This window comes from Cherax quadricarinatus, chromosome 32 (genome assembly GCF_038502225.1).
Source record: "Cherax quadricarinatus isolate ZL_2023a chromosome 32, ASM3850222v1, whole genome shotgun sequence".
Classification (NCBI taxonomy): Eukaryota; Metazoa; Arthropoda; class Malacostraca; order Decapoda; family Parastacidae; genus Cherax; species Cherax quadricarinatus.
Window position 1 is genome coordinate 31,277,740 of NC_091323.1, and position 144,179 is coordinate 31,421,918.

The following is a 144,179-nucleotide window of genomic DNA, read 5'->3' on the forward strand; positions in this document are numbered from 1 at the left end:
CCTTAACTGGTAGTGAAGAGGTGACATGCAACCTTAACTGGTAGTGAAGAGGTGACATGCAACCTTAACTGGTAGTGAAGAGGTGACATACAACCTTAACTGGTAGTGAAGAGGTGACATGCAACCTTAACTGGTAGTGAAGAGGTGACATGCAACCTTAACTGTTAGTGAAGAGGTGACATGCAACCTTAACTGATGGTGAAGAGGTGACATGCAACCTTAACTGGTAGTGAAGAGGTGACATGCAACCTTAACTGATGGTGAAGAGGTGACATGCAACCTTAACTGGTAGTGAAGAGGTGACATGCAACCTTAACTGATGGTGAAGAGGTGACATACAACCTTAACTGATGGTGAAGAGGTGACATGTTTGGCATGCAAAGAGTACGTAACCTTTATTCGGCACATGTACACACCCTCAGCGAACCAGCGAACCAGGGGACTGAGGGTTGATGATGGGGCCCCGTCGTTCAATCAGTACCCAGGTTCCAGCCAATGAGAAGATGGTTTTGACAATCGCAGAGGTTATGTGGGTACCACTCTCCTGTCTGCCCTTGTCATTCCCATTCTAGAGCTAGTTGAAGCACAGTCTGCTCTCTAGTGGCTTGTATTCTGCCTTGCTTACCGTGGAGTGCACTAATACCTATTGTTGTACATAATGTATTGTGTACATACTTCTGTTCTAAATTGGTAAAGGATAATATAAGTCAAAAGTTTTCTGCTGTGTTTATTTTGCTCCCTTTACACCCAGGATAACAGGCCATTTGGACTCCTGGGTTGTAATAACATGCAACCTTAACAGATGGTGAAGAGGTGACATATAACCTTAACTGATGGTGAAGAGGTGACATGCAACCTTAACTGGTAGTGAAGAGGTGACATACAACCTTAACTGATGGTGAAGAGGTGACATGCAACCTTAACTGATGGTGAAGAGGTGACATGCAACCTTAACTGATGGTGAAGAGGTGACATACAACCTTAACTGGTAGTGAAGAGGTGACATGCAACCTTAACTGATGGTGAAGAGGTGACATGCAACCTTAATTGATGGTGAAGAGGTGACATACAACCTTAACTGGTAGTGAAGAGGTGACATGCAACCTTAACTGGTAGTGAAGAGGTGACATACAACCTTAACTGATGGTGAAGAGGTGACATACAACCTTAACTGATGGTGAAGAGGTGACATGCAACCTTAACTGGTAGTGAAGAGGTGACATACAACCTTAACTGATGGTGAAGAGGTGACATACAACCTTAACTGATGGTGAAGAGGTGACATGCAACCTTAACTGATGGTGAAGAGGTGACAGACAACCTTAACTGGTAGTGAAGAGGTGACATGCAACCTTAACTGATGGTGAAGAGGTGACATACAACCTTAACTGGTAGTGAAGAGGTGACATGCAACCTTAACTGGTAGTGAAGAGGTGACATACAACCTTAACTGATGGTGAAGAGGTGACATACAACCTTAACTGGTAGTGAAGAGGTGACATACAACCTTAACTGGTAGTGAAGAGGTGACATACAACGTTAATGGTCCTTTGGTTATTTAGTAACCAATAAAGTCAGTTAATCAAGTAATTTAACATGAGAGGTAAATAAATATTTAGATAAGTTCTGTGTTGTAGTTAACTTAAAGTTAATAGTTCCGCCTTACCAAACTACCTGGAGGGTATTCCGGGGGTCAACGCCCCCGCGGCCCGGGCCATGACCAAGCCTCGTGGTGGATTAGGGCCTGATCAACCAGGCTGCTACTGCCGGCCGCACGCAGATCGATGAACGAAGCACAGCCCGAATAGTCATGTACTGACTTAAGGTGTCTGTCCAGCTCCTTGAAGACAGCCAGGGATATATTGATAATCCCTTTATGTATGCTGGGAGGTACTTCAACAGTCTTAGGCCCCGGACTTATTATGTTGTCTCTTAACGTACTCATGGCACCCTTGCTTCTCATTGTGGAGAAGTTGCATCGCCTGCCGAGTCTTTTGCTTTCACATGGAGTAATTTCAGTGTGTAGATTTGGGACTACTTCCTCTAAGATTTTCCATGTGTATATTATCATGTATCCCTCTCGCCTACGTTCCAATGAGTACTAGTCAAGGGATTTCAACCGTACCCAGTAATTTAGATGCTTTATGGTACTTATGTTTGCAGTGAAAGTTCTCTGCATATTCTCCAGGTCTGGAAGTTCTCCTGCCTTAAAAGAGGCCGTTAGTGTACAGCAATATTCCAGTCTAGAGAGAACAAGAGATTTGAAGAGAAGCATCATGGGCTTGGCATCCCTAATTTTGAAGGTTCTCATCCTATCATTTTTCTAGCAGATGTGGTAGAGACATTGTTGTAGTCTTTGAAAGTGAGATTCTCTGACATTGTCACTCCCAGGTCTATCACATTAGTTTTCCGCTCTATTGTGTGGTTAGAATTTGTTTTATACTCCAATCCAGTTTCTGTTTCCTCGAGTTTTCCACATATTGCTTTCTGACGCCCATTTAAAGACTTGGTTAAAGTCCGCTTGAAGATTTGCAATGTCCTTAATGGATGACACTGTCAGGCAAATTCTGGTATCATCAGCAAAGGAGGACACGGTGCTGTCTATCTCATATATATATATACATATACATATATATATATGTATATATATATATGTATATATATATATATATACATATATATATATATACATATATATAGGGAGGTACCACCTCTAGAACTGTTATGGGGACCCTCATCCTCAGAGAAAAGAAATATATATATATATATATATATATATATATATATATATATATATATATATAGGGCCCGGTGGCCTATATATATATTATCATTATTATTAATATTATTATTATTATTATTATTATTATTATTATTATTATTATTATTATTATTATTATTATTATTATTATTATTATTATTATTATTTCCGAACAGCGGGAAGCTGAGCTTAATACGGCGTCAGGTTACAGCGGCCCTATAAACCATCAACATGAAGGTCACGACTCACTCACTGGTGGCCCTTAACAACCCCAACAACAACAACAACAAGGAAGAAGTTTTGCTCTTCAAGAATGAAGATGTTTACTAACACATTTCTTAGGCATGGTTGTAGGTAGAATATATTTAATTTGTTCATAATGTAGGTAATTGTAGAGAGCCTCGATGAGCCTGACGTTACTCTGTAAAAGAGCTTAAATAAGACATATGTTGGAATCCTCTAGGAAACCGAAGTTTTCCTTGAAGTTTAAGTCCAACTTATTTGCCACATAAACGTTATAAGTCATTAATTTTACATAATTCATTATAATACATATACATTAAATATACATATATATATATATATATATATATATATATATATATATATATATATATATATATATATATATATATATATATATATATATATATATATATATATATATATATATATATATATATATATATATATATACTTATTTATTTATTTATTAGTGTTTGTGTGTATGTATGTACGAAAGAAATCACAATAAATGCATAATTGTAAATATATAAAAATGCCCCAGTGAAAATAGGTAAAAACACCTGAGTTATTACATGTGCTGACACACACATCTTCAGCACATGTTTTAAGATGACAAAGAGTGAAAGTTACATGAACAGTTATGTATTATCAGAAAGAAAATACAGTAATTATATAAGATATTTACATGAGAATTCCTGGAAACTGTGCTTAAGACAGGTCATTAAGGATACAAATCTCATAATAGTAAAGTAATGCCATTTAGAAATATTAATTAACTATGTAGGTTTAAGGTAGACATAAGTACAACGATGGACTGCGTTGTGCAAGGCGGTATTGTAAATAGATACACAGACCTGAGTTAATGAGATACGGCCTCGTTTTACATTGTGGGTCAGTTCCAAAAAGTTAGCTTAACATCTTTATTATGTACCCAGTACCCATCCTGATTACAGAGGTACATAATGGGTCCAGGAACTATTCCATAACATTTTGATAACCGAACAAGTTACAGTGGTAATGAACTATTGACTTGATTATAACTGGTTACAGTTGTGATGAATTATTTATGTAGACATGAATTATGTCACTTTTAAATCGACATTGGCCTTATTAAAAGAGGTTTTTGTATATGAGGTATATGGAGATGTAAATAATATTGCAATGTCATTTTTTTTTTACTTATGTGCTGTACATTTTCTTTTCCAGGTGGCATATTGCAATCAAGTTTATGTCGACCATCCAGTGTCTCTAATTACCTGGACATAGGGGCTTCACGGGTTTTCATGAATTTCAGCACAAGAAATTCACCCAAAACTGGCATACTTATGCTCAACATGGGCGGTCCAAAGACTCGAGATGAAGTTCATGATTTTCTATTACGGCTTTTTAAAGATCGTGATATAATACAACTTCCATTCCAAGAGTAAGGGGGAAAATCTTGCTTGTCTTTCATTGCATATTTTGATCTATATAGAATAAATATCTGTATTATAGACTTTTTTATTTTTTTTATTTATTATCACACTGGCCGATTCCCACCAAGGCAGGGTGGCCCGAAAAAGAAAAACTTTCACCATCATTCACTCCATCACTGTCTTGCCAGAAGGGTGCTTTACACTACAGTTTTTAAACTCCAACATTAACACCCCTCCTTCAGAGTGCAGGCACTGTACTTCCCATCTCCAGGACTCAAGTCCGGCCTGCCGGTTTCCCTGAACCCCTTCATAAATGTTACTTTGCTCACACTCCAACAGCACGTCAAATATTAAAAACCATTTGTCTCCATTCACTCCTATCAAGCATGCTCACGCATGCCTGCTGGAAGTCCAAGCCCCTCACACACAAAACCTCCTTTACCCCCTCCCTCCAACCTTTCCTAGGCCGACCCCTACCCCGCCTTCCTTCCACTACAGACTGATACACTCTTGAAGTCATTCTGTTTCGCTCCATTCTCTCTACATGTCCGAACCACCTCAACAACCCTTCCTCAGCCCTCTGGACAACAGTTTTGGTAATTCCGCACCTCCTCCTAACTTCCAAACTATGAATTCTCTGCATTATATTCACACCACACATTGCCCTCAGACATGACATCTCCACTGCCTCCAGCCTTCTCCTCACTGCAACATTCATCACCCATGCTTCACACCCATATAAGAGCATTGGTAAAACTATACTCTCATACATTCCCCTCTTTGCCTCCAAGGACAAAGTTCTTTGTCTCCACAGACTCCTAAGTGCACCACTCACCCTTTTCCCCTCATCAATTCTATGATTCACCTCATCTTTCATAGACCCATTCGCTGACACGTCCACTCCCAAATATCTGAATACATTCACCTCCTCCATACTCTCTCCCTCCAATCTGATACCCAATCTTTCATCACCTAATCTTTTTGTTATCCTCATAACCTTACTCTTTCCTGTATTCACTTTTAATTTTCTTCTTCTGCATACCCTACCAAATTCATCCACCAATCTCTGCAACTTCTCTTCAGAATCTCCCAAGAGCACAGTGTCATCAGCAAAGAGCAACTGTGACAACTCCCGCTTTGTGTGTGATTCTTTATCTTTTAACTCCACTCCTCTTGCCAAGACCCTCGCATTTACTTCTCTTACAACCTCATCTATAAATATATTAAACAACCACGGTGACATCACACATCCTTGTCTAAGGCCTACTTTTACTGGGAAATAATTTCCCTCTTTCCTACATACTCTAACTTGAGCCTCACTATCCTCGTAAAAACTCTTCACTGCTTTCAGTAACCTACCTCCTACACCATACACCTGCAACATCTGCCACATTGCCCCCCTATCCACCCTGTCATACGCCTTTTCCAAATCCATAAATGCCACAAAAACCTCTTTAGCCTTATCTAAATACTGTTCACTTATATGTTTCACTGTAAACACCTGGTCTACACACCCTCTACCTTTCCTAAAGCCTCCTTGTTCATCTGCAATCCTCTCTCCGTCTTACTTTTAATTCTTTCAATAATAACTCTACCATACACTTTACCAGGTATACTCAACAGATAATTTTTGCACTCTCTTTTGTCCCCTTTGCCTTTATACAAGGCAAAGGGGTCTGTAAATCACTCTAGATCATTGAATCCCACATACTCAAGAAATCTTCTTACAGTTTTTTTTTTATTTTGTAGCTATAGAATGCCATCTTCTCATGTTCTAACTGATACAATTATAGATTGTCATTAGAAAATAAGTTTGAGATATTTTGTAATTTTATTGTACATTTTGTCATTTGTAAGGACATTTTTAGGCTTTTATTAAGTACTATCTAAAGATTTTAGTAAGAATACTACTTTGTTGTGCTTACAGTAAGTAATGTCAAGCCAGTTAAATTTATAATGATATGCTGAACATGAGATTTTACATCATACAGCTATATGGGACCATGGATTGCCAAGCGAAGAACGCCAAGCATCCAACAAAAATATGATGAAATTGGTGGGGGATCTCCAATTTTTCGATGGACTGATATACAAGTAAGCAGAGGGAGGGACAATATATGCTTGGTTATTTAATATATTGTATTAAATATATTGTATTTAGTATATTGTATTAAAGGCAAAATATAGTTGACCCACCTTGTGGGTCGACTATGCTACATGAAGTACAGCTTGTCCTAGATGTAGATGTCTGCTGTCTATCAGCTGCATGTGCCCTGGGTATAGATATCTGTTATCTGTCAGCTGCATGTCTTGAATCTAGATGGCTGTTCTCTATCAGCTACGTGTGTCTGGGGTATAGATATCTGCTGTCTGTCAACTTCATGTATACTGGATGTATATGGCTACTGTCTATCAACTGCATGTGTCCTGGATGTCTATGGGTGTTGTTTATCAATTGGATGTGAACTTTTGACATGAGACTACTATTCTACAAACACTGTCCTGTAACACTCAGAGATTGGTGGCTCTAACATCCAAGACCACACTGCACTCTTGCACTCTTTCCTTGGGCCAATGCACTTTCTGTTGTTTCTTTAACATGTTGTATCCCTTCAGAAATATTTGTCATATTACACTAAGTGATTTCCTGAGTGTCTTCCTCTTATTTCTTTTTTAAATTTGCAAGTTTATGAAGCTGCATCTCCTCTCCCATTAATGAAGGGATTAAGATCCTCTGTACAGCCTCTCCTCACTTAACGACAGGGTTGTCTGCCCAAAATGCCCCGGCATGATAGTGGCTATCTTTGTACTTAGCAGATCAAAATTGTAATTACACATTGTAACCTTTACAAAGAAAAACTTGATCTTATCTTATCTAAGAGTAGGTCAGTAAGCAAATTGGTCATTAGGTGAAGAACATACTATAGTGGTAGTGGGTTTATGTCAACCATCTTTAGATATTTTTTTTAATGTCACCCTTGCACCATTTATAACATTTCTGGTATATTTTTAAATCTTTATACAGTAGTGTACTGTATACTGTAATAAACAGAATAGAGAAAATCAGCTCTTATATACATTATTTATGTTTCCATACTGGTTGGAGAGCTGGTCGTGAGTCCGAGTGGAGAGAGACTGTACTCACTTTTATAAACTGAGACATGGAATATTTCTTTCTTATAGGGGTTATTTGGCCACTTATAACACTAACAACAGCAATAATAATAATAATAATAATAATAATAATAATAGTAATAATAATAGTAATTAAATAATAATAATAAAATAATAATAATATGTTCAAAGGAGGTGCCTTGATTCTGGTGAAGGGCTCTTGATCCAAAAAATTATATCTACTCTCTTCTTCCTCGGATCAAACCTGATTACATCCAGTCCCCAGGCACTATATGGCCTCTACATTTTTAATGCTCACTATGCCATCAAGATGAGTGCCTTGATGATGGTCAAGGGTTTTTGATTCAGTGAATTGGAGCTGTTCTACCCTTCCTTGAATCAGATCTGACTAACCCCTTATTACCCCAGTGTTGTTTGACCCATTCAGGTTTAGCACTTCCCCACAAATGTAAAGTGATAATAATTAACTCTGCTACATCAGATTTTACATCAAGAATAGTGTTCTAATATTTCTTTTTCAAGTTCTAAATTACATTTTTCAAGAATGGGCACAAGAAAAACTTAAAGAATTTTGTACTGGTGCATATCATGGGTGGGCAACCCATTTTTAAATACAGTGGACCCCCGCATAACGATTACCTCCGAATGCGACCAATTATGTAAGTGTATTTATGTAAGTGCGTTTGTACGTGTATGTTTGGGGGTCTGAAATGGACTAATCTACTTCACAATATTTCTTATGGGAACAAATTCGGTCAGTACTGGCACCTGAACATACTTCTGGAGTGAAAAAAATATCGTTAACCGGGGGTCCACTGTATAGCCACAGATGTGGCAAGTAAGAAGTGACATTCACCTCACTGTGGAGAAATTGAGAAATTGGGTTGCTCAGTTGAATGTTAAAAAGCAGAATAAACTCAGATTCACCACACTTTAGTTGCCAGTTTGCCACTTGTGGCAATTGGTCGCAGGGTTGCTCTGGGTGTATATAATGTCTTCAGTGTAATAATTTTATTCTAGATATCTTGTAATGGCTTCACTCTTGACCAAAAAAAAAATTGTCAGATGTTTATAACTCATTTTTTTTATTTCAGGGTGAGCAGCTGTGTAGTCGTCTAGACACTGTCTGCCCTCACTCGGCACCACATAAGCACTACATTGGTTTTCGTTATGCTAATCCTCTTACCGAAGATACATTAGAACAGATGGAAAAGTATGTACCTGATGAAATATATTGTGTATAGCAGTAGGTGAACAGGGGAGTTATAAAGAAAGAAATCGCTTTTTTAACACACCGGCCGTCTCCCACCGAGGCAAGGTGACCCAAACAAGAAGAAACACTTTCGTCATCACTCAGTTCAACACTGTCTTGCCAGAGGCATTCTGATACTACAGTTCAGATGCTCCTTCAAACTGCAACATTTCCAACCCTCCTTCAGAGTACAGGCACTTCACTTCCCACCCCTCCTTCAGAGTACAGGCACTGCACTTCCCACCCCTCCTTCAGAGTACAGGCACTTTTCACTTCCCACCCCTCCTTCAGAGTACAGGCACTTCACTTCCCACCCCTCCTTCAGAGTACAGGCACTTCACTTCTCACCCCTCCTTCAGAGTACAGGCACTTCACTTCCCACCCCTCCTTCAGAGTACAGGCACTGCACTTCCCACCCCTCCTTCAGAGTACAGGCACTTCACTTCCCACCCCTCCTTCAGAGTACAGGCACTTCACTTCCCACCCCTCCTTCAGAGTACAGGCACTTCACTTCTCACCCCTCCTTCAGAGTACAGGCACTTCACTTCCCACCCCTCCTTCAGAGTACAGGCACTTCACTTCCCACCCCTCCTTCAGAGTACAGGCACTTCACTTCCCACCCCTCCTTCAGAGTACAGGCACTTCACTTCCCACCCCTCCTTCAGAGTACAGGCACTTCACTTCCCACCCCTCCTTCAGAGTACAGGCACTTCACTTCCCACCCCTCCTTCAGAGTACAGGCACTTCACTTCCCCCCCCCCCTTCAGAGGACAGGCACTTCACTTCCCACCCCTCTTTCAGAGTACAGGCACTTCACTTCCCACCCCTCTTTCAGAGTACAGGCACTTCACTTCCCACCCCTCTTTCAGAGTACAGGCACTTCACTTCCCACCTCCAGAACTCAAGTCCAAGAAACTGACTTCCCAGAATTACTTCATAAACATTATCTTCCTTACTCTCCAAATAAGTAAATAAACAAATAAAATAATTTAAAAAATTATTTCTTATAAGCCATACCAGTAGTTATACATTTCTAATCATTGTGTATAAGATTTGATCTTAATATAATATGATTTTATACAGTTGTAGGCTCAGAAAAAAGCCACTAATTATGCAGTGTATTTCAGAGAAACTAATCAAAAGGCTTAAATACTACATAAATCTAGACCTCTATATAATTAGTGTCATTAAATATTGGTCAATATAGCTAGCTAAATAAGAGTTATACTGGTATAGTATAGTTATACAAGTATAGTATATCAATTTAGGAATTGGAAGAGTTGTAAAAGTTTATCAATATATGAGCAGGAAGAGGGTTATATCTTCTTTTAAAAGTATGTTTATACATAGGTAGAAGTGTTAGAGTTATAATGTATGCTAATACTGAAGCTAGAGAAGTTATGCACTTGGAAGAATGTTTTGTGTTAGAATGTAGGAACTTTGTGTGTGGATGTTGTACAATGTATCCAAGACAAGTTCCATGAAGTGTCAGAATGTACAGCTGAGTGTATATTCAATTTAAATATTTTTTAACATGTAATTTTGTAATTAAAGTGTTTACACTCCACAGGGATGGTGTAGAGAACTGTATTGCATTCTCACAGTATCCACAGTACAGTTGTAGCACCACCGGCTCCAGCATGAATGCCATCCAACAATTTTATGCTAACAGGTGAGAAATTTCCACTTGCTACTCATCTGCTAGTTTTTCAGCATCTAGGCTCATTCTCTTTCAAATTTGACTAATGAGTGAGGCAAGCACATCTTCTATTTAGGTGGAGTAAAGGTATATACAGAGATGAAACGAAATTTTGTTTATGACTATTAATTGTCAGTCACAATATCTGTTTCATTTTTCTTCTATGCTATTTTAGATTTATGTGGCAAAGGCAGAATCCTTTTTCAGCATTTAATCTATAAATCTTGTATGCACCTTTAAATGTCAGAAGCTCAGCTACTGTGAGTGAATTTTTTTTTTTAATCTTATTTATTTGATTTAATAAATAATATATTTTCGATTTTTTTTTTTCAACAAACCAGCCATATCCCACCAAGGCAGGGTGACCTAAACAGAAAGAAAGAGTCTCTTTTTTAAAATTAGTAATGTGTACGGGAGAAAGGGTTACTAGCCGCTTCCTCTTGGCATTTTAGTCACCTCTTACAACACACATGGATTTTCCAAATGTACTAAAATATTTAATATAAAGTACTTGAAATGTACTCTCTGGCACATGCTGGCTGTCTCCCACTGAGGCAAGGTGACCTAAAAAAAGAAACACTTTCACCATCATTCACACTATCACTGTCTTGCCAGAGGCACAGATACAGTACAGGAAGCCCTCCACATTCACGAGGGTTAGGGGATCAAGAGCCTCGCGAATCTTGAAAATTCATGAATGTTTGTTGCTCAAATATGATGTAGGGAAATATAATAACTGTACTGTAGTGTTAGTGAATGTTTTGATGCACAAATATATTGTAGGGAAATATAATAATTGCATTTACTTAGTCTAACAGTACCACTTCCTAAACCTATTGAACCACGAACAATCATAAAACACATGAAAACATCGTAAAATATTGTATATACATGTTATGCTGGACATTCGCGAATGTTCGAAGCTCACAAAAGTGGAACTTGCAAAAGTGCAGGGCTAGCTGTATATGATTATTTTTACACTACTATAACAAGACTGAAGTGAGAGATATTGAAGTGCAAACTAAAACTAATAAAAAGGAGAGGCAGTGTAGGCAGTACAATAAAAGAGCATCATGTCAATACCTGTGGCCCAAGATTCCTCAACTTGCTACTAACAGATTCTCATATGCAAAATCAGGGGTAAAAACCACATCCAGTATTGGTTCCTTGCTTAAGAAAATAGAACTTACACTGATGACCATGAAGAATTTAGCAAAATACTTAAAAGATAAGATTTTATCTGGATTTTTAGCCCCAGAGGGTTAGCCACCCAGGATAACCCAAGAAAAGCAGTCCATCATTGAGGGACTGTCTGTCTGATTTTCATTGGTGTCCTCAATCTTGTCCCCCAGGATGTGACCCACACCAGTCAACTGATACCCAGGTACCTACTTACTTGCTAAGTGAATGGGGACAGTAGGTGTAAGGAAACACACCCAGTGTTTCCACCCTTGCCAGGGATCAAATCACGAACACACTGTGTGTGAGGTGAGAGCGTTGCCTACCAGGCCACAGGACACCTTAGTCACAATATGACCTAGTGTTCGGTGAGGCACTAATCGGACTTAAGATTGACAATCAAAATAAATTTTTGATGAATGAGACCCAAAACACTGCCAACATCTCCAGAATTTCTGACATAACTCAACTTTGAAGAAGCACTGATAGAAGCCATTGACAGTGTGCCCGTATACTCTCTCACGACTCTTGGAACTCCACATTCATCCAAAACTGTAACAAAAAAAATCACATGCCTTAAATATCCTCAGAAAACTGAATTTAAACATTTAAGTCTTCTCACAGTCATTAAAACCACAGATATAGCCCCACTTCACAAAGGTGTAAGTGTACATCTTATGTAATAAGAACCATTAAGTTATACTTAAGCAAGCTACAAGAAAACATAAAAATAATTTTACAATAGCACTGTACCAGAAGAAAAGATAAGCAAATAGAAAAAATGCTGATTCTTACAACAGTCATTAACATCAGTCAGTCTTTCTTACAGCATCGTTGATTTCGGGAACATTAATTATCCCTCTAAAGTTGATGAAGTCTCAAAGGTTTGAGATTCCAGGAGTCTTCAGTCCAAGGATAAAAAGTAAGCAGCTATATATACGTATGCTACATACAACAAACAGAGCAAACTTCAACTCATCTGTCACCATTGCAAGTTCAAACTACCAACCCTCATTTCTTAGACTGGTAGAGGCAAGATTCTGACTGACAAGCACCATGTCCAAAGTACATACAAGCAACATGACCCCATGCCCTCTGATATTAAAAGTTGTTGACAGAAGATAATTTCACCCCAGGAATACAGTGTGCATGTAGAGAAGCCAACACACAAAGTATAGAACCATATAGCCATACATAATATGGTTACTAATTATTGTTGGTGGCAGTGCTAGTCTTGCACATGCAATTATCATCATCATAGATATGGTTAGGAGAGCAGGTGTTGAGGAAATGAGATGTGAACCTGATTGTCAGGTCAGGAGGGTTGTGTGTCCTCAGGACCATGTGAACCAAGGATCATGCCAACTAGTCTGAATGAGTGCCAATTCAAGATATTTGTTTTTTTTCTGTTTTTTAAGGATAACAATACTCACTCCAGGCCAGTTTGTGTAGTGTGAAGCTATATTATAATATAAAACATAGGGTTTATTGCTGTTATTGGTGCTGCAAACGTGTTCGTTGTTACCACTTCATTGTGGGGGGTTTTCTTAGAGGTAGCAGTCTTGTAGACTAAACTGAGATATATTTGACACAGTTCACTCAGGTAGATCAACAGTATAGATGCACTAAGGACCAGGGTCCAGAAGGACGGGGGTCTTGCCGTCAGGTCAACTAACTAGTCTCTCTTTGCCCTACATTATCACTCAAGGCTTTGGCTGACACCTTGTGCAGGCCCTCAAGTGAGGATAATGTGAGACAGGCCCAAGCTGGCATTATGAAATTACGGGACAAGAATAACATTATAGTGTTCATATACGTGTATGGAAAAATCCCAAGCTGTCTTGGCCCACTTGCACCAGGGATGGTATAGATGCCTGCATATGATTAACATTAGCTCTACAGAGAATGCAAGCATCAACACTATCCTTGCAAAAAAAAAAATTAATGAGTGAGATGGATAGGGATTTGTCCACACGTGTATACAAACTCAGATGTGGTTGCTGCACCAATAACACAATAACCTGTGTTTTTTTTTTTTGTGTTAGGTCTGCCTCTTGATTCTTCTTCCTTTCTGAACTGGTAGTTGTATTGGTTTCAGCTGTTACAGTAATGTTGGTTTCCTTTTCCTTCTCACATCACTTTGCACCTTCCAAGATTGGTCTCGACCATTTTTATTGTGACAAAAAGAATTCACCTCATCAAACTGGCATTTACTGGACCAGTTGTGCAGTCTGTAATCTCATTTTGCTACTTTCCTTTGTCTCTATTCTTTTCATGAAGCTTAACTTATCATCCCAAAATATACTGACATGTAAGAATTTATCTCCTTTTATATACACACACACACACACACACACGTACAGTAAGATCACAGTAAACAGGTTATATCACAATATGTAAAACAACCACTGTGAAAAAATATTGAAATTCCAAGCACTTTTATGATAATTTGGGAAATCACGAAAGTGCTTGGAATTTTACTATTTTTTCGGTGGTTGTTTTGCAAGCACACACATGTATACATACATATACATACACAGAATGTAATTTTCACTTTCTCTGATATTTTACTTTCATTTTGACAGATTTCTTTTCTTTGATAAATTGGATTAAATATAACATGAAACTTGATATATTGTTAAGCCAACTAATAGAATAGACAGTGTTTTCAGTATTTTAATGGTAGATGCTTATGATACATTTGCACAATTGATTTACAGATCTGTAGAGACAAACATGCGCTGGAGTGTAATTGACAGATGGTGTACAAACTCTTTCCTGGTAAAATGCTTTGCTGACAACATCAGGAATGAGCTAAACCAGTTTCCCAAGGAGAAACAAAAGGATGTTTTTATTCTCTTTTCTGCTCATTCTTTGCCTTTAAGGGTAGGTAATTTATTTTTCTTTATATTTGTTTTTTAATTGAAGATGCTCTACTTTCATTTGTGTCAGACATGGTGGATTTGATGAAACATGTCAAACACTTTTTTGCAGCCTCTCCTCACTTAGCAACGTACTTATTTACCAACTGGCTCTCTGATCAGTATGCATGCCTAAATAATGTATATTAGAACTGATTTCCTCTATTCTGTTTAATAAAATATACAGTACACTACTGTATAAACATTTAAAAATATACTAGAAATGTTATAAATGGTGTGAAGGTGACAGTAAAACAATATCAAAGATGGTTGACACAAACCCACTACCATTATAGTATGCTCCTCACTTAACAACGAATTCTTTTACCGACGAGGTCTTAGGAACAGAACTCCATCATTAAGTGAGGAGAGACTGTATTTCCTTTTGATTAACCCTTTCAGGGTTTCCGACGTACTAGTACGGCTTATGCGCCAGAGTTTTTGACGTACTAGTACGCCTAAATTCTAGCGCCCTCAAATCTAGCAAGAGAAAGCTTGTAGGCCTACATATGAAAGAATGGGACAATGTGGTCGATGTGCGCAGTATAAAAAAAATCGTGCAGCACACAGTGCGTAATGAGAAAAAAAAAACTTTGACCGTGTTTTTGGTTTAAAACAGCAACTTTGCACTGTATTTTCGTATGGTATTTATGGTTGTATTCTAGTTTTCTTGGTCTCATTTTATAGAATGGAAGACATATTACAGAAATTGAGATGATTTTGACTGGTTTTACAATGAAAAGTACCTTGAAATTGAGCTCAAAGTAGCAGAAATGTTAAATTTTTTGCCAAAGTTCAAAAGTAAACAAATCATGCCACGCGTCCAATACACGTCAACTGGTGAGTCTGATGTTCTTTCACAAGTGCACTGATATTATTTATACCATTTCTACACTAATACAGTAGTCTTCATAACAGTAAATCTTCTATTTTTTATGAGAATAAAAATTCAGAGTGGAAAGCAAAAGAAATATAACAGAGGCCTGAGGACGCGACTAATGAACAGAGGAAATGTTATTTTAGTGCCAGGAATGTCTTTCTTGTTTATTCTGGACCCTATTTGGAAATTGGCATCTTTTGAAATTTGTGTGAAATTGGCAAAATTGCTTATTTCTGACCACTTTATAGGATAGTTGAAATCGATAAATGGGTAGTTTCTTGTACTCATTCGATAGAAAAAATGGAGTTCTAGTGAAATAGTTATGATTTTTGTCGACTAGTAAACTGGAATTGGCCAAAAATAGGGCTCAAAGTGGACAAAATTGCCAGTGCGTAAACATCGTCGAGACCGCTAACGTCACGAGAGCATAATTCCGTAAGTTTTCCATCAAATTTCATAATTTTGGTGTCATTATGATCAGGAAAAGATTCTCTATCTTTTCATAAGAAAAAAAAATTAACCCTAAAAGGGTTAATGCATAAGATCAGCATAAGGTGGAATGCTCAGTGTTGCCAGTAGTAAATGTCATCAGACATGTATTGTTTCATTGTCATCTTTAAAACCTAGCCAAGAAAATTTACTACAATTTAGTGTGATTATTATTAGAGATGCTATCCAGGTCTTGTTAGCAAATCTATCTTGGTACTATTTTGTAATTTTTATAAATAAATTTTTCAGGTTGATATAAATTGACATGTGTATTTATTTTGCACATGTTGATTTCTTGACTAAGTCATGTTCAGATGTCATATCAGATTTTGTGTGGTATGAATATTATGCACAGAATCCATAGCTTGAAGATTAGAAAGAGGTGCGGGGTTTCTAAAAGTATCATCCAAAGGGCTAAGGAAAGGTTATTGAGGTGGTTTGGATATTTAGAGAGGATGGAACCAAATAGAATGACTTAGAGAATGTATAAACTTGTAGTGGAAGGAAGGTGGAGTAGGGATCATCCTATGAAAGGTTGGAGAGAGGGAGTAAAGCAGGTTTTGTGTGCGAGGGGCTTAGACTTCCAGCAATGCATGCGTGAGTGTTAGATAAGAGCGAGTGAAGGGAAATGGTTTTTTATGACTTGATGTGCTTTTGGGGTGTGAGCAAAGTAACATTTAATAAAGAAGGGATTCAGGGAAACCGGCAGGCCGGACTTGAGGTGGGAAGGACAGTGCCTGCACTCTGAAGGAGGGGTAGAGATATGCTGCAGTTTTTGAACTGTAGTGTAAACATGCGTTTGGCAAGATGTTGATAGAGTGAATGATGATAAAAGTTTTTCTTCTTTTTCTGGTCCCCCTGCCTTGGTGGGAAACTACCCGTACATTATACATGAATGGCATCTCATTTTGTATTATAACCAAAATGTAGCACCCTATTTTTGACATCCTCCAACTTACTGGTCTTATTAAATTTGGACAATGTATGTACATAGAAGGGAGGTTGTTTGAACAACATATAGCTTAGACAGAAGGTTTAATAATGATTGTTTTTTTTCTTTTTTTATTCGCCGGTATTCTCCCGGCCCGGGTCTTTTCCAAGTAGTGGTGACCCGGCCTTGGCTCCCTATCTGGGGAGTGTCTCGAGACTTAAGTCTCCCATGGGAGGAGGTACAAGTACCTCCTCATCTTTGGGACCAAGTGTCCCCAGGCCTAGCCACATTCCCTGCCCTCACGGGGCTCGTAGGGAGAAGCTAGGCCTCTGGTCTACCATCTGCCCCTCCCCAAAGGGGCTCGTGGGGATGGGAGTCTTATGAGCTGCAGATGGTAGCAAGCTCAGGCCGTCACTAATAATAATGATTGCTAATTACCTTGACAGAGCAGCTGTTAGTATAGAAATGATATCCAAAGCAACCCAGGATCAAATTTAGTTTAAAAAATATGTCTTACCAAGCCCCTAAATGGGAATTGACTCTATATAAAACATCTGTACTTATGCCAGATTTATTCAAACCTGCAGAATAGATACCAGCAAATGCTTGAGACACATGAACAAACACTAGAACATATTTAGAAAAAGTTTGGGTCTTGGGACGTCGATCACTTCTAACGTACACAGTTTTGCAATTTTTTTTTTTTTTTTTTTTTAACAAGTTGGCCGTCTCCCACCGAGGCAGGGTGACTCAAAAAGAAAGAAAATCCCCAAAAAGAAAATACTTTCATCATCATTCAACACTTTCACCTCACTCGCACATAATCACTGGTTTTGCAGAGGTGCTCAGAATACAACAGCTTAGAAGTATATACATATAAAAATACACAATATATCCCTCCAAACTGCCAGTATTTCAAACCCCTCCTTTAGAGTGCAGGTATTGTACTTCCCATTTCCAGGACTCAAGTCTGGCGCTATAAAATAACCAGTTTCCCTGAATCCCTTCACCAAACATTGCCCTGTTCACACTCCAACAGCTTATCAGGTCCCAAATACCATTCGTCTCCATTCACTCCTATCTAACACGCTCATGCACGCTTGCTGGAAATCCAAGTCCCTCGCCCACAAAACCTCCTTTACCCCTTCCCTCCAACCTTATCGAGGACGACCCCTACCCCGCCTTCCTTTCCCTACAGATTTATACGCTCTCCATGTCATTCTACTTTGATCCATTCTCTCTAAATGACTAAACCACCTCAACAACCCCTCTTCAGCCCTCTGACTAATACTTTTATTAACTCCACACCTCCTAATTTCCACACTCCGAATTTTCTGCATGATATTTACACCACACAATGCCCTTAGACAGGATATCTCCACTGCCTCTAACTGCCTCCTCACTGCAGCATTTACAACCCAAGCTTCACACCCATATAAGAGTGTTGGTACTACTATACTTTCATACATTCCCTTCTTTGCCTCCATAGATAACATTTTTTGTCTTCACATATACCTCAATGCACCACTCACCATTTTTCCTTCATCAATTCTATGATTAACCTCATCCTTTACAAATCCATCCGCTGACACATCAACTCCCAAATATCTGAAAACATTCACTTCTTCCATACTCCTCTTCCCAAATTTGATATCCAATTTTTCCTTATCTAAATCATTTGATACCCTCATCACCTTTCTCTTTTCTATGTTCACTTTCAACTTTCTGCCTTTACACACATTCCCAAATTCGTCCACTAACCTTTGCAATTTTTCTTTAGAATCTCCCATAAGCACAGTATCATCAGCAAAAAGTAACTGTGTCTGAATTTGATTCATAATTTAATCCCACCCCTAACACCCTAGCATTTACTTCTTTTACAACCCCATCTATAAATATATTAAACAACCATGGTGACATTACACATACCTGTCTAAGACCTACTTTTACTGGGAAGTAGTCTCCCTCTCTTCTACACACCCTAACCTGAGCCTCACTATCCTCATAAAAACTCTTTACAGCATTTAGTAACTTACCACCTATTCCATATACTTGCAACATCTGCCACATTGCTCCTCTATCCACTCTATCATAAGCCTTTTCTAAATCCATTAATGCAATAAAAACTTCCCTACCTTTATCTAAATACTGTTCACATATACTTCAATGTAAACACTTGATCTACACATCCCCTACCCACTCTAAAACCTCCTTGCTCATCCACAATTCTACATTCTGTCTTACCTCTAATTCTTTCAATAATAACTCTACTGTACACTTTTCCTGGTATACTCAGTAAACTTATTCCTGTATAATTTTTACAATCTCTTTTGTCCCCCTTCCCTTTATATAAAGGGACTATACACTCTCTCTGCCAATCCCTAGGTACCTTCCCCTCTTTCATACATTTATTAACCCTTTGACTGTCGTGGCTGTATATATACGTCTTACAAGGTACCGTGTTTGACGTATATATACTCATAAATTCTAGCGGCTTCAAATCAAGCAGGAGAAAGCTGGTAGGCCCACATGTGAGAGAATGGGTCTGTGTGGTCAGTGTGCACCATATAAAAAAAAATCCTGGAACACGCAGTGCATAATGAGAAAAAAAAACTCCGACCGTTTTTTTAATTAAAATGCCGACTTTGTGGTCTATTTTTGTATAGTATTTATGGTTGTATTCTCGTTTTCTTGGTCTCATTTGATAGAATGGAAAACATATTATAGAAATAGAGGTGAATTTGATTGATTTTCCTATAAAAAGAACCTAGAAATGGAGCTCAAAGTAGGGGAAATGTTTGATTTTTGCCAATGTTCAAAAGTAAACAAATGATGCCATTGTCCAATAAATGTCCAACTAGCCATTCTAATATGCAGTCATGAATGGGTTGATGTTATTTATACAATTATTACAGTATTGCAGTAGTCTGCATAATAGTAAGTCTTCTGTTTTTTTGTTTGAATAAAAATTCAAAATAGAAAGCAAGAGTAATATCAGAGGGGACTGGAGACATGACTGATGAACAAAGAAAATGTTATTTTAGAGTCAGGAATGTCTGCATTGTTCATTCTGGACCTTATTTTGAAATTGTCATATTTTTTAGTTTTCGTGAAATTGGCCAAATTGGTAAATGGGCAGTTTCTTGTACTCAATCGATAGAAAAAATGGAGTTCTAAAGAAATAGCTATGAGTTTGGGCGACTGGAACAATGGAATTAGCCGAAAATAGGGCTCAAAGTGGGCGAAATCGCCGATTTGTAAAGAGCGCCGAGGTCGCTAACTTCGCGAGAGCATAATTCCGTCAGTTTTCCATCAAATTTCGTTTTTTTGGTGTCATTACAATCGGGAAAAGATTCTCTATCATTTCATAAAAAAATACTTCTTTTTTTTTTTTTTTAATTTTGCGACACCAGGAGACACCTCAGGATTGGGGGTTGCGACAGTCAAAGGGTTAAACAAAAATACCAACCACCCCAACACTATCCACCCCTGCTTTTAACATTTCTGTCAGGATCCCGTCAGTTCCAGCTGCTTTACCCCCTTTCATTCTACGTAATGCCTCACGCACCTCCCCCACACTCGCATCCCGCTCTTCTTCACTCCTAAAAGATGGTATACCTCCCTGGCCAGTGCATGAAATTACCGCCTCCCTTTTTTCGTCGACATTTAAAATTATTATTATTATTATAATCAAAAAGAAGCGCTAAGCCACAAGGACTATACAGATTCGACATTTAAAAGTTCCTCAAAATATTCTCGCCATCTCCCCATCTACTAACTCCCCTACACTGTTTTTAACTGACAAATCCATTTGTTCCCTAGGCTTTCTTAACTTGTTTAACTCCAAATTTTTTTTCTTATTTTCATTAAAATTTCTTGACAGTGCCTCTCCCACTCTATCATCTGTTCTTCTTTTGCACTCTCTTCACCTTTCTTTTATTCTCCATATATTCTACTCTTCTTATAACACTTCTGCTTTGTAAAAACCTCTCATAAGTTAACTTTTTCTCTTTTATCACACCCTTTACTTCATCATTCCACCAATCACTCCTCTTTCCTCCTACACCCACCCTCCTATAACCACAAACTTCTGCCCCACATTCTAATACTGCATTTTTAAAACTATTCCAACCCTCTTCAACCCCCTCACTACTCATACTTGCACCAACCCACCTTTCTGCAAATAGTTGCATGTAAAAAAAAATTTCTATGAAATAATTCAAGAATGTTTTTTTCTGATCAGCTTCAAACCTTAAACACAAGTGTCATTTTTAATTGGAGAATTTTTTGCTTTGCTTTAGTTACTTGTTTAAGTTTACAGGAAGGAGGGTTGAGCTATAGCTCTTGGTTCTGCTTCTTTTAAGCAACTTACATGACTGAGCCTTGTCATATCTTATTTTTAAACCCCTGTATGGAGTCACATTCCACTGTTATTATTCTGCTCATTACACTTCTGTACAACTTATAAATTGAAGAAATGTTTCCTGATATTCCTGTGGGTAGGCACTTAACAGTTATTTCACTTATTATGGTTGCATCCTTTGTAAATGGTATGTTTCCCCAACTGATTTCAGGTGAAGATGATTATGACTGGGTGAAAAACTGTGCATTTGATCCTCCCTATTAAATTGAGTATAGCCATGATTTTTTAAAAAACAAACTAATCTCAACAGCAAGTTAACCGTGGAGATCCCTACCCAGCTGAAGTGGGGGCCACAGTACAGTTGGTGATGAATGAATTGAGCTTCTCTAATCCCTATCGTTTGGTTTGGCAAAGTAAAGTGGGTCCACAGCCGTGGCTGGCACCTGCGACTAATGATTCAATTAAAGGTAAGTGAGCTTCCACTCTGTGTGAAAATAAAGACACAATTTTGCAACAGACTAATTGAGCTGCATTTGAATATCCCATTAATGTTTTGTTTATTTGTATTTTAAGAATTATAAGTAAATGAAGTCATGAATAAACATTGTTGCTGCTGCTGCTTCTGTACTGTGTGCTTTTCCATGCTTTTTTGGTTCTGGTTCTAGCTTTTATATGTTGCTAATGGACCTGGCCTTTCTTATCTATCCCCTTGTTGGAAGGTAAATATCTTGTGTTGCTTATTTACACTTCTGATAATATCTTGGGTGAACTGTCACTTGCACACTGCCACTGCTGATGAAGCTACTACTGTACTATTTCTGCTGGCTTTTATATATTTCTGTATAGAGTAAAGTAGAGGTTTTAATTATAATTAGACCCATCTAGGGAGGTGCCTTGATACTGGTGAAAGGCTCTTCATCCAAGGAAATGAGCTTATCCTCCCCTCCTTCGAAAAAAGTTTAAATGTTAATTGGGTTTAAAGCCTATTGACTATACAAGGGTCGTTAATGTTGCATGTTACCTGTTCGCCACCAGTCAAGAATACTTTAGTACCTAAAATGATAAACTCTTTCACTGTTTCTCACGTACATCTATGTCATTGATGCCAGGGTCACATAGATCTACGTTTTAAGCACAGCACCCTTAAATATACTGAGCAGTAAATTTTGGCCTAAGCGTGAGAGAATGGGTCTCGGCAGTGAGTATGCACAGTATCAAAAAACTCCTGTCCAGGCGGTGCATGATGGGAAAAGCAAACCGCCGACTGTGTTTGGTTTAAAAGAGCGACTCTGATGTCTTTTCTAGATGGTTTTTATGGTTTTATTGGCTGTTTCTTGGTATCATTTAATAGTATGAAAGACAAGTGAAATAGATAATTTTGGTTGACTTAGAACAGGAACTAATTAGTAGTAAGATGACTAATGCTTCATATTTGATACTTTTACCATGGAGTCCAGTTTACTGAATTACATGTTGTTAATTTCTGAGAGACAGATTTAGAAAAAGTTATTTTATTTCCCCTGATTATTATTATAATCAAAACTAAACACTAAACCCACCAGTCATACAGCACTGCTGTTTCCCTTTGAGAGCATCGTATGTCATCATTACATTCTTGGTAGGGAGGAGGGAGTGCTAAACCCATAAGCATCATAAGCACCTGGGGAAATGGTAGGCAATCAAGTTTGATCCAGGGAAAGAAAGAACCTGTCTAATTCCTTGAATCAAGAGACTCTCTGGCCTCAAGGTATCTCACTGAATACAGTGTAACTGTTACTGGTTTAACTCCTTCAAGAGGTATGGGGTGGTGGGGGTGCCTTGATGCTGGTGCAGGGCTCTTGATACAAGGTGTTGTAGCTAGTCTCTCCTCACTTGAACCAAGTTTGATTACTCTCCCTCCTTCTCAATGTATTTTCTTAATCAGCATAAAACATTCCCTCCCTCTCTACCCCCAGAGGGATTCTGAGTAGGTACAGAAGTCTGCTCACTCTTTGTTAAAATAACTTTTTCTCTAAAAATGAAAAACTGGTGTGATGGAACTATTTTTTTGTTCAGTTACCTCCTACAAACCTGAGGAAAAAAACTAACGTGCTCTCACACATGGGTTTAGTTCTTTCCAGGAATTAAGATAATTATCAGTTTAATGCTTGTTCAACTGCAGGTTTGGTGCAGCGAGGAAGAAAAAACATCATCTTGGTTCCCATAGCCTTTACCAGTGACCACATTGAGACACTTCACGAGCTTGATATCGAGTATGCGAAGGATATCGGGAAAGAGGTATGTTTTGCTCTTTGGTAATATTTGAACTTTGTATTGAATTGTAATAATTATTGAATGAACTATTATATTAAAATAACATGTACTAAACCCAAATGGGTCATATAGTACTGCATGGGGGATGTGCAAGTGTAAGGTTTAGTACAGGTTGGAGTTGGGTTTAAATTCAAGTAAAAGTTGGTGCAATAGGTTAGCATCTTTCAAAAATCTGAGTTATCTGCATTGAAGGTGGAAGCCCTGGCTCAGAGTGAATAAGGGAACTGTATTATTATTATTATTATAATCAAGGGGGAAGCGCTAAACCCGGAGGGTTATACAGCGCCTGGGGGGGGGGGATGTGGAAGGCATTCAGGCTTAATTCGGGGAACTGGAGCACAGATCCAATTCCCTAAATCAAGAGCCCCTCACCAACATCAAGGAACCTTCCTTGAGGGGAAGGGAACTGTAGATGTCAGAAATAAATCTTTCATGCTCAAAGGTGCATACGACATTTTATTATTACATGTATATGATAAACTTTTTAAGCTATACTGCAGTCCACACAGAGGTGCACCAGGCATCTTTCCATGTGGTATGTGTGCGAGTCATGTGTGGCCAGTTCATCAACATATGAGAGCAGTTTATCACTGATAGGAAGATGCCATAAGCTTAATTGCAGTTTGGTGGACCACATTTGTTGTCCTCTAACTCAGATTAATACTATTACCATTAGTTTCAGTCTCTGTAACAGTACTGTAAAATAGTTGGGAAAAGGGAGATTAGCAACAAATGTTGGATAACAATGAATATAGCATATAACTGAAAAAGTGCTAGCAGAGTATTAGCCCTTTCCCTGTCTCTTACAGAGATGATCTATTGATGCCAACATCTCTTGTAGATCTATTGTTTAAGCACAGCTCCTTCAAATATGGTGTGACTGGTAAATTTTGGCCTAGACGTGAGAGAATAGGTCTGTCCTGAGTGTGTGCACATTATAAAAAGAAAATCCTGCCCCATGCCATGCATGATAGAAAAAGCAAACCTCTGACCTTGTGATTGGTTTAACATAGTGACTTTGAGGTCCTTTCTAGAATGGTTTTATTGGCTTTCTTCATATCAATTGATAATATGGAAGACCTACAACTGAAATATACATGATTTTTGGTCAGTTTCAGGACTGCAAGTAGATTGAAATAGAGCTCAAAGTAGGAGTAATATTCAATTTTTATGATTTTCCTGAAAAAGGATAAGGACCCCCTACCTCTCCCTGGTCTACTTATGGGTTTTTATTAGGTCTGTTTTAATTTTGTGGATGTCCTAAAATCATGGCCAACCATTTCTGGCTATATTTTACCATCTGAGAAATAGAGTAAAACTTAGATTTTTTGTGATGATGGATTCAAAATGGAGGACAAGTGTAATAAAGAAGAGGCCTGGGAATATGATTAATGAACAGAGGACAAGCTGCTTTAGTGGCTGGAATGCATACAGTGTTTATTTTGGACTATTTTTAAATTGGAATTTATTGAATTTTGAGTAAAATTGGCCATATTACTGACTTCTCTGCACTTTATAGGGTAGTTCTGATAGTTGAATAGGTGGTTTCCTGTGCTCCATCAGTAGAACAGAAGGCATACTAGTGAAACAGCTAAGAATTTAATTTGGTTGAATCGAGCAGAGGAATCGAGTTAAAATAGGACTCAAATTGGGTGAAATCACTGATGTGTAAATTGTGCACAGTGACTCAAGAAATCGTAATGACACGATTGCAAACAAACCATAACCCCCGGCCGGGGGTATGGTTTGTTTGCAATCGTGTCATTACGATTTCTTGAGTCATGTTGACGGCAGTGAAGGGACTTGAGCTAGAGTTCGTCACGGCCACGCTAGCTGGAGATTCGTCTGTAAAAACTTGCATTTGTGGTCACAGTGGTGCCTGTGCTAACCTTCCTATGGTGTAGAAATATACCTAGTTGGATGAATCTTATTGTGGCTAGCTGGTCTAGTGGCTAACGCGACGGGCTGGAGTTTTGAGACTATGACCGCGGGTTCAATCCCGGCCGGGGGTATGGTTTGTGCACAGTCCACTAACTTTGTGCCTACATAATTCCACAAGTTTTCATTCAAATTTCATATTTTTTGGTATCATTACCTTCAGAAAGATTCTCTACCCTTTCAGAAAAAAAAAAATACATCCCAAAACTGTCAGCACTTAATTTCAGAGATCCCAACAGTGAAGAAGTTAAATATCCACATTGTACTATATTCTGAAAGACAGCTGCCTTCCCTACTTCTTATGAGGATTTGGAACCATTATTGTATGCCACCATAGCATGAGTACACAGCATGTTGGCCTTTGGTCATGGAAAGGAGGGAGAGCCAATCTGAATTGCTGGAACCTCCCAAAGACAGAGGGAAGAGTAAGAGATGAACATAAAAGAGGGCAAATTCAGGTATTGCCAGAGATTGGACTCAGTTGTAACATTGGGGTCAACGATTAAATGAATTTAACTTGCAGTTAAAGACAAGGGTTATGAAGGGAGATACAAAGAGCATACTGTGTACTATTCGCCCAATAGGGAAGTGGAGTAGGAACATATTTGGCAATGCAGTACATCGCCACACACATGAAGTGGAATTTCATTGTAAGATTTGCCAGGAAGAGGATCTGGTGAATGTAAAAGAACAGAACCAGTTGTATCACAGAGTCTAGGTTCTTAAAAGACAAATACATGCAGCAAGAAATTGAGTCACCAACATTTGGAGCTCAGTTTGTTTTTCCCTCTATCTTCAGTTGGTGTGGAGATGAATTAGGCTATTGGCTTACTCTGCAGTGTCGACTCTGACAATGTGCAGTCAATTTTGTAAAGGATGGAAGCAGATGACCTAGTCAACATGGTTCACTAGTTCTTGTGCAGTATGTGGTCATTCAGATATGCATTGGTATTTGCTGGTTTCGTTGAAAAAATTGTGTCAATTGGAATGTTTGGAATAGTTCAGTTAATGCGTTAGGTTTCCAGGTTGTTTTTATGAGATAAGGGTTTGTATGCTACATCAGATTTGTCACTTATCTGTCATGATTGTTTGTCAGATGGATTTCAGCTACTCTACTCATTGGTATGTGGATGATTCATGAATTGTTGTGGGTGAGGCTGGTTTCATTGTCAAGGTCATGTGGAGGGTCAGAGGAAACCAGAGGGGGCATGTAGTATACCAGTACCAGGTTTGGATAACAGCTAATTCCTGGTTCTAAGAAGGGTCCATAAGGTTAGACACTTGGGATCCAGGAGTGAGGCTATTTCATTTATAAGATGGAAAACATTGTCGGTTACAAAAACAAAAGAAACCAAGTACCCACCCCATTACCATGACAGGTAATGCTGTTGTTCCTTGGACAGCACCTCCAGAGTTGACTGAGCTTGATTTTGAAAAACAGCCTTATTAAACCACTGCACTAACTGTGCAATTGTCTTTCAGCCAATAATAGCAATGGACAAACTGGACCAAAAGCCAGGAGTGATGCACCATCAAATGCATCTTCTACAGTTGTATGCAATGTCTGACAATGCTTCAATCATAAGAAGCCCTGGCAAATGTCCTTTCCTCCCTCTCACCAGAAGGTCCAATTTCCACCAGGTGGAGGGACATGACCACCACAGCACTACCTCTACGAGCTATGATGGAACATGGATGATAGTGGTCCTGTTTACCCTGTCTAGGAGTTGGATTTCATAAGAGATTATTATTATTATTAATATGGGGAGTGTTAAACCCATAGGATTATACAGTGCATATGGGGGGGAATAGAAGGTATTCATGCTCAATTCAGGGAAACTGAGCACAGATCCAATTCCCTAGATCAAGAGCCCCTCACCAGCCTGTGTTCTGAGGTAAAATTCCTCAGAACACAGGCTTCCTTGAAGGAGATATTAATGGGGAAAGCACTAAACATATAAGGTCATAGTGCCTGGGAAAAGGGGAAGTAATTATATTACATTAAATAAATTTTTGTGTATTGACATTGTAATTTTTCTGACATCATTAGCACTCACACACTTTGTAAGAATGTAATCTTTGTGTCACTGCTTTGGTAGAAAATAGCTAGCTTGTAATTTTATATTTTCAACAGGTTGGAGCAGAGTGTATTCGTCGCTGCGCATCTCCTAATGATCATCCACTGTTTATCGATGCTTTGGTAGATGTTGTCAGCAATCACTTGAAAATGGGGCATCGTTGCTCAGAACAGTTTCTCACTAATTGTCCCATGTGTGTTAATAAATCATGTTTTGCCTCAAAGAAATGGTTCAGATATGCTACTAAGAAGTTTTAGATGCAATATTTTGGGAAGGTTCAGCTATTATATATTTTCTTTGTTTTTATTATTTTTTTTATTACAGGTAGAGACCTAAATGCAAGTAGGTATTTGGTTAATCGTTTTCTTAAATACTGTATAGTTCAGACATAAGTGGTTTCTCTTCACTCATTTTTCAGCTTTATTGGTGCATTATAGGAAGTGTTCAACCTGTAAGGGTTATAATCATGCCTGGGGAACAGGTGATATTGTTAGATCAAACCACGCTAACTAGTTCCTTTAATCAAAAAATTTTTGTGAGCACCTGGGTACCTTCCCCAGAAGCAAATAAATGGAACCGACTTTGCTTAGAATCTGTTCTATCATATCTAACACCATCACTCAGAAAGTAGGGTCATTCCTAATTTCTGACATACTACCCAAACTTATTCTCACCATAAACAACACTTCTATGCACAAACTACATGGAAAAGTAATCAAGCCTAGCTACTGACTCGCCAGATTTTCAACTTGGCTGAACACATTATTGCAGGTACTGTCACTTGCCCAACTACACTACACAAATGCCTCTTCAGTTCTCACAGATGGGTAAAATCTCTTACTGTGTCTTATTAATGTAATGTCATTGATATACATTGTATCTGGTATGTTATAGATGCAATCTACTAATTTTGCTACACAGCACAATTCAGTGATAGCATCATCAATACAATGGACTTAGTCCACATTGCATTGCCATGGATTTTTGTTTAAGCAGACACCCCCTTCCTTCCCTATAAGTTAGTTACACCAAGGTTTCACTAATTATTTTTATCATCTCATATTTGTATCTTATGAGGGGGGAGCAGTAAACCTGTAGGGATTATACAGTGCCTGTGGAGGGATGGAAGGTATTCAGGCTTAATTCAGGGAAGTGAAGAACAGATCCAATTCCCTACATCAAGAGCCCATCACCAGCATCAAGGAACCTCCCTGGAAGGGCTATATTTGCACAAATAATAAATTCAATCATTTGAATAATTAAACCTGAAACTAAGGCATCTAAAGCTATGAAAAAATCATAGTATATGTAAAAATTTATTTCCTTATATATAAATCATACAACTTGACAAGTAACATTATTCAACAAAATAAATCTGACTACACAGTATTTTGTTTCATTAATTGAAACATAGCTCTGTTCATATACAAAATTTCAATTTCATTACCAGCTAATAATAATAATAATAAAGCCAGCAAGATATTTTAACACAAGGAACAAGTATACATGGTTCCCTTTCATTGAGAAATATTTGGCCTATAATATTTTGACCTTGAAAATATATATATATATATATCTATACATATAAAGATTTCACATTAAGTTAATAATAATACAGGTCCACATCCCTTTATTCAAAATTCTGAAACTAAAAGTTCTGAACATATAAGTTTTTTCTTGGAGTGTGGAACGTCAGTCACCTCTACCTAACTCCAACGCCGCCACGTGGCGGCGTGACTCAGCACTGACTGCTAGGTGTCATTTGTGTCTCAGCGCTTGTGGTGTTCACACATGTATCTGCTGTTCACTGATATTTTGTTTTTGCTTCTTATTTTATGCAGTTGTTAATGCTTGGAAAGATGTTGATAAATCAACATTAACAAATGAAGGCACAGACTTTGGCCTAAAACAATGTTTGATGTAAATGAACCTACAGATGAAGACTGAGGGATTTCGTGCCATTGATGAGATTATGATATCAAACCTCGTAACTTATGTTAAAAGTTTATTGGATGAAAGTATAAACAAGTTACAGGAAGCTGACATCGAAGAAATGCTGAACATTGACAATGTTGCACCTGTTGTGCATTCCTTGAGTGATGGTGAAATTGGTGAAATGATGTTAAATACAAATAAGGATGAGAATAGTAGTGATGATGATGACAGTGTCAACACAGGTGAAAGTCCCCATAGACGACATGGTGAAAATGTGTGATCAGTTAATTGCTGGCCTTGAACATTTTTTTTTTATTATCACACTGGCCGATTCCCACCAAGGCAGGGTGGCCCGAAAAAGAAAAACTTTCACCATAATTCACTCCATCACTGTCTTGCCAGAAGGGTGCTTTGCACTACAGTTTTTAAACTGCAACATTAACACCCCTCCTTCAGAGTGCAGGCACTGTACTTCCCATCTCCAGGACTCAAGTCAGGCCTGCCGGTTTCCCTGAACCCCTTCATAAATGTTACTTTGCTCACACTCCAACAGCACGTCAAGTATTAGAAACCATTTGTCTCCATTCACTCCTATCAAACACGCTCACGCACGCCTGCTGGAAGTCCAAGCCTTGAACAATGTGCATTTATCATTGAGCAAGAGATTATGGCAATTTACTCAGAGATTGCTTAAACAGAAACCAATGTTAATAAGACAGATGACACTTGAAGTCTTTAAAAACGCCATCTGTCAATCGTCTTGAGAATCATGTTCCTGGTCTATAATTTTTTTTTTTTTTTTTTTTTTCAACAAGTCGGCCGTCTCCCACCGAGGCAGGGTGACCCAAAAAAGAAAGAAAACAATTTTCTTCTTATTCTTTTTAGTAATCTTTACAGGAAAAGGGGTTACTAGCCCATTGTTCCCGGCATTTTAGTTGACTTTTACAACACGCATGGCTTACGGAGGAAAGATTCTTATTCCACTTCCCCATGGATATAAAAGGAAAAGTAATAAGACCAAGAACTATTAAGATAAAATCAAAGAAAACTGAGATGAGTGTGTATAAATAAATGTGTACATGTATGTGTAGTGTGACCTAAGTGTAAGTAGAAGTAGCAAGACATGCCTGTAATCTTGCATATTTATGAGACAGACAAAAGACATCAGCAATCCTACCATCATGTAAAACAATCACAGGCTTTCGTTTTACACTCACTTGGCAGGACGGTAGTACCTCCCTGGATGGTTGCTGTCTACCAACCTACTACCTACCTGGTCTATAATTATCCTATTATTTCATTTATCAATATTTTTTTTTTTTTTTTTTTCAACAAGTCGGTCGTCTCCCACCGAGGCACGGTGACCCAAAAAAAGAAAGAAAATCCCCAAAAAGAAAATACTTTCATCATCATTCAACACTTTCACCACACTCACACATTATCACTGCTTTTGCAGAGGTGCTCAGAATATAACAGTTTAGAAGCATATACGTATAGAGATACACAACATATCCCTCCAAACTGCCAATATCCCAAACCCCTCCTTTAAAGTGCAGGCATTGTACTTCCCATTTCCAGGACTCAAGTCCGACTATATGAAAATAACCGGTTTCCCTGAATCCCTTCACTAAATATTACCCTGCTCACACTCCAACAGATCGTCAGGTCCCAAGTATCATTCGTCTCCATTCACTCCTATCTAACACGCTCATGCACACTTGCTGGAAGTCCAAGCCCCTCACCCACAAAACCTCCTTTACCCCCTCTTTCCAACCCTTTCAAGGACGACCCCTACCCCTCTTTCCTTCCCCTATAGATTTATATGCTTTCCATGTCATTCTACTTTGATCCATTCTCTCTAAATGACCAAACCACCTCAACAACCCCTCTTCTGCCCTCTGACTAATGCTTTTATTAACTCCACACCTTCTCCTAATTTCCACACTCCGAATTTTCTGCATAATATTTACACCACACATTGCCCTTAGACAGGACATCTCCACTGCCTCCAACCGTCTCCTCGCTGCTGCATTTACCACCCAAGCTTCACATCCATATAAGAGTGTTGGTACTACTATACTTTCATACATTCCCTTCTTTGCCTCCATAGATAACGTTTTTTGACTCCACATATACCTCAACGCACCACTCACCTTTTTTCCCTCATCAATTCTATGATTAACCTCATCCTTCATAAATCCATCCGCCGACACATCAACTCCCAAGTATCTGAAAACATTCACTTCTTCCATACTCCTCCTCCCCAATTTGATATCCAATTTTTCTTTATCTAAATCATTTGATACCCTCATCACCTTACTCTTTTCTATGTTCACTTTCAACTTTCTACCTTTACACACATTCTCAAACTCATCCACTAACCTTTGCAATTTTTCTTTAGAATATCCCATAAGCACAGTATCATCAGCAAAAAGTAACTGTGTCAATTCCCATTTTGAATTTGATTCCCCATAATTTAATCCCACCCCTCTCCCGAACACCCTAGCATTTACTTCTTTTACAACCCCATCTATAAATATATTAAACAACCATGGTGACATTACACATCCCTGTCTAAGACCTACTTTTACCGGGAAGTATTCTCCCTCTCTTCTACACACCCTAACCTGAGCCTCACTATCCTCATAAAAGCTCTTTACAGCATTTAGTAACTTACCACCTATTCCATATACTTGCAACATCTGCCACATTGCTCCTCTATCCACTCTATCATATGCCTTTTCTAAATCCATAAATGCAATAAAAACTTCCCTACCTTTATCTAAATACTGTTCACATATATGCTTCAATGTAAACACTTGATCTACACATCCCCTACCCACTCTGAAACCTCCTTGCTCGTCCGCAATTCTACATTCTGTCTTACCTCTAATTCTTTCAATTATAACCCTACCGTATACTTTTCCTGGTATACTCAGTAAACTTATTCCTCTATAATTTTTACAATCTCTTTTGTCCCCTTTCCCTTTTATATAAAGGGACTATACATGCTCTCCGCCAATCCCTAGGTACCTTCCCCTCTTTCATACATTTATTAAACAAAAGTACTAACCACTCCAACACTATATCCCCCCCTGCTTTTAACATTTCTGTCATGATCCCATCAGTTCCAGCTGCTTTACCCCCTTTCATTCTACGTAATGCCTCACGTACCTCCACCACACTTACATTCTGCTCTTCTTCACTCCTAAAAGATGGTATACCTCCCTGGCCAGTGCATGAAATTACCGCCTCCCTTTCTTCCTTAACATTTAAAAGTTCCTCAAAATATTCTCGCCATCTACCTAATACCTCCCTCTCCCCATCTACTAACTCCCCTACTCTGTTTTTAACTGACAAATCCATACTTTCCCTATTCTTTCTTAACTTGTTTAACTCACTCCAAAATTTTTTCTTATTTTCATTAAAATTTCTTGACAGTGCCTCTCCCACTCTTTCATCTGCTCTCCTTTTGCACTCTCTCACCACTCTCTTCACCTTTCTTTTACTCTCCATATACTCTGCTCTTCTTATAACACTTCTGCTTTGTAAAAACCTCTCGTAAGCTACCTTTTTCTCTTTTATCACACCCTTTACTTCATCATTCCACCAATCACTCCTCTTTCCTCCTGCCCCCACCCTCCTATGACCACAAACTTCTGCCCCACCTTCTAATACTGCATTTTTAAAACTATTCCAACCCTCTTCAACCCCCCCACTACTCATCTTTGCACTAGCCCACCTTTCTGCCAATAGTCGCTTATATCTCGCCCGAACTTCCTCCTCCCTTAGTTTATACACTTTCACCTCCCTCTTACTTGTTGTTGCCACCTTCCTCTTTTCCCATCTACCTCTTACTCTAACTGTAGCTACAACTAAATAATGATCCGATATATCAGTTGCCCCTCTATAAACATGTACATCCTGGAGCCTACCCATCAACCTTTTATCCACCAATACATAATCTAACAAACTACTTTCATTACGTGCTACATCATACCTTGTATATTTATTTATCCTCTTTTTCATAAAATATGTATTACTTATTACCAAATTTCTTTCTACACATAACTCAATTAAAGGCTCCCCATTTACATTTACCCCTGGCACCCCAAAATTACCTACTACTCCCTCCATAACATTTTTACCCACTTTAGCATTGAAATCCCCAACCACCATTACTCTCACACTTGATTCAAAACTCCCCACGCATTCACTCAACATTTCCCAGAATCTCTCTCTCTCCTCTACACTTCTCTCTTCTCCAGGTGCATACACGCTTACTATAACCCACTTTTCACATCCAATCTTTATTTTACTCCACATAATCCTTGAATTTATACATTTGTAGTCCCTCTTTTCCTGCCATAGCTTATCCTTCAACATTATTGCTACTCCTTCTTTAGCTCTAACTCTATTTGAAACCCCGGACCTAATCCCATTTATTCCTCTCCATTGAAACTCTCCCACCCCCTTCAGCTTTGTTTCACTTAAAGCCAGAACATCCAGTTTCTTCTCATTCATAACATATATTATTCTATAAATAAACCACAGTACTATTTGTAGTCTATTTATCCCACTTAGTTTGAGTATTCATACGTTTTTGCTGCAGTGTTAATATTTGATTATGGGGTGCTGCCCTAGACCCCACCTTCATTCTGAAATTCAAAAATTTCTGAAATTTGATAAAGGAATGTGGACCTGTACATACAAGGATTAGCACTCAAACTTACAACACACCCAATGAACTCTTCAAGTCTTGAATAAGTTCTTTTGTAGTCTTTGTGTATTCCCTGAAATTAAAATAGAATACATCACACTGATTAAGTATTTTAAATATACCTATACATTTAAATGGGAATAAAAGCATCAGACGTTGGGTACAATGGGTGAGAAATATTTTATGTCTATACTGTACTGTAGTATCTATAATTGAATTATCAATACACTGTCTAGTTCCCTCAACTTCTATCTTAAATGATGCTTAAATGGTCTACACCTGCATTTAAATAAGAAGAAAATCTATAATAAATTTGTTTAAATATACTTAAAAGATTCCTATGCTGTATTTTATATTTTGCTCTATGTATTCTGCATTAGTCAAACGAAAATTTCTTACCCAAAGAATCCACCCTCCTCATCATCTATGCTTGCAGGTAAGATAATTCTAGACATGATGCTGTCAGCAGCAACCACTGCTTGCTTCAGGCTATACCGAGAAATTTTTCCACTATCTTTTGCTAGGATCATTAGCAAATATGATGTAGCAAGCAGTGATGTGATATCCTGTAGATAAACAATATATTTTATTAACTTTTTTTTTCAACACATCAGCCATTTCCCACTAAGGCAGGGTGACCCAAGAAATAAAAAACACTTTTCACCAAAATTCAATACTTTCACCACCATTCACACGTAATCATGTCTTTGCATAGGCGCTGAAATACGACAGTTTAGATGTCACTCCAAACAGCCAATTTCCCAAACCCCTCCTTTAACATGCAGGCATTGTACTTCCCACCTCCAGGACTCAAGTCTGGCTAACCGGTTTCCCTGAATCCCTTCACAAAATATTACCCTGCTCACACTCCAATAGCTTGTCAGGTCCCCAAAACTATTTGTCTTCACTCACTCCTAACACACACACACACACATGCCTGCTGCATGTGCAAGCCCCTTACACACAAAACCTCTTTTACCCCCCCCCCCACACACACAAAAAAATATGGTATATTTTATTTTATTTTATTATCACACTGGCCGATTCCCACCAAGGCAGGGTGGCCCGAAAAAGAAAAACTTTCACCATCATTCACTCCATCACTGTCTTGCCAGAAGGGTGCTTTACACTACAGTTTTTAAACTGCAACATTAACACCCCTCCTTCAGAGTGCAGGCACTGTACTTCCCATCTCCAGGACTCAAGTCCGGCCTGCCGGTTTCCCTGAATCCCTTCATATAGTACTTAAGTAATTTTTATCGATTGCTATACTTCGAAGACTTTTTTTTATCATGTAAAATTGAATGCTGCTGACAAATTAAATTTTTTAACTGGGCAAATCTAAGCTGAGACACTAATAAACTACATTATCTGATTGGCAAAAATCCTTCCCTTCAAATTACACATGAATAGCTAGTTACGAAATATGTGCAAGCAACCCCTCATTACTGAATCTAAAGCATACTAAAGAATTAAGCAATTGACATCAAATAAAGATTAAGAGCCAGACTATACTATCTTAATACTGTATACAAAATTCAAGCCCTACACTTGACAACTTACATGGATGGCAGTTTTTACAAGATGAGTAAGCGAGTCCAACAGTGCAGTGGCAAGTTTTGTTCGACTTTGACAAACACCAACCAGCAGAGCTACACATCCATTAGCATCTTGAATCTTTGTCACTTCTAAGTCTATACCTTTGGTCTAGCAGATAAAAGATTATTATTTTCAACACAATAATACAAATTATATTTGTAGCCTATTACTGTACCATTTATAAACATTACTAAATATTTTGTTACCTGTTACTGTTTGAAAAGCTCAAAGAAAATATAATCTCTTCTTGTTTTAGATGTAAATATTTTTATTTAAAAGAATATTAAAAAATAAGAAACCTTAATTAAATCCCACAATATCTAGTTTAAAAAAAATTGCTACCATTATTAGGAAACTTTTTTTTATCTCAATTTTCACAGTGATGAAATATTACCTTACCTTATCCACACTCCAACAAATATGCTGCACAACAGTATCAGCCATATGAACCATCACCTCAGATTGATCCTGTCTAGAATTCTGGCCCAGGGTGGTAAGCACGAGAATTAGTGTATCGTGCAGACCATCAGCATCCTACACGGGAAAAACACTACACTAATAAATACATGAATATATAAGCAGTGAGACAAGCTATAAAATAGTGGTAATTTTTTTTTAAGCTTATATGCAAGATACTAAAGTTCACTGCAAATGGTGATAAGTTCTTTTATTTCATAAAGAGCTACATTGTTGTTAGCTTGAAGGGAGAAGAAACTTTCAGCTATAGTATTTTGGGAACCTTAGAACTAACACTGGGGCCCTCCAGCCTATAGCTATTCTGTTTTGACCCAAATGTTATTTTAATATTTCAAGTAGCTATTATGAAGGAATATTAAATACAAATTCATTTTGTAATATGTCCACAACTTTCAAAAAATTATTTTGATATAACAATGACAGTCAAAAATGAAATACAAGTGAAAAAATAGGAAAACAGAGGATATAGGGTGTTCTGACTTGAATAATGGAATGATCAAGTATGTATGTGCAAAGAGTTCCAATCTACAGTTACAAGTGTTGTTACCTCAATGCAAAATAGAGTAAAACTTAAATCACTTGGGAAGTATTATTAACACAAGGTGAAAGCTATATGGAGTCAAAGAAACCTCTGAGAAGACAATTAGAAGAGCAAAGCTAATACTGCTATGAAAAAATGTCAGAGAATGGTGAAGATACCTTACAGTTCTCCAGTGGTAACAAGGTGGAGGGGCACATACACAACAGGCAAATGAGCTAGTGGAAAGGATGTTACATAAGACATTGCTAAGAGAATAACTGCTAATTATATAGTGGAAGAATTTTTGCAGGACATAACAGTAAACCCCTCCATGGGGAAGGGGAACAGAATTCTTCTGTAAGCCGTGTGTCGTAAGACTAAAATGCCAGGAGCAAGGAACTAGTAACCCCTTCTCCTGTATACATTACTAAAGTTAAAGAGAAACTTTTGTTTTTCTTTTTGGGCCACCTTGCCTCGGTGGGATACTGCCGGTTTGTTGAAAGAAAGAACAGTAAACCCATTAATGGTAAGTTTCACCTAAAATATCAGATTAGTTCTTGGTTGGTAGTACATTAATTCATAGCAAACTGCTATGAATGCAAACTATGATAGCAAACTGCCTTATATAGTTTTTTCTTTTTGCAACTAGCCTCATAAAATAAGCCACTTATATTTACCTAACCAAATCTGACATCCATTAAATTGCCTTGACACAATGAAAATGCTAAGAACATGCAAAAATTCCTAATCATACAATGTTCCCCAATGTACAAGATGCTCTTAACAATGGTTTAACACACACCTTAGGAAAAGTCTCATGCTCTTTAAAGTAATCTGATATTGATGATATACATGTATTTATTACATGGACAGGAGTGGAATCATTTTCGTAATTCTCATTGGAGCAGACGTAAGATTCCAGATACTGGTGTGCTTCCGATGCCAAAACTAAACTCTTCTCCCAGAAGCTTCCTGAGGCATCTGAAAAACAGTAATAGTTTAGCATTCCAGCTTTGTTGTAACTTTTAAGTAAAACAGAAAATTAGGAAATAACAAAAACTGTAATGATTATTCACATAAGGAGTGAGTGCATTCAGACATTTGATGTAAAAAACAAGGGGTAATTTTATCAACAAATACTCTTAATAAAAAATGTGCTAACAAAGTCCACATGCAAGATTCATTCTCTTTGGAAAGTAAAACAAGGCAGACATTATCTTCTGTTACTATTAGTCATGAGAGAGTTGTATTTGGAAATAGGCTGTGCAATTTGTGTACTTGGTTCATTTTCTCATATCTGAAAGAGTTAGGAAGATAACTTAAAAGATACAAAAATCCAAGAGATCAAAATCTAACTTTGTATAGCAGTGAGTCACACCCTGCACAACCATAACGTAGAGTAACATTAAGCTGAGATACAAAAGTCTTCCAAATTATGTCTGAAGCCACAATACTGGAAAAAAGGTCAAAAACAGCCCTTCTGAAAGATTTTAAACATTCTTTGATGGTGTAAGATTATGATGCAATACAAATTTACCTCAAATATTTCAAATCAGTCATTTATGTATACACTCAAAAGTTATTAACATTGAGCATGTAATTATGAAATAAGGTGATGCAATGATACAAAAACAGGTATAAGGTGTATGTATTTGAAATCTGTAGGTTCTGTAAAACACGCACACACTTTTTATTATAACAGGTGTTTTCTTTAAAGATAATAAAAAGCAGATTTTAAATAATTTCATGTTTTGGCTTTTCCTTATGAGAATATCAACCACAATCTATGAACCAAATTTAACAGTAACCTTTAATACTTTCAATGCAAACTTGGTATCCAAGTGAAATGTCTCAATAAAGGTTTCCATTCTGCCATGGTGTCTTTATCAACCTTAACGTGTGTTAACTTGATTTACTGAAGACAATGAATTATTCCACACTTTTAAAAAGCAAGTTTTTTTTTTTTTTTAACAAGTCGGCCGTCTCCCACCGAGGCAGGGTGACCCAAAAAGAAAGAAAATCCCCAAAAAGAAAATACTTTCATCATCATTCAACACTTTCACCTCACTCACACAGAGGTGCTCAGAATACAGCAGTTAATATAGAAGCATATACTTATAAAGATACATAATATGTCCTTCCAAACTGCCAATATCCCAAACTCCTCCTTTGAAGTGCAGGCATTGTACTTCCCATTTCCAGGACTCAAGTCCGGCTATATAAAAATAACCGGTTTCCCTGAATTCCTTCACTAAATATTACCCTGTTCACACTCCAACAGCTCGTCATGTCCCAAATACTCTGTCTCCATTCACTCCTATCTAACACACTCACGCACGCTTGCTGGAAGTCTACGCCCCCCCCCCCCCTTATATCCTTCCAAAATTTAAAAAGCAATACAGGTTAGCCAGCTTTACATCATACATGTTTTTTGTGTCCATACTGCATTTTCTTTGCACTGGGGTGCACAAAACATGATCATAGGTAATCGAGCAGCATTACATTTTGCTATTGGTGATGACGACATCCAACATAGATGAAACTGGCATGTTTTCAATTAGCCTTGCAAGAGAAAATGAGCTGTCCTTGCCCTTTATACTCTTCTCATTCGGTACAACACAACTTTCTCCTCTTTTAACCCTTTGGGGGTTTTGGCCGTACTAGTATGGCTTACGCACCAGGGTTTTTGACGTACTAGTACGCATAAATTCTAGCGCCCTCAAATCTAGCAAGAGAAAGCTGGTAGGCCTACATATGAAAGAATGGGTCTATGTGGTCAGTGTGTGCAGTATAAAAAAATTATTGCAGAACACAGTGCGTAATGAGAAAAAAAAAAACTTTGACCGTGTTTTTGGATTAAAACAGCGACTTTGCACTGTATTTTCGTATGGTATTTATGGTTGTATTCTAGTTTTCTTGGTCTCATTTTATAGAATGGAAGACATATTACAGAAATTGAGATGATTTTGACTGGTTTTACAATGAAAAGTACCTTGAAATTGAGCTCAAAGTAGCAGAAATGTTCGATATTTACCAAAGTTCAAAAGTAAATAAATCATGCTAAGCGTCCAATACACGTCAACTGGCGAGTCTAATATTCTTTCACAAGTGCGCCGATATTATTTATACCATTTCTACACTGATGCAGTAGTCTACATAACAGTAAATCTTTATTTTTTGTGAGAATAAAAAATCAAAGTGGAAAGCAGAAGAAATGTAAGAGGGGCCTGGGGACATGATTAATGAACAGAGGAAATGTTGTTTTAGTGCCAGGAATGTCTTTCTTGTTTATTCTGGACCCTATTTGGAAATTGGCATCTTCTGAAATTTGTGTGAAATTGGCAAAATTGCTAAATTCTGATCGCTTTATTGGATATTTGAAATTGGTAAATGGGTGGTTGCTTGTACTCATTCGAAAGAAAAAACAGAGTTCTAGTGAAATAGTTATGATTTTTGTCGACTAGTACACTGGAATTGGCCAAAAATAGGGCTCAAAGTGGGCAAAATCACCGATGCGTAAACATTATTGAGACCGCTAACTTCGCAAGAGCATAATTTTTTTGGTGTCATTATGATCGGGAAAAGATTCTCTTTTCATGAGAAAATTTTTTTTATTTTTTTTTTTTAAATTTTGGCGACCCTGAGAAAAAGTCTCCGAGAGGGCCTGGCGACCCCCAAAGGGTTAACCTTTCCTCTCGTTTTCCTTTCCTTGTTAAACTTCCAATTTATAGAAATACTTTTTTCTCCACTTTTGCTACCATATATCTTTTAATAAATACAATTAGAAAAATAATAATGAGCACATGGAGCCTTACCAGACTTCAGCAAGCCATCCACAAATACACAGAGTTTGGAAGCAAAAGCAGTACTAGCAGCTCCAATCATCAGCAAATGGGTGCTAGTTGTTAAAAGTCTGTTAAGTACAGACACTGCTATGTTTAGAGCATCATCTCCAGCCCTTAGCTTCCTCTTTCCACCTCTAGTCTCTTCTAAGGCTGGCACCAAGATGCTGCAAATATAGGAAAAAAAATTAGAAGCTATACCTTTCAAGAAAGAATTTTTAAGCATTAAGATTTCAATTAAAATTGATATGTTAAAAGGTAATGAAAAGAAAGAGATTCAGAAACTGGCAAAAAATAAAGTTTCTAAATATACTACATATCCCATGAAGGATTAACCTCATCAAACCACAGGTGAGCCAACTGAATTACAGTGCTTAATATATCAAGAAACAAGTCAATTTAAAAAAACACTGTCACTAAGAGTTTGTAGTGGTTTAATTACCTCCAAACTATACATACCACACACAAATAAAATTTGACAAACTAAAATTAAATGGTGAAAACTGTCGAGATGCAATCAAAATTAGATTATTAAAGCATATTAGATCATGGCTTTCTGTTGAAATGTAATTAAGTTGCCCAAAATGCTCTGCATAACTAGAGTTTTCCACATTTTTTTTTTAACACACTGACCATCTCCCATTGAGGCAGGGTGACCCAAAAAGAGACTTTCACCATCATTCACACTATCACTGTCTTATCAAAGGTGAGCAGATATGACAATTTAAATGTCCCTCTAAACAGCAAATATCCTAACCCCACTTGCAGGACTCAAGTCTAGCTAACCAGTTCCCCTGAATCCCTTCACAAAATATTACCCTGCTCACACTCCAACAGCTTGTCAAGTCCCAAAAAACGTTTGCCTTCACTACTTGTATATGGAGGCTGGCTCCATATATAGTTTTAAGAGCAAGAACAATAGGCCCATGAGGCTAAGTGACCAGGTACAACAGGCCCATGAGGCAAAGTGAGCAGGCCCCACAAGGCTAAATGGGAGTGAATCTGAAGATTGGCAAGTTAAGAGGCAGGGCCAGATTCTGATAATCAACACCTGAAGCCACAAACAGGCAAGCACAAATAGGTGAATAATTATCTTCACCACTATCTTCCCTCACACATAAGCACTTACCATAACATGAATGAGTTTTCAGCTTATATTGTCTCAATGTGATGGAAGACAAGACTGAGAAAAAGGGAGTCTAACTACTGCCCACCCCTGTATGTCTGCCACCCCATTCCAACCACACCACACTCAACCACAGCAGTGGTTGATAATGTTCAATCCTGAGGAAAATGCCATGTAAAATAAAGGCTTTGCTCTACATCATTATTAAACCATCTGTCAGCTTAATTTCCAAGTCATTACGTAATACTGGCGAGTAGCATTGTAAAACTATATAAAAACTATTTCAATTACTATATAGTGAAAAACTGCTACAAAACATTTCTTACTTGTTTGCCCAATCTAAGCTGAGTGATACATTCTCTGAACTATCAAACAGAAGATCCTCTGGATTTTCCCCATCATCGTCTTGTTCTTCAGAGTTGTTGCATTCTTGTACTTCTACAGAAGGATTGTGGAGCACAGCTACCAAGCTCAGGTACTGGGCCCAACACTCACACAAGAAAGCATCTGAGCACAGTGGTGACAGCTCTTCTGTGCGATCCAATCGCTCACTAATTCTATCCTAAAATCAATTTTGATAGCTTAGGGACAATACTTTGGTGGGAAAAAACTTAGTGAAGTTCAAGAAAATGTAAAACGAACTTGCAAATTTTCATCTGTATATTAAGCAATAACTAGTGTTAATTTTATGCAAACATGCTTACTGCAGAAAGAATTAGAAATAATCACTACCATCAACCTATCCCCTGAAGCAGACTCTCCACATATGCAAAAACCAACTGAAAAATGTTTAGCATCAAAGTATAACCCTTACCTAGCCATCTACAAACAAAACTCTTAAAAAGTTCAAAACACAAAATTGCATTCCAACTTGTGCAGGACTGATGGGAATGAGATCCCACCAACAATAAAAAAAAAAGTTTACAAAAACCAAAGCCAACAGTATGGTAGAACTTTGTAATAAAAAAAAATGCATTTTAAAAAAAGTATTACTTTAACTTTCTCCATATTTTTGGTTATCTCCAAAAGTGAACTTCTATTCCGTTCCATTGCTGAAAGCTTGTTGAAGGGATGCTGCAGGATGTTCCGTAACAAACGCAATGCAATAACAGGCTGTGGTGTACTGGTCTCGCAAAAACGCACTTTGCGACCACTACGACGACGCTCCTATAAAAGAAAATAATCCTTAAGCAGAATGATTATACATGTATTATCCATAATGCACAATATTTTGAAACTCTGGTGACAAAATGAAATGTTCTCAAAATTTTCAAGATACCTACATATAGTCTTTCTATATAAAGAGTATTTCATGTCTTATCTCTGGTATTCTCTACTTCAGAAAGGCTGCTCATATGAAGAATTTTTCCAAAACATTTAGAAAATCTTTGTGTATTCCAAGGAATGTTCAGGAAATGCCTGAAATATTTATCAAACAATTCTAAATTTTATGTTGTACATTTCAATATAATTAAACAGTACAATTCTATAATACAGCCTCTCCTCACTTAGCAACATACTCATTTACCGATGCCTCGGACTTATGACAAGCTCTCTGGCCCGTATTTATACCTCAATAATGTATACAGTGGACCCTCATTTTTCATAATTAATCCGTTCCAGAGTGTGACTATTATCGAAACTGACGATTTGCGAATCTATTTTCCCCATAAGAAATAATGTAAATCCAATTAATTCATTTCAGACACCCAGAAGTATCAACAAAAAAATTTTTTTTTACCTTAAAGATAGATTTGCATGCATAAAAGAATGAACATTCAACATGACAGTTACCTTTATTGAAGGCTGTTGTTGATGAATGGAAGACAGGGAGGAGGAGAGAGGGAAGAGAGGCTAGTGTTTGGAAGGTGAATCCCCCTCCATAAAGACTCGAGGGCACTTCAGGGGGTCATTTCACTAGCCACTTCCCTAGATTAAATATAGATTTACATGCAGAAAAGAATGCCAAATAAATGTAAAGCATCTTATATGGAAGTGAAGCTTGGGTGGTAAATGCAGCAGCGAGGAGACGGTTGGAGGCAGTGGAGATGTCCTGTCTAAGGACAATGTGTGGTGTAAATATTATGCAGAAAATTAGGAGAAGGTGTGGAGTTAATAAAAGCATTAGTCAGAGAGCAGAAGAGGGGTTGTTGAGGTGGTTTGGTCATTCAGAGAGAATGGATCAAAGTAGAATGACATGGAAAGCATATAAATCTATAGGGTAAGGAAGGAGGGGTAGGGGTCGTCCTCGAAAGGGTTGGAGAGAGGGGGTAAAGGAGGTTTTGTGGGCGAGGGGCTTGGACTTCCAGCAAGCGTGCGTGAGCGTGTTAGATAGGAGTGAATGGAGACGAATGATACTTGGGACCTGACGATCTGTTGGAGTGTGAGCAGGGTAATATTTAGTGAAGGGATTCAGGGAAATCGGTTATTTTCATATAGTCGGACTTGAGTCCTGGAAATGGGAAGTACAATGCCTGCACTTTAAAGGAGGGGTTTGGGATATTGGCAGTTTGGAGGGATATGTTGTGTATCTTTATACGTATATGCTTCTAAACTGTTGTATTCTGAGCACCTCTGCAAAAACAGTGATAATGTGTGAGTGTGGTGAAAGTGTTGAATGATGATGACAGTATTTTCTTTTTGGGGATTTTCTTTCTTTTTTGGGTCACCCTGCCTCGGTGGGAGACGGCCGATTTGTTGAAAAAAAAAATAAAAAAATAAATAAATGAACATTTAACATCACACTTACCTTTATTGAAGACTCTTGTTGGTGTATGGCAGACGGGGCAGAGGGAGGGGAGGCAAGTTTATTGTTGGAGAATATGACACTAATATCAACTCTACAGCTTATTTATCTATCACAATTCAACTAATACAACATAATAAACAATATTAATAACATAGAAACATGGAATATACTCTAGAATGAATAAAACAAATCATTATGAATGTCACAAGAGGTGTTGTGTTGGTGTTGTTGGGTGTATAAGGGCCACTGAGAGCATAAGCCGTCCATAATGTTGGTGAAGCAGCAGCTGAGGCGACGGTGTTTTCTGTAGCCCTATATAACTCAAACAACATTGGAGGAGTGAATAGAATTGCTGAATCACTGAAGGCGGCACCCTCTACCACCATCACAACCACTACCACCCTCTACCACCATCACTACCACCATTTTCGTATTTTTCTACAAACTTTTTCTTAAATGATATGCGTTTCTCACATTCTTTACCAAAGGGCTGGCACTAGAAGCTTTCTTTGGAGCCAAGGTGACTTATTGAGCAGTTGCAAGCACTAAAATGAATGGAATATTATGAAATGTATCGTATGAACTCGTGGGATCATCCTCACTCACTGATAAACAATGGCACATTGGCTGGGAATGGAGTGTGAGGCGGCTCGGGGCTGTGTGTACGCGTCCCAGACGAACGACTATTTGCGAGTCAAACAACGATTTGCGAGTCAATGCTTTGATGAAAAAACGTTACGATTTCCAAAAATTACGATTTCAAGCCTTACAAAAAATGAGGTTCCACTGTATATTAGTGCTGATTTCCTCTATTCTGTTTATTTCAATATACAGTACACTACTGTGTAAACATTTAAAAATATACGAGAAATGTTATAAATGCTGCAGAGGTGACATTAAAACAATATCAAAGATGGCTGACACAAACCCACTACCATTACAGTATGCTCCTCACTTAGCGACAAATTCGTTTAACAACATGGTCTTAGGAATGGAACTCCGTCGTTAAGTGAGGAGAGGCTGTACATTTATAATAAAAGCTCGAAACATTTTATAATAGAAAAATAGAAATATGCAGCCTAAGTGTACACCAACTATGGAAAATGTGCATTTGAAAACTAGCAAAATATAGTACCATTAATCACAAATAGTACATGATCTTTACATATGAACTGATTTTGTATTTATATTATGCTTTTTCAAATTAAAAAATTTAACCCTTAAACTATCCGAAAGTAGATCTACATTCGATTTTACATTTTTTATGTAAAAAACGTAGATCTACGTTTGGAGTGCTACACACGCAAATTAGATCTACGTTTGGACAGAGAATATGGATTGAAGGTGTGACTAAGGATACTATTCAGGGATTAGAAAAAAGGAATACTGAGATGATTTGGTCACTTAGAAAGGATGGAACAAAGTGTATAACCTTGAGTTTCATAGAAGGAGGGAGCAAAGGAGGGAGTTTTGAGAGGTGGGGACTTAAGCATATAGCAGGTATGTGTGAGCATTTTAGATGTCAGTAGGTGGAGATAAGTGGCTTTTGAAATCTGACATGATGTTAAGTATGAGCAAGACAATTTTTATGAAAAGATTCAGGAAAAATGGTTAGCCGAACTTGGAGTCTTGAGTTGATAAGTACAGTGCCTGCACTTTAAAGTATGGGTGGAAATGTTGCAGTTTAGTGGATCATTAGAACAGATGTCAATCCTCATCTAGAGAGGCAAGGTAAGGAATGAGTGACTGTGAATGTGTTTTCACTACTTAGGTCATGCAAATTATGAAAAATGGCAACTGTGTTATAAAAATATTACTTTATTTGCTTTGCAAAAATAATGTTCTCTACACTTAAAGCATATTAAAAACTTAAAATGATCAATTTAATGTATGGTATACTGTTGATTATTTACGAACCTTAGGTATGACATTTAATCAACCCATTATATCAGAGGATACCATATTTTTGAGTAAACAAATACAGACTTGGTAATACACATAAAACCCACACATAGGAGAGAGGAGCTTACGACAACGTTTCGGTCCGACTTGGACCATTTACAAAGTCACACTAACAAAAAGGAGAGAAGGAGGGAGTATATAGGCCAGCAGACAGGGATGGGACAAGAGAGGTAGTAGGAAAGGAAGAAAAGCAGTGGTAGAGGTAGTAATAGTAGTAGTAATGGAGTCAGTCAAAGACTAAGAAAGCGGAGCATGTTGTCGTGGTATTGTGCCTTTTTGTTACTTATGGACTTAATAAACTTGCAATGTTATGTATATACCAAGACCAAATTTCATTTGATGTCAAAATCTATAAAAAAAAAAAAAAGTCAATTCCAGATCTAACTGCCAGATTCAAATTAAGTAATTCTTCATTAAAAACTTTAAGATCTCAAGCAATTATTTTTATTTATATCTTACCTTATTACTGCCAACCATTCCAGCTTTAAAACCTTCTTCAAGCCACTCAGATGCCAACTCCAGGATATCATCCGTACGATTCCAGTTACAAAGGGCATTGATGTAAGTCACATGTGAATCATCACTTCCCTGAAAGTATTTGTTCACTTAACAGAAGTAAAAATTCTATTTTTTTTTTTTTTTCAAAAAAAAATGCTGACAAAATAAAACCTAAAATAACTGGCATTTTTTGAAACAACAGTGCTATTCTGCTGACCTGTGAGTGCAATGCTGGTGATCTGTGACTAATGTTAGTGATTTCTGCACTTTTAGCTACACTATTTGAATAAAACAATTATCTATAGATTTTTGTCAGTCAACACCACTAAGTGGAGTCTCCCAGGAGGGCAGAACAAATGTAGATAGCATATAATGAAGTGGTATTACTGTCATGGAGAAGTGCTAAAAACCATAGAAGTCATACACTAACTGGGAAATAGGAGGTAATCAGTTATGATCCAAGAGGAGAGTAACTTAAATTCTCTGGATGAAGAATTCTTCACAGGCATCAAGGAACCTCATGTTCAAGGTAGTAAGGATATTTAGAGTTGAATTTATTTAATACTGACATAACTCAGTAACTCATTTATGCAAAACGACAGGTTTATGTTGAAGTTATCCACAGAAATAACATTACTAATAGCATTGAATTTGCTGTAACTAGGATTTTGAAGGAACCATAAAGCTACAACTGTGTTAGGAACGCAGCTGTTGTATAAGCTAACCAAATTATTAAAATTGTGTAAATTTGAACACGCCTAACCTGATCTGCTTGTAGAGATCGAAGACGAGAGAGGCAGTGACCAACCAAGGTGGGTACTAGGTTTCGAGGCAAAAAGCTTGACAGGTAGAGCAGTGTCTGGGATACATCGTTGTTATCCTGGATAAAATGTAAGAAATTTGCAATAATTATGGGAATAGAGGACTGAAAAAACTTAATATATAAAAAAGATCATCTAGATACAAGATATGGCAAAACTAAGAATCATAACAAGGAAAGCTTTTTATTTAATTATGATTCCTTTATTTGAGAAATCCTTCACTTTAAAAAATCATTGCTAATACAAATTATTTAAGCAATCATTATTCATAGTATTTACTACAAGTTTAAGAATAATAAAAAAATATGTACCTTAAAGAATTTGAAGAAGAGGGGCATGCTTTTTGATAATTTTGTTCTCAATGCCTCAAGATACTTGAGATTTTGTGGTTGTGCCAGTCTATGGGCATTGGTGGTCCAAAGAATGACAACAGTGTCTAAAAGACCACCAATAACAGCAGGATTGTCTAAAGGTGAGCCATCATCATCTTCATCTGTTAATCCAAGATAAGCTATTATTGATTGGTAGGAAAAAAAATCACATGGAAAAATATCTTATAGCCCTAATGAAAAAAAATATAAGATAATGCCACCTGGTCTCAACTTCTTTCAAACTAAACAAAAACTACATAAAATATGCATTAATAGCTAACAAAACCAATTCATTCTCTTAAGATAATGTTGCTTTCCTACTATAATTTAAGACCATAAAAAAAATGCAACACTGTCATGATGTCACAACACTGGCTTTCCAGTGCAAGGATTTCAATGAGTCTTCTCTATGGTTCCCAATTTTCAGATATGTTGGAAGAACATGTTACCTTGTTCAGTATTTTTGTATTCAATTATTCTTTTACGATTGGTTAATTCTGGGTAGAATATGATAACCTAACCTTAAATGGAATAAATACAATAACTGCCTTAAAGCATTATAATAAAAGGCCAATATTCTAAGGACCAGTTGATTTATAATACGTATTCAATCATTAATTTAAATATATATGAAGAATAAAGACTGGGAATTTACACTCATTATTCAGTTACAATTGTTTTTCCTAATTTTATGTCATTAAGAACTTTTCCTCTACCATATGGCAAGTACGGTACTTACAAAGTTTCAATGTCATAATTACAACTACAATTAAAACATTTTTTCATATATAGTCTTACTATTAACCTTAATTATCGAATTAAATCCTTAATGGTAAATGGTTTACAGCAAGAAAATTCATTGCTGAAACAATAACTACCACCACCACATAGACCAGCATTGTATTTCCTAGTCACCGTACACATTTTCCTAGGCTACATGGAGTACTAATATTGCACTTTATTTTATTTTATTTTTTTTTTTTTCAACAAGTCGGCCGTCTCCCACCGAGGCAGGGTGACCCAAAGAGAAAGAAAACCCCCAAAAAGAAAATACTTTCATCATCATTCAACACTTTCACCTCACTCACACATAATCACTGTTTTTGCAGAGGTGCTCAGAATACAACAGTTTAGAAGTATCTTTCTTCTTTCAACACACCGGCCGTATCCCACCGAGGCGGGGTGGCCCAAAAGGAAAAACGAAAGTTTCTCCTTTTACATTTAATAATATATACAGGAGAAGAGGTTACTAGCCCCTTGCTCCCGGCATTTTAGTCGCCTCTTACAACATGCATGGCTTACGGAGGAAGAATTCTGTTCCACTTCCCCATGGAGGTAAGAGGAAATAAACAAGAACTAGAACTAGAAAGAAAATAGAAGAAAACCCAGATGGGTGTGTATATATATGTTTGTACAAGTATGTGTAGTGTGACCTAAGTGTAAGCAGAAGTAGCAAGACGTACCTGAAATCTTGCATGTTCATGAGACAGAAAAAAGGACACCAGCAATCCTACCATCACGTAAAACAAGTACAAGCTTTCGTTTTACACTCACTTGGCAGAATGGTAATACCTCCCTGGGCGGTTGCTGTCTACCAACCTACTACCTAGGATTCAGAAGTATATACGTATAAAAATACACAATATATCTCTCCAAACTGCCAATATCCCAAACCCCTCCTTTAGAGTGCAGGCATTGTACTTCCCATTTCCAGGACTCAAGTCCAGTTATATAAAATAACCAGTTTCCCTGAATCCCTTCACTAAATATTACCCTGCTCACACTCCAACAGATCGTCAGGTCCCAAATACCATTTGTCTCCATTCACTCCTATCTATCACGCTCACGCACGCTTGCTGGAAGTCCAAACCCCTCGCCCACAACACCTCGTTTACCCCCTCCCTCCAACCTTTTCGAGGACGACCCCTACCCCGCCTTCCTTCCCCTACAGATTTATACGCTCTCCATGTCATTCTACTTTGATCCATTCTCTCTAAATGACCAAACCACCTCAACAACCCCTCTTCAGCACTCTGACTTATACTTTTATTAACTCCACACCTTCTCCTAATTTCCACACTCCAAATTTTCTGCATAATATTGACACCACACATTGCCCTTAGACAAGACATCTCCACTGCCTCCAACCGCCTCCTTGCTGCTGCATTTACAACCCAAGCTTCACACCCATATAAGAGTGTTGGTACTACTATACTTTCATACATTCCCTTCTTTGCCTCCATAGATAGCATTTTTTGTCACCACATATACCTCAATGCACCACTCACCTTTTTTTCTTCATCAATTCTATGATTAACCTCATCCTTCATAAATCCATCTGCCGACACGTCAACTCCCAAGTATCTGAAAACATTCACTTCTTCCATACTCCTCCTCCCCAATTTGATATCCAATTTTTCTTTATATAAATCATTTGATACCCTCATCACCTTACTCTTTTCTATGTTCACTTTCAACTTTCTACCTTTACACACATTCCCAAATTCGTCCACTAACCTTAGCAATTTTTTTTTAGAATTTCCCATAAGCACAGTATCATCAGCAAAAAGTAACTGTGTCAATTCCCATTTTGTATTTAATTCCCCATAATTTAATCCCACCCCTCTCCCGAACACCCTAGCATTTACTTCCTTTACAACCCCATCTATAAATATATTAAACAACCATGGTGACATTACACATCCCTGTCTAAGACCTACTTTTACCTTACTATTTTTACTTTTATTTATTCACCAATATTACCCAGTATATTAAAATGGCAATACTCATTCACCCTTCTTCCTATTCACCTACAAACTCTTACCTTTCCCAGGATCATCGTCTTTCAAAGGTGTAGATGATCGAGTCCTCTGTGATCTAGGGGCTGCAACACATGCATGTTAGTAACCATGTATATAGCTTGCTCTCCATTCTCAAGCTAAAAAATCTCCAAGCTAATGCAATTTCAGCCCAGAGCAAATGTATATCCACTCAAAAAGCAGTTCCTAATTAAGCTCAGCCACAGAATTATCTGAGAAGAAACTGTAAAAATAAATGAGCCACAAAAATACTAAAAAAATACTAAGTGGAATGACTTTGACAGAGACTGTACAAGCAAATTCCATAAAGAGGGTTCAAGAGTAAGTATTATACAGGTATTTAGTGTTAGCTGGTTGATAGACAAAATCAAGAGCTGGAATGCTTTCCCTGCAAACTCAAATAGGTTACAAATAGGCCATTACAAATATACGTATAATTAAATAATTGGAAGTGGATATATCAGCAGATGGGTCCCATGAAAGATAAGGTTAACCACAGAATAGACAAAGGAAAAAAGGTAGGTGGTGTGCCGAGACATTTGAGGATGGACTGATCTTTATCTACAGATGCAAAAATAGGAATTTAGCAAAGTGTAGTGTTACCAACGCTTTTATATGGGTGTGAAGCATATGCTTTAAATATTGAAGTGAGGAGGAGGCTGGATTCAGTGGAGATGTCCTGTTTTTGGGAAATATGCAATGTGAATAGTAAGCAGAAAAATCAAAGCATAGAAATTAGAAGACACGTGGGGTACCTAGAAGTACAATTCAAAGGACTGAGGGGTTGTCAAGGTGCTCTGGGCATTAAGAAAGGATGAAACAAATAAGATTAAGAAGGTGCAAAAAATCAGAGGTGGGAGGCAGTAGTGGTTGGGTCATCTCAGGAAAGGTTGGAGGGAGAAGGGTAATGGTGGTTTTGAATGCTCAAGGCTTGCGTGAGAGTTTAATTGGAGTGGAGGCGAGAGGTTTTCATGGCTTCACGTGCTGTTGGAGTACGAGCAAGGTAACAAACACTCATGAAAACATTTGAGGAAATCAATTAGCAGACGAAAGTACAATGCCTGCACACTGGAGAGTAGGGATGTTACATTGTATACTGTACCCCCACAAGACTGGGGCAAAAACCTGGTGCACACAGGAATAATAGGAACATACTCCAGTGGATTGAGTACCTTGGGGAAAGGAAACAGTGTGTTTGTCCAGGACATGATTACCACAGAAGACCAATCCTAAAATTCTCTGACATTTCCCCAACAAAACTGCAATCTTTCCTCGACATTATTTCACTACTCTGCAGCCTGCAATCTTCCCTCACAGCTGCCCATTCCTCCCACAGTACATCTTTACATATCTATATTACATACTGTAGAATAGGGTAGTCAGTATACAAAATGTTCATTTTTTTTTTTTTTTTTCAACAAGTCGGCCGTCTCCCACCGAGGCAGGGTGGCCCAAAAAAGAAAGAAAATCCCCAAAAAGAAAATACTTTCATCATCATTCAACACTTTCACCACACTCACACATTATCACTGCTTTTGCAGAGGTGCTCAGAATACAACAGTTTAGAAGCATATATGTATAAAGATACACAACATACCCCTCCAAACTGCCAATATCATATAATATAATATCATATAATTCATAAACTAAAATTTAAGCAGATATTACAATTTACATTATTATTTAAAAAATGTCACTTCATGACCATTAACATAAGTTTTGTAACAGCATTATAGTGTCAATACTTCTAGGAATTATAGATAATAATCTAAAAATATTATTTGAACAAACACTACATCAACTGCTACCAATTCAAAAGATTAGTGAAAAACTGTGATTATCTCATTGGCAGAACCTATAGCACAGTAAAAAATATTAAGAGAAAAAATACAGTTTCAAAAGAATATAAAAGCCTACCAGTACAAATGCTATGAAATCCGATCAGTTTTAATCTTCTGTAATTTCAGTCTTATTTTGAGGAGGATGAGAGATTTCTCTGCAGGTTTTCTCATCTCTTCAGCTTGGCTCCACAGAGTATTTGCCTCTGTCAATGGGATAATTTGTGCTTTTCTACTTCACTGAATTTAAAAGATTTTTCTAGCAATTGGGCCACTTTATATACTGTTTCTTTGCCTCTCTTCATTGTTCTTTCTTTTCTTTCCATGTTTTTATCCTCTCCTCTTCCTCATAACCAGTCAACCTTATGCCCCAGTAAAATGGGCAGGGACGGAGATTATGTCAAGAAAAATCTTAAGAACCTTAGGTAGTCAAATAACTAACAATACATTCGGTAGTCTATTTCACACAATAATATTGGCATGGATTAGTCAGTTTCCCCAACAAATTCCAAAATTTGAAAATTCCCTATTCCAAACTCCCCAACAATTCCTTGTAAAACAAACCATTCTATCTGATTTTTTCCTCTATGTGTGGCAACCATGCAGGAAGAGTTGTCAGAATGGACAGTAACAAGCTGGGTTCTGCAAGGACTGGTACTGAGACCAATACAGCTTCCAGTTTATGTGAATGACATCCCAGATTGAATTGGATGTATCTGTTTAGTGATGATGTAAAATCAATGAGAATAAAAATAAATAAGAACAGGGAAAGGGGATCTGGTCACTGGTCAGAGAAGTTACTGCTGGAATTCAACTCTAGTAAACGTAAGGTTATGAAGATTGGGAAGGGGTCAGAAGACCAGACATGGAGTATAGACTCAGGAAATAGGCTGCAGACCTCGCTCAAGGAGAAAGACCTAGAGGAACATAGTGCCTTTCACATCACCAGAGGCTCATATCAACCAGATAACCTCTGCAGACAATGCTCATCTGGGAAATCTAGGAGAAGCCTTCAGGAACCTCAACAATGAGACATTCCTAACCCCTTTATACAATATCTGTCAGGCCCATATTGGAGGATGCAGCAAAGGCATGGAACCAATGCCTGAAGAGGCATACTGTATTAAGTAACTGAAGATGCTGGGGTATACAACTGAAGATGCTGGGGTATACAACAAGACTAGTTCTAGAACTGAGAAGGCGCTTAACATAATTAATTCTAAAGACATTGGAGGACAAAAGAACCAAAAACATAACAAAATACCTAAAGGAATTGACAAGGATAGGCTGTTTGAGAAGCAGGAAACAGACACTTTGGAGCACAGCTGGAAGTTAAATACACAGACGAGCCATGAGGATATCAAAGTACAGTGGACCCCCGATTAACGATCTTTTTTCATTCCAGAAGTATGTTCAGGTACCAGTACTGACCGAATTTGTTCCCATAAGGAATATTGTGAAGTAGATTAGTCCATTTCAGACCCCCAAACATAAACGTACAAACGCACTTACATAAATACACTTATATAATTGGTCGCATTTGGAGGTGATCGTTAAGCGGGGGTCCACTGTATTTTAGTCTCAAGAGGCAGTGGAGATGTCATGTCTGAGGGCAATGTGTGGTGTGAATATAATGCAGAGAATTCGTAGTTTGGAAGTTAGGAGGAGGTGCGGGATTACCAAAACTGTTGTCCAGAGGGCTGAGGAAGGGTTGTTGAGGTGGTTCGGACATGTAGAGAGAATGGAGAGAAACAGAATGACTTCAAGAGTGTATCAGTCTGTAGTGGAAGGAAGGCGGGGTAGGGGTCGGCCTAGGAAAGGTTGGAGGGAGGGGGTAAAGGAGGTTTTGTGTGCGAGGGGCTTGGACTTCCAGCAGGCATGCGTGAGCGTGTTTGATAGGAGTGAATGGAGACAAATGGTTTTTAATACTTGACGTGCTGTTGGGGTGTGAGCAAAGTAACATTTATGAAGGGGTTCAGGGAAACCGGCAGGCCGGACTTGAGTCCTGGAGATGGGAAGTACAGTGCCTGCACTCTGAAGGAGGGGTGTTAATGTTGCAGTTTAAAAACTGTAGTGTAAAGCACCCTTCTGGCAAGACAGTGATGGAGTGAATGATGGTGAAAGTTTTTCTTTTTCGGGCCACCCTGCCTTGGTGGGAATTGGCCAGTGTGATGATAATAATAATAATAATAATAATGATTGGGATGTGAAATGACTGATGAAAAAGTGGAGGAAGCAGGCTCCATACACACCTTAAGAACTGATATGATAGAGCTCAAGAGACTGGGGGGAAAGTTTATCTGGCAAACAGCAAGTTAAGCAGCTAGAACTCAACCCCTGCAACCACATTGGGTTTCAGGTCACCCTACTTCAATGGGAGATGATCAGCAAGTTAAATACAGTACAGCAATGATAATAACAGTAGTGATCTCTAAGGAAGCTGATAAAGAATTAAGAAAGAATTATTCTTACATTCATATTTAAAAAAAAAAAAATATTCAAGGGCAGAAGCCTCCCTGGCAACCACTCATTCAACATTTGCCTCCATTTTTACAACCATTTTGGTTCTCTAATATGTAGAATATTTTATGAAGAAACATGATAATTGCTACAAATGTTTGTAGTTTTTTTTTAGAAAATAGACCACAACAAGGGAGAACTGTTCTGCTAATTTTTTGGTCAGTATAAAACAAAAATGATTAAATACAGAAAAATATGAATAAGAATAAGCCTTCTTTCTATTATTCAGAATGCACTAACAGTACAAATAAGTGCCAAATGAGATGAAATATAGATAAGTCTATTTAGGACAGTTTTCCTCAGTTTCCCATGAAATAACCTATGAAGTACCATAACACTGCCCATAGCAAACAGGCAACTGCCATTACAAAAACTACAAAACAGCATTACAAAAAGTACGAGTTTCAAAATAATCCTAAGTATAATTATACATGCAATGCACAATCAAATATATTATGCTATTGCGAGCCAATTAAAAATCATTAAACATGCATATTTCTAATGAATAAAAACTGACCCCTTACCTGAATTTTCTTTATCAGCGGAAACAGTGGAGCGATTGCCATCCCTTGAGAGAGACCTATTAGAGGTAACTCCCTTGAGGCGGATGCGGTCACCTCGGTCCAGCTGACCTTCAGAGTTTGTGCTCTCGTCATTCTCTATCTCTGTTTATGTTATAAACAAATGTACATTTATTTTATAACCAAGGCTAAATAAAAAAAAATATTCATTAAAAGTGGAACATTAGGCATTAAACCAATACTATACATATATTACAGAGACAAACAAGTACAACATACAGTAGGGCCCCACTTATACGGCTGGTTAGGTTCCAGGCTACCGCCGTAAAGCGGAAACCGCCGTAAAGTGGAACACCCTTTTTTTTTCCACTTACAAATGCATACAAACACAAGATAACAAGTTTACACTAACATATATTAAGTTAGCAATAGAACCAGTCATCAAAAAAAAAAACAATAAAAAAGTACAATACACACATAGTGCACTCATTACTTACTTTAAAATATTTATAGTCTTAATCTAGGGTGAGACAAGTAGTATTTATTGTAAGAAATCAAGTGTGGTATGTATGGTAGTCAGCCAGGCTACCATACCAGGCCACCCCACCCACACATACAATTCTATGATATTTAAGCATCCCAGAGCGATAAAATGTATATACAGTTCACTCATTACTTACCTTAAAATATTTGTAGTCTTAATGTAGGGTCAGGAGTAAGTAAATGAGATAAAACGAATAAATGAGAGAGAGAAAGAATGAGTGCACGAGAGAGTACAGGCGCAGAGTTATGTAAACAAACCAGGCGAAGGTAAGTTTTGTAAACAAAGTGTACACGTCTGGTTTGTGTACAAGTTACATTGTGTACAGGTTGTCTCTACATTGATACGGTAGAATAAATAAAGAAGAACACTCCCATTCTCATGTAACATCATTTTGAGAAGAAATGATGCTCTGAGTGAACGCAATGGAAATAAGTCACTCTGACTTTTTTGGGTTATCCTAGGTTCTCTACACATATATTGTTATGTATGATAATCTATGTAACTTTATTTGTGTATACCTGAATAAACTTACTTTCATACATACGAAAGGAATAATTTTCTACAGTTACCCCCAGTAACACATTTTCTCTAATGTTAGATTAGAGAAAATGTTATTCTTGGCATCACTTGTACAAGTTATCTGGCTCCCACATCTCATATTTATGTTTATTTATTCTATTGTGGGGTGTATTTATCACCTTTTTATGTTATGTATCGTGTTTATTATATAATTTTGAAAAAAATATCATGGATGGATTAATGAAAATGTGTATATTAACGTAATATACGACATTTAATGAGACTCGGTGATTATTATTATTATCATTTCTAATATGGCGTCACTTGTGCAAGTCGTCTGCTACCACATCTCATATTTATGTTTATTTATTCTATTGTGGGGTGTATTTATCATCTTTTTATGTTATGTATCGTGTTTATTATATAATTTTGAAAAAATATCATAGATGGATTAATGAAAATGTGTATTTAACGTAATATACGACATTTAAATGAGACTCGATGATTATTGTCAATACTAATATGACGTCTGGAGACATAAGACACTCTTACTGATTTTAATGTGTACCTGCATGCCAGCACAGTATGTAAGTTTATTTAAGTACAGGTATACATTATCAGAGTATATATAAAATATGAAATAACTTTTAAAAACATTTGAAATTTTGGAGTTTCCAGACAAAATGGAGAGACTTAGTGCTTACTGAGCTCACGAAGAATGTAAACAAACAGGGTGGGGCGTGGTGACCATATTAGAAAGTCAGGTGGGGGGAGCCGTATAGCGAGTTTTGGTCATAATTTGAAATGACCGTATTAGTGGAACGCCGTAAAGTGAAACGCCATAAAGCGGAGCCCTGCTGTATACAGTGGTACCTTGAGTTTCGAACAGCTCCCAACTGGAACAATTATATAAGTGTATTTTTGGGGGGGTCTGAAATGGACTAATCCAATTTACATTATTCCTTATGGGAACAAATTCATTCGGTATCAGCACTCGAACAGCCTTCTGGAATGAATTAAGTTCGTAACCTGAGGTACCACTACATATACATGGGAAAGCAGTAGCATTAGTAGAGGTGTTAAGTAAAAGCAGTGTCATGTACCAAGATTTGTGCTAGAATCTTAGAGATTAATAACAATAATAACAACAATAACTAATAGAATTTATATTATTGATAATAAAATAAAATATTAACAATAAAATATATATAATAAAGCATTAATATATTAATATTAACATACAGAATTATGTTTCATTATAGTTCACAGTACATGTAAGATAACTATGACAGACTTTCACCCTGTGATATCATGTGCAAACAGAGTATATCAGGACTGGATATACAAAGTTCAAGATCAACCACCAGTGGCAATAACACCACTAATTATAAAAGGAATATTTCTTTTTATACACCAGGGTGATCCATCTGAATCTCAAAGCAACATATTAAAGTGCACTACCATACTTTTTTTTTTTTTGCTCATCTCTCCAACACACTGCTCCTCTACCTGTCCTTTTTGCCTTCTGAATAAAATTTTTACCAAGTCAAAAACAAAATACCAATAAAAATAAAACAGCATTGCATACCATCATTATACGAAGAATCCTGATCCTTCCGAGACAATACATAGTTACGGAGACAGCGCCACATTAACAACATGAAATGAACTGTGCTATTGAGATCTAACTTGCGGCTAGCATACCGGTAGAAGCGGCGAGCTGCAGCACGGTTTTCCTCCAATAATGCCAAAGATCTCTGTACAAGTTCCTGCAACCATATTTAAAACTGCGATAAAATACAGTAGTATATAATTTATCAACATTATTAAGGTCATGCTTCTTCTGGGAAATTTGCTTCCTTGAGGGAGTGATCTTTATGTAGGGCCTATTCTAAAGATTTTAAACTGTAAACCCAACCAGCTGACACATGACATACAATGAAACTTTGTATTCAATATAACTAAGCCTAAAGAACACAAAGGCACAATACTGTGACCAGAACACACAAACAACCCACACATAGGAGAAAGAAACATTACAGCAACAATTTAGCCCGACTTGGACCATTAATGGTCCAAGCTGGACTGAAACATCGTCACAAGGCTTCTTTCTCCTATGTGTGGGTTGTCTGTATATAACTAAGCCTACTGCAAATGTGAGCAATCTCAATCAAATGTGCAAACAAGGTTTGTATCTGGCAGGAAAATGTCATATTCATTCCAAATATATTACAATTTCATTATACTAACTTTGGAATTCAGCAAAAAATCACACTATGTAGATTTAACCTAGGATAACCCAATATAGTTAATGTGACTTATTTTTTCCATGTTTTGATGAATATTGAGCTTTGAAACAATTGTAATATCAGATTTCTTTCATACTTGCGACGTGTTTGATATGCTGCTAGGTGAACAGGTGTCACACATTAGTTAAATCTCTATTAATGATTTTTTAGTAATTATGTAGCACAGGTGAATATAATAAAAGTGGGTTTTTATATTCAACTTGAATAGGCTGGGTTTTTAAAATGAAAAAGTTTCTTAACAACCCTGTAATGAAAAGATTAAATTATGGAAAAGTTCATCACAAAAACTAACACAACGGCCATCTCCCACTGATGAAGGTGAAAAAAAAAAAAAAAAAAGTAACATTTATCATCATTAATTGAACCACTGTCCTGCAAGAAGTGTGCTGATATCACAGGTCAGATGACCATCTGCATTACTACATCTTCAACTCTCCTTTAGAGTGTAAGCGCTGTGCTTCTCAAATCTGGCTAACCGGTTTCCCTAAATTCCTTCATTTATGTTACCTTGCTCACACTCCAATAGCAAAAGAAGGCATAAAAACCACATCTCCACTCACTCCGACCAAACATACTCATAAAGTGCCAGTCTTTCTAAACAAGTTCCTCTTATATTAAGAGGAATTAATACAGCCTCTCCTCACTTAGCGACATGCTTGTTTACCAATGACTCAGACTTACGATGGGCTCTCTGACCAGTATGCATACCTAAATAATGTATATTAGAGCTGATTTCCTCTATTTTATTTATTACAATATACAGTACACTACTGAGTAAACATTTAAAAATATACCAGAAATGTTATAAATGGTGCAAAGGTGACAGTAAAACAAAATCAGAAATGACTGACACAAACCCACTACCATTATAGTATGCTCCTCAATGACGAATTCATTTACCAATGTGGTCTTAGGAACGGAACTTCATCGTTAAGCGAGGAGAGGCTGTACAATACTTCCAGTCTAGCATGTGGGGGAAAGGGGGGTGAGTAATGGGTTGTCTGTATAAGTCAACCTCCTACTGAGATCTCCAGCAGAAGACGACCTCAGCTGGAAGTCAAATTATACAATCAATGAACTCTTTTAATCATGTTCACATACCCCACATTTTTTTATGCTCATCCTATCTGGCCATCACTGCTACTGTCTACCTTCAAATTCACTCCAGTGCAGCTACTCTGTACCAAAACACAAATTCATAATGCAGCTGTAACCAAGATCTTCCTTTAACTAACCTCATCATCACGATGAACAGGATGGAATGAGCTGAGTAATAGCTGGGTAAGCAGTTTGCACACTACTGGTTTGTCTTCCTCCAGCCGATGCAGAAGGTGATGCACAGGTACTATATCCCAGTACCTTGCAATTATATGAGAGTTAACAGTGATGTAACTGGTCACTTTTCTTGTTTACCCAGTATACAGTTCTGCTAATGTGAAATTTTCTATATTAACCCTTTCAGGGTCCAAGGCCCAAATCTGGAGTCACGCACCAGTGTCCAAGAATTTAAAAAAAAAAAATTTGTTATTTTTTCTTATGAAATCGTAGAGAATCTTTTTGTGAAGGTAATAAAACAAAAAGTACGAAATTTGGTGGAAAATTGACAAAATTATGCTCTCGCGAATTTTGATGTGTCAGCGATATTTACGAATCGGCGATTTTGCCGACTTTGACTCCCATTTTAGGCCAATTACATTATTCCAATCAACCAAATTCTTAGCTATTTCACTAGTATTACTTCTATTCTATCGATTGAGCACAAGAAATCGCCAAGTCAACTGTTTCAACTACAAAATAAAGTGATCAGAAATTGTTAATTTGGCCAATTTAACACAAAGTTCAAAATATTCCAATTTCAAAATAGGGTCCAGAATGAACAATGTAGGCATTCCTGGCACTAAACTAACATTTCCTCTGTTCATTAGTTATGTTTTGAGGCTTTACAAATAAATTCCATTTTGATTTTTTATTCACATAATGAATTTTTATTCACACCAAAAAATAGAAGATTTACTGTTATGCAATACTGTAATAATTGAATAAATATCATCACCATATTTGTGAATGTATATTAGACCCACCAGCTGACGTGTATTAGACGTGTGAGGTCGTTTGTTTACTCTTGAATATCGGCAAAAATTTAACATTTCCGCTACTTTGAGCTCAGTTTCAAGCCATTTCCAGTGCTAAAACCAATCAAAATCATCTCTATTTCTGTAATATGTCTTCCATTCTATCAAATGAGACCAAGAAATCGCAAATACAACTATAAAAAACATACGAAAAAACACTGCAAAGTTGCTATTTTAATCGAAAAATCATGATTGCATTTTTTTTCTCTCATTATACACAGTGTGCTGCAGGATCTGTTTTATGTGGTGCACACATACCACATAGATGTATTCTCTCATATCTAGGCCCAAATGTACCACTCACAGTTTATCAGAGTGAGCTGAGCTCATGGCGTAGATCTACGGTCTGGACCCTGAACGTAAAGCCGTAGATCTACGGGACGGACCCTGAAAGGGTTAAAAACTGGACAGTACAATTAAATTAAAGCCACAAATGAAAATCTTTGGTCCAAGTTGAATAAAACTAATTCTGGTACACCAGGCACCTCAGATATAACCACACCTGGCTCCTTCACAGTGTCTTGCTTTTCAAATGTGAAGCACTTTGGTGAATGCATTCCAATCACTGTCTAGACAATCTTTGACTTCACTTTTTTTTTTTTTTTTTTTAATGATTAATACAGAAGGGGTTACTAAGCCCTTGCTCTCCATATTTTAGTCACCCTTCATGATATGCATGGCAATAAAGATTGAGAAGAAAAGCCAAAAGTCATCACGTCTAAAGTTATTATTTCAGCAAGTCAACTATATCTGACAAGTGCTCCTCTTATTTATGTGGTGATATTGTAATTTATGTCCCACAATTTATTAAGCAATATTGTCCATTTTTTAATGAATGAATCTCTTAGAGAATAAAAAAGGCACCATACTGTGACTGGAACAATGCACAAATAAACTTATGATGATGTTTGGTCCAATTTGGACCATTAACTAGTTAATAAGAACATAAGAAAGAAGGAACACTGCAGCAAGCCTACTGACCCATGTGAAGCAGGTCCATGTCCTGGATCCCCCTCAGATTAGCCCAATGACCCACCCAGTCTGGTCACCTCCACTCAAGGAATGAGCACGGCACCAAACCAAGCAGCACAGGCTAGTCAGGCCCAACTCACACCCACCCACACCCACTCATGTGTTTATCTAACCTATTTTTAAAACTTCACGTTTTAGCCTCAATAACTGTACTCTAAGAGTTTGTTCCACTCATCCACAACTCTATTACCAAACCAGTGCTTTCCTATATCCTTCCTGAATCTGAATTTTTCCAACTTGAAACCATTGCTGCGAGTCCTGTCTTGGATGGAAATTTTCAGCATGCTATTAATATCCCCTTTATTTATTCCTGTTTTCCATTTATACACCTCGATCATATCCCCCCCTAATTCTACGCCTTTCGAGAGAATGCAGATTCAGGGTCCTCAGTCTATCCTCATAGGGAAGATTTCTGATACATGGGATCATCTTTGTCATCCTCCTCTGTACGTTTTCCAGAGCATTTATATCCATTCTGTAATACGGTGAACAGAACTGAGCAGCATAGTCTAAATGAGGCCTAACCAAGGATATATAAAGTTGAAGAACAACCTGAGGACTTCTATTATTTATACTTCTAGATATGAAGCCAAGAATTCTGTTAGCTTTATTGCAAACACTAATGCACTGTTGTCTTGGTTTTAGATTACTGCTAACCAGAACTCCTAAATCCTTTTCGCAATCAGTAGTATTAAGATCTATATTAATTAGTTTATATGTCGCATGGTTATTTTCCTGTCCAACATTTAGAACTTTGCATTTGTCTATATTAAACTGCATCTGCCACTTCTCCGACCATTGCATCAGTCTATTCAAATCATGGTCCAAATTGGTCCAAGTTGGACCAAAACGTCATCATAAGTTTCTTTCTCTTATGTGCGGGTTATTTGTGTGTATGTGCCACTCTTGTATGTGTTGCACTTCCATAAAAAGTTTTGAAGTAATCTGATATGTATAACTACTCAAGATAATGCCTAGAATGCACCTCCAAACATGCAATGCAAATCTACTGAAAAATGAGGCTTAAATAACCTAATTTCACTTAATGATAAAATTTTGTGTATTTTTCCATTAAAAATGGAATGCCAGTATGTCCCTCTTTTTTTATCACTGAAATAAGCACAGTAAAATCTTACCTGATAACTTTTGATGATTTCACCTTCAGCAATAACTTTACGAAAGCAACACGAACGTTAGCACTTATGTCATCAAAAACATCTCCAAGACGAAGTAACACTTCTGTAAGGAATGACACGGCATCTCTGGAGTCCAGAAGTAATGTCAAACCCTGCAGTGACAGTATATTTTGCTGTAATTTTAAGCATCACTGAAGAGTTAACACATTCTATCATAAATCAAACAATCAAATTACATTCTTAAAAACTGTATTGAATTTTGTATATACAAAACCTGGAATGTTTCATATTCAGAGCCAGCCAATTTTAACATGATACACAAAATGCCAGAACAAAACAGGGTGGGTGTGATTTTTAGCAAGCTTCATTACAGGTGCTCCTCCACTTACAATGGCTCCACTTATGATATTTCAACTTTATGATGGTGCAAAACCAATTAGTTACAGCAGTTGGTTTATTTACTTATTCAGTGACACTAGTTATTTATTTATTTATTTAGCATATCATTCAAATCAGACATATGATATTTTTGACTTACAATGGGTTCATCAGAACATAACCCCATAGTAAGTCGAGGAGCACCTGTATACGTATTATACAAAAAACTTATCACACCAATCCAAAAAAATACATGTGAATGGACTTACTTGAACCAAATTTCTTAGGTTACAACAATAAAGAATAAAGAGCACAACGAGCAGTAATTTAGGTCCTAAAATGTGCAATTTAGTTCTATCAATTTAAAAACATCTCATATTGAATTTATTATTAATGAAGGAAATAGCCACAATGTAACCTCTACTCACACTTGTATAATATACTAACAAATTTAAAAAGAACTTACAAACCTTAATAACTTGAGTGCGAACTTCAGCTGATGAAGCATCATAAACTAGATCCGCAAGAAGCTTCTGAAAAATGGTCTTGATAATGTGTGAAGGAATCATAAGCCAGTAGTCTGTCAAGATGATGAACACGCCCTGTAAATAAGATTTGTTATGGTATTCAATACATAATTAACAAATAAATATTAAAACACAGTGAATAATGTCTGGTACGATATTCTCTTTTATGAACTATTTTAACTTTGGTGCATAAATCTTTGGTCCTTCATGCTTACATCTGGCCATCTTCTTCACCTTCATCTCCTACTCTTAAATACACTTCACAATTTCCTACAATCCATTTATTAAAAGTAAGCTTACCAGACTGAGAATCCTTAGTCATATGAGTTGGAGCATTTCTCACAACATATCTTTTCACAACAAGCATATTATTATACACTCTTCTATCCTCGTAACACAACATGTTCATTTCATTGTTAAGGAATAAGGTTACAATACCATGGCTGGAACAATGGACAAATAATCCACACTATGGAGGGAAACTTATGACAGTTTTCATCCAACTTGGACCACTGACAAGTCACACTCACATATTATACGCTTCTTCCCTTCTTGCTTCATGGTGACTTGTCAAAGTTCCAAGTCAGACAGAAATACTGTGATAAGTTCCATCTCCTAAGTGTGGGTTATTTCTGCATTTTTTCACTGTTCATTTATGGAACAATTAGAATTCATTCCCTGTCAATACATTAGGGTTGGAAAAATCACTCCATACAACCCTTCCTCATCTTTCTTCTTAACTAGAACTTTCATTGCACTATCCACTATTCTTCACTATAGCCATAGAATAATGTATAATAATGTACCATAAGAATGTCAGATGATCTATCACTTACAGAAGACAAGATAAATTCCACAGTACATACAGTACAAAAGTACATACAGTACAAAACAAGAAATAATACCATTAGTAATGATGGCCACATTCACTGTAGGTGAGATATCAAAGCTGGAAAAGATAGTCATTTACTGCCAACACAGCCAAAAATGTTTATATTACTGAGAATACCTCAAAATATAAGTATAGTGGAACCTCAAATATCGAACTTTCTTCATTCTGGATGGCTGTTCGAGTGCTGTTACCGAACGAATATATTCCCATCAGGAATAATGTAAATTAGATTAGTTCATTTCAGACCCTCAAAAATACACTTATAAAAGCACTTACAAAAATACACTTACATAATTGGTAGAGTTGGGAGCAGTTCGATATTTGAGGTTCCACTGTACATAATCACAATACTAGCTAACATATGCCCACCGAAGGCCAAGCTTTCCTAGCGACAGCCATTACCTTCACTTCACTTAACTGAATTACCAGCATCAGTGATAAGTATCTAAATTCACCAAAAATGCGAGTACTTATGCATTTACCTAGATTCCACAATTTTCTATCCTCTGTAATTCATTAATTTACTCTCATATACCTGCATATCTTTTCACTATATTGATAAATATTAAATACTGCATTATATTCTGAAAAATCACTTTGCTCTCAGATTTAAAAAAAACTATTTTTCCATATTTTTAAATGCTTCACATCATTACCTATCTAACTTAAATTAGAAGAATACAAATCAATCAATACTTTTTAAATTTCTATAAAAAAATTTAAATTTATAGCTTCAGAAATTTTTAAAACTAAAGAAATTATAGCAGCATAGATTACTATTCTATATAACTCTTACCCTGATAGCAGCAATGCGAACTAGATGGCAGGGATCAACAAGCAGGGTGATTATGGCTTGATACTGTCTCTCATTGAGGTCACTTCTCTCCTCTGAACTGAGGGTGCTATCCACCAATGGGAAAGCATCACACAGCAGCCCAGTGGCATTCATACGTACCAGACCATTGGCAGCCTGCAAATAGGTAAAATACAAAATAAGACATCCTTTTAACTAACCTGTATTTTGATGCAAAAGACTGTATAATGAAGAAAGGTTTAAAAATTGAATAGCTGAGAGGCCCTCTCCTAAACCCGTTCTCAGGGTCAAAAATTTTTCGGAGAAAAAAAAATTATTATTTTTTCTTATGAAAAGATAATCTTTTCCCAATCATAATGACACCAAAAGTATGAAATTTGATAGAAAACTTACAGAATTATGCTCTCGCAAAGTTAGCGGTCTCAACGATATTTACACATTGGCAATTTCGCCAACTTTGAGCCCTATTTTCGGCCAATTCCAGTGTACTAGTTGACAAAAATCATAACTATTTCACTAGAACTCCATTTTTTCTATCGAATGAGTAGAAGAAACCACCCATTTACTGATTTAAACTATCCAATAAAGTGGTCAGATATTAGCAATTTTGCCAATTTCACACAAATTTCAAAAGATGCCAATTTCCAAATAGGGTCCAGAATAAACAAGACAGACATTCCTGGCACTAAAACATTTCTTCTGTTCATTAATCATGTCCCCAGGCCCCTCTTACATTTCTTTTGCTTTCCACTTTGAATTTTTATTCTCACAAAAAATAAAGATTTATTGTTATGCAGACTACTGCATTAGTGTAGAAATGGTATAAATAATATCAGCACACTTGTGAAAGAATATTAGACTCACCAGTTGACGTGTATTGGACGCGTGGCATGATTTGTTTACTTCTGAACTTTGGCAAAAATTGAACATTTCTGCTAATTTGAGCTCAATTTCAAGGTACTTTTCATCGTGAAACCAATCAAAATTGTCTCAATTTCTGTAATGTCTTTCATTCTATAAAACGAAACCAGGAAAACTAGAATACAACCATAAATACCATACGAAAATACAGTGCAAAGTCACCATTTTAAACCAAAAACATGGTCACATTTTTTTTTTCTCATTATGCACTGTGTGCTGCAGGATTTTTTTTATACTGTGCACACTGACCACATAGACCCATTCTTTCATATGTAGGCTGTTATATCTTCGAAATTGGTCATCCTGTGTTATTTAACTATTGTAAGAGAATATGTTCATCACTTAATATTATAGCGCGAAAGTCCCCGTTTATAGCTAAAATAGAGACTTTCGGCGTTATATTATTATCTGTTAATATGAAAAATACCATGGTATTATCACTATGTTATTATTATCACTACAGTATTTTGTTATTATTATCACTATTTTATTATTATTGTTAGGTAGGATTTCTTGTGTATATAGAGTTTAAGTCTCAGAACTATCCGGTGAATTGTTCAATTGTTTATGTCCGGCTGGCTGACGTTTGGGTCAGCTGATCCAACCTGACGACGCGTCAACAGACTGGCAAGTAGTCAGTCTGCTCCCTGCTCTAGCCCTGACAACTGATCATATATTGGCTCTTACAGTGTACAGTTTGAATGGTTTTGAGAATTGGACTCTAGAGCTGACTCAGTTTGTTCCTCATTGCTCTGAAAGATTCTTTTGATATTTATATTCTTGGTCAGTTCAGTAATCCATAGAGATACTTTACGGCCAGATTCAAAGGTCTTGTTAAATCTTGTACCTTTTGTATTTTGAGTTTACAGTCTTGTTAAGACAAAGATGTAAATGTTAATGAAGACTTAATTACAGGAAGAATAATTAAACTTCCTTATTAATGTGACATTTCCATGATTTTGAACTAAATGTATATGGTAAATTTATTGTACAAAGTATTAAGTTACATTAACTACAAGAAGATAAAGTATTGTATTTAAATACTTTAATAAATTTGAATATTATTCTATGGAGTTTCCCAGTTGAAATTATTTCCCCTAGACTCTAAAATACCTTTAAATAACTCGGATCCAAAAATCTTGTTGCATAAGAAATAAATGGTAACAGGCCACATTCTGAAGTTCTTTAAAAAATTTCTTATTCGCAACATAGGCCTACCAGCTTTCTCTCACTAGATTTGAAGGCACTAAGATTTAGGCGTACTAGTACATGAATAACCCTGGTGTGTAAGCTGTACTAGTATACGTCGGAAACCTTGAAAGGGTTAAGTAACTTTTACAAACGTTAGTAATTCTTTATCTACCTGCATGCCACTGGCAAGACAGTGATAGTGCGAATGATGGTGAAAGTCTCTTTCGAGTCACCCTGCCTCAGTGGGAGACGACCAGCATAAAAAAAAAAAAAAAATAACATGCAGGATTCCAAGATATCCAGTTTTCCATGCTGAATGCAAGCATTGCACTGCATTACAAAATGTATTGTACAAGACATGTTCAAACGCTAATGAAACATTTTTTTTTTTTTAAACAAGTCAGCCGTCTCCCACCAAGGCAGGGTGGCCCAAAAAGAACGAAAATCCCCAAAAAGAAAATACTTTCATCATCATTCAACACTTTCACCTCACTCATACAAAAACCACTGTTTTTGCAGAGGTGCTCAGAACACAACATTTTAGAAGCATATGCATATAGAGAGAGACAACATATCCCTCCAAACTGCTAATATTACAAAACCCCTCCTTTAGAGTGCAGGCATTGTACTTCCCATTTCCAGGACTCAAGTCCAGCTATATGAAAATAACCAGTTTCCCTGAATCCCTTCACTAAATATTACCCTGCTCACACTCCAACAGATCGTTAGGTCCCAAATACCATTCATCTCCATTCACTCCTATCGAACACGCTCGTACACACGTGCTGGAAGTCCAAGCCCCTCGCCCACAAAACCTCCCTTACCCCTTCCTTCCAACCTTTTTGAGGATGACCCCTACCCCGCCTTCCTTCCCCTACAGATTTAAATGCTCTCCATGTCATTCTACTTTGATCCATTCTCTCTAAATGACCAAACCACCTCAACAACCTCTCTTCAGCCCTCTGGCTAATACTTTTTATTAACCTACACCTTCACCTAATTTCTACACTCCGAATTTTCTGCATAATATTTACACCACACATTGCCCTTAAACTGGACATCTCCACTGCCTCCAACCGCCTCCTCGCTGCTACATTCACAACCCAAGCTTCACACCCATATACGAGTGTTGGTACTACTATACTTTCATACATTCCATTCTTTGCGTCCGTAGATAACATTTTTTGTCTCCACATATACCTCAACGCACCACTCACCTTTTTTCCCTCATCAATTCTATGATTAACCTCATCCTTCATAAATCCATCCGCCGACACGTCAACTCCCAAGTACAGTGGACCCCCGCATAACGATCACCTCCGAATGCGACCAATTATGTAAGTGTATTTATGTAAGTGCGTTTGTACGTGTATGTTTGGGGGTCTGAAATGGACTAATCTACTTCACAATATTCCTTATGGGAACAAATTCGGTCAGTACTGGCACCTGAACATACTTCTGGATTGAAAAAATATCGTTAACCGGGGGTCCACTGTATCTGAAAACATTCACTTCTTCCATACTACTACTCCCCAATTTGATATCCAATTTTTCTTTATCTAAATCATTTGATACCCTCATCACCTTACTCTTTTCTATGTTCACTTTCAACTTTCTACCTTTACACACACTCCCAAACTCATCCACTAACCTTTGTAATTTTTCTTTAGAATCTCCCATAAGCACAGTATCATCAGCAAAAAGCAACTGTGTCAATTCCCATTTTGTATTTGATTCCCCATAATTTAATCCCACCCCTCTCCCGAACACCCTAGCATTTACTTCTTTTACAACCCCATCTATAAATATATTAAACAACCATGGTGACATTGCACATCCCTGTCTAAGACCTACTTTTACCGGTCTTCTACACACCCTAACTTGAGCCTCACTATCCTCATAAAAACTCTTTACAGCATTTAGAAACTTACCACCTATTCCATATATTTGCAACATCTGCCACACTGCTCCCCTATCTACTCTATCATATGCCTTTTCTAAATCCATAAATGCCATAAAAACTTTCCTACCTTTATCTAAATACTGTTCACATGTATGCTTCAATGTAAACACTATCTACACATCCCCTACCCACTCTGAAACCTCCTTGCTCATCCGCAACCCTACATTCTGTCTTACCTCTAATTCTTTCAATAATAGCCCTACCATACACTTTTCCTGGTATACTCAGTAAACTTATTCCTCTATAATTTTTACAATCTCTTTTGTCCCCCTTTCCCTTTATATAATGGGACTATACATGCTCTCTGCCAATCCCTAGGTTACCTGGTTACCTGGAGGTTACCTGGAGGTTATTCCGGGGATCAACGCCCCCGCGGCCCGGTCCATGACCAGGCCTCCCGATGGATCAGGGCCTGATCAACTAGGCTGTTACTGCTGGCCGCACGCAGTCCGACGTACGAGCCACAGCCCGGCTGATCCGGCACTGACTTTAGGTATCTGTCCAGCTCTCTCTTGAAGGCAGCCAGGGGTTTATTGGCAATTTCCCTAATGCTTGATGGGAGGCTGTTGAACAGTTTTGGGCCCCGGACACTTATGGTGTTTTCTCTTAGTGTACCAATGGCGCCCCTACTTTTTATTGGCGGCATTATGCATCGCCTGCCCAGTCTTTTACTTTCGTAGGGAGTGATTTCTGTTTGCAGATTTGGGACCATTCCTTCCAAGATTTTCCAAGTGTAGATTATGATATATCTCTCCCTCCTGCATTCCAACGAGTACAAGTCAGTGCTTCCAAGCGTTCCCAGTAGTTAAGGTGCTTGACAGAACTTATACGTGCAGTAAAGGATCTCTGTACACTCTCTAGATCTGCGATTTCACCTGCTTTGTATGGAGATGTTAATGTACAGCAGTATTCCAGCCTAGAGAGAACAAGTGATTTGAAAAGGATCATCATGGGCTTGGCATCTCTCGTTTTGAAAGTTCTCATTATCCATCCTATCATTTTCTTTGCACGTGCGATCGTGGCACTGTTGTGATCCTTGAAAGTGAGATCCTCAGGTACCTTCCCCTCTTTCATACATTTATTAAACAAAAATACCAACCACTCCAACACTATATCCCCCCCTGCTTTTAACATTTCTGTCATGATCCTGTCAGTTCCAGCTGCTTTACCCCCTTTCATTCTACGTAATGCCTCACGCACCTCCCCACACTCACATCTTGTTCTTCTTCACTCCTAAAAGATGGTATACCTCCCTGGTCAGCACATGAAATTACTGCTTTCCTTTCTTCGTCGACATTTAAAAGTTCCTCAAAATATTCTCACCATCTACCCAAAACCTTCATCTCCCCATCTACTAACTCCCCTACTCTGTTTTTAACCGACAAATCCATTCGTTCTCAAGGCTCTCTTAACTTGTTTAACTCACTCCAAAATTTTTTCCTATTTTCGTTAAAATTTCTTGACAATGTCTCTCCCACTCTATCATCTGCTCTCCTTTTGCATTCTCTCACCACTCTCTTTACCTTTCTTTTACTCTCCATATATTCTACTCTTCTTATAACACTTCTGCTTTGTAAAAACCTCTCATAAGCTAACTTTTTCTCTTTTATCACACCCTTTACTTCATCATTCCACCAATCACTCCACTTTCCTCCCGCACCCACTCTCCTATAACCACAAACTTCTGCCCCACATTCTAATACTGCAGTTTTAAAACTATCCCAACCCTCTTCAACCCCCCACTACTCATACTTGCACCAGCCCACCTTTCTGCCAATAGTTGCTTATTTCTCACCCGAACTTCGTCCTCCCTTAGTTTATACACTTTCATCTCCCTCTTGCTTGTTGTTGCCATTTTCCTCTTTTCCCATCTACCTCTTACTCTAACTGTAGCTACAACTAAATAATGATCCGATATATCAGTTCCCCCTTTATAAACGTGTACATCCTGGAGCCTACACATCAACCTTTTATCCAATAATACATAATCTATCAAACTACTTTCATTACCAAATATATATGACCCAGTCATATATACAGTGGTCCCTCGATAATCGTCGGGCTTGATAGTCGTCCTTCTCGGAAATCGTCGCATTATTTTCGTCCAAACACGGGCTCGCAAATGGTCGCTTGACTCGCTAATCGTCGTTCGTCCTGGATGCGTACTCACGGCTGAGCCGCCTCGGCCTCCCTTCCCAGCCTGTGTGCCATTGTTTACCAGTGAGCGACGGTCCCCTCACTTGTTCATACGAAATATTTCATAATATTCCATTCATTTTAGTGCTTGCAAGTGCTAAATAAGCTACCATGGCTCCAAAGAAAGCTCCTAGTGCCAAGCCTTTGGTAAAGAAGGTGAGAAATACAATTGAATTTAAGAAAAACATCAATGAACAATATGAAAGTGGCGTACGTGTGGCTGAACTGGCCAGGATGTATAATAAACCCCATACAACCATAACTTCCATCATGGCAAAGAAAAAGGAAATCAAAGAAGCTGTTATTGCTTGGAGAAAATTGTGGCCAGACTGTGTCCACAAGAGGGATTTTGAAGGGTTTGTGGCTGACCCTGATGAGCCTGTCAGTTGTGAAATCTATTGTGGCATTGGGGAGTTCCATGGGATTGGATGTGAGTTTGGAGGATGTGGAAGAGTTGGTGGAGGACCACAACAAAGATCTAACCACTGAGGAGCTGCAAGAGCTTCAGCAGGAACAGCAACAGATCAAAGCTCAGAATCTTGCTGCAGAGGCGGAAGAGAGATGGAAGAAGGTGCCTTCTTCAGAAATTAAGATTTTTGAAATGTGGGGTAGGAGAGAAAGATTTATGGAAAAACATCACCCTGGGAAGGATGTTGCAAGCCATATTGGCAATTTGTACAGTGACAGAGTCTTGGCCCATTTTAGGGAAGTTTTAAAGAGAAGCCAGAAACAGAGCTCTCTGGACACTTTTTTTGCGAGATAGGACTCCAGTGACTCTCAAGCTGGTCCTAGTGGCATTAAGAAACAGAGAAGAGAAGTATGTAACCCCAGAAAAGGACTTGGTACCTGAGGTGTTGATGGAAGGGGATTCCCCTTCCAAACAGTAACTAATCCAATCTCTCTCCTCCTCCAGTCTCCCATACACTAAGAAGAATTGCCAATAAAGTTAAGTGTTATGCTGTTAATGTTTCATTCATCATGTCCCATTGTATTGTTTATGTACTACATCTATATTTCATGCAAGAAAAATTTTTGTTTTAATACTTCTGGGTGTCAGGAACGGATTAATTGTATTTACATTGTTTCTAATGGGGAAAATTGATTCGAAAATCGTCTATTTCGATCATCGTCGCACTTCCAGGAACAGATGAACGACGATAAACGAGGGACCACTGTAGTTTACTTTCTTTCCTCTGCCTTTCATAAACGTCACCTCTAATAGGTTTATGACTGGACAAACCATAAAAAAAATCTATCTGAGAATGCATCTATTTATAAAATACTCCTCTTATATTACAGGAAGATATTACTTGTGTTCTTTGGATGTTTTTACCGATACACATGGCCACAGTTCTGCTTTTCCCAGCATGTTTGGTGTGGGGCAGGATTTTTTTTTTATTCTGTGCACACTCCCCACATACACACATTCATATCTAGGCCAAAATTTGCCACTCACAGCCTATCCAAGTGAGCTGAATTCATGACAAAGAACTACATGAGGGATCCTGAACTCTGATGTAGTTCTACATGACAGCCACTGAAAGGGTTAAACAGTGTATGAAGTATGCCATACCACAGGGAACCAGGCTGTGAATAATGCAAGTCTTATACCCGATTTTTCCTGACTTTGAAGTTGCTGAGCACTGCAATTTTGGGTTTGTTATGCACCTTATATCAAGAAAAAACTCGCTAGCTGCTGGGTCATCACAGGGCATGAGGAGTACAATAACTTCTTCTTTCAACAAACCAGCCGTATCCCACCGAGGCAGGGTGGCCCAAAAAGAAAAACAAGTTTCTCTTTTTAAGTTTAGTAATTTATACAGGAGAAGGGGTTACTAGCCCCTTGCTCCCAGCATTTTAGTCACCTCTTACAACACGCATGACTCACGGAGGAAGAAGAGTAAAATAATCTAGGTAATAAATTCTCACAATGATCAGGTTGTACTTAAATCCTTCCCCCCTCCCCACTCAAATTTGTCCAATTTTTAAAGCTACACTTGACCATTTACCATATACATATACTGAACACTTCATTTCAACTAACAATTGCTGGTACGATGCATGCACTCCACAAGCGGAGATCCCTCCACTTTAGCATACAGGGAAACTGTAAAACTGTTTCAAGAAAAATAGTCAGTAATGACTAGCAACATTGCACAGCACACTAACTCATGGGCACAGTCTAATAGTACTCTAAGATATTTTAGCATTGTATTTATGGAAATAATGAAGATATTTCTTAGTGCTCTCTATTTATGAAAAACAATAGGTTAAAAATTAACAAGTCAAAGAGTACAATATAATTCAACCTCATGGGTGATATACTGGGAACCACAACTGCCATAATTAAGGAAAGCCTCACCTTAAGAGATCGCCAAATGAAAGGATCATAAAGTGTGAAAATGGTTGTAGCAACAGTGTGATGTCTTTTTTGACGATGTATATAATGGAGAAAGTGATGCAGATTAGCTGACAGTCGCCCAGACATCGGGTCCACGTGGACAGCAGCAAACATAAAATCCTGAATGCATTCCTCTTCCAGAACCTAAAATCACATAAAAGAGCAGGTTTTAATATTAAGAACTCCAAATTCCTTTCTAGGTAACTTCATTAGGTAGTTACCCAAGAAAAACATCCAATCCGTAGGACAACAAACACTGAGGCAAAATGGTGGTTCACTGGACCCAAACCTCCCCCACTGAAACATGCAAGTATCAACAAAACTAACTAGATTCATGTTCATACTGTGCATAAAACAATTTTGAATTATATTTAAAGGGTTAGCAAGTACAAAGAATAGGGGGAGACATAGCAAAAGTTTGAGAGCAGTTGTTACCTGGGAAAGAAAATAAGTTAAATTCCAGACAAATAATATAAAGACATCAGTAAAAACAGGGAGATAAAGTAGCCCCTCACTGACTAAGAAATATGAAGACATGAAGAGAAGCATCAGCAAAGAGACTATATCAAGGCATTTTACAGTGGTCTGTGGTACTGGCTACACTTGTTTGATGAAGTCTTGAAAGTAATGGAAGTGTGCAGGAAGAAAATAAAAGCAAGAAAAGGATTATGCTCTTAGCAAGTCACAAGACGAGTGGGTAAGAAAGCCTCCAGAGGAAATAACAAGGCTTAGTGCACCAGATTTATAAATTGTAAGACCATAAAAAATGCAAAGGAAGAATAAAAAACAACAGACAAGACGAAAATCAAAGGGTAGAGTTTAAAGCATATACAGTATGTAGGTTGAGGTTATAACTTCTCTTAAAAGTGATCAAGAGTGACAAGAAACAAGAAGAGTCTAAGTATAAAAGGCAACAGCAATGACAGCCTTTCGAATGTAATCATTGTAATCAAGGACAACTATCCACTGCCACATATCAGAAGGAAAGTAAAATAAAAACTAAACTGGAGTGAATTAGAGGTGGGGTGATAGTAGTGCCAAGCCTCTCAACAACAATAACAATAATAATAATAATAAAAGCATTTTTCTAAATGTGGTTCAACTACGTCAAAGAATACTTGTGAAAAAATCCTTACACTTTACAACAAAATGTAAATCTAGCTAGAATCATGTACAGCATCCTCTCCTAACTAGGACACTGAACCTTTTCTACATAAAGATAAAATACACATACCTTCCTGACATCTCCCTGGCTAGTTTTCCAGGCTCTAAAGTAGATCTCAGCATACTTTTCACTCTGCAGTCTGGTACACCCCGGAAGTACCGATTTTATTTTTCTATGAAGACGAGAGATGAGGGATTGCCATGAGAAAAGTGCTGCAACCCATTTTACCCCCTCATCACTAGTCAGGAAGATTGCAGATGCAGCACAAGCAACCAGTTTTTCAACAAGTGGCTCATATTCAGGAGCAGTAAAATTGATTATTTGAAGAGACTCACGAAGTGCCCACAGTCTTGCCACATCTCTCTTCTGTTGAAAAATGAGAGTTTTCCAGTTGCTTTTTGCTGATGAAGAGAAGTTGCAAAGATTAGCAAGCAAATTTGAGTGTGTATATAAAAGAAGGAAATTAAAAGCAAACATATTTGATCAAAGAGCAAAGGGATGAGTAATAAATTTAGGCTGAGAGACTGAGTATCAGATTGGAAGGAGGAAGTACAGGGGAAGCAAATTTGTTCAGATATTTGGGAGTGGATCTCTTGGCAGACAGGTCCATGAAAGACAGGATGAATCAGAATTGATGAGGTAAAAAGGGTGGGTAATGCAATGAAGCATCTGTGGAGACAAAGAACATAACCATGGAGGCAAAAAAGGGTAATGTCTAAGAATATAATGGTACCAACACTACTAAGTGGGCATGAAACGAGGGTTTTATATTTAGCAGCGAAGAGGTTGAAAGGCAGTGGAAATGAGTTAAGAGGTGTGAATATTATGCAGAGAATTAACAGATTGGAGATTAGAAGGTATTATCCAAAGAGCTAAAGAGTGGTTATTGAGGTGGTTTGGACATTTAGAGATTAGAGGAAAATAGGATGACTTGAAGGCTATATAAATCTGTAGTGGAAAGGTGGGGCAAGTGTCATCCTAGGAAAGGTTGGAGGAAGGGGTAAAGGAAGTTTTATAAGAGAGCGGCTTGGACATCCAACAAGTTTGTGAGAGCGTGTTAAATAGGAGTGGAGGCAAGTAGTTTTTGTGATGATGTGCTGTTGGAATGAGATTAAGATTACATTTATGGGGGGATTTAGAGAAACCAGTTAGCTAGACTCAAGTCCTGGAGGTGTGAAATACAGTATGTGCACTCTGAGGGAGGGGTGGGAATACTACAGTTCAGAGGGGAATCTGAATTGTAGCATAGGTACATCTCTGGCAAGACAGTGGTAAAAGTGTTCCTTCTTTATCGGGTCATCATCCTACCAAGGTTGGAGATTGGCAGCCATGTTACATGTACAGTAAATCAGTATACGTATACAGTTCCTCCTAAAACACAAACGTTTATCTGCTGAACAGTCTCTCGGAGGCCTAAAAACATCTATCTATATTTCAATTTTGTTAAAGTGGTTTCTTACTGTTTATCAATCTTGTTTATGACTTTTAAAGTTACTACATCTTGCTTGTAGTCCTTAACCACATGTAATCCAATATTAATAGTCTAAAAAGGCTTACACTGTTTTTATTATAAGAACATAAGAATGGAGGAACACTGCAGAAGGCCTACTGGCCCATGCGAGGCAGGTCCTTATCAAAACGACCTCTACCTTAAGCTACCCAAGAAATAACTCCCGTACCCAATGACACCAATCAAACCCAGCCCCTCCCACTCATATATTTGTCCAGATTCTTCTTAAAGCTACCCAAGGTCCTAGCCTCTATCACCCCACTGGGAAGACTGTTCCATGCATCTACAACTCTGTTAGAAAACCAGTACTTAACTATGTCCTTTCTAAATCTAAATTTATCCAACTTAAATCCATTATTTCTGGTTATTACCTGGTTCGACACCCTCAGTACTTTATTACTATCTCCCTTGTTTATGCCCATCATCCACTTATACACCTCAATGATATCTCCCCTCATTCTATGCCTCTCCAGAGAGTGGAGATTTAAGGCTTTAAATCTATCTTCATATGGGAGGTTCCTTACACAGTAAATTATTTTAGTCATTCTTCTCTGTATGTTCTCTAATGAGCCTATATCCATCCTGTAGTAAGGGGACCAAAACTGAGCAGCACAATCTAAATGAGGCCTCACTAGTGATGTACAGAGCTGTAAAATAACTTTTGGACTTCTGTTACTTATACTTCTTGAGATAAATCCAAGTAATCTGTTGGCCTTGTTGTGCACACTAAGGCACTGCTGTCTTGGCTTTAGATTTCTGCTTACCATGACTCCCAAGTCTTTTTCACATTCTGTATGATCAAGCTCTACTTAACTTAGATTATAGCTTCGAGGGTTATTTTCATTACCAAGGGCTAGTACCTTACACTTATCCACATTGAACTTCATCTGCCATTTTTCAGACCAAGACATTAATTTGTCCAAATCCTCCTGGAGTTCATTGCTATCCTCCTCAGAGTGAATTATACGGCCTATCTTTGTATCATCAGCAAACTTACTCATTTTTTATTATTATTATCACACTGGCCGATTCCCACCAAGGCAGGGTGGCCCGAAAAAGAAAAACTTTCACCATCATTCACTCCATCACTGTCTTGCCAGAAGGGTGCTTTACACTACAGTTTTTAAACTGCAACATTAACACCCCTCCTTCAGAGTGCAGGCACTGTACTTCCCATCTCCAGGACTCAAGTCCGGCCTGCCGGTTTCCCTGAACCCCTTCATAAATGTTACTTTGCTCACACTCAACAGCACGTCAAGTATTAAAAACCATTTGTCTCCATTCACTCCTATCAAACACGCTCATGCATGCCTGCTGGAAGTCCAAGCCCCTCGCACACAAAACCTCCTTTACCCCCTCCCTCCAACCTTTCCTAGGCCGACCCCTACCCCGCCTTCCTTCCACTACAGACTGATACACTCTTGAAGTCATTCTGTTTCGCTCCATTCTCTCTACATGTCCGAACCACCTCAACAACCCTTCCTCAGCCCTCTGGACAACAGTTTTGGTAATCCCGCACCTCCTCCTAACTTACTCATGTCACTCGTAATCCCTTCATCAAGGTCATTAATGTAAATTATGAACAAGAGAGGGCCTAAAACTGATCCTTGTGGAATGCCACTAGTAACTAATCCCCATTCAGATTTCACTCCATCAATGTTAACTCTCTGCTTTCTATTTATAAGCCATGCCTCTATCCATGCTAGAACTTTACCTCCTATACCATGGGCTGCCACTTTTCTTAAGAGTCTCTTGTGAGGTACTCTATCGAAGGCTTTACTAAAATCCAAATAAACAATATCATATTCCTTATCACTGTCAACTGCCTCAAATGTTCTATTGAAGAACGTCAGTAAGTTTGTCAGGCAGGAACGACCTCTCGTGAATCCATGCTGAGATTCATTTATCAAGTTATGCTCTTCAAGGTGACTTCTAATAATGTCAGCTATAATTGATTCTAATAACTTGCCCACTATAGATGTCAGGCTTATTGGACGGTAATTTGAAGGAACGGACTTATCACCTGATTTGAATATAGGAACCACATTAGCCATCTTCCACAACTCTGGCATAACACCGTTAAGGATGGATGCATTAAACACATTCGTTAATGGCTGACTAATAACAAACTAGTGATATTACTGTATCCAGAAAAACTGTTCTAACAGAGAACTGTTCAGTGATGACATCAGGAGTTTCTAAGTATGTACACATCATTACTTTGTGCCCCCCCACTTCCCCCCCCCCTTTTTTTTTGTTTTACTAAGTTCCATACAGTACATATGCATAAAATACATTAACCTCAGCCACTTGTCATTTAAGACTAGGAGAAAGAGAATGGGAGGAAGAGGAGGAATGGTTCAATACAGGAAATCCATAAGTTTATATTGCCTAAAAAAAAAAAAAAAAAATTAGCTTTGTAGAGCTATACTCTTGTGGTATGATCGAACTTACTCGAGCAGTTTTACTTGTGGCAACATCTAGAATAAGAGGCAAGACATTCACGATGAGATGATCCTGCTCTTCGAGTCCCTTGAGCCACCAGAACTCACACAAGGTCACAACTCCAGTTTGCACTCGGCCTTCAAGCACACTCACCATCCCATGCAGCAACACTAGAAAAAAATGACCTGTGACAAATACCAATATTGCATCCTTAATTTTAACACACTGATAGCTATATACACTACATGACAGTTATATGCCTTACTGCTTGCTCATAGCACACAACTTATTACTACTGTTCCTGCATTTTTTGTACCATATAGTGTATGAGCAAGGTAACTTATGAAGGGATTCAGGGAAAACTGGTTTGCTAGACTAGAGTTCTCGAAGTGGGAGAGGCAGTGCCTGCACCCTGAATGGATAGGGATGTTGCAGTCAAGGTGACCTGAACTGCAATGTCAGCACACTTCTGGAAAAACAGTGAGTGAATGACTGAACGTGTTTTCTGTGTCGGGTCACCTGCCTTGGCGTGAGACAGCCATTAAGTTAAAGAAAAATTATAATTACTGGGAAGTACTAAATCCATAAGGGTCACACAGAATCTGGGGAATAGGGAGTAATCAGGTTTGATGCAAGGAAGGGGAGCCTAAGAATCCCTTGAATCAAGAGCCCTTCACCAACATCTTGGCACCCCCTACCTTGAGTATACCAGGAAAAGTGTATGATAGGGTTATTGAGAGAATTAGAGGTAAGACATAGTAGGATTGCAGATGAGCAAGGAGGCTTTCGAATGGGTAGGGGATGTGTAGATCAAGTGTTTACATTGAAGCATATATGTGAACAGTATTTAGATAAAGGTAGGAAAGTTTTTATTGCATTTATGGATTTAGAAAAGGCATATGATAGAGTGGATAGGGGAGCAATGTTGCAATGTTGCAAGTATATGGAATAGGTGGCAAGTTACTAAATGCTGTAAAGAGCTTTTATGAGGATAGTGAGGCTCAGGTTAGGGCGTGTAGAAGAGAGGGAGACTACTTCTCGGTAAAAGTAGGTCTTAGACAGGGATGTGTAATGTCACCATGGTTGTTTAATATATTTATAGATGGGGTTGTAAAAGAAGTAAATGCTAGGGTGTTTGGGAGAGGGATGGGATTAAATTATAGGGAATCAAATACAAAATGGGAATTGACACAGTTGCTTTTTGTCGATGATACTGTGCTTATGGGAGATTCTAAAGAAAAATTGCAAAGGTTAATGGATGAGTTTGGGAGTGTGTTTAAAGGTAGAAAGTTGAAAGTGAACATAGAAAAGAGTAAGGTGATGAGGGTATCAAATGATTTAGATAAAGAAAAATTGGATATCATATTGGGGAGGAGGAGTATGGAAGAAGTGAATATTTTCAGATACTTGGGAGTTGACGTGTCGGCGGATGGATTTATGAAGGATGAGGTTAATCATAGAATTGATGAGGAAAAAAAGGTGAGTGGTGCGTTGAGGTATATGTGGAGACAAAAAACGTTATCTATGGAGGCAAAGAAGGGAATGTATGAAAGTGTAGTAGTACCAACACTCTTATATGGGTGTGAAGCTTGGGTTGTGAATGCAGCAGTGAGGAGGCAGCTGGAGGCAGTGGAGATGTCTTGTCTAAGGGCAATATGTGGTGTAAATATTATGCAGAAAATTCGGTGTGGAAATTAGGAGGTGTGGAGCTAATAAAAGTATTAGTCAGAGGGAAGAAGAGGGGTTGTTGAGGTGGTTTGGTCATTTAGAGAGAATGGATCAAAGTAGAATGACATGGAGAGCATTTAAATCTGTAGGGGAAGGAAGGCGGGGTAGGGGTCGTCCTCGAAAAGGTTGGAAGGAAGGGGTAAGGGAGGTTTTGTGGGTGAGGGGCTTGGACTTCCAGCAAGTGTGCATGAGCGTGTTAGATAGGAGTGAATGGAGACGAATGATACTTGGGACCTGACGATCTGTTGGAGTGTGAGCAGGGTAATATTTAGTGAAGGGATTCAGGGAAACCGGTTATTTTCATATAGTCGGACTTGAGTCCTGGAAATGGGAAGTACAATGCCTGCACTCTAAAGGAGGGGTTTCGGGATATTAGCAGTTTGGAGGGATATGTTGTGTATTTTTATACGTATATGCTTCTAAACTATTGTATTCTGAGCACCTCTGCAAAAACAGTGATTATGTGTGAGTGTGGTGAAAGTGTTGAATGATGATGAAAGTATTTTCTTTTCGGGGATTTTCTTTCTTTTTGAGTCACCCTGCCTCGGTGGGAGACAGCCGACTTGTTAAAAAAAAAAATATTCTTACTAGTGAAAAATAACTAAGTACAAATGCTTTAGCTGTAAATAATCAAGAAAGTAACATCAGTGACCATGATAATGCAGTGTCACTGCAAAACAAACCATAATGTCATATAGATATTTATCTATAATTTTTGTGTTAACTGTGAACTATTTTAGTAGTGGTATCGTGATTTTATTCTGCAAGTAGGAAGTACCTTTCTTGTGTAAAAGCCACACCAGAGAAATAAATCTCTTGCAAATATTTTAACTACTACCCGAGTACTGAAAGTACATATACATGCTTAAAAAATTAAATAAGGTTACCACCTGTTGACAATTATGTTCCCAGAGGAAAACTAAGAAAATAAAAATAATACATAAAAATAATACATTTAGGGGAAAGTGTTAAACCCATACAAGTCACAGCACCTGGACAATGATAGGTATCATGTTAGATCCAAGGAATGGGAGAACAGGTTCAATTTCTTGGATCAAGAGCCCCTAACCTGCATCAAGGAACATCCTTCAGGGGATAGTAAGACAATTTTCACTCCACCTAACTAAGAATTAAAGCTGAAGACGATGTACCAAGAACAAAAAAAAATCTGAACAAATTTTTTTTCTGAAAAATCAATTGAATTTTATTATATTTATTGGAACTAAACTAATAGTGGGACTTGTCACAGTTGCTCTTTGCTGATGACACTGTGCTTCTGGGAGATTCTGAAGAGAAGTTGCAGAGGTTGGTGGAAAAGTTTGGTAGGGTACATAAAAGAAGAAAGCTGAAACCGAATGTAGGAAAGAGTAAGGTAATGAGGATGACAAAAAAAATTAGGTAACGAAACACTGGATATCAGACTGGAGAGAGAGTATGGAGGTGAATGTATTGAGATATTTAGGAGTGAATGTGTCAGCAGATGGGTCTACGAAAGAGGAGGTGAATCATAGAATTGACGAGGGGAAAAGACGAGTGGTACACTGAGCAGTCTGTGGAGACAAAGAACTTTATCCATGGAAGCAAAGAAGGGAATGTAAGAGAGTATAGTTATGAGGCCTGGTCACAGACCGGGCCGCAGGGACGTTGACCCCCAGGACTCTCTCCAGGTAAACTCCAGGTAAACCAATGTAGTGAAACATGGGTGGTGAATGTTGCAACAAGGAGGAGGCTGGATTCAGTGGAGATATCGTGTCTGAGGGCAATGTGTGGTGAATATAATGCAGAGAATTCGTAGTTTGGAAACTAGGAGGAGGTGCGGGATTACCAAAACTATTTTCCAGAGGGCTGAGGAGGGATTGTTGAGGTGGTTAGGACATCTAGAGAGGATGGAACAAAATAGAAAGACTTCAATAGTGTATAAATCTGTAGTGGAGGGAAGGCAGTGTAGGTCAGCCTAGGAAATGTTGGAAGAATGGGATAAAGGAGATTTTGTGTGAGGGGCTTGGACTTCCAGCAAGCATGCGTGAGTGTGTGAGATAGGAGCAAATGGAGACAAATGGTTTTGAGGACTTGATGTGCTGTTGGAGTGTGAGCAGGGTAATATTTACGAAGGGATTGAGGGAATCCGGCAGGCCAGACTCGAGTCCTGAAGATGGGAAGTACAGTGTCTGCACTCTGAAAGAGGGGTGTTAATGTTGTAACTTTATAACTGTAGTGTAAGCACATCTCTGGCAAGACAGTGATGGAGTGAATGATGGTGAAAGTTTTTCTTTTTCGGGCCACCCTGCCTTGGTGGGAAACGGCCAATGTGTTAATAAAAAACAGAAAAAAAAATTGCACAAGGTGCAAAATATTCAAAAAAATAAATTAGTTTCACAATGATATTAAAAAGCTCATCAGCTAATTCCAAGAATTTGTCTGGGATGAAAACTTCTCCATCTTTGAAAGTGTTGAGGTAGATGTAGGCAAAATCCACTATTCCTTCCATAAGCTTCTCATTGTATGGCTGATGAAGTTCCTACAAGGATTACACATGATACAGAACACCTCAAGATTAAGTTAATATCAATCAGAACAACACCATATACAATACCCAGCCTCACTAAGGATTCACAGATATTACTCCATATGATCTTTGTGTGTCAAGTATGAAATTTTAATTTGCATTAAAATTTCTTACTTTTATCAAAATAAGTGGCAAAAATAACAACATAGGGACTGCACAAATGCTGGTTAATCTAGTGGCAACTAGAAGGACCATCACTACCAATGTATTAAGTATCATCTAAACTTTTTCACACATTTGTGGTTTAGGGTAAACTAGTTGATATGTCAGTAGGATAACTTGGCTTTACTTCTACGTCACAACTTCATCAAATTCATTTTATTCTTAATTAAATTCATCTTAATATTAATTAATGCCAAGTTCATTTAACCATTTAGTAGTACAAGGTACAGAATCCACTTTAGATTACTGACTAAACATACCTCTGCCTCTTTGTCTTCTTCACTTTCTCCTGCCATTTCTGCACTTTTTCTTGGCTCTGAATTTTGCCCATTTTTCTGCACACTGTCCATTTGATCTCCATCTTGTACCTGTTGAGACTGATGATGATTCACTTCTTCCTCTGGCCTACTGTCACCAACAAATTTTTTAAGTTGTTCATTGACCCAAGAGTGAAGACTCGTCCACATCCACTCTATTTGCGTTCGGCTTAATTCCAACACAACTTCTTCCAGATCGACAGTGCTTCGTTTACTTCCCTTAAATAAATGATACAATATTTTTGAGTATACAAATGCTGCATATAGAAATTTCTTACATTATGTTACAACTGGATGTCTCATGGTTTATCACACAACTGTCAAAATATAAAATACAAATGTAAACATTATACATATAATACACTGTACCTAAGTGCTTTTCTCACTGAATTTTGATACGAGGAATAATTTATAAAACTTATTACAAATTGCTATACAATATGCTTTTCACAAGAATTACCACTCATGATAATAAACAAAACAAAGAAGTATACACAGTACAGCATATCATATCAAGTCAGGTGATATTGTATATACTGTGCAAGGCAAACTATTACAAAAAACTTACATGGTTTTGAATTAGTTTTACAAAATCTGCATGATGACCTTGTTCCACTGCTGTCAGGAGTTCTTGCTTTGCCATCGTACTGAGTAGGATAATGCACAACTCAACACCTGATGCAAGTATAAGCATTAATACAGTATGTACACAGATGATAATGACATGTGATAAAGATGCTGGATTTGGAAATGAAGACATAGGTGGAGATGATAGATATGAAGATAATAAAGATGTTAACAAAGAAATGAGATGATGGCAAGGGAAGAAAAAAAAAATGATTATGGCAATATGATAACATCTGGATTGATTTTTAACCTGGAGGGTTAGCCACCTAGAATAGCCTAAATAAAGTCTGTGGCGCATCAGGGACAGTCGATCTTATAGCCACTAGGATCCTTCAATCTTTTCACCCAGGATGAAACTCAACAGTCAGCTAACAACCAGGTACAGTGGACCCCCGACATTCGATGGCATCGACATTCGATAAATCCGACATTCGATGCATTTTAACGCAAAAATTTCGCCTCAACATTCGATGGAAAACCAGACATTCGATACGAGTCGTACGAGACGTGTCCACGTGTGGCCTGAACTGCACCGTGTGTGCCAGTGTTTACAAGCCAGCCAGTGTGTGCGCATCTAAGGATACATTCGGTACATTCCATATTATCCATATTATCACTGTTTTTGGTGCTTGTTTCTGCAAAATAAATAACCATGAGCCCCAAGAAAGCTTCTAGTGCCAACCCTTCGAGAAAAAAGGTGCTAATGACTATTGAAATGAAGAAAGATAATTGCAAAGTACGAAAGTGGAGTGCGTGTGTCGGAGTGCATGATGATTTGGTAAAAAAATTGCCTGCAACTAGTGGTGATGTGAGTGAATTTAAGGCCAGCAAAGGTTGGTTTGAAAGATTTAAGAATCGTAGTGGCATACACAGTGTGGTAAGGCATGGTGAGGCTGCCAGTTCAAGTCCTAATGGAAGGGGATTCCCCTTCTAAACACTAACACCATCCACACACTCCCCTCCTCCCATCCCATCAATCACACCAGATTTTTATTAAAGGTAAGTGTCAATTATTCTATTTTTATTAATCTATTGTTATTGTTGTTACTGTAATTATTCTATTGCATTAAACTTAATATTTCATGAGGTAATTTTTTTTTCATACTTTTGCATGTCTTGCACGGATTAATTTGATTTCCATTATTTCTTATGGGGAAAATTAATTCGACTTTCGATATTTTTGACATTCGATAGCTCTCAGGAACGAATTAGTATCGAATGTCGAGGGTCCACTGTATTTTCTTACAGAGGCAGCAGGTGTAAAGAAGCATAACCAATATTTCACCCTTGTCAGGGAGCAACTCCTGGTCCTTCAGTGTGTGAGCCTAAGACAGCATCAACCAAGTCATTAGTGCCCATCACCATTATTTTATTTGCATTGTATGATATTAATAGTATGTTTTACATTATATGTATATAGACATATATGTACATAGAGAGATTTATTTACCATACAAAAGTCAGGTAATGCTTAACTCTCAACACCCTAAACACAGCCAATTTTTCTTTCCTAAGGAAAATTCAGAACGTCATAAAAATTCCAACAAAATTTTTAATTACGTACTTAATTTTAAAAACTACAAACTCCCCCTGGACATAAGTAGGTAAATCAAGGGACTATGCCACTTCCGTTTTTCACTCAGTCCACTGGGGGTTCAATATTTATGGCTTCTCTGCAACTCTTAAGGAAGCTACTTGCAAGGGTACTGTACAGTGTCCAGTGGCTTGGTAGGCAACGCTCTCGCATCACAGATTGTCTTCAGTTCAATCCCTGGTATGGGTGGAAACATTAGGCATGTTTTCTTACACGTGCTGTCCCTGTTAACCTAGCGATAAGTAGGTACCTGGGTGCTAGTAGACTGATTTGGATCGCATCCTGACTGACTTTCTTGAGTTATCCTTGGTGGCTAACCCTCCCCCAGGTTAAAAATCTGAACAAACCTCATCTTATCCTGCTCAAGGATATTTTCTTCAGATTATTAACCCTGAGAGTAACACAGGATAACCCACAAAAATCAGAATGGCATTGAGAACAGTTCATCTTATTTCCAATTTGTTCCTCTAATCCTCTCCTCACTGGATGCAACCCCCATAACAGTCACCCAACACCCAGGTACCTACTTACGTACTACAAGGTGAACAGGGCAGGTGTAAGGAACACACCAACACTTCCACTCGTACCAGGAACTGAACCTGGTTTCTCAGTGTGTAAGCCAGGGTAGCTACCAAATGAGCCTTCCTCCATGGAAGGAATAGCATTTCTTAATTCCTCGGATCATGATCTAACTAGCATCAAAGCACTTTCAAAACAGCCTGCCTCAGCTTACACTGAGGAACCAATTTTGTCCCCAGAGATGAGGAAACAGATGTTTCCATACACCTGCTGCCCCTGTTCACCCAGCAGCTATTATGTAAATGGAAATGGAAATAGTGTCACTTTGCCTGACTTTTTTGGGTTATCCTAGATTCTCTACATATATACTGCTATGTATGATAATGTATGTAACTGTATTTGTGTATATCTGAATTTGCTTACTTACCAACGAGTTGATAAATAAGATGCTTGTACAACACTTGCGAATCTTTATTAAAAAAACGTTTCACCAGCCAGTAGTTTCTTCTGACCATTACGAAGAAGAATAGTAGACCGAACACCCTTAGAGTCGGAGTGTTCGGTCCATAATACAGATTCCCAAATATTGCACAAGTGTCTCATTCTAAGATTAATAGTTTGTAGATGGCTGGGTGACGGATGTTGGTTGCATCCCGGGGGAGAGGACAAAAGGAGCACAATGGTAATAAGCCCGGCAGTGTAACATGGCATCATAGGGTTATCCTGAGGTATTAACCCTTCACTTAAATAATCCCATCAAAATGTTACTCCGGACATTATACCATCGTAGTATATATATATATATAGTACTTACCAGGAGCTTCTCCTCATACCTGGGTCATATTAACATGTAAAACTGATATTATATATTACCTTGTTTTATTCACTATAATTCAGATTATTATATTTATAATGCTAAACCTGTAGGAGTTATACAGCACCTGGGTGAAGGGAAGGCGTTCTAGTTTGATTCAAGGAACTGGAGCACAAAACCAATTCCTTGGATCAAGAGCCCTCACCAGTATCAAGGAACTTCTGGAACTGATCCTAAAGGAACCGTCACAGTGTTTGCCTTCACTAGGTTATCCATACTTAAAAATCTATATAACTTACTATATACATATGTGTCCTTAATAACAATCTACCATCAAAAAACAAGTCAAAAACGTCAAAATAAAACGTAAACAAAAACCCTCCGAGTTGACGAGTCATACCACTTACCTTCTTTCCCTTACAATACATCAACATTCACAATTAAAACACAAGTAAAACACCCACAAAATACCTTATTTACTGGCCCAAGTCAAGGTAAGAGAGAGAGAGAAGCAGTAGAGGTGTGAGAGCAGCAGCAACAGCAGCAGCAGTGTGATGCTTGGCGGCCTCACAGTTTAAACTGTGTTCCAACACTCTCACAACTCACTAATTTACCCACAGATATACATCACAATTATTATATTTGGATATTCATGAAAAAATAAAAGTTTTATTTATTTATTTCCAGTGAGGTGGGAATAAATTGTATAAAATACTGAAATGATGGGCAAAATAAATATAAATGTGCAGACACAGTGGGTTTTATTAAGGCACAAATAGATTTGTTTGTGACTTGATATAGTTTATTCGAGTCCTTTATTTCCAGGTACAGATACACATAAGTACCGTTATCATATATTGGTTGACATGTGTGTAAATTACTTAGGATCCCCTCCCCCTAAGAAGGTCAAAGTAACTTATTTCCACTGGTGTCCTGGGTTCGAATCTTCTCTGGTACGGCCGACAAACATTAGGGATGTGTTTCCATAAGTCCCCTCCTGTCCCTGTCCCTGTCTCTGTCCCTGTCCCTGTCCCTGGTCCTGTTCCTATCCCTGTCCCTGTCCCTGGTCCTGTTCCTGTCCCTGTCCCTGTACCTGTCCCTGTCCATATCCATGTCCCTGGTTCTGTTCCTGTATCTGTTCCTGTCCCTGTCCTTGTCCCTGTCCTTGTCCCTGTCCCTGGTTCTGGTCCTGTACCTGTCCCTGTTCCTGTACCTGTTCCTGTCCCTGTCCATGTCCCTGGTCCTGGTCCTGTTCCTGTACCTGTTTCTGTCCCTGTCCCTGTCCTTGTCCCTGTCCCTGGTCCTGGTCCTGTACCTGTCCCTGTCCCTGTCCCTGTTCCTGTTCCTGTTCACCCATCAGTAAAATAGTTACCTGGGTGTTAGTCGACTGGTGTGGGTCGCATCCTGGGATGCGTAATTTCGCCAAATTACGATAGATTGATGGATCCATTTCCGACCAGCGAAGCTGGACCAGGAGCTGTAACTCGACCGCAAAAGCTACATATAGGTGAACACACACATAATTTAATATACATCTTTTATTTTGAAGAATAAAATCCACAGTACTCTTAATTAGAGCAGTTTCAATTAGCCCGAAATTTAGAGATAAGATAAGATAAGATTTCGTTCGGATTTTTAACCCCGGAGGGTTAGCCACCCAGGATAACCCAAGAAAGTCAGTGCGTCATCGAGGACTGTCTAACTTATTTCCATTGGGGTCCTCAATCTTGTCCCCCAGGATGCGACCCACACCCAGGTACCTATTTGCTGCTAGGTGAACAGGACAACAGGTGTAAGGAAACGTGTCGAAATGTTTCCACCCGCCGGGAATCGAACCCGGGCCCTCCGTGTGTGAAGCGGGAGCTTTAGCCACCAGGCCACCGGGTGTAACCATGTAACCATGACTACGATAGAATTATAAATGATATTTTATCTAATACTTACATAATACAAGAACCCTCAGAAAATCAACATATTTTAATTTTTAAAGGAGTGAACTGATAAGCCAGTGGAAGGCCTCAGTCAGATAACCAAAACCTCCAGTGATTAAACCGTCTCCTGTTTCCTAATGAATCTTACCTAATAAGTCACTATGTACACCGAGAGGTATACTTTCCTCGAGTTTGTTTAATCCATAAAATAGGGGTTAAATTATTCTTGTTACTCTGTGAAAATGTGAGATACAGCCTTAAGGGCTCTGTCGTAAATGACAGGTTTCGAACCTTATTAACCTAGGCCCACCAGGCCAAAAAGTTACTTTGACTTTACTGATTTACTATGGGTAATATGTACATATGTTACGCTACTTTGTAAGACAATTGTAATAATATAAACTTGTGTAATGTACATAAATAAACATATTAGTTATTTCCAAGGGAAACTGCACGAATTTTTGTCGTAGTTTGAGAAACTGTTCCAATAATTGACTTTATTCTGATAAGTAATTATGATTATTATTATACTCAGAGATGATACAGTGCCTGTAGAGGGGGAGATGATACAGTGCCTGTAAAGGGGGAGATGATACAGTGCCTGTAGAGGGGGAGATGATACAGTGCCTATAGAGGGGGAGATGATACAGTGCCTGTAGAGGAGATGATACAGTGCCTGTAGAGGGGGAGATGATACAGTGCCTGTAGAGGGGGAGATGATACAGTGCCTGTAGAGGGGGAGATGATACAGTGCCTGTAGAGGGGGAGATGATACAGTGCCTATAGAGGGGGAGATGATACAGTGCCTGTAGAGGAGATGATACAGTGCCTGTAGAGGGGGAGATGATACAGTGCCTGTAGAGGGGGAGATGATACAGTGCCTGTAGAGGGGGAGATTATACAGTGCCTGTAGAGGGGGAGATGATACAGTGCCTGTAGAGGGGGAGATGATACAGTGCCTGTAGAGAGGGAGATGATACAGTGCCTGTAGAGGGGGAGATGATACAGTGCCTGTAGAGGGGGAGATGATACAGTGCCTGTAGAGGGGGAGATGATACAGTGCCTGTAGAGGGGGAGATGATACAGTGCCTGTAGAGGGGGAGATGATACAGTGCCTGTAGAGGGGGAGATTATACAGTGCCTGTAGAGGGGGAGATTATACAGCGCCTGTAGAGGGGGAGATTATACAGCGCCTGTAGAGGGGTAGATTATACAGCGCCTGTAGAGGGGGAGATTATACAGCGCCTGTAGAGGGGTAGATTATACAGCGCCTGTAGAGGGGGAGATGATACAGTGCCTGTAGAGGGGGAGATGATACAGTGCCTGTAGAGGGGGAGATTATACAGCGCCTGTAGAGGGGGAGATTATACAGTCACCCTGCCTTGGTGGGTCACCCTGCCCTGGTGGATCACCCTGCCTTGGTGGGTCACCCTGCCTTGGTGGGTCACCCTCCCTTGGTGGGTCACCCTGCCTTGGTGGATCACCCTGCCTTGGTGGGTCACCCTGCCTTGGTGGATCACCCTGCCTTGGTGGGTCACCCTGCCTGGGTGGGTCACCCTGCCTTGGTGGGTCACCCTGCCCTGGTGGATCACCCTGCCTTGGTGGATCACCCTGCCTTGGTGGGTCACCCTGCCTGGGTGGGTCACCCTGCCTTGGTGGGTCACCCTGCCCTGGTGGGTCACCCTGCCTTGGTGGGTCACCCTGCCTTGATGGATCACCCTGCCTTGATGGATCACCCTGCCTTGGTGGGTCACCCTGCCTTGGTGGGTCACCCTGCCTTGATGGGTCACCCTGCCTTGGTGGGTCACCCTGCCTTGATGGATCACCCTGCCTTGATGGGTCACCCTGCCTTGGTGGGTCACCCTGCCTTGATGGGTCACCCTGCCCTGGTGGGTCACCCTGCCCTGGTGGGTCACCCTGCCCTGGTGGATCACCCTGCCCTGGTGGATCACCCTGGCTGCTGATTCACCGCAGTTCGTGTGATACTGCCTTCGCCTCATAACCGAAGGACACAGGTTTGATCCCGGCACGAATGGATATGTTGTGTGTTTCATTACTTCCGTTCACCTGACAATATAAGTACGTACCAGGGTGTTTGCTGAGTGTTGTGGGTCATATCCTGGGAAAGAGGATCAGAAGTCCCCAATTTTATTAAATAAGCCCTAAAAATAGTTCTCTTGATTCGTAATCCTCCGATTAAAATCGATTTCCTTGATGAGTGGAAAATTAAAAGGTATATGTGGTAGCTTCAGGACACAAAAAAATCAATAGATCGGTACTTTTTATTAATAGAGCACCACAGAGCAGCGCATATGGAAGACTATGAGAAATACATGTACACACAGGAATGTCCTCTGCAATGGCTGACTCAACATTTTCAAAAAAAACCACATACATTGGAATATATGGGCATGACTACGTGTCTTAAAATATGTTAAGAGGCAGGTCATTAATCTACTCTGCTATGAAACTCTTCCATTACATTCTAAGCATACATATTTCTTCAATACTATGATGTAACTTAAGTCAAGTTTTCCACTGATGACTCAGTATAAATAGTCTTGTAACAGAGGCTTAAATACATATATAACCGAGTCACATACAGTTAACATTATAAATATATATAATACAGAGTAGTGACGAAACTTATATGAAATAATACATATCTTACAAGAAGAGACCTAAGTTAACTCAGACATAAAATAACGTTTGATTAGATATGCTGTAACTTATACAAAATTAATATTACTCTCGTCAAATAGAGTATCTTTACTTAAATCTAATATATTAACATATGAAAATGATCCATTACGGTACTTACATGGGGAATCCCTGAGTCAGTAAATTGTTGAAGACTTTAATTGGTACAGTAGCGCTGATTTTAGTAGCCCATTTTTGATTTATTAAAATAATATTTAGTAAGTACAGAACACGACTCGACGGAACAGTCATCACTTCTAATCAAGTATTATAATCAAGGGGAAATGCCAAACCTGTAGGGGTCATACAATACCTGCGAAATGGGAGGTAATGTGGGTTGATCCAAGGATGGGGAGGGGAACCACAATTCCTTGGATCAAGAACCATCTAAAATTGTCATAAACTGTATAAAATATTCAATCTTACAAGACACATATAATGTATACACATTATGATTATAATGATGGAGAAGCTCTAAACCCTTAAGAGTGATACAGCACCTGGGAACATATGCACAACTGTCCCAATGGTAACTTTTATACTTAAATCTGTACCTAATCAACCTACCATAAATAACATCTTTAAAGAGATTATTATATGAAGGAATCTAGTATTATATTTATGGGGAAACGCTAAACTATTATGGGTCATATAGCTCCTAGTCTAGAAGTTAAGACTGAAAGCTGTGACACTAAAACTGTTGATCAGTGATTCAGGAGTTCGAGCCTGCATGATTACCTCAGTAACCTGAGAAAGGTATCGTGGTATACCATAAGCCTAGTTAGTCTCCTCTACCTAAGTGTACGTCAAAGATATACCGAGAACGGTGTAAATATCTGATGTAGTTAAGTATCAGCGTTGAAGATTTGAAGCCAATGGGAAGGAAGTTAATACCCCAATTGGAATCTTCCACTAGACAGATACACTAACTTGTGTAAGTTAAAGCCAGTCAGAAGACTGTTTTATGTGGAACAAAGTCAATATATATTAGTCGTCCCGACTGTCAACAAACAGTTCTATATTAAGTTCTATATTAATGTGTTTCTCTTCACAACTTAGTCTATATTACCATACCTGATCAACCATATTTAATATAATTAGCAAATTAAGACATATTAAAAATTCTGAATTAATTCAAAGTTTCTCTTAATAAAAACACATCAGAGCTAAAATTTTGAAGTGAATCAGAAGACCCATTCTTCAGTATCGCACAGAATCTACACTAGAGGGACTAGTACCGAACTTGCACACGAAAATCACTCACTACGAAAGCAAAAGACTTGGCAGACGATGCACCATCCCCCCAATGAAAAGCAGAGGTGTCACTAGCACGTTAAGAGACCATACAATAAGTGTCAGGGGCCCGAGACTGTTCAACTGCCTCCCAGCACACATAAGGGGGATTACCAACAGACCCCTGGCAGTCTTCAAGCTGGCACTGGACAAGCACCTAAAGTCAGTTCCTGATCAGCCGGGCTGTGGCTCGTACGTTGGTTTGCGTGCAGCCAGCAGCAACAGCCTGGTTGATCAGGCGCTGATCCACCAGGAGGCCTGGTCACAGACCTGGCCGCGGGGGCGTTGACCCCCGAAACTCTCTCCAGGTAAACTCCAGGTATCCGATCGACACCATGCCTAACCCTTCTAGGGTAGGGTAGGTGCCTGAGTCCGAGCCTTTAGCTCATAAGACTGTCATTCCCATTTGCCCCCTTGGGGTGGGGATGGCAGACCAGGGAGGCCTAGCTTGTGGCTAGGCCTGGGGACAGTTGGTCCCAAAGATGAGGAGGTACTTGTGCCTCCTCCCATGGGAGACTTAGGTCTCAGACACTCCCTAAAGAGGGAGCCAAGGCCGGGCCACCACTTGGAAAAGGCCCGGGCCGGGAGAATACCGGCGAATCTTTAATAATAATAATAATAATAAGTTTGTGGCTGACTGGAAGAGGTTTTCTCAATTACTGTGTGGAAATCCAATTTGAGAATGGTCTATATGTTACTGAACCGAGGGCACATGAACAAGTCAATAGTTCCCTGAACTCTCCTCAAGGTTTAACTCAGCGAAGTTGACAAATTGAAGCCGAAGGAATATGTTTCTTAAGATCATTCAAGCAGTTACTGGTACCCTATGAGGTTCACCTTGTGATTTATTGCTTTATATTTCTCATCAAAGGAGGGGCTCTTGGCCCAAGAAACCCTCCCCATCCTTGGATTGAATCTGATTACCTCCCATTAACCAGGCACTAATATGACCCATTATTGGTTTAGCGCTCCCCATGAATGTACCCATAATAACTGTCTTACATTGCGGGGGCAACGTAATTGTCTTAACTAGGAAAACAAAGCTAACAGGGAAACAACAGAAGGTAACAGGTAATCATCCAATCTGAATGATGTATCAAAGATAAATTACATAAATTTCATTATATCAGTATATATTTCTTTATATAGTGATATAATAGAACCTTGGAGGTTCTATTTAACATGCTGTATGCTCGTCTCAATAACTAATTTGACTTAATTGTGACAATTTAGGTCAGGTTCGTCAGGAAACAGAGCAAGTGTTTCCTGGCGCGGGTCTTAGTCATATGATAACCTACAGCTGGAACTTTTGGTCACCTGACCGAGGCCTTCCACTGGCTTACCCCCCCCCCTTTAAACATTATAGTTATCATTATAACCATTACTGTGTAATTTAACTGTACAAGTTACTGAGACTGATTCACTAACATTCAGAATTGCTGGTAATCCCTCCAGTAGTAGATAAATATTTGACAAAAACTTGTGAATCCCATGACAACAGACGTCTGTTACCCCTAAGTAAAAAAACTGCAAATATCTTATTATTCTCGGTAAGCCTTTTTCTCAGTGCTAAGATACACACTGGGCCTTATATCAGTGTTTTAGCCACTAGTTAATACTCGCGTGTAAATAGGACACTATGAGGATTTATGTTTTTGCTCTCTAATATCATTTATCACGCAAGCACGCACACATTACAAGTATTTAGATTTAAAACAACAACTTTCAACAGTCCCCCATGAAGGATGAACCAGGAATCTAAATGTAAGCCACTACGTGTCTGGGCGTGGGTAGGTGGACAGGGGGGCATGTCTGGGCGTACCTGGAGGTTACCTGGAGGTTATTCCGGGGATCAACGCCCCCGCGGCCCGGTCCATGACCAGGCCTCCCGATGGATCAGGGCCTGATCAACTAGGCTGTTACTGCTGGCCGCACGCAGTCCAACGTACGAGCCACAGCCCGGCTGATCCGGCACTGACTTTAGGTATCTGTCCAGCTCTCTCTTGAAGGCAGCCAGGGGTTTATTGGCAATTACCCTAATGCTTGATGGGAGGCTGTTGAACAGTTTTGGGCCCCGGACACTTATGGTGTTTTCTCTTAGTGTACCAATGGCGCCCCTACTTTTTATTGGGGGCATTTTGCATCGCCTGCCCAATCTTTTACTTTCGTAGGGAATGATTTCTGTGTGCAGATTTGGGACCATTCCTTCCAAGATTTTCCAAGTGTAGATTATGATATATCTCTCCCTCCTGCGTTCCAACGAGTACAAGTCAAGTGCTTCCAAGCGTTCCCAGTAGTTAAGGTGCTTGACAGAACTTATACGTGCAGTAAAGGATCTCTGTACACTCTCTAGATCTGCGATTTCACCTGCTTTGAATGGAGATGTTAATGTACAGCAGTATTCCAGCCTAGAGAGAACAAGTGATTTGAAAAGGATCATCATGGGCTTGGCATCTCTCGTTTTGAAAGTTCTCATTATCCATCCTATCATTTTCTTTGCACGTGCGATCGTGGCACTGTTGTGATCCTTGAAAGTGAGATCCTCAGACATTACTACTCCCAGGTCCCTTACATTATTTTTCCGCTCTATTGTATGGCCGGAGTCAGTAGTATACTCTGTTCTAGCTATTATCTCCTCCAGTTTTCCATAACGGAGTAGTTGGAATTTGTCCTCATTGAACATCATATTGTTTGCCGTTGCCCACTGGAAAACTTTGTTTATATCTTCTTGGAGGTTAACTGCGTCCTCAGCAGATGACAGCCTCATGCAGATCCTAGTATCATCCGCAAAGGATGATACGGTGCTGTGGTGTAGGTGGACAGTGGGGCATGTCTGGGCGTGGGTAGGTGGACAGGGGGGACATGTCTGGGCGTGGGTAGGTGGACAGTGGGGCATGTCTGGGCGTGGGTAGGTGGACGGGGGGACATGTCTGGTTGTGGGTAGGTGGACAGTGGGGACATATCTGGGCGTGGGTAGGTGGACAGTGGGGACATATCTGGGCGTGGGTAGGTGGACAGTTGGGACATATCTGGGCGTGGGTAGGTGGACAGTTGGGACATTTGGGCGTGGGTAGGTGGACAGTTGGGACATACCTGGCCGTGGGTAGGTGGAGAGTGGGGGCATGTCTGGGGGTGGGTAGGTTGACAGGGGAGATATGCCCCCACTTTTTAAAGTTGATGGTTATCATATACAAAATCCCCCCACACTTTTTGATGGGAGGGGAGAGTAACTGCAATCGTAACTAGTAACTAAACTCTTGGTGCCTTATAAGTTCATCTCTACCATGACGACATCGTTATTACAACTGAAGCTTTGGCTTCATTAATCCAAAAACATAATTTACTACAGTAATATAGTAATAGCTTAACAACAAATTTCAGTACAGATCACATTCGGTATTATCACAGAACTTTAGATTCACGAACTTCTGAAAACCCAGTTATAAATTACCAACTAATTTGTTTTACCTCAAGCCATCAGTGAATTAACAGCGATGCTATAACACTGAAGAATAAGATCCCTCGTGCAGTTAATTTAGTGGTGAGGTGAAAGTGACAGTAATATTTTACTCTTACGAATAATACAAACATAAACTGTACCTGGGTACACTTCTCTCCCCTCGCCCATCCAGGGCTACATCTAATACAGACATGAATAAGGAAACTTAATCTGCAGCAATAGTAGTAGTAGTAATAGTAATAATAGTAACAGTAGTAATAGTAGTAGTAATAACAGTAGTAGTAGCAGTAGTAGTAGTATTAACAGTAGTAGCAGTTTTTTTTTTTTATTCGCCGGTATTCTCCCGGCCCGGGTCTTTTCCAAGTAGTGGTGACCCGGCCTTGGCTCCCTATCTGGGGAGTGTCTCGAGACTTAAGTCTCCCATGGGAGGAGGTACAAATACCCCCTCATCTTTGGGACCAACTGTCCCCAGGCCTAGCCACATTCCCCGCCCTCACGGGGCTCGTAGGGAGAAGCTAGGCCTCTGGTACAGTGGTCATGCTTCGAACTCCATTTCATTGACTGAGTTAGCATCAGTAGGAAATTGTGTAAGTAACAAAGGCTGTCTACTATAAACAGAAACCCAAGGTATTCTCTGTACCAAGATTCCTCCGTGTTTGTGTGCTTGACAGGTCTTAATTAGATCAAAGCAGCTGGTGGGCGAAACGTCTCTCAAATAAAGATCCCCTTAAATGAGGTTCTGTGGTGCCAGTGAGAGGCTGTTGATGAATGAAATTGGATCTCATCTTCTCCTCCTTGTATAGAATCTCATTCCTCCAAGTGTTGTACGACCCCTACGGCTTAAGCGCTCCCCTATATATAATAAAAGTACACTTATATGTAACAATATTTTTTACACTTAAAGTAACATTATATTTTACCAGTGTAAATACTCTCTTTTATATATACAATTCCATCTTTTTCACTTACATTTGTCTATGTTATACACAAACTCTTCGGGTGTAAAATTTGATCACAAATTGTTATTGTAATTCAGAATTCTACCCACTTCAGCACATAAAAAAAAAAAACTTGAAAATCATACTTAAATGCACTCTAAACAATTAAATGTCTGTAAATTAAAATTTTAATTGTAGAAATAGTGTAAAATTAGTGATGAGGAAAGTGAGAAGACAACATTATCTGAGGCCTGACATAGGCCTCTACAGCTGGTGAGTAGACCTACATAAATGCCAGACTGAATTTCTTGGACGAGCCTGTACCTGAATCCGTATGTGATAGACTGTAAAAATTCCCTCAGGGAATTTGTTTGGTTCCATAGTGACAAACAAGCTAAGTGTCAGTCTTTTTGACAATTATATTTCTTGACATACAGGCTAGGATTCTAACCTAGTGATAAATACACCTGTAAAGTAAAAGGACACAAGTGCAACTAAGTTAGGCCTCAAATCTATTGACAGTTACTCTTCTTGACAAGGTTGAAGTTAAACCTTTTGACATATAAAGTCAATTTCAAAACATCTGATACAGTTACATCTCTTGATACACAAGTTAAGATTTAAACCTCTTTCACTAAAGGGTCCATACAGTGTTTTGATTACAAAATTGTTTATGTAAACCTCTCCTGAACATATAGTATATAGACCTATATACATTGTGTTATACATGTATAGGGTGGACTATAGTGTTACAACAAATAAGCTGTGTCCTACAATGTCCATGTTATAGATATCACAAACAATAGCTGGCAGCTATCACTCATAGGTAATTAATGAACAGCCATTACATATTACAATAGCCTGATAAAAACAAATAGATCAACAGTCTATCTATGCGATGTTAAATACAATAGACAGAACTATATATAATCTACTCCAGATACCTGAAAAAGATCATACTTTTGTGTTGTGTCTCAAGTGTTATAAAACACTTCGAGTAGTCAAGTTTGCTGCCCTACGAGGCTTAAATGTGAAACATGTTCACTGCTTCCAAACTTTGTCTTGAAGCCAAGGAGTGACTTATTGGTTAACCAGAAGAAATCAACTATTAGTAAGAGTCTTTGAGAAGGGAATAAAAAATTAAAGAGTAGGTATCTCTATGTTGTATAAAATGGTGACTGAGTCAACAAACCGATAAGTCAGTACAAAAACACGTAATACAGAGCAAGAATTTGTGTTTGACTATTTATTACTCAGGACTGAGCTTTATCAAGTATCCCGCTCGACAAGGCTCAATCTTGAGCAACACTTATCTTAAATAAAGGTTTTCTCTGCATTACGTTTGTTAATAATACGTACACAAATATACTTGGTTACGCACCACGACTCCATGCTTTTTTTCAGAAACACATTATACACCTCCACACGCAGCCCAGAACAAGACTTGCTAACTTCAAAGCCAATATTCACTTCTTGGGAACATTACGAAGTCCTCCTTCGATTTTATACAGAATATATTCATTGCCATATCGACTACTGGTGCCCAACGCGCACACATCACCCGTATCACCAAACAGCAAGAAACTGAACACAGGATAAAATTCTGATGTGCGAATTTTCTGCAGGGCCTCCAGCTCATGGGCTATACTCAGCCTCAATGGAAAAACACTCACAAGACTAGCCACACTTAAAGTCCTAACGCATGCCTGCTACCTCACTGTGTATCTGCGCATCCTGCACATATGTATATTCGCACCAAAGTAATCCCATAAAACAACCATTCCAAATTAATCCAGATCCCCCTCCCACTCACAAGCCTTCATAAAAAGGGATTCCAAAATTTCTTTATCGCACCAAGACTTTTCACAATGAGAAAACTCAGCATTCAGTTCTGCCACTTCTTCCCTGAAGTTATATTACCTTGAACGAAAAATTACACTTTGAAGATGGCGTCCCCCAAAACAGCACCAAGTGAAGCAACAGACTCGCCTTTCCCTTCCACAGTGCACAATCTCACCCACAATTCAAGAGAAATTTATACAAATGGCTCACTAATCCTCAACAACGGTGAACTCTCTAGTACATCTGCAGTGTAGTCTCAGTTTCCAACTCAATCTTCCATGGAAACCACCTGAAGAACTTTCTGTATTCGTCAATAAGTGACACTGGACTTACTGTTACTCATACTAATTAATGCATTGTCACTGCGATCATATTTTTGTATGATTGCAAATGTACGATCCAGGGAATTGCTATACATATAACTTAAAATTTGTAAGGAACTCGTACATCGCTGTTTCCTACATGAAAATGATTCCAGTCTGTATCCCCACACTGTGGAACATATCCCCACACTGTGGAACATATCCCCACACTGTGGAACATATCCCCACACTGTGGAACATATCCCCACACTGTGGAACATATCCCCACACTGTGGAACATATCCCCACACTGTGGAACACTACGCTGTCATAAAAATGAAAGTCAAAATAATGCACAAAATAACTCTTAGCGCAGAACTCAAAATATCTCAAGTAGCACGTGAAGGCACTCTGAAAAACAGTCATCATTAATAGTTTTATAAGAAATTGTAAAATGGCATACTCGTCAACATTCAATAAAGGAAACTAAATGCAGATTAATAACCTCGGAAGGTTAATAACTCCTGATAATCTAAGAAAGCCAAGCACTGTGGCTTACTTCCAGTAGTCATTTTTAGGGCCTTTCCCAGGATGCGACCCACAACAGTCGACTAAGTCCTGGGTATCTAGGCCAACAAGTGTTAGGAACTTGTCCACACGTCCCACCTCGCTCGGGGCTCACCTCGGGTACTTTTAGTTGTATGATAAATGCAGTACCACTGCATTATGAAGTGCCGGCATGAGTTGTGGCGACACCACTAAATATTTACTGCTAAATTACGCGTGTGTATATGTGTGTGTGTATACTCACATATTTGTGGTTGCAAGGGTCAGGTCACAGCTCCTGGTCCGGCTTCGTCGCTGGTCGCTACTAGGTACATTCTCTTCCTGTTCCAAGAGCTTTATTGTACCTCTTCTTAAGGCTATGTATGGATTCTGCCTCCACTACATCACTCCCCAGATTGTTCCACTTCCTGACAACTTCCAGTTGTGACCCCTTGTTGCTGTGTCCCATCATGGAGTATACCTGGAACATTCTGTCCCTATCCACCTCGTCAATTCCTCTCAGTATTTTATATGTCGTTATCATATTTCCTCTATCCCTCTTGTCCTCCAGTCGTCAGGATAATGTCTCTTAACCTAGGACATATCCTTCAGCTCCAGGACTATGTTATACCTTTGCACTTTCTTTAATTTCTTGATGTGTTTGACCAGGAGTGGGCTCAATACTGGTGCTGCATACTCTAATATGGGCCTGACATAGACGGTGTTTAGTGTCTTGAACGACCCCTCACTTAGGTGTAGAAACGCTTTGCCTATTATATATTATTGAGTGTGCCAGGCGCCCTTAATAATGCTGTGTGTGTGTACTCACCTATTTGTGGTTGCAGAGGCCGAGTCACAGCTCCTGGCCTCGCCTCTTAGGTGAATGTGTGCCCTTTTATAACAGCATCCTATTTTTACGTCTACATTACGCAAATGCTTGGTATGTGGGGGGTCTCTTTTGTATGAGGGGCCCAGGAGCTAGAGTCCCTTAATCCGAGATTGGCACTACGAGGTGGCAGTACACAAGACAAAAACAAACACACAACAATGGCCTGGACACCCTATCATAAAAGCATACAGCAACAGATCTATAACATAAAAATATAAAATATTTTCTTCTTCCCGGTTTTACACCACAGCGCGAGAACTCTCTAAATAAAACTGGTCACCCTAAAAAATCTTTTACAACAGTGAACCCTTTCAAGATTCCTTCAAGGCAATATAAAAGTCTACCCATAAAAGAAAATGCATTAGAAGAGTGACTATAAGAGAAAATGGACAACAGATCAACAGCTTAGCTAAGTAAGTAGGTAAGTAAGTTTATTCAGGTATACACAAATACAGTTACATAGAATTATCATACATAGCAGCATATGTGTAGAGAACCTGGGATAACCCAAAAAAGTCAGACAGAGTGACTTATTTAATGTGAAGTGAAGACCAGTGGAAGTTGATTACCATCATCAGTAGTCTTCCCGTAGATTTTATATTGACAAACATTAATTATTATGCCAGAAAATGATACATTAAATATATTATTATTACTATGTTTAGGAGGAATCGTTAAGTAGCACATTATATATATATATATATATATATATACAGTGGACCCCCGCATAACGATCACCTCCAAATGCGACCAATTATGTAAGTGTATTTATGTAAGTGCGTTTGTACATGTATGTTTGGGGGTCTGAAATGGACTAATCTACTTCACAATATTCCTTATGGGAACAAATTCGGTCAGTACTGGCACCTGAACATACTTCTGGAGTGAAAAAAGTTCGTTAACCGGGGGTCCACTGTATATATATATATATATATATATATATATATTATATATACATGTATTATATATATATATATGTATATATATATAATAAATACAAAATATTAATCAAGTTAATTTGGTAGTAATTTCTAATATAAGAAATTTGCCACATGACACAAACAGTATATTGTGTAGAGTACATGATGCCGTCCACAACACCCAGGTACTATTTACTTCTAGGTGAAGAGGGACACCTAATATATGGAAATATATCCAATATTTCTACTTGTCTCAGGGCCGACCCAACTGTTCTCCTTGTAGAAGGGTAGAAAGGAAGACTATTCATATTAAGTACCCTGGTGGGTTATTGTCAATACCCAGGATACCCTAAGAAAATAGAGTAGTCAGTGTGTCCTACTTCCACTGGGATTCCAGTTAAGATTCTCCCCCAGGATGCGATCCACAAACCGACTAACTCCCAAATATATAATTACAGCCAGGTTATAGAGGCAGCAGTGTCAACCTATACTTCCAATACTTGCCCAGGGTTAAACCCGGTTATTTTCAGTTGTGAAAAGAACGTGTTAACCACTGACAACATTTGACATATAATGATCATCGAAATTTGAACACACATTTTCTATAAACAGAAATTAGTTAAAATATGATTTAAGTACTATAAAGGCATAGGCCTGGCAAAGGGCCTATAGTAACTCTTGCCTATAATAACTTGTTCATCCAAAATAACGTCATTATCCAGTGAACCAATTGTATGCCTGAGTCATTAAATTTTTATTATATTAATATTACAACATTTTGTGGGTAAAAATACGATGTTTGGGGGAAGAAGTGGTGATTAGGTTCTTTTCAAGAAAGTGGAGGGGTAGCTCTAATTCCTTGGATCAAGAACTCTTCACCAGCTTCAAGGCACTCCTCTTTCCCTTGAAGGGGCCTACACAATGGGTACTGAGGTATATAATTATAAACTCCACTCAGATAGCAACACTGTCAACTTAATAATAATTGTAAATGCAGGATAATTTCTCTCATACATGTTGATCTACACGCTAAGTACGTTACAGTAATAATAATTTCATTTCTACTAATTAGTCGTTAAAAATAAAGGTTGAAGATAATGTTGAATAACTATAAGACGAGGGAGCATAAGACTCAACGAGGCTCCGGACCAGCTAAATGTAGTCTAAATTAATGTATTAATAACTCTGCATATATAACCATTTACATAACTGTTATATTTATACCTTGCATACTCTCATAGGCCTACTATGGTTATATGCTATGGTATAATGACAGAACTATGTACAATTTCAGAACAGACCAGCCCATAAGCCGGTCGAATTACATTAGAATGTTTTCTGATATTTGTAAGTAATACAAGCATAACTTAATATATAAAATATACAAGTGTGGATAACTAACTCCTTTGTCCATCCTTACATCGTCTGGATGTGCCGAGAGAACAGCGCTCGGTTAAAAATTTTATAATGGACACACTGCAGAATCAAGCATAATTTTGTCCGTTCCAACCTTAATTAGTCTGAAAAACTTAGTTTTAATAAAATAATTCATACTAAGTCAGCAGTCACCACAACACCACTCTTGGTAATAAAGTTGCTGGTGGCAGTCAGAAACTGGAGGTTAGGGGATCGCTGGGGGTCAGATAGGGGATCGTGGGCAGATAACTGGAGGTCAGGGTATACACTATCGTGGGCAGATAACTGGAGGTCAGGGTATTCACTATCGTGGGCAGATCACTGGAGGTCAGGGTATACACTATCGTGGTCAGATCACTGGAGGTCAGGGTATACACTATCGTGGTCAGATCACTGGAGGTCAGGGTATACACTATCGTGGTCAGATCACTGGAGGTCAGGGTATACACTATCGTGGGCAGATCACTGGAGGTCAGGGTATACACTATTGTGGTCAGATCACTGGAGGTCAGGGTATACACTATCGTGGGCAGATCACTGGAGGTCAGGGTATACACTATTGTGGTCAGATCACTGGAGGTCAGAGACACATCATCGTGTTCAGATCACTGGAGGTCAGAGACACATCATGGTCAAATCACTGTAGGTTAAGGACACATCATGGTCAGATTACTGGAGGTCAGGGACACATCATCACAGTCAGATCACTGGAGGTCAGGGACACATCATGGTCAAATCACTGGAAGTCAGAGACACATCATGGTCAGATCAATAGAGCTCAGGGACACACCATGGTCATATCACTGGAGGTCAGGGACACATCATGGTCAAATCACTGGAAGTCAGAGACACATCATGGTCAGACCAATAGAGGTCAGGGACACACCATGTCATATCACTGGAGGTCAGGGACACATCATCACAGTCAGATCACTGGAGGTCAGGGACACATCATGGTCAGATCACTGGAGGTCAGGGGCACGCCATGGTCAGATTACTGGAGGTCAGCTACACATCATCACAATCAGATCACTGGAGGTCAGGGACATATTATGGTCAGATCACTGGAGGTCAGGGACATATTATGGTCAGATCACTGGAGGTCAGGGACACATCATGGTCAGATCACTGGAGGTCAGGGACATATTATGGTCAGATCACTGGAGGTCAGGGACATATTATGGTCAGATCACTGGAGGTCAGGGACACATCATGCTCGGATCACTGGAGGTCAGGGACACATGGTCAGATCACTGGAGGTCAGGGACACATCATGGTCAGATCACTGGAGGTCAGGGACATATTATGGTCAGATCACTGGAGGTCAGGGACACATCATGGTCAGATCACTGGAGGTCAGGGACACATCATGGTCAGATCACTGGAGGTCAGGGACACATCGTCGTGATGACTGTTAACTCACATTTTGGCCATGTGAGATGTATAATACTGGTCCCTTTGTCTTTGTTAATTGTGGTTACGCGTATATTTAGAGCGGCCCCCAAAATTGCAAATGCGTTTTTCCACAAGACTGTCCATATTAGTTGTTGAAATAAATAAATACGTGAAAAAAAATAGATCGGGCAATATTTAGAGGTCGCTACCCATTTACACTATCATTCCACATACAAGAAATGTGTATATATACATATATGTTCGTTAATTCTTGATATTTCACTTCAGAATCATAGTAATTTACATTTATGATACACATGATATTAAACCTTCGCTGCTGCACGACAAAATCCATTATTACAAGAACCCACATTACGTGAACAGTGACACTTACTTTAATGTTCATTGGAAAAAAAACGAAAAGTCGTTCAGCATTAGTCAATATCCATTTCTGTTCGCACAGCGACCTCTTGGTATGACGTCGCAGGTTGATGCTTCTCACTGTCAGACAACGACGATCAAGCTTGACTGCAGTCCACAGCGGAAGTTGATAAGACAAGCTTGTCAAACTGCTTGGCACAGCATACTCCTGCACTGGAACACTGCCCAGGATAATCCTGTCAAGCTTGCAGGTTTCCTTCAGTGTTTACTTGTTAAACCTGGCCATGCTCCAGCTCTAGGGATTCTTTTATTCTCAGGACGTTCTTTCACGAGATGTCAGATAGATTTAAAAGAGGTCACTTGTGAGCAGCTCTTCCACTCAGCAAGCCTGCTGTGTCCATCAATTTTTCTTCCGAGTACGGTACTCGTTGAAGCGTTTCTGGAGATAACACAACAGAATGTATCTTCTGGATTTAACCCGTCCTTGTAAATAGTATTTCACCGTGCCTAAGGTAGCGGAATGGGTCATTTCACAAGCTTAAAACAAGTCATTACTGACTATGCACTCATAGACTGTGCTATGTGGATTGCCTTTGTCTCTTCTTGCCTAAAAAAAATCGAGAAACTTCGCGAAAACAGGTGAGAAATAACTTCAAAATTTTGGATGACGGGCTACTGGGATGGAATCTGTGCTGTCTTCCAGACAGCCTGATGGGCTGTCTCGGCTCTCACAGTGATGGTCAGTCCATTCTCCTGATGGTGATACAGCTGTGGTAACTTCTTTCCAGTGTCTGGCTATTTAGATTTTTTACATCTTAATTTATTAATATAATTCTCAGGTGAGAAGCGCTGAACCTGCAGAGGTTATATAGCTCCTGGGGGAATGGCAGGCAATCAAGTATGATCCAAGGAAGGAAAGGATATGCTTAATTCCTTGGATCAAGAGCCCCTTGAGAGGTTTACATCTGAAAATATAAAATAAATCCTCCAGCAATTCTGACTAACACTCGCACACAACACAAGTGTTTCAAAATACATGTGTCACTAGGACATATCTGGCAACGTTTCGGTCCTGAGACCATGAGAATAGATCCAGGTCCAGGCGCCGAAACGTTTTCAAAGAAATGTGTTCTAGTGTTTGTGCCGGTGATGGACGTACATGTTTGGGACCCTGAAGCTGCAACTATTATGGGATCGTCTTCACAACCAGCAATGGCTACCCTACATGATACTTTAATAACCATTTATTTTAATTGTTATATTATATTGAATTACATTATATTATTATTATCATTTAAAAAAAAGAACTCATACAGCAGACCCAGAATTTTTAAGCTTAAGCTTTCTTAGTTTTATAGTAGATGTGACCCTGGTTACTTTACATGTCATTTTTAAAACGCTTGTCGGTATTAATTACCAAGATTTATAACGTTAAATAATCAACAGTTAGATGAGATAAAAATCTGACCAGCTCACTGTTTCTAATTTCTTCGGCTCTGAATAAATAAACAGAAGACAAATATTTTCTAAGCACTGTTGGTTTTAGTCCATACACTGTTTACTCAAGGCCAAGTGCAAACAATGAACAAACGAACTTACAAAATGGGTGAATTCTTTGTTTATTCTGAATACTGAAGCTGCAGTGCTGAGATTTTATATGTACGATACAAGCTATCTGTTATGGTGCTTAATGCTACTGACTACACAATAAACAAACCTCGTCTCCCAACAGTAGTCTGGTACACGAAATTGGCCAGACAATGAGCGCTCCGAGACCACAAGAAGTCATCAGATCATTATCATACAGTTCAGGTACGATGGATGACATCCAGAGTAAAATTCGTAAAGTCCACAGAAAGATATGTGAATCTCTCGATGCTGGTTACTTACTTGAACGAAAAAAACTCGGAGATTATAGTATGTACATTATCCTGTGTAGGCGAGCAGGAACTATATTCAGAACTCGTATTCACATTAATGTGATTCCAAACTATATTTTAAAATGCGTCTGCACTAGTAACTAAAAACAATTTAAATGAAACTGCATTGTGCCGCAAGCCTGTTACCTAGTGAATGTATTATCTGCATTCTGCATAAAACTAGTTTATGTGTGTTATACATCAAATAGAAGCTATAGACAAAAAATATATTTTAAACCTCACACTCACAGGTTCACATGTCATCGAGTGTTATTGAAATTAATCACATAACTTCTCCCACCATAAAAGTGTCAAATGGTAGGTGCCTTAAGCATGTTGTCCTCTGACTCGTGTATATTAGGTACAAATTGATTTTGAAGTGGAAAATGGACAGTCTTGTGGAGTGGGACATTATACATATACACATGTGCTACTCTAAGGTATGTATTTATGTATGCATGTGTATATGTATCACAACAATTGCAAACAAGCGATCAACAAAGCACAGCTACCACTAGGGACAGGGGGGTGAATGATGTTGCTCTAGGCTTTCCGCTCTGCGACTGCAAATGCTTCCTCCAGAGCAGCGCAATGAAAAGACTGGAATTCAGGACTGTCTCATGGCACACCTGCTTGAACTCTTCTGAATTCCATCCATTCCTCTCACTGCAATGTTTCTTAGGCAGAGTTTACAACTGCAGTGCTTAATGCCCAGAACAACATCATTCGTCCCCCTAATGGCCGCTGCGCAATGTATGTATGTATATATATATATATATATATATATATATATATATATATATATATATATATATATATATATATATATATATATATATATATATATATATATTAACACTATCAGTTGCAACTTTTTCATAGATTACAGAGCATATAACAAACGAAAGGGCTAGTAAATTATTTCCCCCAGTTCGATCCCAGGTAATTCATGAAAATGTTTCAACAGTTTATCGCTTACATTAACAGCAATTGGGATGAAGAGCACTCTGGCTGTGCTGTGGGGACGGGAGAATATCTCTTTCAAAGGATTTGCAGTTGAGGGTCGCCGCGGGTGCTGACCACTACTAGCACTTCCCATTCCAGTATGTGGTGGGTTTGATCCCTTATTGAAGTTCCAATATATGTATATGTGTATACATATATAATTCTTCATTACTAGGAAATGAGAATCTAATGAACGCAGTAAGACTGTTGATCTTTGAAGGGGCCCCGAATTTACTTATGCTGAGGCAGTTGTCCAGAGTTATTACAAAATACATTACATATATGATATCTCCTACAATATTTCTACATTTATTCATCAAGCCTCTGTTAGAACTCAGTTTTCCATTACAGCTCAATTTCAATAAAATCTCTAACGTTTCATGCTGTAATATCTTCTGTTTTGATTCTGATTCTATTTTTTTCCTGTTCTTTCTTTAATATACAGCTAAACTCTCTTTGTGTTAGTCTTCTTTCCACGAAGAGTAAATCAAGATACCGTGCTGGAACAATTCGACTAACCCAAAATTCAGACAAAAAACTCTGAACAACGTTTCGGTCTGTGGTGAAGGTGCGAGACTTTATAAAGGTTTACCACAGACCGAAACATCATCATTTCTTGCAATTCTTTTTCTTTTCTTTACTACTTTACGGCTGTCTTGTTTTTTCTTAAGAAACTCCATCTTTTTACTTCTGTCGCCGCTTGTTTCTGTTTCAGATCCTTTTTACCAGAACAAAGATTTAATTTTTATACTATAGTCCCACCATCACACTGACCCCACCATCCCCCCTGTAGTCCCACCATCACACTGACCCCACCATCCCCACCTGTAGTCCCACCATCACACTGACCCCACCATCCCCACCTGTAGTCCCACCATCACACTGATCCCCACCATCCCCACCTATAGTCCCACCATCACACTGACCCCCACCATCCCCAACTGTAGTCCCACCATCACACTGACCCCACCATCCCCACCTGTAGTTCCACCATCACACTGACCCCCACCACCCCCACCTGTTGTCCCACCATCACACTGACCCCACAATCCCCACCTGCAGTCCCACCATCACATTGACCCCACCATCCCCACCTGTAGTCCACACTGACCCCCACCATCCCCACCTGTAGTCCCACCATCACACTGACCCCATCATCCCCACCTGTAGCCTCACCATCACACTGACCCCCACCATCCCCACCTGTAGCCCCACCATAACACTGACCCCACCATCCCCACCTGCAGCCCCACCATCACACTGACCCCACCATCCCCACCTGTAGCCTCACCATCACACTGACCCCCACAATCCCCACCTGTAGCCCCACCATCACACTGACCCCCAAAATCCCCAACTGTAGCCCCACCATCACACTGACCCCCACAATCCCCACTTGTAGTCCCACCATCACACTGACCCCCCACAATCCCCACCTGTTGCCTCACCATCACAATGTACCCCACCATCCCCACCTGTAGCCCCACCATCACACTGACCCCACCATCCCCACCTGTAGTCCCACCATCACACTGACCCCCCCCAATCCCCACCTGTAGCCCCACCATCACACTGACCCCCAAAATCCCCAACTGTAGCCCCACCATCACACTGACCCCACCATCCCCACCTGTAGCCCCACCATCACACTGACCCCACCATCCCCACCTGTAGCCCCACCATCACACTGACCCCACCATCTCTCCACTACAAAAACGTCTAAAAATATATATCTTCCATCTCCTCTCGCCAAATCCTTGCCGCCACAGCTCCTACCTCCATTATCATTATCTCCTAACAATATCATCCGAGTCGTGTTGTCTTACATATCACCTTTCTTGAGGTCATCTGAGTCCACACTCATCTACTACCACATCACATTTCTTTCTGTCACTGGATATGTGTAGTAGTACCTCTGTCTTCATCCATTGTACCGAAGGCTCCTTTTGGGTACATCAGCTAGGCTACATCACTCCCCCTCCACTCGCCTTGTTTGCTCTTCTCTTGTTCTCTCTCTCTCCTTTCTTGTTCGCTTTCTGTTCATTTTGCAATCTGTAAATAAGGCAACAGGTAGTTAATAGTTTAGTAGAAGAAAAGTTACAGATCTGTGGTTGGGGAAAAAAGTCACAAAATAGAGCTAGTTTGAAGAGGAAACTTAAAATAATGTTTGGGGTCATGATGGACTCTTCATAGGTCGTAAGTAACTTAGTAATTGTCCAGGATGAACCAACATATTGACAGTTTCTCTCTCAACTATGTGTTATTTGTAAATTATCATCTATCAGCAAAATTTCGGTCTGCCAAAAAAAAAAAAAAAAATTTATCTTCCAGTGCAGTTAATTAAGAATTTCATGTCTCGATATCTTGGCTACGTGTATATATATATATATATATATATATATATATATATATATATATATATATATATATATATATATATATATATATATATATATATATATATATATATATATATATATATATATAGTTTACTGTGCATAATAATTTGAGTTGGTTTAGTAAATACATTGCATCAGAATATTATATATAATAACTTCAATGGAAATCAACTAAACTTCTAGTATATAAAACAACATATTATACAAATAATATCAACTAAGTCTCCAGTACACGTAAACGACACGTAAACAACACGTAAACAACACGTAAACAACACGTAAACAACACGTAAACAACACGTAAACAACTGGTATTTAATGATAAAATCAGTTTTGTGAGAACTTAAACTTCACAATTCATTTGCTTCGATTTCAGTGTATCATAATATTCTACACTTTCCGTATTCAGTATTTTAGACCCGTACGAACAAGACCTAACCTAACTAACCTAACCTAACCTAACCTAACCTAACCTAACCTAACCTAACTAACCTAACTTAACCTAGCTAACCTAACCTAACCTAACTAACCTAACTTAACCTAACCTAACCTAACCTAACCTAACCTAACCTAACCTAATCTAATTAACCTAACCTAACTTAACCTAACCTAACCTAACCTAACCTAACCTAACCTAACCTAACCTAACCTAACCTAACCTAACTAACCTAACTTAACCTAACTAACCTAACCTAACCTAACTAACCTAACTTAACCTAACTAACCTAACCTAACTAACCTAACTTAACCTAACCTAACCTAACCTAACCTAACCTAACCTAACCTAATCTACTTAACCTAACCTAACTTAACCTAACCTAACCTAACCTAACCTAACCTAACCTAACCTAACCTAAACTAACCTAACCTAATCTAATTAACCTAACCTAACTTAACCTAACCTAACCTAACCTAACCTAATCTAATTAACCCAACCTAACTTAACCTAACCTAACCTAACCTAACCTAACCTAACCTAATCTAATTAACCTAACCTAACTTAACCTAACCTAACCTAACCTAACCTAACCTAACCTAACCTAATCTAATTAACCTAACCTAACTTAACCTAACCTAACCTAACCTAACCTAACCTAACCTAACCTAACCTAACTAACCTAACCTAACTAACCTAACCTAACCTAACCTAACCTAACTAACCTAACTTAACCTAACTAACCTAACCTAACCTAACTAACCTAACTTAACCTAACCTAACCTAACCTAACCTAACCTAACCTAATCTAATTAACCTAACCTAACTTAACCTAACCTAACCTAACCTAACCTAACCTAACCTAACCTAACCTAACCTAACTTAACCTAACTAACCTAACCTAACCTAACTAACCTAACTTAACCTAACTAACCTAACCTAACCTAACTAACCTAACTTAACCTAACCTAACCTAACCTAACCTAACCTAACCTAACCTAATCTAATTAACCTAACCTAACTTAACCTAACCTAACCTAACCTAACCTAACCTAACCTAACCTAAACTAACCTAACCTAATCTAATTAACCTAACCTAACTTAACCTAACCTAACCTAACCTAACCTAACCTAATCTAATTAACCTAACCTAACTTAACCTAACCTAACCTAACCTAACCTAACCTAACCTAACCTAACCTAACCTAATCTAATTAACCTAACCTAACTTAACCTAACCTAACCTAACCTAACCTAACCTAACCTAATCTAATTAACCTAACCTAACTTAACCTAACCTAACCTAACCTAACCTAACCTAACCTAACCTAATCTAATTAACCTAACCTAACTTAACCTAACCTAACCTAACCTAACCTAACCTAACCTAATCTAATTAACCTAACCTAACTTAACCTAACCTAACCTAACCTAACTTAACCTAACCTAACCTAACCTAACCTAACCTAACCTAACTAACCTAACCTAACCTAACCTAACTAACCTAACCTAACCTAACCTAACCTAACCTAACCTAACTAACCTAACCTAACCTAACCTAACCTAACCTAACCGAACCTAACCTAACCTAACCTAACCGAACCTAACCTAACCTAACCTAACTAACCTAACCTAACCTAACCTAACCTAACCTAACCTAACCTAACTAACCTAACCTAACCTAACCTAACCTAACCTAACCTAACCTAATCTAATTAACCTAACCTAACTTAACCTAACCTAACCTAACCTAACCTAACCTAACCTAACCTAACCTAACCTAACTAACCTAACCTAACCTAACCTAACTAACCTAACCTAACCTAACCTAACCTAACTAAACTAACCAAACCTAACTTAACCTAACTAACCTAAACTAACCTAACCTAACCTAACCTAACCTAACTAACCTAAACTAACCTAACCTAACCTAACCTAACCTAACCTAACCTAACCTAACCTAACTAACCTAAACTAACCTAACCTAACCTAACCTAACCTAACCCTAAACTAACCTAACCTAACCTAACCTAACTAACCTAAACTAACTTAACCTAACCTAACCTAACCTAACCTAACCTAACTAACCTAAACTAACCTAACCTAACCTAACCTAACCTAACCTAACCTAACCTAACCTAACCTAACCTAACCTAACCTAACTTCACCTAACTTATTCTAAATTTATTTAACCTAACCTAGCCTAAATATTTTTTACACATCACTTTTTCTAGGCTAAGAGCAGTTAATTTACCTTTTCTCACTTTAAAGCCCAGGAGCTGTGACACGACCCCTGCAACCACAACTAGGTGAGTACATATTTAAGATATATTACCACACCCCTGTGATGCTACCCACAACAGTACACTAACACCCATGTATCTACTTACTGACAGGTGAACAGGGCAGCAGGTGTAAGGAAACGTGCCCAACGTGTCCACCTGTGCCGGGGATCGCACCACGGACACTTACTATGTGAGATGTGTGTTATCAACCTAGCTACGGGATAACTATAACCAATCTTAGCCGAAACTTAATCTTATCTGATTTGACCTAACCTAGCCTAATTAGTCAAACCAGATCTAATCTAATCTAACCTAACCTAATTTAAGAAGCAAGATTACCAGTCATATGGACTCGTAGAAGTTGCACAACGCAGGTCAATATACGTTCAGAACTGGTCGCTTCTCCCATTTTGCAACTGCTGGACCATTTCGACACGGTTTTGGATGCTTTAAAAAGACAGACAAAATGCAGATATAAATATTCACTGTTTGCACTAGGTTTTGACAAGTGTGACCATGGTGTAACTGCACACAAAATGTGTGCAAAAGGAATAACTGGAATGGTGGGCAGATGGATTTTTAACTTCCTTACGAACAGAACCCAACGTTTAATAGTAAATGGAGTGGAATCAGGGGCTGTTACAGTGAAAATTTCTGTCTCCACAAGGTACGGTACTCGCCCCGCTTTTCTTTCTCATTCTCATTTATGACATAGACAACGACATCAATTGTAACACTGTATCATCCTTTGCAGACGATACTAGAATCTGTATGAGAGTGTTATCCATATAAGACACAACGAGCCTCCAAGATGATATAAACTAAGTCTTCTAGTGGACCGCTGACAACAATATGATGTTCTATGAGGATAAATTTCAGTTATTAAGCCATGGAAGGATGAAGGAGATAAAAACAAGAGGACAGTACAAGACAAATTAAAGCCTAGGAGTAATAATGTCAGAATATCTCATGTACAAGGAGCACAACAACGTTATACTGCAACCGCAAGAAAAATGATAAGTTGGATAACTAGAACGTTCAAAATAAGTGATGCCACGACAATGATGACTCTTCAGGTCATTCGTTCTGTCTAGGCCCCCCTCAAGACAGGCGAAATTGTTGAGCTGGAAAATGTACAAAAAACTTTCATAGCTCATATAAACTCATCCAAGCACCTAAATTACTGGGAGTGCTTGAAGTCCCTAGAACTGTACTTCTTAGAACTTAGGCGAGAAAGACATATCATAACTTACATCTGGAAGATACTGGAGGGAACGGTACCAAACCTGCACACCGAAATTACTACGAATGAACACAAGAGGCTTGGCAGACAGTGCAGGATGCCTCCCTCCAATGAAAAACATGGGGGCGATGAGTACACTATGAGAGAACCACAACCAGTGTTCAGGGACCACGACTCTTCAACCCCTTCATGCATAAAGAGGATCCCCAACAAACCCCAAACTGTATTCAAGGGGAAACTCCCCAGATTCTTCAAAATAGTTCTTGATTAACTGGGTTGTGGTGCCTACTCTGAACTGTGGGTGGCGGGCACTAACAGTTTGATCAATCAGGCCAGCAACCAGGAGGCCGGGTCTCGGACCGGCAGTTGGGGCGGTGACCACCGGAAGCGACTCCAAGTAAAGTATAACATATCCTAAGACCCTGATTGTTTATATAACCCATTCCTCCCTCCCCTCCCCCCTCAATATAATATTCTTACTTCTCCTCCTCCTCTTCCTCCTCCTCTTTCGTTTCTTCATTTTCTCCGAGATGAGGGCCCTGTTGATCTTGGCCTTTCTGGTGCTCCCGTCAACGTCACTTGCACCTCCACTTTCAACATTGTTGGTGTTACCTTCCAGCTTCAGCTCAGCTAAGGTGGCAGCACCAGCAGTCTCGGCTACTCCTTGGAAGATCCTCTGTGCCACTATATGGTGCCGGAGATCCTTCTCATGTAGGTCCTGACGGCGCCGCTGCTTGCTCTTCTTCGGCTTGAAATGTTGTTTGTTGCAGTCGTCCACTTCAGTGTGATCTGCGGAGGAAGGAAGTTCTTTGTTAATATAGCGAGAGGCTAAACTTACAGCGGGTCTTATACAGCGCCTGAGTGAATGAGAGGTAATGTGAACCAAGGAAGAGTAGGGTAGCTGTTGTTATTGCTGCTGCTGCTACAGCTGCTCATGTTGCTGCTTGAATCAAGAGCCCGGCGTCAACATCACATGGAGGGAAGCGATAAGTGGTCACACACACACACACAGTAGCAATCAGCGAAGAGGCGGGGCCAGGAGCTGTGACTCGACCCCTGCAACCACAAATAGGTGAGTACAAATAGGTGAGTACACACACACACACACATACACACACACACACACACACACACACACACACACACACACACACACACACACACACACACCCTGAGCAGTTCAGACATCGAGGACATCACTTACGAGAGGCCCCTTGGAGCTAGCGATCATGTGGTTCTGAGTTTTGACTATATAGTAGAGTTACAAGTGGAGAAGGTAACAGGAACTGAAGGGGACAGGCCAAACTATAAAAGGGGGGACTACACAGGTATGAGAAACTTCCTGCAGGAGGTTCAGTGGGACAGAGAAATGGTAGGAAAATCAGTAAACGAGATGATGGAATATGTGGCAACAAAGTGCAAGGAGGCAGAGGAAAGTTTTGTTCCCAAGGGAAACAGAAATAATAGGAAGACCAAGACGAGTCCTTGGTTTACCCGAAGGTGTAGGGAGGCAAAAGCTAAGTGCAACAGAGAATGGAAAAGGTACAGGAGGCATAGGACCCAGGAAAACAAGGAGATTAGTAGAAGAGCCAGAAACGAGTATGCGCAGATAAGGAGGGAGGCCCAGAGACAGTATGAAAACGACATAGCATCGAAAGTCAAATCTGACCCGAAACTGCTGTATAGCCACATTAGGAAGAAGACAACAGTCAAGGACCAGGTGATAAGGCTGAGGAAAGAAGGTGGGGAACTCACAAGAAACGATCAAGAGGTATGTGAGGAGCTCAACACGAGATTTAAGGAAGTATTTACAGTAGAGACAGGAAGGACTCTGGGGGGACAGACCAGATGGGGACACCAACAAGGAATACACCAACAAGTGTTGGACGACATACATACAGATGAGGAGGAGGTGAAGAAACTGCTAAGGGACATCGATACCTCAAAGGCAATGGGACCGGACAACATCTCTCCATGGGTCCTTAGAGAGGGAGCAGATATGTTGTGCGTACCACTTACCACAATCTTCAACACATCCCTGGAAACTGGGCAACTACCTGAGGTATGGAAGACAGCAAATGTAGTTCCCATTTTCAAAAAAGGAGACAGAAAAGAGGCACTAAACTATAGACCTGTGTCATTGACGTGTATAGTATGCAAAATTATGGAGAAGATTATCAGGAGGAGAGTGGTGGAGCACCTGGAACGGAACAGGAGTATAAATGCCAACCAGCACGGATTCACGGAAGGCAAATCCTGTGTCACAAACCTTCTGGAGTTTTATGATAAAATAACAGAAGTAAGACAAGAGAGAGAGGGGTGGGTTGATTGCATCTTCTTGGACTGCAAGAAGGCCTTTGACACAGTTCCTCACAAGAGATTAGTGCAGAAGCTAGAGCATCAGGCGCATATAACAGGAAGGGCACTGCAATGGATCAGAGAATACCTGACAGGGAGGCAACAACGAGTCATGGTACGTAATGATGTATCACAGTGGGCACCTGTGACGAGCGGGGTCCCACAGGGGTCGGTCCTAGGACCAGTGCTATTTTTGGTATATGTGAACGACATGACGGAAGGGTTAGACTCAGAAGTGTCCCTGTTTGCAGATGATGTGAAGTTAATGAGGAGAATTAAATCTGATGAGGACCAGGCAGGACTTCAAAGAGACCTGGACAGACTGGACACCTGGTCCAGCAAATGGCTTCTCGAATTTAATCCTGCCAAATGCAAAGTCATGAAGATAGGGGAAGGGCACAGAAGACCACAGACAGAGTATAGGCTAGGTGGCCAAAGACTGCAAACCTCACTCAAGGAGAAAGATCTTGGGGTGAGTATAACACCGAGCATGTCTCCGGAAGCACACATCAATCAGATAACTGCTGCAGCATATTGGCGCCTGGCAAACCTGAGAACAGCATTCCGACACCTTAGTAAGGAATCATTCAAGACACTGTACACCGTGTATGTCAGGCCCATACTGGAGTATGCAGCACCTGTTTGGAACCCGCACTTGATAAAGCACGTCAAGAAACTAGAGAAAGTACAAAGGTTTGCAACAAGGTTAGTTCCAGAGCTAAGGGGAATGTCCTATGAAGAAAGATTAAGGGAAATCGGCCTGACGACACTGGAGGACAGGAGGGTCAGGGGAGACATGATAACGACATATAAAATACTGCGTGGAATAGACAAGGTGGACAAGGACAGGATGTTCCAGGGAGGGGACACAGAAACAAGAGGCCACAATTGGAAGTTGAAGACACAAATGAGTCAGAGAGATAGTAGGAAGTATTTCTTCAGTCATAGAGTTGTAAGGCAGTGGAATAGCCTAGAAAATGACGTAGTGGAGGCAGGAACCATACACAGTTTTAAGACGAGGTTTGATAAAGCTCATGGAGCGGGGAGAGAGAGGGTCTAGTAGCAACCGGTGAAGAGGCGGGGACAGGAGCTAGGACTCGACCCCTGCAACCACAAATAGGTGAGTACACACACACACACACACACACCTGGTCAAGCACATCAAGAAATTAAGAGAAAGTGCAAAGGTTTGCAATGATACTAGTCCCGGAGCTAAGGGACATATCTTACGAGGAGAGATTAAAAAATCGATCTGACGACACTGGAAGACAGGAGAGGGGGGACATGATAACAACATATAAAATACTGAGATGAATTGACAAGGTGGACAGAGACACGATGTTCCAGAGATGGAACACAGCAACAAGGGGTCACAATTAAATGTTGAAGACTCAGACGACTCTCGGGGATGTTAGGAAGCATTTCTTCAGCCACAGAGTTGTCAAGAAGTGGAATAGTCTGGAGAGTGGTGGATCCATAAGAAGAGGTACGATAAGGCTCAGAGAGCGGGGAGAGAGTGGGCCTAGTGGCGACAAGTGAAGAGGCGGGGCCAGGAGCTATGACTTCACCCCTGCAACCACAATTAGGTGAATACATACACACACACATTGACGGGAGACATTGAATAGAAATAATGACATTTTATTAAAAATTCGTAAGTGAATTGTCTCTGAATTCATGAGATTTTTTTTTTTGTATTAAGGTTAATAACAGCAGTGTGTGGCAAGACTTCCTCTGGCCAGGTTGATAACAGCAGTGTGTGGCAAGACTTCCTCTGGCCAGGTTGATAACAGCAGTGTGTGGCAAGACTTCCTCTGGCCAGGTTGATAACAGCAGTGTGTGGCAAGACTTCCTCTGGCCAGGTTGATAACAGCAGGGTGTGGCAAGACTTCCTCTGGCCAGGTTGATAACAGCAGGGTGTGGCAAGACTTCCTCTGGCCAGATTGATAACAGCAGTGTGTGGCAAGACTTCCTCTGGCCAGGTTGATAACAGCAGTGTGTGGCAAGACTTCCTCTGGCCAGGTTGATAACAGCAGTGTGTGGCAAGACTTCCTCTGGCCAGGTTGATAACAGCAGTGTGTGGCAAGACTTCCTCTGGCCAGGTTGATAACAGCAGTGTGTGGCAAGACTTCCTCTGGCCAGGTTGATAACAGCAGTGTGTGGCAAGACTTCCTCTGGCCAGGTTGATAACAGCAGTGTGTGGCAAGACTTCCTCTGGCCAGGTTGATAACAGCAGTGTGTGGCAAGACTTCCTCTGGCCAGGTTGATAACAGCAGTGTGTGGCAAGACTTCCTCTGGCCAGGTTGATAACAGCAGTGTGTGGCAAGACTTCCTCTGGCCAGGTTGATAACAGCAGTGTGTGGCAAGACTTCCTCTGGCCAGGTTGATAACAGCAGTGTGTGGCAAGACTTCCTCTGGTCAGGTTGATAACAGCAGTGTGTGGCAAGACTTCCTCTGGCCAGGTTGATAACAGCAGTGTGTGGCAAGACTTCCTCTGGCCAGGTTGATAACAGCAGAGTGTGGCAAGACTTCCTCTGGCCAGGTTGATAACAGCAGGGTGTGGCAAGACTTCCTCTGGCCAGGTTGATAACAGCAGTGTGTGGCAAGACTTCCTCTGACCAGGTTGATAACAGCAGTGTGTGGCAAGACTTCCTCTGGCCAGGTTGATAATAGCAGTGTGTGGCAAGACTTCCTCTGGCCAGGTTGATAACAGCAGTGTGTGGCAAGACTTCCTCTGGCCAGGTTGATAACAGCAGTGTGTGGCAAGACTTCCTCTAGTCAGGTTGATAACAGCAGTGTGTGGCAAGACTTCCTCTGGCCAGGTTGATAACAGCAGTGTGTGGCAAGACTTCCTCTGGCCAGGTTGATAACAGCAGTGTGTGGCAAGACTTCCTCTGGCCAGGTTGATAACAGCAGTGTGTGGCAAGACTTCCTCTGGCCAGATTGATAACAGCAGTGTGTGGCAAGACTTCCTCTGGTCAGGTTGATAACAGCAGGGTGTGGCAAGACTTCCTCTGGCCAGGTTGATAACAGCAGGGTGTGGCAAGACTTCCTCTGGCCAGGTTGATAACAGCAGTGTGTGGCAAGACTTCCTCTGGCCAGGTTGCTAACAGCAGGGTGTGGCAAGACTTCCTCTGGCCAGGTTGATAACAGCAGTGTGTGGCAAGACTTCCTCTGGCCAGGTTGATAACAGCAGTGTGTGGCAAGACTTCCTCTGGCCAGGTTGATAACAGCAGTGTGTGGCAAGACTTCCTCTGGCCAGGTTGATAACAGCAGTGTGTGGCAAGACTTCCTCTGGTCAGGTTGATAACAGCAGTGTGTGGCAAGACTTCCTCTGGCCAGGTTGATAACAGCAGTGTGTGGAAAGACTTCCTCTGGCCAGGTTGATAACAGCAGTGTGTGGCAAGACTTCCTCTGGACAGGTTGATAGGTTGATAACAGCAGTGTGTGGCAAGACTTCCTCTGGCCAGGTTGATAACAGCAGTGTGTGGCAAGACTTCCTCTGGCCAGGTTGATAACAGCAGTGTGTGGCAAGACTTCCTCTGGCCAGGTTGATAACAGCAGTGTGTGGCAAGACTTCCTCTGGCCAGGTTGATAACAGCAGTGTGTGATAATAACAGCAGTGTGTGGCAAGACTTCCTCTGGCCAGGTTGATAACAGCAGTGTGTGGCAAGACTTCCTCTGGCCAGGTTGATAACAGCAGTGTGTGGCAAGACTTCCTCTGGCCAGGTTGATAACAGCAGTGTGTGGCAAGACTTCCTCTGGCCAGGTTGATAACAGCAGTGTGTGGCAAGACTTCCTCTGGCCAGGTTGATAACAGCAGTGTGTGGCAAGACTTCCTCTGGCCAGGTTGATAACAGCAGTGTGTGGCAAGACTTCCTCTGGCCAGGTTGATAACAGCAGTGTGTGGCAAGACTTCCTCTGGCCAGGTTGATAACAGCAGTGTGTGGCAAGACTTCCTCTGGCCAGGTTGATAACAGCAGTGTGTGGCAAGACTTCCTCTGGCCAGGTTGATAACAGCAGTGTGTGGCAAGACTTCCTCTGGCCAGGTTGATAACAGCAGTGTGTGGCAAGACTTCCTCTGGCCAGGTTGATAACAGCAGTGTGTGGCAAGACTTCCTCTGGCCAGGTTGATAACAGCAGTGTGTGGCAAGACTTCCTCTGGCCAGGTTGATAACAGCAGTGTGTGGCAAGACTTCCTCTGGCCAGGTTGATAACAGCAGTGTGTGGCAAGACTTCCTCTGGCCAGGTTGATAACAGCAGTGTGTGGCAAGACTTCCTCTGGCCAGGTTGATAACAGCAGTGTGTGGCAAGACTTCCTCTGGCCAGGTTGATAACAGCAGTGTGTGGCAAGACTTCCTCTGGCCAGGTTGATAACAGCAGTGTGTGGCAAGACTTCCTCTGGCCAGGTTGATAACAGCAGTGTGTGGCAAGACTTCCTCTGGCCAGGTTGATAACAGCAGTGTGTGGCAAGACTTCCTCTGGCCAGGTTGATAACAGCAGTGTGTGGCAAGACTTCCTCTGGCCAGGTTGATAACAGCAGTGTGTGGCAAGACTTCCTCTGGCCAGGTTGATAACAGCAGTGTGTGGCAAGACTTCCTCTGGCCAGGTTGATAACAGCAGTGTGTGGCAAGACTTCCTCTGGCCAGGTTGATAACAGCAGTGTGTGGCAAGACTTCCTCTGGCCAGGTTGAACAGCAGGGTGTGGCAAGACTTCCTCTGGCCACAGCAGTGTGTGGCAAGACTTCCTCTGGCCAGGTTGATAACAGCAGTGTGTGGCAAGACTTCCTCTGGCCAGGTTGATAACAGCAGTGTGTGGCAAGACTTCCTCTGGCCAGGTTGATAACAGCAGTGTGTGGCAAGACTTCCTCTGGCCAGGTTGATAACAGCAGTGTGTGGCAAGACTTCCTCTGGCCAGGTTGATAACAGCAGTGTGTGGCAAGACTTCCTCTGGCCAGGTTGATAACAGCAGTGTGTGGCAAGACTTCCTCTGGCCAGGTTGATAACAGCAGTGTGTGGCAAGACTTCCTCTGGCCAGGTTGATAACAGCAGTGTGTGGCAAGACTTCCTCTGGCCAGGTTGATAACAGCAGTGTGTGGCAAGACTTCCTCTGGCCAGGTTGATAACAGCAGTGTGTGGCAAGACTTCCTCTGGCCAGGTTGATAACAGCAGTGTGTGGCAAGACTTCCTCTGGCCAGGTTGATAACAGCAGTGTGTGGCAAGACTTCCTCTGGCCAGGTTGATAACAGCAGTGTGTGGCAAGACTTCCTCTGGCCAGGTTGATAACAGCAGTGTGTGGCAAGACTTCCTCTGGCCAGGTTGATAACAGCAGTGTGTGGCAAGACTTCCTCTGGCCAGGTTGATAACAGCAGGTGTGTGGCAAGACTTCCTCTGGCCAGGTTGATAACAGCAGTGTGGCAAGACTTCCTCTGGCAGGTTGATAACAGCAGTGTGTGGCAAGACTTCCTCTAGCCAGGTTGATAACAGCAGTGTGTGGCAAGACTTCCTCTGGCCAGGTTGATAACAGCAGTGTGTGGCAAGACTTCCTCTGGCCAGGTTGATAACAGCAGTGTGTGGCAAGACTTCCTCTGGCCAGGTTGATAACAGCAGTGTGTGGCAAGACTTCCTCTGGCCAGGTTGATAACAGCAGTGTGTGGCAAGACTTCCTCTGGCCAGGTTGATAACAGCAGTGTGTGGCAAGACTTCCTCTGGCCAGGTTGATAACAGCAGTGTGTGGCAAGACTTCCTCTGGCCAGGTTGATAACAGCAGTGTGTGGCAAGACTTCCTCTGGCCAGGTTGATAACAGCAGTGTGTGGCAAGACTTCCTCTGGCCAGGTTGATAACAGCAGTGTGTGGCAAGACTTCCTCTGGCCAGGTTGATAACAGCAGTGTGTGGCAAGACTTCCTCTGGCCAGGTTGATAACAGCAGTGTGTGGCAAGACTTCCTCTGGCCAGGTTGATAACAGCAGGGTGTGGCAAGACTTCCTCTGGCCAGGTTGATAACAGCAGTGTGTGGCAAGACTTCCTCTGGCCAGGTTGTAACAGGCAAGACTTCCTCTGGCCAGGTTGATAACAGCAGTGTGTGGCAAGACTTCCTCTGGCCAGGTTGATAACAGCAGTGTGTGGCAAGACTTCCTCTGGCCAGGTTGATAACAGCAGTGTGTGGCAAGACTTCCTCTGGCCAGGTTGATAACAGCAGTGTGTGGCAAGACTTCCTCTGGCCAGGTTGATAACAGCAGTGTGTGGCAAGACTTCCTCTGGCCAGGTTGATAACAGCAGTGTGTGGCAAGACTTCCTCTGGCCAGGTTGATAACAGCAGTGTGTGGCAAGACTTCCTCTGGCCAGGTTGATAACAGCAGTGTGTGGCAAGACTTCCTCTGGCCAGGTTGATAACAGCAGTGTGTGGCAAGACTTCCTCTGGCCAGGTTGATAACAGCAGTGTGTGGCAAGACTTCCTCTGGCCAGGTTGATAACAGCAGTGTGTGGCAAGACTTCCTCTGGCCAGGTTGATAACAGCAGTGTGTGGCAAGACTTCCTCTGGCCAGGTTGATAACAGCAGTGTGTGGCAAGACTTCCTCTGGCCAGGTTGATAACAGCAGTGTGTGGCAAGACTTCCTCTGGCCAGGTTGATAACAGCAGTGTGTGGCAAGACTTCCTCTGGCCAGGTTGATAACAGCAGTGTGTGGCAAGACTTCCTCTGGCCAGGTTGATAACAGCAGTGTGTGGCAAGACTTCCTCTGGCCAGGTTGATAACAGCAGTGTGTGGCAAGACTTCCTCTGGCCAGGTTGATAACAGCAGTGTGTGGCAAGACTTCCTCTGGCCAGGTTGATAACAGCAGTGTGTGGCAAGACTTCCTCTGGCCAGGTTGATAACAGCAGTGTGTGGCAAGACTTCCTCTGGCCAGGTTGATAACAGCAGTGTGTGGCAAGACTTCCTCTGGCCAGGTTGATAACAGCAGTGTGTGGCAAGACTTCCTCTGGCCAGGTTGATAACAGCAGTGTGTGGCAAGACTTCCTCTGGCCAGGTTGATAACAGCAGTGTGTGGCAAGACTTCCTCTGGCCAGGTTGATAACAGCAGTGTGTGGCAAGACTTCCTCTGGCCAGGTTGATAACAGCAGTGTGTGGCAAGACTTCCTCTGGCCAGGTTGATAACAGCAGTGTGTGGCAAGACTTCCTCTGGCCAGGTTGATAACAGCAGTGTGTGGCAAGACTTCCTCTGGCCAGGTTGATAACAGCAGTGTGTGGCAAGACTTCCTCTGGCCAGGTTGATAACAGCAGTGTGTGGCAAGACTTCCTCTGGCCAGGTTGATAACAGCAGTGTGTGGCAAGACTTCCTCTGGCCAGGTTGATAACAGCAGTGTGTGGCAAGACTTCCTCTGGCCAGGTTGATAACAGCAGTGTGTGGCAAGACTTCCTCTGGCCAGGTTGATAACAGCAGGGTGTGGCAAGACTTCCTCTGGCCAGGTTGATAACAGCAGTGTGTGGCAAGACTTCCTCTGGCCAGGTTGATAACAGCAGTGTGTGGCAAGACTTCCTCTGGCCAGGTTGATAACAGCAGTGTGTGGCAAGACTTCCTCTGGCCAGGTTGATAACAGCAGTGTGTGGCAAGACTTCCTCTGGCCAGGTTGATAACAGCAGTGTGTGGCAAGACTTCCTCTGGCCAGGTTGATAACAGCAGGGTGTGGCAAGACTTCCTCTGGCCAGGTTGATAACAGCAGTGTGTGGCAAGACTTCCTCTGGCCAGGTTGATAACAGCAGTGTGTGGCAAGACTTCCTCTGGCCAGGTTGATAACAGCAGTGTGTGGCAAGACTTCCTCTGGCCAGGTTGATAACAGCAGTGTGTGGCAAGACTTCCTCTGGCCAGGTTGATAACAGCAGTGTGTGGCAAGACTTCCTCTGGCCAGGTTGATAACAGCAGTGTGTGGCAAGACTTCCTCTGGCCAGGTTGATAACAGCAGTGTGTGGCAAGACTTCCTCTGGCCAGGTTGATAACAGCAGTGTGTGGCAAGACTTCCTCTGGCCAGGTTGATAACAGCAGTGTGTGGCAAGACTTCCTCTGGCCAGGTTGATAACAGCAGTGTGTGGCAAGACTTCCTCTGGCCAGGTTGATAACAGCAGTGTGTGGCAAGACTTCCTCTGGCCAGGTTGATAACAGCAGTGTGTGGTAAGACTTCCTCTGGCCAGGTTGATAATAGCAGTGTGGCAAGACTTCCTCTGGCCAGGTTGATAACAGCAGTGTGTGGCAAGACTTCCTCTGGCCAGGTTGATAACAGCAGTGTGTGGCAAGACTTCCTCTGGCCAGGTTGATAACAGCAGTGTGTGGCAAGACTTCCTCTGGCCAGGTTGATAACAGCAGTGTGTGGCAAGACTTCCTCTGGCCAGGTTGATAACAGCAGTGTGTGGCAAGACTTCCTCTGGCCAGGTTGATAACAGCAGTGTGTGGCAAGACTTCCTCTGGCCAGGTTGATAACAGCAGTGTGTGGCAAGACTTCCTCTGGCCAGGTTGATAACAGCAGTGTGTGGCAAGACTTCCTCTGGCCAGGTTGATAACAGCAGTGTGTGGCAAGACTTCCTCTGGCCAGGTTGATAACAGCAGTGTGTGGCAAGACTTCCTCTGGCCAGGTTGATAACAGCAGTGTGTGGCAAGACTTCCTCTGGCCAGGTTGATAACAGCAGTGTGTGGCAAGACTTCCTCTGGCCAGGTTGATAACAGCAGTGTGTGGCAAGACTTCCTCTGGCCAGGTTGATAACAGCAGTGTGTGGCAAGACTTCCTCTGGCCAGGTTGATAACAGCAGTGTGTGGCAAGACTTCCTCTGGCCAGGTTGATAACAGCAGTGTGTGGCAAGACTTCCTCTGGCCAGGTTGATAACAGCAGTGTGTGGCAAGACTTCCTCTGGCCAGGTTGATAACAGCAGTGTGTGGCAAGACTTCCTCTGGCCAGGTTGATAACAGCAGTGTGTGGCAAGACTTCCTCTGGCCAGGTTGATAACAGCAGTGTGTGGCAAGACTTCCTCTGGCCAGGTTGATAACAGCAGTGTGTGGCAAGACTTCCTCTGGCCAGGTTGATAACAGCAGTGTGTGGCAAGACTTCCTCTGGCCAGGTTGATAACAGCAGTGTGTGGCAAGACTTCCTCTGGCCAGGTTGATAACAGCAGTGTGTGGCAAGACTTCCTCTGGCCAGGTTGATAACAGCAGTGTGTGGCAAGACTTCCTCTGGCCAGGTTGATAACAGCAGTGTGTGGCAAGACTTCCTCTGGCCAGGTTGATAACAGCAGTGTGTGGCAAGACTTCCTCTGGCCAGGTTGATAACAGCAGTGTGTGGCAAGACTTCCTCTGGCCAGGTTGATAACAGCAGTGTGTGGCAAGACTTCCTCTGGCCAGGTTGATAACAGCAGTGTGTGGCAAGACTTCCTCTGGCCAGGTTGATAACAGCAGTGTGTGGCAAGACTTCCTCTGGCCAGGTTGATAACAGCAGTGTGTGGCAAGACTTCCTCTGGCCAGGTTGATAACAGCAGTGTGTGGCAAGACTTCCTCTGGCCAGGTTGATAACAGCAGTGTGTGGCAAGACTTCCTCTGGCCAGGTTGATAACAGCAGTGTGTGGCAAGACTTCCTCTGGCCAGGTTGATAACAGCAGTGTGTGGCAAGACTTCCTCTGGCCAGGTTGATAACAGCAGGGTGTGGCAAGACTTCCTCTGGCCAGGTTGATAACAGCAGTGTGTGGCAAGACTTCCTCTGGCCAGGTTGATAACAGCAGTGTGTGGCAAGACTTCCTCTGGCCAGGTTGATAACAGCAGTGTGTGGCAAGACTTCCTCTGGCCAGGTTGATAACAGCAGTGTGTGGCAAGACTTCCTCTGGCCAGGTTGATAACAGCAGTGTGTGGCAAGACTTCCTCTGGCCAGGTTGATAACAGCAGTGTGTGGCAAGACTTCCTCTGGCCAGGTTGATAACAGCAGGGTGTGGCAAGACTTCCTCTGGCCAGGTTGATAACAGCAGGGTGTGGCAAGACTTCCTCTGGCCAGGTTGATAACAGCAGTGTGTGGCAAGACTTCCTCTGGCCAGGTTGATAACAGCAGTGTGTGGCAAGACTTCCTCTGGCCAGGTTGATAACAGCAGGGTGTGGCAAGACTTCCTCTGGCCAGGTTGATAACAGCAGGGTGTGGCAAGACTTCCTCTGGCCAGGTTGATAACAGCAGGGTGTGGCAAGACTTCCTCTGGCCAGGTTGATAACAGCAGTGTGTGGCAAGACTTCCTCTGGCCAGGTTGATAACAGCAGGGTGTGGCAAGACTTCCTCTGGCCAGGTTGATAACAGCAGGGTGTGGCAAGACTTCCTCTGGCCAGGTTGATAACAGCAGTGTGTGGCAAGACTTCCTCTGGCCAGGTTGATAACAGCAGTGTGTGGCAAGACTTCCTCTGGCCAGGTTGATAACAGCAGTGTGTGGCAAGACTTCCTCTGGCCAGGTTGATAACAGCAGTGTGTGGCAAGACTTCCTCTGGCCAGGTTGATAACAGCAGTGTGTGGCAAGACTTCCTCTGGCCAGGTTGATAACAGCAGGGTGTGGCAAGACTTCCTCTGGCCAGGTTGATAACAGCAGGGTGTGGCAAGACTTCCTCTGGCCAGGTTGATAACAGCAGGGTGTGGCAAGACTTCCTCTGGCCAGGTTGATAACAGCAGGGTGTGGCAAGACTTCCTCTGGCCAGGTTGATAACAGCAGGGTGTGGCAAGACTTCCTCTGGCCAGGTTGATAACAGCAGTGTGTGGCAAGACTTCCTCTGGCCAGGTTGATAACAGCAGTGTGTGGCAAGACTTCCTCTGGCCAGCTTGATAACAGCAGTGTGTGGCAAGACTTCCTCTGGCCAGGTTGATAACAGCAGTGTGTGGCAAGACTTCCTCTGGCCAGGTTGATAACAGCAGGGTGTGGCAAGACTTCCTCTGGCCAGGTTGATAACAGCAGTGTGTGGCAAGACTTCCTCTGGCCAGGTTGATAACAGCAGTGTGTGGCAAGACTTCCTCTGGCCAGGTTGATAACAGCAGGGTGTGGCAAGACTTCCTCTGGCCAGGTTGATAACAGCAGGGTGTGGCAAGACTTCCTCTGGCCAGGTTGATAACAGCAGGGTGTGGCAAGACTTCCTCTGGCCAGGTTGATAACACAGCAGTGTGTGGCAAGACTTCCTCTGGCCAGATTGATAACACAGCAGTGTGTGACAAGACTTCCTCTGGCCAGATTGATAACACAGCAGGGTGTGGCAAGACTTCCTTTGGCCAGGTTGATAACACAGCAGGGTGTGGCAAGACTTCCTCTGGCCAAGTTGATAACACAGCAGTGTGTGGCAAGACTTCCTCTGGCCAGATTGATAACACAGCAGTGTGTGACAAGACTTCCTCTGGCCAGATTGATAACACAGCAGGGTGTGGCAAGACTTCCTCTGGCCAAGTTGATAACACAGTAGTGTGTGGCAAGACTTCCTCTGGCCAAGTTGATAACACAGCAGTGTGTGGCAAGACTTCCTCTGGCCAGATTGATAACACAGCAGTGTGTGACAAGACTTCCTCTGGCCAGGTTGATAACACAGTAGTGTGTGGCAAGACTTCCTCTGGCCAGGTTGATAACACAGTAGTGTGGGCAAGACTTCCTCTGGCCAGGTTTACACCTGGCTGTCTACATCACCTGGTGACGCAGAGATACCTATATCCTAGCCTGGACCCAGCAGTGTATCCCAGACTGGACCCAGCAGTGTATTCCAGCCTGGATCCAGCAGTGTATCCCATCCTGGACCCAGCAGTGTATCCCAGCCTGGACCCAGCAGTGTATCCCAGACTGGACCCAGCAGTGTATTCCAGCCTGGACCCAGCAGTGTATCCCATCCTGGACCCAGCAGTGTATCCCAGCCTGGACCCAGCAGTGTATCCCAGACTGGACCCAGCAGTGTATTCCAGCCTGGACCCAACAGTGTAACCCAGCCTGGACCCAGCAGTGTAACCCAGCCTGGACCCAGCAGTGTATCCCAGACTGGACCCAGCAGTGTATCCCAGCCTGAACCCAGCAGTGTATCCCAGCCTGGACCCAGCAGTGTGTCCCAGACTGGACCCAGCAGTGTATCCCTGCCTGGACCCAGCAGTGTATCCCAGCCTGGACCCAGCAGTGTATCCCAGCCTGGACCCAGCAGTGTATCCCAGCCTTGACCCAGCAGTGTATCCCAGCCTGGACCCAGCAGTGTATCCCAGCCTGGACCCAGCAGTGTATCCCAGCCTGGACCCAGCAGTGTATCCCAGCCTGGACCCAGCAGTGTATCCCAGCCTGGACCCAGCAGTGTATCCCAGCCTGGACCCAGCAGTGTATCCCAGCCTGGACACAGCAGTGTATCCCAGCCTGGACCCAGCAGTGTATCCCAGCCTGGACCCAGCAGTGTATCCCAGCCTGGACCCAGCAGTGTGTCCCAGACTGGACCCAGCAGTGTTTCCCAGCCTGAACCCAGCAGTGTATCCCAGCCTGGACCCAGCAGTGTAACCCAGCCTGGACCCAGCAGTGTATCCCAGCCTGGACCCAGCAGTGTATCCCAGCCTGGACCCAGCAGTGTATCCCAGCCTGGACCCAGCAGTGTGTCCCAGCCTGGACCCAGCAGTGTATCCCAGACTGGACCCAGCAGTGTATCCCAGCCTGGACCCAGCAGTGTATCCCAGACTGGACCCAGCAGTGTATCCCAGCCTGGACCCAGCAGTGTATCCCAGCCTGGACCAAGCAGTGTATCCCAGTCTGAACCCAGCAGTGTATCCCAGCCTGGACCCAGCAGGGTATCCCAGCCTGGACCCAGCAGTGTATCCCAGCCTGGACCCAGCAGTGTATCCCAGCCTGGACCCCGCAGTGTATCCCAGCCTGGACCCCGCAGTGTATCCCAGCCTGAACCCAGCAGTGTATCCCAGCCTGGACCCAGCAGTGTATCCCAGCCTGGACCCAGCAGTGTATTCCAGCGTGGACCCAGCAGTGTAACCCAGCCTGGACCCAGCAGTGTATCCCAGACTGGACCCAGCAGTGTATACCAGCCTGGACCCAGCAGTGCATCCCAGCCTGGACCCAGCAGTGTATCCCAGCCTGGACCCAGCAGTGTGTCCCAGACTGGACCCAGCAGTGTATCCCAGGCTGGACCCAGCAGTGTATCCCAGCTTGGACCCAGCAGTGTGTCCCAGCCTGGACCCAGCAGTGTATCCCAGCCTGGACCCAGCAGTGTATCCCAGCTTGGACCCAGCAGTGTATCCCAGACTGGACCCAGCAGTGTATCCCAGCCTGGACCCAGCAGTGTATCCCAGCCTGGACCCAGCAGTGTATCCCAGCCTGGACCCAGCAGTGTATCCCAGACTGGACCCAGCAGTGTAACCCAGCCTGGACCCAGCAGTGTATCCCAGCTTGGACCCAGCAGTGTAACCCAGCCTGGACCCAGCAGTGTATCCCAGCCTGGACCCAGCAGTGTATCCCAGCCTGGACCCAGCAGTGTATCCCAGCTTGGACCCAGCAGTGTATCCCAGCTTGGACCCAGCAGTGTAACCCAGCCTGGACCCAGCAGTGTGTCGCAGCCTGGACCCAGCAGTGTATCCCAGCTTGGACCCAGCAGTGTATCCCAGCTTGGACCCAGCAGTGTGTCCCAGCCTGGACCCAGCAGTGTATCCCAGCCTGGACCCAGCAGTGTATCCCAGCCTGGACCCAGCAGTGTGTCCCAGCCTGGATCCAGCAGTGTATCCCAGCTTGGACCCAGCAGTGTAACCCAGCCTGGACCCAGCAGTGTGTCCCAGCCTGGACCCAGCACTGTATCCCAGCTTGGACCCAGCAGTGTAACCCAGCCTGGACCCAGCAGTGTGTCCCAGCCTGGACCCAGCACTGTATCCCAGCTTGGACCCAGCAGTGTATCCCAGCTTGGACCCAGCAGTGTAACCCAGCCTGGACCCAGCAGTGTATCCCAGCCTGGACCCAGCAGTGTATCCCAGCTTGGACCCAGCAGTGTAACCCAGCCTGGACCCAGCAGTGTGTCCCAGCCTGGACCCAGCAGTGTATCCCAGCCTGGACCCAGCAGTGTGTCCCAGCTTGGACCCAGCAGTGTATCCCAGCCTGGACCCAGCAGTGTATCCCAGCCTTCACCCAGCAGTGTATCCCAGCTTGGACCCAGCAGTGTATCCCAGCTTGGACCCAGCAGTGTATCCCAGCTTGGACCCAACAGTGTATCCCAGCTTGGACCCAGCAGTGTATCCCAGCCTGGACCCAGCAGTGTGTTCCAGCTTGGACCCAGCAGTGTGTCCCAGCCTGGACCCAGCAGTGTATCCCAGCCTGGACCCAGCAGTGTATCCCAGCTTGGACCCAGCAGTGTATCCCAGCTTGGACCCAGCAGTGTATCCCAGCCTGAACCCAGCAGTGTGTTCCAGCTTGGACCCAGCAGTGTGTCCCAGCCTGGACCCAGCAGTGTATCCCAGCCTGACCCAGCAGTGTGTCCCAGCCTGGACCCAGCAGTGTATCCCAGCCTGGACCCAGCAGTGTATCCCAGCCTGGACCCAGCAGTGTATCCCAGCCTGGACCCAGCAGTGTATTCCAGCCTGGACCCAGCAGTGTAACCCAGCCTGGACCCAGCAGTGTATCCCAGCCTGGACCCAGCAGTGTATCCCAGCCTGGACCCAGCAGTGTATCCCAGCCTGGACCCAGCAGTGTATCCCAGCCTGAACCCAGCAGTGTATCCCAGCCTGAACCCAGCAGTGTATCCCAGCCTGGACCCAGCAGTGTATCCCAGCCTGAACCCAGCAGTGTATCCCAGCCTGGACCCAGCAGTGTGTCCCAGCCTGGACCCAGCAGTAGTTGCAGAAGCCAAGAATCTACTGATTTTGCTGTCTGTGTCAAAGATACATAGCTCCTGTTACATGATGTTGGAGTGACAACAAATGCACTAACTAGCTGTTATTCCCTCCCCTCCCTCTTTCTCTCTCTCTCTCTCTCTCTGTCTCTCTTGTCTGTCTGTCTCTCTCTCTGTCTCTCTCTCTGTCTCTCTCTCTCTCTCTCTGTCTCTCTCTCTCTCTTTCTCTCTCTCTGTCTATCTGTCTATCTTAAGTTATTGAAGTTCAGTTGAAGTTCTTATACTAAAACTGTCGTCAAACTACCAGCTGAGAGCCCCAAGTTTTAATAAACTTCCTCCTTGTAGTCATGCGTCTGTGGTTGCTTTGTTAATGGGGTTTGAAGTTTATGGTCATTAGGGCTGCATGTAACCTTTTCACCACCAGACCAGAATACTAACACAGGGATTAACGTAAACTCTCAGCATATATATGCTGAGAGAAATACACCTCTCAGTGTATATATCCTGAGTAAACTTATTCTAGCGGTACTTGTCATTACTAGATATTTAAAATGATTATGGTAATGTATTAGTTTACAGTAGTTTGCAAATTTTGATGGTCATGCAGGGTCAGAAGTGGTTCTAAATAATTCTGAATATTGCTTACAGGGTCAATGTTAAAGTTCTCAAGAGAGGAACAGTCATAAGAATTATACCAGTCGGTAACATGAGCGTCATAGTTATCAAGCAGGTCAGGTGAAACGTCAAAGCGTTTCCACTTGATTATCCCACCAGGAAGGATAATATTACCAACTGTGATAATGGTTTGAGGTTATATGCAACAAATGAGGGTACTTTAAGGGGTGGAGATCTTACAGGGACTCTGCACTCTTACAGACAACATCAATGGCTTCAGGTATGTGGAGGTCAGGAAGTTTTATTTGTTCTTAATCACCCTGGAAGGGTGATTAAGTTTAAGCTTTAGATGATAATATTTCTTCTGCGGCAGCTTTAAGTAGTGCTTCAACTGTTGCATGAATGAAGCTTCATCCATTTCGTCTACTGAAGGCAGACCTGCCCCAGCTGGGCCAGACAGTTAGATGGGTGAGTGCTAGCCAGTTTCCTGGGCTGGAGGGAAAGCACTGATGCCAGGTTACTCTACCAAGACCTGCTCCAGATCAACTAGTTGGATGATGTCAGAAACAGTGGCAGACTCCCACCTGGTGGCACGCATCTTGGTAGGCTCGATGGTTGTCTTTGTATTTGACCGAGGACTGACACCCAGATGGTCAACCCCAAGTGCAGAAGACACTTTGAAGGAGCTGTCATTAAGGGGCGCATGAGTTTCCATACCCTCTTATAATACGTTCATTTTTCCACCTTGTTCATACTTACTATCGCATTTGTTTTGTCTGCTTTCGTAAAGTGAAGTCCAGGATCTTTTCTTAATTCATGGTATAACTTAACAAATCTTTGAGGACAATTGTGTTGCAGAGGTGTGAGCTGTGCTGAGACTCAGAGCAGTGCACGTCGACCGTCCTCGCTGGTCTTGAAGATAAAGTGTTGTGGATGGTGATCCATACATAAGTGTTACCGTATAGAGTATTCTCCTGTATTTGATTAAGATATATTTGCAACAGTTAGATATCTTGATTGTTGAAACGTTTCGCCTGCACAGCAGACTTCTTCAGTCAAATACAGAAGCTGCAGGTGTAGTAGTAAAATGAAGATGATGATGTAATCAGTCCATTAATCTTGGCGATATGAGGCGATCAGTCCCTTAGGCTGAGGGACTAACCACCTCATATTTCCAAGGTTGATGATTGATGTATTCGACTGAAGAAGCCTACCGTGCAGGCGAAATATTTCAACAATAAAGATACCCAAGTGTTGCACATGAGTCTTATTCTTCAAATCATCAGTATTTTATAACATCTAGAATTATGGACGAGGTCTTCTGAGGAATCAACATGTTGTGACTCCATCATCACTTACACTCAACACTTGTCATGGAACTCCTGCTATTTTTTTAATACCTTTTAATACTGCCGAGATGGATGGGGGATTAGAATACACTTCACGTGGCCTGGTCTCAGACCGAGCCACGGGGGCGTTGACCCCCGAAACCATCTCCAGGTATACTCCAGTGTGATGGGGCGCCTCATCTCTGCAATGTGATCCCAGCGCTGACATTTAAAGCATCCGCGGGAGAGGGGGAGGATGGACTCTGTACAGAGTGATTTTGTACCGCCTGTCAAGTGCCAAGTGTGTACACACTACTGCATTTAGTGCATACACATCGATATATATATATATATATATATATATATATATATATATATATATATATATATATATATATATATATATATATATATATATATATATATATATACTCTGAATATGTACACTGAGCACGAGATTACTGATTTGCAGATTTTGTGCACCCCATACGCATTATGTGGACGGTAGTGGCTTGGTTATTGTGCACCTCATATCCATCCTGTGGAGGGTAGCTCAAGAGCATATGGATACACAAAAGGCCTAAGAACTAGGCCCAAAAAGGATTAACTGGAGTTGAAGAATTGAGACACTTATGCAACATATGGGAATCTTTATTGAAGAAACGTATCGCCACACAGTGGCTTCATCAGTCCAATACAAAGCAGGAAGGTATAAGGAGAGGAGGAGTTAGAGGTAAGCAGTCCCTCAGCCAGGAATCGATGTGTTCAGTCCATTACTCTTGTAGGAAGTACAGCATAGGGCCAGAGACGTGGCTTATATACTGCAGTCAGGTGAGGCGAAGCAGGAGGCGGCGGGGTCACAGTGGAACCATCCACTAGTGTAAGTAGGTCTTCGTCCAAAGGTTGGACAAGTGTCGAAGAATTCTTTGTATCAAGATCCCATGATATTGCAGTGTCTTGTCGGTTTCCATTCATCACATTAACTGCAGTACATCTGGATTTATATCTACAGTTGACTTATCTAATACAAACAAATTTACATATGTCTGTTATCTTATTTTTATTATTAAGATATGCCATATCGCACAGATTATTATAATGGCTATCTGCATGTTCATAAATAAATGGACACTAAAACACACAGTGTTGAAGATAGTGACCAAGATATCGTGGTCTTTGAAATTACTCAAGACTTCGCAAATTATAGTATTCATTATCAGATTTGATCTTATATAATTCTCACTAAAATAGTATTGATGGGGGGGGGAAACTGTAAATTTTGTTAAGACAACCTCTCTCTCTCCTAGAGCTTTATCAAGCTTTATCAAGCTCTAGCGTTGCCCCAATAAAGGCTTCCTCTGCAAAAAACAAAAAGGCATAATACCGTGACTGGAACAATACACAAGTAACCCGCACAAGAGAAAGACGAGCTTACGACGACGTTTCGCTCCGACTTGGACCATTTACAAAGTCACACACGGTCCAAGTCGGACCGAAACGTTGTCGTAAGCTCCTCTCTCCCATGTGTGGGTTATCTGTATATTCCTCTGCAGCACATTTCTTTTCCTCTCTGTCGTCGCCAGTATGTCATACGGATCCAACAATATTGTTGGTAGTCTTCAACAGTTCAGAGATCAGCTGCTGCCCAGTACCTGCCACTAGATAATTTAACCTCTGTCATATTAAAATAAGACACGAGTGCAACACCAAGGTAGGTTTCTTAACTTAATTAACAAAATCTTCTTATTAACCTCTGGTTCCTGGTCCTCACAATTAAGTTACTCTGATAGCTTTACCAGGCACTTCAAGCACAAGGTATATGGTGGTGTACCCAGCTTGGTGCGTAGCGGTGAGCATTTGTCGCAGGCTTACGCCAGCTTACACAAGCTTACACAAGCTTACACGCGGATTTCTCCTCTGGCGTATGGCTGCTTCGGGAAAAGTTACGCAATACAAGAGTATCAGGTGTCCAGCAGGTGAGTGTGGGATACGTGGTTAGTCGTACCTTGTCTCACCTGACATAAACAACACCACAGAAGACGTTCTCCTTCTATTATTATTGTTATTATTATTATTATTATTATTATTATATTACATTATTACTGCTATTAATTATTATTATTATATTCATGATAAATTAGATACATGTGCAACACTTGGGTATCATTATTGAGGAAGATACCCATTCAACTATATTCATGTCGGGGAGGGTTCAGATCGTATGGGTGATGGAGCGCCTGAAGAATGGGAAGCAGTGAGGGGTATCTATTCAGGGAAGGGAGAGGACAGGTCCAATACCACAGATCAAGAACCCTTTACCGGCATCAAGGTTGCTGCTCCCTTAAAGGGTTCCTTCCCACATGTACTCCACTGTTTGCTCGAGGTCATCTATATTTATCTCCGAGCATAACTAAGTGCTGTACATACCAGAGGATACCGCAGATTACTCAAGCAGATACAGTACGGTCCCACTTATACCACAATTATTACGCCTTTTAACCATATATAATACACATTTTAACTATATATCCTACACCTTCTAACCATATACACTACAACTAACCATATACACTACATCTAACCATATACACTACAACTAACCATATACACTACATCTAACCATATATACTACATCTAACCATATATACTACAACTAACCATATACACTACAACTAACCATATACACTACAACTAACCATATACACTACAACTAACCATATATACTACAACTAACCATATATACTACAACTAACCATATACACTACAACTAACCATATATACTACAACTAACCATATACACTACAACTAACCATATACACTACAACTAACCATATACACTACAACTAACCATATATACTACAACTAACCATATACACTACAACTAACCATATACACTACATCTAACCATATACACTACAACTAACCATATACACTACAACTAACCATATATACTACAACTAACCATATACACTACAACTAACCATATACACTACATCTAACCATATATATTACAACTAACCATATATACTACAACTAACCATATACACTACATCTAACCATATATACTACAACTAACCATATACACTACATCTAACCATATACACTACAACTAACCATATACACTACATCTAACCATATATACTACCCCTTCTGGCCACACTTGAGAATGGGCTACTCTCTAGAGAAGCAGACAGAGGTAAGAGGAAAGAGATTACACTCAGTCAACGAATAAGTCAGCAGAAGCAGTAGCAGATTCAGTCTCATCAGCAGCAGCAGTAGCAGATTCAGCATCAGCAGCAGATTCAACATCATCATTATCATCATCATCATCATCATCATCATTATCATCATCGTCAGCAGCAGCAGCAATAACGCATTTAAAAGGAAGCACTAAATTCGTAGGAAATGGTAAGTAATCGAGTTTGATCCAAAGGAAGCGGAAAATAGCTCCAATTCCTTAACTGAAGAACCCTTCACAGACTTGAAATCATCTCCTGTGAAGAGTTAAGGGATAGGACAGAGTTCTGGTATGGAACCAGGTATCAGAGAGGTCTGGTATGGAACCAGGTATCAGAGAGGTCTGGTATGGAACCAGGTATCAGAGAGGTCTGGTATGGAACCAGGTATCAGAGAGGTCTGGTATGGAACCAGGTATCAGAGAGGTCTGGTATGGAACCAGGTATCAGAGAGGTCTGGCATGGAACCAGGTATCAGAGAGGTCTGGTATGGAACCAGGTATTAGAGAGGTCTGGTATGGAACCAGGTATTAGAGAGGTCTGGCATGGAACCAGGTATTAGAGAGGTCTGGCATGGAACCAGGTATCAGAGAGGTCTGGTATGGAACCAGGTATCTGGCATGGAACCAGGTATCAGAGAGGTCTGGTATGGAACCAGGTATTAGAGAGGTCTGGCATGGAACCAGGTATCAGAGAGGTCTGGTATGGAACCAGGTATTAGAGAGGTCTGGCATGGAACCAGGTATCAGAGAGGTCTGGTATGGAACCAGGTATCAGAGAGGTCTGGTATGGAGCCAGGTATCAGAGAGGTCTGGTATGGAACCAGGTATTAGAGAGGTCTGGCATGGAACCAGGTATCAGAGAGGTCTGGTATGGAACCAGGTATTAAAGAGGTCTGGCATGGAACCAGGTATCAGAGAGGTCTGGTATGGAACCAGGTATCAGAGAGGTCTGGTATGGAACCAGGTATCAGAGAGGTCTGGTATGGAACCAGGTATCAGAGAGGTCTGGTATGGAACCAGGTATCAGAGAGGTCTAGTATGGAGCCAGGTATCAGAGAGGTCTGGTATGGAACCAGGTATCAGAGAGGTCTAGTATGGAGCCAGGTATCAGAGAGGTCTGGTATGGAACCAGGTATCAGAGAGGTCTGGCATGGAACCAGGTATTAGAGAGGTCTGGCATGGAACCAGGTATCAGAGAGGTCTGGTATGGAACCAGGTATCAGAGAGGTCTGGTATGGAACCAGGTATCAGAGAGGTCTGGTATGGAACCAGGTATCAGAGAGGTCTGGTATGGAACCAGGTATCAGAGAGGTCTAGTATGGAGCCAGGTATCAGAGAGGTCTGGTATGGAACCAGGTATCAGAGAGGTCTGGCATGGAACCAGGTATCAGAGAGGTCTGGTATGGAACCAGGTATCAGAGAGGTCTGGCATGGAACCAGGTAGCAGAGAGGTCTAGTATGGAGCCAGGTATCAGAGAGGTCTGGTATGGAGCCAGGTACCAGAGAGCACTTGTATGGAGCCAGGTATCAGAGAGGTCTGGTATGGAGCCAGGTATCAGAGAGTACTTGTATGGAGCCAGGTATCAGAGAGGTCTGGTATGGAACCAGGTATCAGAGAGGTCTGGTATGGAACCAGGTATCAGAGAGGTCTGGTATGGAGCCAGGTATCAGAGAGTACTTGTATGGAGCCAGGTATCAGAGAGGTCTGGTATGGAGCCAGGTATCAGAGAGGTCTGGTATGGAACCAGGTATCAGAGAGTACTTGTATGGAGCCAGGTATCAGAGAGGTCTGGTATGGAGCCAGGTATCAGAGACGTCTGGTATGGAACCAGGTATCAGAGAGGTCTGGTATGGAACCAGGTATCAGAGAGGTCTGGTATGGAACCAGGTATCAGAGAGGTCTGGTATGGAACCAGGTATCAGAGAGGTCTGGTATGGAACCAGGTATCAGAGAGGTCTGGTATGGAGCCAGGTATCAGAGAGTACTTGTATGGAGCCAGGTATCAGAGAGGTCTGGTATGGAACCAGGTATCAGAGAGGTCTGGTATGGAACCAGGTATCAGAGAGGTCTGGTATGGAACCAGGTATCAGAGAGGTCTGGTATGGAACCAGGTATCAGAGAGGTCTGGTATGGAACCAGGTATCAGAGAGGTCTGTTATGGAACCAGGTATCAGAGAGGTCTGGTATGGAGCCAGGTATCAGAGAGGTCTGGTATGGAACCAGGTATCAGAGAGGTCTGGTATGGAACCAGGTATCAGAGAGGTCTGGCATGGAGCCAGGTATCAGAGAGGTCTGGTATGGAACCAGGTATCAGAGAGGTCTGGTATGGAACCAGGTATCAGAGAGGTCTGGTATGGAGCCATGTATCAGAGAAGTCTGGTATGGAACCAGGTATTAGAGAGGTCTGGTATGGAGCCAGGTATCAGAGAGTACTTGTATGGAGCCAGGTATCAGAGGGTACTGGTATGGAACCAGGTATCAAAGAGTACTGGTATGGAGCCAGGTATCAGAGAGTACTGGTATGGAACCAGGTATCAGAGAGTAATGGTATGGAGCCAGGTATCAGAGTACTGGTATGGAGCCAGGTATCAGAGAGTGCTGGTATGGAGCCAGGTATCAGAGAGTTCTGGTATGGAGCCAGGTATCAGAGAGTTCTGGTATGGGCCCAGGTATCAGAGATTACTGGTATGGAGCCAGGTATCAGAGAGTTCTGGTATGGAGCCAGGTATCAGAGGGTTCTGGTATGGAGCCAGGTATCGGAGTGTTCTGGTATGGAGCCAGGTATCAGAGAGTTCTGGTATGGGCCCAGGTATCAGAGAGTACTGGTATGGAGCCAGGTATCAGAGAGTTCTGGTATGGAGCCAGGTATCAGAGTGTTCTGGTATGGAGCCATGTATCAGAGAGTTCTGGTAGGGAACCAGGTATCAGAGAGTACTGGTATGGAGCCAGGTATCAGAGAGTGCTGGTATGGAGCCAGGTATCAGAGAGTTCTGGTATGGAGCCAGGTATCAGAGAGTTCTGGTATGGGCCCAGGTATCAGAGATTACTGGTATGGAGCCAGGTATCAGAGAGTTCTGGTATGGAGCCAGGTATCAGAGGGTTCTGGTATGGAGCCAGGTATCAGAGTGTTCTGGTATGGAGCCAGGTATCAGAGAGTTCTGGTATGGGCCCAGGTATCAGAGAGTACTGGTATGGAGCCAGGTACCAGAGTTCTGGTATGGAGCCAGGTATCAGAGTGTTCTGGTATGGAGCCATGTATCAGAGAGTTCTGGTAGGGAACCAGGTATCAGAGAGTACTGGTATGGAGCCAGGTATCAGAGAGTACTGGTATGGAGCTAGATATCAGAGAGTACTGGAATGGAGCCAGGTATCAGAGAGTACTGGTATGGGCCCAGGTATCAGAGAGTTCTGGTATGGAGCCAGGTATCAGAGAGTTCTGGTATGGAACCAGGTATCAGAGAGGTCTGGTATGGAACCAGGTATCAGGGAGGTCTGTTATAGAACCAGGTATCAGAGAGGTTTGGTATGGAACCAGGTATCAGAGAGGTCTGGTATGGAACCAGGTGTCAGAGAGGTCTGGTATGGAGCCAGGTATCAGAGAGGTCTGGTATGGAACCAGGTATCAGAGAGGTCTGGTATGGAGCCAGGTATCAGAGAGTACTTGTATGGAGCCAGGTATCAGAGGGTACTGGTATGGAACCAGGTATCAAAGAGTACTGGTATGGAGCCAGGTATCAGAGAGTACTGGTATGGAACCAGGTATCAGAGAGTACTGGTATGGAGCCAGGTATCAGAGTACTGGTATGGAGCCAGGTATCAGAGAGTGCTGGTATGGAGCCAGGTATCAGAGAGTTCTGGTATGGAGCCAGGTATCAGAGAGTTCTGGTATGGGCCCAGGTATCAGAGAGTACTGGTATGGAGCCAGGTATCAGAGAGTTCTGGTATGGAGCCAGGTATCAGAGGGTTCTGGTATGGAGCCAGGTATCAGAGTATTCTGGTATGGAGCCAGGTATCAGAGAGTTCTGGTATGGGCCCAGGTATCAGAGAGTACTGGTATGGAGCCAGGTATCAGAGAGTTCTGGTATGGAGCCAGGTATCAGAGAGTTCTGGTAGGGAACCAGGTATCAGAGAGTACTGGTATGGAGCCAGGTATCAGAGAGTACTGGTATGGAGCCAGATATCAGAGAGTACTGGTATGGAGCCAGGTATCAGAGAGTACTGGTATGGGCCCAGGTATCAGAGAGTACTGGTATGGAGCCAGGTATCAGAGAGTACTGGTATGGAGCCAGGTATCAGAGAGTACTGGTATGGAGCCAGGTATCAGAGAGTTCTGGTATGGAGCCAGGTATCAGAGAGTTCTGGTATGGAGCCAGGTATCAGAGAGTTCTGGTATGGAGCCAGGTATCAGAGAGCTCTGGTATGGAGCCAGGTATCAGAGAGTTCTGGTATGGAGCCAGGTATCAGAGTGTTCTGGTATGGAGCCAGGTATCAGAGTGTTCTGGTATGGAGCCAGGTATCAGAGAGTTCTGGTATGGAGCCAGGTATCAGAGAGTTCTGGTATGGAGCCAGGTATCAGAGTGTTCTGGTATGGAGCCAGGTATCAGAGAGTTCTGGTATGGAGCCAGGTATCAGAGAGTACTGGTATGGGCCCAGGTATCAGAGAGTACTGGTATGGAGCCAGGTATCAGAGAGTACTGGTATGGAGCCAGGTATCAGAGAGTACTGGTATGGAGCCAGGTATCAGAGAGTTCTGGTATGGAGCCAGGTATCAGAGAGTTCTGGTATGGAGCCAGGTATCAGAGAGTTCTGGTATGGAGCCAGGTATCAGAGAGTTCTGGTATGGAGCCAGGTATCAGAGAGTTCTGGTATGGAGCCAGGTATCAGAGAGTTCTGGTATGGAGCCAGGTATCAGAGTGTTCTGGTATGGAGCCAGGTATCAAAGAGTTCTGGTATGGAGCCAGGTATCAGAGAGTTCTGGTATGGAGCCAGGTATCAGAGTGTTCTGGTATGGAGCCAGGTATCAGAGAGTACTGGTATGGAGCCAGGTATCAGAGAGTTCTGGTATGGAGCCAGGTATCAGAGAGTTCTGGTATGGAGCCAGGTATCAGAGAGTTCTGGTATGGAGCCAGGTATCAGAGAGTTCTGGTATGGAGCCAGGTATCAGAGAGTTCTGGTATGGAGCCAGGTATCAGAGTGTTCTGGTATGGAGCCAGGTTTCAGAGTGTTCTGGTATGGAGCCAGGTATCAGAGTGTTCTGGTATGGAGCCAGGTATCAGAGTGTTCTGGTATGGAGCCAGGTATCAGAGTGTTCTGGTAGGGAGCCAGGTATCAGAGAGTTCTGGTATGGAGCCAGGTATCAGAGAGTTCTGGTATGGAGCCAGGTATCAGAGAGTTCTGGTATGGAGCCAGGTATCAGAGAGTTCTGGTATGGAGCCAGGTATCAGAGAGTTCTGGTATGGAGCCAGGTATCAGAGAGTTCTGGTATGGAGCCAGGTATCAGAGTGTTCTGGTATGGAGCCAGGTATCAAAGAGTTCTGGTATGGAGCCAGGTATCAGAGAGTTCTGGTATGGAGCCAGGTATCAGAGTGTTCTGGTATGGAGCCAGGTATCAGAGAGTACTGGTATGGAGCCAGGTATCAGAGAGTTCTGGTATGGAGCCAGGTATCAGAGAGTTCTGGTATGGAGCCAGGTATCAGAGAGTTCTGGTATGGAGCCAGGTATCAGAGAGTTCTGGTATGGAGCCAGGTATCAGAGAGTTCTGGTATGGAGCCAGGTATCAGAGTGTTCTGGTATGGAGCCAGGTTTCAGAGTGTTCTGGTATGGAGCCAGGTATCAGAGTGTTCTGGTATGGAGCCAGGTATCAGAGTGTTCTGGTATGGAGCCAGGTATCAGAGTGTTCTGGTAGGGAGCCAGGTATCAGAGTGTTCTGGTATGGAGCCAGGTATCAGAGAGTTCTGGTATGGAGCCAGATATCAGAGTATTCTGGTATGGAGCCAGGTATCAGAGTGTTCTGGTATGGAGCCAGGTATCAGAGTATTCTGGTGTGGAGCCAGGTATCAGAGTGTTCTGGTATGGAGGCAGGTATCAGAGTGTTCTGGTATGGAGCCAGGTATCAGAACATAACAAGTTTTGTTCCGCAAGGCTTGGCAAAGGGACCTCTCCTGTTTTTGGTAGATGTGAAGGACAT

At 40.8% G+C, this 144,179-nt stretch overlaps 3 protein-coding genes across 5 annotated transcripts in view; 1 reads left to right on the plus strand and 2 right to left on the minus strand.

Annotated features, from left to right (window-relative positions):
* The first annotated feature begins 2,978 nt into the window (after positions 1-2,978).
* Positions 2,979-28,987, plus strand: FeCH (ferrochelatase, mitochondrial). 2 transcript variants are annotated; one of them, XM_053778837.2, is made up of 9 exons: positions 2,979-3,115; positions 4,214-4,430; positions 6,414-6,516; positions 8,652-8,770; positions 10,380-10,481; positions 14,408-14,573; positions 21,582-21,738; positions 23,433-23,548; positions 27,657-28,987. In XM_053778837.2, the coding sequence occupies exons 1-9, from the start codon at positions 3,106-3,108 to the stop codon at positions 27,855-27,857; spliced, it is 1,191 nt and encodes a 396-aa protein (XP_053634812.1). In that variant the 5' UTR covers positions 2,979-3,105; the 3' UTR covers positions 27,858-28,987. The 2 variants fall into 2 exon arrangements, with proteins under 2 accessions (XP_053634812.1, XP_053634811.1); XM_053778836.2 differs by having other exon boundaries at positions 2,986-3,111.
* Positions 28,988-33,181: 4,194 nt separating this feature from the next.
* LOC128690247 (condensin-2 complex subunit G2) lies at positions 33,182-88,945 on the minus strand. 2 transcript variants are annotated; one of them, XM_070090617.1, is made up of 25 exons: positions 88,792-88,945; positions 85,335-85,441; positions 84,710-84,985; positions 84,121-84,239; positions 80,003-80,165; positions 76,108-76,404; positions 74,835-75,017; positions 66,184-66,357; positions 64,439-64,570; positions 63,591-63,742; positions 60,526-60,649; positions 58,570-58,750; positions 55,922-56,062; positions 51,045-51,104; positions 48,161-48,342; positions 47,792-47,908; positions 46,990-47,118; positions 42,813-42,986; positions 42,146-42,381; positions 40,667-40,860; positions 37,654-37,832; positions 36,254-36,388; positions 35,819-35,962; positions 34,655-34,821; positions 33,182-34,328 (listed from the first exon to the last, which is right to left on the minus strand). In XM_070090617.1, the coding sequence occupies exons 2-25, from the start codon at positions 85,407-85,409 to the stop codon at positions 34,265-34,267; spliced, it is 3,798 nt and encodes a 1,265-aa protein (XP_069946718.1). In that variant the 5' UTR covers positions 85,410-85,441; positions 88,792-88,945; the 3' UTR covers positions 33,182-34,264. The 2 variants fall into 2 exon arrangements, with proteins under 2 accessions (XP_069946718.1, XP_053634810.2); XM_053778835.2 differs by lacking the exons at positions 51,045-51,104; positions 84,121-84,239; positions 84,710-84,985; positions 85,335-85,441; positions 88,792-88,945 and having other exon boundaries at positions 80,003-80,158.
* Positions 88,946-110,904: 21,959 nt separating this feature from the next.
* Positions 110,905-144,179, minus strand: part of LOC128690139 (follistatin) — a 210,194-nt gene continuing 176,919 nt past the window's right edge. Inside the window, exons 6-7 of the mRNA XM_070090730.1 lie at positions 116,101-116,409; positions 110,905-111,309 (exon numbers count right to left, since the gene is read on the minus strand). Of these exons, the coding sequence (XP_069946831.1) occupies positions 111,227-111,309; positions 116,101-116,409 (392 nt within the window). The 3' untranslated portion in view covers positions 110,905-111,226. The remainder of the gene's footprint in view (positions 111,310-116,100; positions 116,410-144,179) is intronic.

Excerpts from the sequence above, each read along its gene's own strand:
- FeCH (XM_053778836.2), top strand. The coding sequence starts at position 3,075 with ATGAAGATGTTTACTAACACATTTCTTAGGCATGGTT. Across the intron at positions 6,517-8,651 it reads TTCGATGGACTGATATACAA|GGTGAGCAGCTGTGTAGTCG; the intron begins GTAAGCAGAGGG and ends TTTTTATTTCAG. Across the intron at positions 14,574-21,581 it reads CTCATTCTTTGCCTTTAAGG|CAAGTTAACCGTGGAGATCC; the intron begins GTAGGTAATTTA and ends TAATCTCAACAG.
- LOC128690247 (XM_070090617.1), bottom strand. The coding sequence starts at position 85,409 with ATGGCAAAGCAAGAACTCCTGACAGCAGTGGAACAAGGTCATCATGCA. Across the intron at positions 80,166-84,120 it reads GACAAATTCTTGGAATTAGC|AGTGTTGCTGCATGGGATGG; the intron begins TGATGAGCTTTT and ends TCATTTTTTTCT. Across the intron at positions 36,389-37,653 it reads AGCATGAGACTTTTCCTAAG|GATGCTGATGGTCTGCACGA; the intron begins GTGTGTGTTAAA and ends TTTCCCGTGTAG.